This window comes from Myodes glareolus, chromosome 15, assembly GCF_982192425.1.
Source record: "Myodes glareolus chromosome 15, mMyoGla1.1, whole genome shotgun sequence".
NCBI lineage: Eukaryota > Metazoa > Chordata > Mammalia > Rodentia > Cricetidae > Myodes > Myodes glareolus.
Window position 1 is genome coordinate 20,529,698 of NC_142040.1, and position 142,080 is coordinate 20,671,777.

Sequence of the window (142,080 nt, forward strand, 5' to 3'; positions counted from 1 at the left end):
AACTAGAAAATAACCATTTTCTTATGACTGGCAAATGGAATATAATGTGGTCTGACTGTCTTCTATCTTTCCCTCCAGATTCACCCTGTACTCTTTCTTACCCAGGATGACAATCACAGGCGTTGCCTGTAGCTTCCTGCCTGCCAGCTTTACGAGGGAACAAAGAGAGGATTGGGTAATGAGATGGACTGACCACTTACCAGCTCGCTGTGTGATGGCTGTGACCCCTACGAGCACACACACACACACATGCTCAGGAAGCCTTCTTTGTCTCTGGTCTCAGGTATTGTTTTCTTTCCCTGACCTTCTGGGCACAGAGAGGATGGTCTGTCTTGCTGGGCTAGGTCCTACCATCTTTTTTTTTTTACCATCCTTGAAAGGGGCAATCCTTGAAAAGGGCAATGTTCTTGGTAAGCTCTCCTCAAAGTACCCAATTTTCGTTCTCTGATTCCTGGAACTTCGGTCTTCTAACTTTCCCTCAGCTATGTACGACCACTCTTCTAACTCCTGGGCTCTAGCTACTCCAGATTCTGTTGCTTCTCTAAATGGTTGAGAGACCTGTTACAATTATTTTCTTCTTAAGGATAGCAGAAAATCATTCATTCAGCATATAACAATGTACTGAACACCCATTATGTGCTAGACATTGTCTTGTTATAGGCTCTGAAGAGGAGATGGCAAAGTTCCTCAGAGTTAGCTGTGTGGTTAGGGTGTGTGTGTATGTTGAATGTGTTTCTGGTGCCCATATATGTTGGGAGCAGTGAGCCCCCAGATCCTGAATTTCTTGTAAACAACTTGTTTTCCCCTGATCTGAGTACCCACAGCTGCTCTGCGCATGAGACCCTCAGGAGTTCCTGATGGCAGAAGAGTGGTTTCTGGTATGTTTGGGCAGGGCGTGGCTATCCCTATATAAGCTGCCCCTAAACACAATAAAGGGGGCATTCTTGGGGCATTCTGGCACCAAGAATGACCCGTGTCTCTCTCTGTCTCTATGTTTGTGTGTTTCAATCTCTAGCCCCTTGCCTGGTTCACGAACTGTATGGTGGCGCATAGAGTGCAGATGGGGCATGGTGCATCGCACATATATGTGCATGAGGAGGGCGGAGGTTGACATGAGATACCTTCTATCACTTCACATTTAAAAAATCATTAATTTTACACATATGGGTATTTTGTCTGCATGTATGTCTATGCACCATGTGTGTGCCTAGTGCCTGCAGAGGGAAGAAGAAAGATCCCCTAGAACTGGAGTTACAGACAGTTGTTAGCTGCCACATGGGTGATGGAATTAGAACCAGAGAGTCCTGTGAGAAAGCAGTCAGTGCTCTGAACTCCTGAGTCATCTCTCCAGCCAACCTCATTTATTTGTTTGTTTATTTTTAAGGCAGGGTCTCTCACTTAATCTGAAACTCAACCAATTGGATGGACTAGCTGGCCGGTGAGTCCCTGACATATGCCTGTCCGCTTCCCCGTGCTAGGATTACAGGGGCACATTGCCAAGCCTGATTTACATCCATGCTGGGTATCCAAACTCAAGCCCTCAAGCTTGTGCAGTAAGCATTTTACTGGCTGAGCCATCTCCCCAGCCTTGTTTTTCATCTCGAGATGTGTCTGTTCATTTCTTTTGCCCATTTATTGATTGAATCATTAGTTTCTTGGTCTAATTTTCAATGTGTCTTTCCAGATTCTAACTATTAAGCTATCAGATGTATAGTTGGCTCTCTAGATGCCTCTTCAAGCGCATGCTTCTTTCCAAGTTTGTGCAATCCCATTGATTGCTATTATTTCCTGAGCTGCCAGAGCTATCTTTGGGAAGCCCTGGCTGTGCCTGTATCCTGAAGATCCTTCCTAGCTGCAGTTTCAGGCCTTGAACTAGATCTTTAACACATCTTGAACTTATTTTATACAGGTGAGAGATAGGAATATAGCTTCATTCTTTTACATGTGAATATCGTTTTTTTAGAACCACTTGTTAAAGAGGCTGTCTTTTCTCCACTCAACATGTGTTTTTGGCAATTCTGTCCAAAATTGGTTGGCTGTGGTTGTGTAGATTTGCTTTGTGGCACCCTAATCTATTCTATTGGCCTATGTGTTTTTGTTCCAATACCATGCTATTTTTGTGGCCATGGTTCTGCATTATAATTTAAATTTCATTATTTTGATACCTCCAAATTAATATTTCTTTTTCAGGAATCCTTTGACTATTTGGGGTCTTTAGTGAGTGCTCTTTCATGAAACTTAGGATTGCTTTTTCTTTTCTTTTTTGTTTTGCTTTTCGAAACAGGGTTTCTCTATAGTTTTGGAGCCTATCCTGGAACTAGCTCTTGTAGACCAGGCTGGCATCGAACTCACAGAGATCTGCCTGCCTCTGCTTCCCAAGTGCTGGGATTAAAAGTGTGTGCCACCACTGCCCAGTGAAATTGCTTTTTCTAGTTCTGTGAAAAATGTCTTTGGAATTTTGATGGGGATTGCATTGGATGTGCATTTTGGCAACAGAACTACTTTCACAATATTAATTCTGCAACTCCACAACTGGTCTTTCCAATTTTAATATCATTTATCCATTTGTTTCTTCAGTGTTTTGACGTTTTCATTGTGAGGCTGGAGAGATGACTCAGTGTGAAGGGCCGCATCCACATGCCCCATTACAAGATGGCGCTGGCAGCCGGTTTCACCGCCAGGTGAACGCACATGTGCTTGGTAACTTTCCACTGCTGTCCCCGCCTACTCCCGAGGCTTCACCTGGGCTAATTGGGCAGCGGACCAATCCAAGGGTGACACGTCCGAAGCAAGGACTGCTTCCTATATAAAGGAGGGGTTCCCTCATTTAGGGGTCCCCGGCCATGTTAGCTGATGCTCTCTCTCTCAGGACGCATTAAAGCTATTTCTGCAGAAGAATCCTAGAGTCCCGCGTGGTTCTTGCTGGCAAGACGATAGCATGGACAACTCAGTGGGTAAGGGCACTTACTGTGAAAGCAAGGAGGCCCAAGTCAAATTTCTAGGCCCCAAGTAAAAGCCGGGGATGCCACTCATGCCTAAAGCCCAGTGTTGGTCAGTAAAGACAATCAGATGATGATCCAAATGATGAGCTGCAGGTTCAGTGAGACAGTCTCCTCGCATGCACACATGTGCACTCCCAACATATACATGTGCATACATCATGCATCTAACAAACTCATTAGAGATGGTAACATTTTCATTCTGTAAGTTTTTCATATTATTAGTTTGTTTTATTCCTAGGTATTTCTTATAAACATGTGGTTGGCTCGTCCAACAGGCACTGACCCTTTTGTTTTGCTGCAAGATGTCTAATTTTATTCATAAGATACACAGGTCCAGGGATGAAAGAAATATATCTAACCTAGTCATGAAAATCCTGTTCCAAATCGTCAAAACAGGCACAGGTATACAGTCCAGTGCTGACTAAGAAGATATAAAAGAGAATTTGGCAGCAATACCGTGAAAGTTAATTTTCGCTGATCAGTAGGAGTAAAGAGGGGAAAGGTATGCTTCCTCCTCCTTTCTCTTTTTGTATGCTTCTTGTTTGGAAAGGAAGTCTGGAAATGCACTAAACTGACAAACATGAGATAATATGCTAGATTTAGAAGGCAGCAATCTGAAGGGACGGAAAAGATACCAATGACACGGTGGACTTTTCAAATCCACTGTAGGATGACCGACCCCCAGATCTCCCACTATGCAAATAAATAAAAACAAACAAAATGTGTTTCTAGTGTATGACCATTATTTGGGTTTTGTGTTTCTTGCAGTTGATAAATCAGTCCACATACTGGGAAATGGTCTTCAACTTAACAGAGGGAAACAGGGACCACAATCATGTACTTTCTCTTCAGATAAGACATGAAATCCAGATTTCCTTCTAAGTATTAAGTGACAGCAGATATTTGATCAACAGAAGAAATATGCTTTTATCAAATAAAAACATGATAAAAACATAATTTATCATTAAAATAACAGATGTTGTGATGGCCAATGCTAGGTGTAAACTAGATGGGTTAAGGGACACCCAGAGAACTGGTAAATCATTATCTATGGCAGATATATTAAGGCATATATAAAGAAACTCATATTTAAATTAATGGTCTTACTAAAACCACCAGGCACCATATTTTAAAAAAATTTCTTTTTTGAATTTTTGGGGGTTTCACATCATGCATCCCAATTATGTTCACCTCCCAACCCCTCATATCTCCCCTCATCCCTGGTGCGCCGCCCCCCATGAAAGAAAACAAAACGAGGTAACCAAGCAAAGAAACAAAAGCTGTAGGGAGCCGCCTGGATGTGGCCTTGGCCAGATAGTGCCAGCACTCCTACAGCCTGGAGGTATACATATCCTTTGATGTTGCCGCCTTAGGCCGGTGTGCTGGAGCCTTGTTTTGCATTTCAAGAGACTCGGTCTCCTGACCTGTCCCGTGGCCTTGGATCCTAGTAGAATGGCATCAACCAATCAGCATTCGAGCCTCTCACCCTAGAAAAGCGGCTGTCTTTGGATTTTTCGCTCTCTCTCGTCATCCCTGTTCCCCATTCCCCCTTTCAAGCAAGGAGCTCTAATAAATTGTGATTGAGAAGGATTCTTGATTTTGTGACCGTCCATTCCTGCTGGTCAGGGAGCGCGTCACATTTTGGTGCTGAAAACCGGGACGCCGGATTTGAACAAGCCAAGGAGGGAGCAGAATTCAGAACTCAACACAAAGAGCGGTGACTGACGTCAGGAAATCCTCCAGATGTAAGCTGATTGCTAAGGCTGGTCCAGAGTGGTAATGTGTGCATTTGTTCTTCTCTGTTGCTTTGGGTTGCGCTGTGATTAACCAGGTGGTGAGTGCCTTTGCTGCTGCGACTACAGCTCTAGTCAAAAGTAAAACTAAGTCCGCAGTAGATCAAGCAGCATTTTTCTAAAAGGACTTCCTTGTAAGTAAAAAGGAGGTTTTTTTCTTTAGCCCAGGGGGTAAGTGCGCACCATGGGCAATTCTTATGGAGCCAGTTCGAACCCCAGGGAGATTTATCGCTCAATCCAGGCACTTTTGCGACAGCGTGATTTAAAGATCTCTTCTAGCACTGTCGCTAACATTGTAAAAGACATTGTTGATGTCTCACCTTGGTTTGCAGCTTCAGGTGACCTAACTTTACCATCTTGGAATAAGCTAGGCAGGGATTTGGAACAAGCAGAAGGAAATATTGGGAGAGGCACACTTCCTTTTTGGAGGATGGTGCGGGACTGCTTGAAGGAAGAACGTAATATAGAGATATTAAAACAGGGTCGCAAGGCATTACAGAAACATCAGGACAGCTTTTCAGAATCAGATCAGAAGGAGGAACAAGAGTGTAGGCCTAGAAAGAAAAAGGAAAAATTAAAAGATAAGGATCCGGAAATAGAAAAGGGGAAGAGAAGCCCCATAGCTTTAGTAGTGAAAGAATTTGTAGATTTAGATTTATCAGAGGAGGAAGAACAACTAGAGGGAACGGCTGCTAAATCCGAGAAAGAGCAGCAAGGTAGCCGGAGGCGGGGCGATGTTGACAGCTTCATAGGAAGGCAAACTTGGTCGCAACTGGCTGCTGCCTTTCCTGTTTTTGAGGAGCCACAGAATTACAACCAATCCCATACAGACAGCTGAAGGATTTGGTTGAAGCTGCGAGAAATTATGGAGCAAATGCCAGTTATACAGACTGGCAGGAGATTGCAAGAGCAGCTCTTCCAGCAGGGCAGTTCCTGGATTTTAAATCTATAGTCCAGGACAAGGCTCAGACCCAAGAGCGCATTAACATACAAAGTGGCCACCCAGAGTGGACGGCTGATATGCTTCTTGGACAGGGGGCATTTGCTGGAAATCAGAATCATTATCCTTGGGAGGTTTATAGGCAGGTTAGTGAGATTCATTATAGAGCATGGAAATCACTCCCTAATAAAGGTGAAACAGCTGGTAACCTAACCAAGATTATTCAAGGTGCTGCAGAGCCATTCTCTGATTATGTGGCTAGGATGACAGAGGCAGCTGAAAGAATGTTTGGGAATTTAGATATTTCATTGCCTTTTGTCCAGCAAATAATATTTGAGCAGAGCACCAAGGAATGTCAAAGAGCAATAGGTCCAGTAAAGGGAAAGGGATTAGAAGCCTGGATCAAAGCCTGCCGTGAAGTTGGGGGGCCTCTAACCAATGCAGGGCTGGCGGCTGCTGTGCTTGCTGCTGCCAGAGGTGTCAGAGGAGATAAGGGAAAGGCATGCTTTAAATGTGGACAGTTGGGGCATTTCAAAAAACAATGTCCCAATAGTCATAATGCCTCAGATTCTTCAGGGCTCTCAGCTGCAACATCGCAGAGGCAGCCAGACATTTGTCCCAGATGCAAGAAAGGGAAACATTGGGCTAATGAGTGCAGATCAGTTAGAGATATAAATGGACAACTTATTCCTATGCCTATTCAGTCATTGTCAAAAAACGGATTGAGGGGCCCATGCACCCAGGGCCCAAAAATATTTGGGGCAATTCAGAACACGATGGCAGTCCCCGAGATGACTCCATCGTCCCAACAAGAAGGACAGCCAAAGGCTCCGGAGGGCTGGACCTCTGTGCCACCTCCAAACTGCTATTAACTCAGGATATGGGAGTTCAGGTCATAGAAACTGACGTGTTTGGGCCATTAGAAAAAGATACTGTTGGCATAGTCTTAGGACATTCATCCTCAATTATGAAAGGCCTGATAGTCCATCCTGGAGTCATAGACCCTGCTTATGAAGGTTGCATTAAAATTCTTTGCCATTCTCCATACGGGGTAGTTTCCATCGCCCCAGGAGACAGAATAGCTCAACTCTTAGTTCTGCCTTCAGGGCGTAATAAGCTTCCAGCGGAGGGGCTTGTCTTAAAGGACAAAAGCCTTGCTCCCATGGGAGTAGATTTGGCTTGTTTATCCTTGGAGCTTGATCAGCGACCAATCTTAAATTTAGAAATAGAAGGAAAGATTTTTTCAGGCCTAGTGGATACTGGAGCAGATAAAAGTATCATCAGATCCCAAGCATGGCCAAAACGCTGGCCCTTACAACAGGCCTCCCAGTCCCTTCAAGGGCTGGGGTATGCACAAACACCGCATATAAGTGCTAAGGAGTTAGTCTGGAGAACAGAAGATCAGAGAGGGACTTTTCAGCCTTTTGTGGTTGATTTGCCCATCAACCTATGGGGCAGGGATGTGCAGTCTCAAATGAGATTGAGACTTACAAATGATTATTCTGATACCAGTAAGCAAATGATGGCACGTCAGGGCTATGTTCCCAATAAGGGACTTGGTAAATGTCTCCAAGGTAGACAGAATCCTATTGAGACTGTCTCCAAGTTAGATAGAAAAGGCTTGGGTTTTTCATAGGGGCCACTGAAGCTGTAGCTTCCACACAAAAGACATTGCCCATCCCTTGGCTAGTAGATAAGCCGGTATGGGTCCCTCAGTGGCCCCTTTCCTTGGAAAAGCTGGAAGCTGCAAGACAATTAGTACAAGAACAGTTAGAACTAGGACATTTAGAACATTCTGTATCGCGTTGGAATACGCCTATTTTTGTGATTAAAAAGGCTTCTGGAGGTTGGAGGTTACTGCATGACCTTAGGGCAGTCAATGCTCAGATGCAGGTCATGGGCCCAGCCCAGCAGGGTCTTCCATTGCTTTCAGCAATACCAAAGAATTGGCCTGTAATTTCCTTGGACATCAAGGACTGTTTCTTTTCAATTCCCGTGTGTCCCCAGGACCGGGAAAGGTTTGCATTTACTCTTCCATCTGTTAACAATGAGCAACCCAATGCTCGGTTTCAATGGAAAACTTTGCCTCAGGGAATGGCCAATAGCGCCCTCATATGTCAGTTATATGTAGATGCAGCATTGAGTCCTGTTAGGAGACAATTTCCTACGGTAAAAATTGTTCACTACATGGATGATTTATTATTATCTGCCCCACATCAGGAGACCCTGAAGGAAGTTTTCCAAAAGGTTACATCCCTTTTGGAGGAGCAAGGACTCCACATAGCCTCAAATAAAGTACAAACATCTTCGATGGTGAAATTTTTGGGGACTATAATCACCCCTGAAAGCATCAGGCCTCAGAAAGTGCTTATTCGCACCCATCACCTTAAAACTCTTAATGATTTCCAGCAGTTGCTGGGAGATATAAATTGGATTAGAGGATATCTAAATATACCTCGATCTGAGCTCTTGCCTTTATTTTCCATCTTAGAAGGCAATCCTGATATCCGTTCACCTAGAGCCATGACCCCGGCTGCAATGCAGACCCTTAAGAGGGTAGAATCTGCTATTACTACAGCTCAATTACAGCGAGTGAATCCATCCTTACCAATTTTGCTATGCATTCTCAAAACAAAAAATTATCCCACTGGAGTGTTATGGCAAGATGGACCCCTCTGGTGGATGCATGGAAATTCCATAGGAGCAAGATCTGTTCAATATTATCCAGAATTGGTGGCTGGCCAAGCATTAATGGGAATAAAGCTTTGCTTAGCCCACTTTGCGAGAATGCCTGACAAGTTGATAATTCCCTATACGAGGGAACAGGTAGAAGTTTTGACAGCCACAGTAGATGGCTGGGCTATCCTGCTTTGTGCATTCCCTAATGTTATTGACAATCATGTGCCAAGGCACCCCTTAATAAATTTTGTGGAGAAAAATTTGGTGTATTTTCCCAGGATTACCTCACCCCACCCATTAGAAGGAGCCTTAACTATCTATACAGATGGCTCAAAGACCGGAAAAGGGGCTCTGGTGGCAGGAAATGCTAAACCTGTGGTCTTTCAATTTCGGCCTGATTCCCCCCAAGTCACTGAGTGCTTGGTGGTTTTGGAGGTGTTTCAGAGATTTCTTGAGCCATTTAATTTAATTTCAGATTCACAATATGTGGTCAATGCTGTGGCCTCTCTTGAGGTTGCAGCCTCAATTCGCAGCTCAAGTACAGTGTCTAATATTCTTTTACAAATACAAAAACATATTTTAAAAAGAGAAAATCCCTTTTATGTTGCTCATATTCGAGCCCATTCTCTCTTGCCAGGACCTATGGCAGAGGCTAATGCTCAAGCTGATGGTGCTACTCGAGCACTCGCCCTTGTGGCTACAGATTCACTCCAGCTAGCTAGAGATTTCCATCAACTTTATCATGTTCCAGCGAATACACTTCGCTTAAAGTTTAAGATCTCTAGGGAAAATGCCAGGAGGATAGTAAAAGCCTGTCCCTCCTGCGTGACCATGTTACATCCCCCACATATTGGGGTAAATCCCAGGGGGTTAAAGCCAAACTCACTCTGGCAAATGGATGTGACTCACATCTCGGAGTTTGGCAGACAAAAGTATGTTCATGTGTCGGTGGACACATGCTCTGGAATAATTCATGCTACCCCACTGGCAGGGGAAAAGGTAACTCATGTAAAAATGCATTGCTTAGAGGCCTGGGCAGCTTGGGGAAAGCCAAGTCGTTTAAAAACCGACAATGACCCAGCATATGCCTCACAGGGCTTTAAAGCCTTTTGCAAGCAATTACAAGTTGAACATACCACTGGCCTACCATACAATCCTCAAAGCCAGGGTATCGTAGAAAGAGCAAATAGAAATTTAAAGGAAATTTTGCGAAAGCAAAAAGGGGGAATAGCTGTAGCAGCTTCCCCCAGAGAAAGGATTTCTCTTGCACTCTTTACACTTAATTTTTTAATTCAAAATATTGCTGGAAAAACAGCAGCAGACAGGCATGCCCTGTTTGAAAGCTCTACAGAGCGAGATTTGGTCATGTGGAAGGATGTATTGATTAATAAATGGTGTGGACCGGATCAGGTAATTACCAGATCCAGGGGAGCAATTTGCATTTTCCCTCAGAATCGTGAAGATCCAATCTGGGTGCCAACGAGACTGACAAGAGAAATAAAGAAGAAAGATGATCCAGTGGATGCTGAGTGTCCTGCTGTGGAAGATTCGTGCGGAGGCAGCAGTGATGACCCTCTGGGCGGTGTCAAGAGCAACTGTTTCACGTTATCACCTTGAGCAGCACCCTGTGCAACCTCTTATCTCTTAACAATTTTCTGACTGACTCTATTCTGCCTTTCTCCCTCCTTGGGGATGGGTGGGAGCAGAGATATCCTTGGCATGCTGTGTCTAGGTGGAAGTGCTGTATGTCTTTGATTGGTGTGCTACCTGCTAGCCCAAGTGAGGAGGGACAAGGTCTTTGTGGCACAAGCCTTGGCAGTCTTGGAATGTGTATCCTCACCCCAGGTTTGGCTCTCAGCCTCAAAAGAGCTCACAGGCAATTAGCCATGCATAGCCTTTGCACCCTCTAGGGACCAGATAGTCCCACGGCACAGAGGAAGGTATGCATAGGCGGAGGGTGTGCAGACACAGCCCTAGCACTCCCAGGGAAGTAGTTGTCCCATTGCACGGGAAGGGTGTGTCTTGCTTTTCTTTTCTTTAATCAGTCCACACATCATGAGGTGGGGACCAGATTGGAAAATAGTTTTGCCTTATTGCTCTAAAAGACAATAAAAGGAGGAGCTGTAGGGAGCCGCCTGGATGTGGCCTTGGCCAGATAGTGCCAGCACTCCTACAGCCTGGAGGTATACATATCCTTTGATGTTGCCGCCTTAGGCCGGTGTGCTGGAGCCTTGTTTTGCATTTCAAGAGACTCGGTCTCCTGACCTGTCCCGTGGCCTTGGATCCTAGTAGAATGGCATCAACCAATCAGCATTCGAGCCTCTCACCCTAGAAAAGCGGCTGTCTTTGGATTTTTCGCTCTCTCTCGTCATCCCTGTTCCCCATTCCCCCTTTCAAGCAAGGAGCTCTAATAAATTGTGATTGAGAAGGATTCTTGATTTTGTGACCGTCCATTCCTGCTGGTCAGGGAGCGCGTCACAAAAAGCAAAAACAAAGGAACCCCAATAAACCAAAACAGAACAAAAACCACACCAGGAACGGAAAAATCTCTGCTTTCCTCTCCTGCCTCCCCATCACATCTTCATTTGTCCTGGTGACACTGGAGGCTTCAGTGTGTCGTACAGGACACTTCTTTGTCCTATCAGCTTGACTGAAGGATGTTCATTGCAATGAGCCACTGGTGTGGTTCAAGGCCTCCTGTTTTTGGCACATCATCCTCCCTGGGTTCTCACCAGAGCTCCTCTGGGATATCCCGTGACCACCCGAATCTTGGAGATCTTGCAGGTATCGTTCCGCAGGACCAGTCCCTTCATGACCTCCAGCAGGACCCAGATGGGGTAGATGCTAGGGTGGGTCAACCCAAGGACCAGTTGGGTGTTAGCTAGGCATGTCAGATAGTCACTGGGGTCACCTGACTTGAGTGTGGTGGTGCAGTCAGCTCTCCTACATGCATGCCCTCAGGGTAGGGTCATCCTCTCTTGTGCGGAGGGGTGGGGGCCCTCTCTCCCGAGTGCGGGGGTGGGGGGCTGGGCGGGTGGAGTGGGGATGGGGTGGTGGGGGCAGCAGGGAGGGCAGCTCTCTTGCTGTAGTGGCCAGTGAGAGACAAGGCCAGCTTTCCCAGGACAGCGAAGGACAGGGCTGGCTCAGCATAGTCCTCTGATTTCACCTGCCATGATTCCCAAAGCCTCCTGAGGTGACATGGGTGGGCCACAGATATTAACATAGACCCCAGCTGTGACTTGACCATGGACCCAGACATGGTCCTTAGCAGCAGTCTGGGCTGGGAGGACCTCCTGGCTCTGGGTGGAAGGAATGGGCACTCAGGTGGGAATGGTTCTGGCAGTCGTGTGGCTGCCGGATCACCAAGGAGTCAGGTTGCAGCCCCAACCACCAGGCATCATCTAATATGTGTATGGTCTGAGTAGAAGAAAAAGACAGGGGAAGAACGCTTTCTACACTGGAGTCTGGACAATCATCCCCTGCCTGGAGACATCAGGATGACAGTTTCTCAGGAGTTTAAATCTGGCCTGAGTGGTGCTATTGGCGTCTCTGGTTCTCTGGTCTTTTCGGCTGAAAATGAATCATTGTGTCAGCTCCTTGGTTCTCCAATGTGCAGATTGGGACTTTATGGTTTCCATGAACTCTGAGCCAAATCCTATAACAAGTGTCTCAGGTCATCCATCATCTGTCTGTATGTGTGTATATACCCTATTGATTCTGCTTCTCTGGAGAACACTGGTTGCACTGTAATATTTAGAGCAATTACTATCTGAACCAGATTAAAATAAATTATTAACTCTTGAAATCTTCAAATGGGGAGAGTTTTTTGGACCATTTGTGAGGAACAGAGCCTTTTTTTGTTGTTTTGTTTTTGTTTTTTCGAGGCAGGGTTACCTATGTATCTTCGGAGTCTGTCCTGGAACTAGCTCTTGTAGACCCAGGCTGGTCTTGAACTCATAGAGATCCGCCTGCCTCTGCCTCCCGAGTGCTAGGATTAAAGGCCTGCGCCACCACCACCCAGCTTGAGGGAGAGAGTCTTTAACATAGCTCTAGGTATTGTTTCTGTCAGCTCCAGGCACGTCAGTGTCTTCCCCAATTCCAAGCAGCTTCAGCCTAATTTCTCTGAAAAGAAGGCAATTTCCTTTTACAAGTGTGGCTGTCCCGAATACCTTGGGTGCTGTTTTTATCCTAGCTGGCACCCACCAAGAGTCACAAAATGAGGTAGCTCATTTAAAATATTTTCCTCATGGTTGTTCTGTTTCCCCATTCAGGAAAAAGATTATTGGTTACCATGGCAATCAGCTTCCACAGCATTCCATGCTAAGTAACTACACAGGTGCAGCTTTACCCTACATTCTTCACTGTAGGTCCCTGAAGAGCGGCATGGTTTCCCAGCCTGCTCGCTGTAGCTGCTGCTTAAAGTGTCCGGCAGAACAAAGTCAAGCCAGATCATTTTTGAAAGGCACTATATCCCATGAATGTTTTTTTTTTTTAAAAAAAACACACTGCACATCAATTTCCTGTAATTGTGGGGTAATTATGATCAATTCCCCTATTGTAGTCAGGCACCTAGCTGAAAACCTTCTGGAATCTTCCTTTTCAAGCCTAGGATTGTATTTTACTTCTCTGACCATACTTGTAAAATCAGCAATGAGATTACAATAAAATCAAAGCACGGGGAATGCCATGAGATTATTTGCCAAGCTCTATAACATAGCTTTCCTGTGGGTAATTCTTAACTCTCTCTCCCTCGACAACTCACAAACCACTCTAAAGAGCAAAGACCAAGTATGGACGCTCTCAAATGAGTAACTCTGAAGACTTTGCCTTCGAGGAAAAATGAAACACCTATATTCCCACTCTTGAGCTGCTTTATACTATTTTAATTGAGAGTCCTCTAAAAAGACTTTTCACTATTTTCTTCTATTGAGAGCAAGACTGGTAACAATAATAAAAGATGGCTTTACTCAAGCCAATTCAATTTAATGATGGCCTGGGTGTGCTAAATCATGGAGCATGTGGACTGAGACTTTTAGCATTCACTAGAAAAAAATTTCCAATTTTTTATTTTTTTCTTAACATTACTTGTAGTCTTTGCTGGTTACTTAGTTTCTTAATAATCATTTGTCTCAAGCTAGTGGGATTTCTATTGCTGGGGAGCTAATCTATGTATTATGTCTGCTTATGACTTTATTTGAAGTGGCAGTGGTGTTTTGTGATTAAAAATAGGATACTCCAAAGGGATTTGCTATTACCTAATGTTAGTCAATTAAAAATAAATTCTGGCTTTATCTCCTTTTTCTGTAATTTTTTTTCTAGCTCATGAATGACTTTTCATTAAAAAAGACCCATTTCATGACACATCTATGAACATCCCATTGGAGGCTACCATCTCCTGCTAAGGGCATGGAAGTAAACTCAGAAACTGAAACAGATGCCTTCGCCCACAGATTCTAAAATCAGAGGGTATTCATAAACCGCCCCACAGATTTGAGAGCAGAGTGGGAAACAGGAACTGTTGAAAACTGAAATGTTACTGAAGTACTTTCTTCCTCTTCCGGTGAGAGAGTCACTCCTTTCTAGGAAGTTCAGTACTTACTTAACAAATCCATAAATTAGAATTGGAATTCATGATATAACAGCTCATTTAGGGGAAAAGATATTTACTAATAGATGAAAAGCCCTATCATGGTTCTCCGATGCCTCTCAGAAGTGTATAGGAATTGTATCAAAGTAGGGGAAGAAAGCCTTTATTTTTCTGAGGACATGTCTCATAACGTTTCAAGGTTTTACTTACAGCTTTGGGTATATACATACATATTATATACATACAACTACTTCTTGGTATGTGAATCACACACAAATGGGAAAGAAAAGAATTGGCCAACTGTAGTTAGAATTGACTAGAAGAAGCTGAAATGATCACATACATTTGGAGTAATTATATCACAGTGAACCCTCAGATTTATTTACAAAAAAGTTGCTTTCTCTCAGCTGACAAGAGGCAGCTGCGAGGACACCCCGCCCCTGTGAGAAAGAGACACTGAGGAAGGGCCCTATGCTAAAGCACAGAAGCAGCAGACTGACGTCTCAGCAGGGGGTCACATTCAGTTTGGTAAAGAACACAAACAGGAGGAAGTTGTGATCATAAGCTTAAATGAGGTGTTTGAAAATGGCAAAGTAAGAGTTAATTAACACCGAGAGAAAGACCCAGAAAGGGAAAATTAGTTCAGAAGGAAATGGTTTTTAAAGGTTTTTTTTGTTGTTGTTGCTTTAGAATTTTAGAGAGTAAAAACAATTGCATTTTAACTTGCCGGGATCAATGATGACACTATTTGAAGAATGGCAGCATTATTGCTTTAGTATTTTATCTTTAAGTAAAAAACTCAATTTGTTTGATGTACCAGTCTCTATCAGTATGGTGATAATACATATAAGACAAACTGGCAAGCAGATATTTGTTTTTCATTAACCTTTCATCATAATGTTTAAGAAACCAATAACCCTTTGTTACCACACAAGTGTAGGTACAGAGCTGAGATCCCCAGCATCCACACAGCTGCTGAGAAGGATGGCATCCTACCTGTAATTCCAGTACCAGAAAGGCAGAGACCGGATGCTCAGAGTATGCTGGCTGCTTAGATTAGCCCTACTGACGAGCTCTGAGTTCACTTAAGAGAGACCCTCCCTCAATCATTAAGGTGGACAGCAATCGAGGAAGACTCCTGACATTAAACCTATGGCCTCCACTCTTGTCATGCATACATGTGCTAGCACACACAAATACATACACATAACAAATATATACTTGTGTGAAAAAACAGGGCTTTTAATATTTCAAAATTAAAGCAAGATCATAATTTTATAATGTGAAGAGAACTGACCACGCAGTCTGATAAGTTACAAATTGGTTCTAACAGTTTTTGCTGGTTATTTTAAATCTTGGGTTCCAAACTCAAGCAAGAAAATGTCAATTGTCAATGCAAAACAAACAAAGCAACAACAACAACAAACAAACAAACGAACCAAAATTGTTGTTCCTTAATTCAGAATCATGTGTACACATTAAAAACATGCATTAAAAACCACATGTAGTAGGAAAGCAGTGACACTCCTGTGAGTGCTTTGCTCAGAGGGGATTAGGAGTTCAAGGTCAGCCTGGGCTAAATACTGAGACCCTGTCTCAATCAAAATAAAAACCACTACTCTTGGCAGAGTCTATATAACTTTAGCTGATTTTATTTTGAACTGCATTGGTATTGATTTATAATTTTTCTAAGGACAGCTTCATGGTTTGGTAATACTATTATGTCCTGAATTTTCCAGGTCACTTCAGGTTTCGAATATTCTGTTTAATGTCAAAGGACTTTAGTTTGTAAAATATGGTCACTGAATTTATAGAGTTACTGTCATAAAAATAAAGTAGTAAAGGCCTTTAGCAGTGTGTAGCAATTCTATTTCTGGGCCATGATTGTCGAGTTAAATCAAATAAAAGTTAAGTTCAGCTTGTGAATCCACCTAATAAAAGAGTATCTTAGGATAATGAGACCATTTAAAAACTTTATGATTTTAAGAACACGGGTTTTACATATGTAGCTATAGTTATGGATGGCTAATCATCCTTGCCATATAGAAAATGAAAACGTACTTGAGAGTTATTGTGCTAATGTATATTTCTGTTAATTAAAAAGGATTGGGTGACAGGCCTTTGTTTCCAGACTGTAATTGATATCCTTGGTAGGTCAGAACTGAAGGGATTCATTGACATTTGCGAAACTGCAGAACGATAATTATCTGAGGGATCTAAGTTTTACTTTAATGAATTTGATTCATTATGCCATGCAGAACCATGGCTATGTTGCGAACGGCAACATTTAGAACATTTGGGAACTCCCCTCAGCTTTAATTACTATCCTTTGTAATAGGAGGTTTGTTCCTAACTCCACTTTTTTTTTTTTTAAAGAAGTTCATGCCATCAGGAGGCGGGAAGTTCAGAATGGTTATTTATGACTCCTAAAATTAACGGTGATTTTCCCCAAGTCTACCAGTAGTGATCACTCTCCCTCCCACGTTTCCCTGCAGGTTGGGATGTGAGCAGCCCGGGGATGCTGCGGCGAACCCAGTGGGAGAGGGAGACAGGACATTACCGGCGACACTTCGGCACGGTTGCTATGAGTGATTCACTCGCGTTTGGCACATTTGTGCCAAGGAAACCTCCTTCTGCCGCCTTCTCCTCTGAGCTCTCCTCCGACTTTTTTCCTCTCCAGCGTGTTAGCCTTTAAGGAAAAGCGAGAGCAGGTGGGTACACAGCCGCTCGCCCAGCCCTCCACCCGCCCTGCTCCTTTCCCTAATTTAGCAGTACTTCCGGCCGCGTGACATCATCCCCCGCACAGGGTGACGTGAGCGGAGGGTGACGTATGTGCGGCGAGGAGCGCGCTGACGTTGCTATTTAAAGGTCCTCCTGCGGGGAGGATGGAGACACAGCGCGAGCACCCAGCGCGCGGAGCGGAAGAGGCCGTGGCACTCCCGAGCCAGCGCAAGAGCCGAGCGCGCTGCCCGCCCGCCCGCCGCCGGTCGCTAGGGGAGGGGAAGGAATAAGGGACGGACCGACGGACCGGCCGGCTAATCCCCTCCGGGCTTGTCCCTCCCCGCCCTGCTCCGAGCCCGGGCTCCGCCTCCGCCGCGCCCCACCTCCTCCTCCGGCCTGCGGCGGCGGCGCTCCGCCCCTCGAGCCGGGAGGGCCGCGCTCCCGGCCCCGCCCCGCCCCGCCCCCTCTCCCGCTCGCCCGCCGTGCTCGCCTCACGCCGGCGGCGCGGACCGGGAAGCGGCGCCCTCGGCTGCGCTCTGTTCGGAGGCGCTCTGTGGAGGCTGTGGCAGCAACGGGCGCCAGGCCGCCCCGGGGCCGGCGGAGGCGGCCGCTGAGGGGAGCGTGAAGAGGCAGCGGCGGCCCGGGGAATGTGAGGCGGCACGGAGCGGGAGAGACGAGCCGGGGTGGGAGCGCGAGCCGCGGCTGCCGTACCTCGGACGAGCCGCGTGCCTCTCTCGCCTCAGCGCGCGGCCGCCAGGAGCTGGGGGCTGGGTGCCGGGGACCGCGCGGGGCTGGGTTCTCTGATTCATTCATTCTCCGCCGTCTGGAGCCCGAGGCCGCCGGTGCTGCGAGGAGAGGCGGGAAGAGGGGGCGGCCGCGAACGAGGCTCCATTGTGCTCGGCGGGGGCCGGGAAGCCGAGGGAGGTGGGCTTGGGCCCCCTGCGCTGCTCCCCGGTGGCCGCTGCGCCCCCAGCTAAGCGCCAGCCTGGAAATGGCTCCGCTGATGCTCTTCGAGAGAACGAATCGATCCTTCCCAGCCTTCTCTGCCTGCTCTCCACCTCCCCTCAGCTCCGAGTCTTAGGAGGACGAACATTGAAAGGACAGATTCCGATGTGGTGTGCCGTGCACATCGCGAGCGGCCGGGCTTTGCACTTCGAGATTTTTTCTATATAATTTTTTTTTTTAATGTAAGCGAAGGGAGACAGGGGCATTGCTGCCTGTAGGATTTTTTATTAAAGTGCACGTCGCGTTGGGTTGCACGCTCCACCTCTAGGGACCTGGTGTGGTGAAATTTGAACCCACCGCCTTAGCCCTGAGAAGGCCGAGTTACCTGGCTCCCTTGAGTGGCGAGGGAGACGTGAGCGAAATGACCAGCGAACTCGTTTTTTATAAGACTCGGTGAAGCTGGGTTTTGCGTTTTCCTTCATGCACACACGGATTTTGTGGAATAGTTGAGTGCTGTATTCTCCGCGCAACCTCTTCAAATTCCAAATAAGCAAATGTTTGAACGTTTTGGTATCGGCGCAAGTGAAATCCTTTTGCCGACAAGAACTAACTGAATTGTCAGCATCGTTGAGTTACCTCCGGAAAAGATCTCGGGGGTGGAAAAGCAACTGCAAAATAACAGACGGAGAAAATTCCTTGGAAGTTATTTCTGTAGCATAAGAGCAGAAACTTCAGAGCAAGTTTTCATTGGGCAAAATGGGGTAAGGATTTTGTGCTTATCACAGCTTTAAGTCTGTTTGTGCGTGTGTGCTGCTGAGTGGTGGGGGTGGCTGCTTTTAAATTCTCCCCCTTGCTCAACGGGTACTACTTTAAAATAGAGATTGTATTTGTGTTGTTGTAGAGCGACGCCAGAGGTCCTAATTAGAACGTGTAATGTTGTTTGTTACAGTCTTATTAATGATTTGTATGAAGAGAATGCGCTGGTCTACCCTGTACCTCTTCATTGGTCAAACCGCTGTGTAGGTTACCAAAATCTTGCCATCTTAGGTTTGGTTGACCTGGTATTGTTCGAAGAGAAGAGTTGCATTCTTCCAGGACTTTGTAGAAATAATCAGTTGCACAAAGGGACGATTGTAATGAGTAGTTAGACTACAGTCCTTGAAACCGATCCCTCGTAAGTTGTTGCCCTCGCTGTGCCTGGTGTTTTATCCTTGAACACCCGAAGCTGAATGTACAGCGTTAGCTTGCTGGGCATTAAAACGGAAATCTCCGAGTCTCACTACTGCGGTCTCCACGGTGTGGTCGCTGGAGAGAGCAAGCTTTTGATTAAAGGGACTTGTTCACTTTTTCTGCTTTTCTCTTTTAAGCTCAGACCTTTAGCTTGTGTCGGCAGTGTCAGATTTACATCCTCAACATAAGCCAGCCAAGAGTGCATTTTCCAAACTTTTGATTCTAAATACCGCAGCTTAATAAAATGCGAGGAGCTCCTCTTTTTTTAAGCTGGAAACCCGTGTTACGGGAGTGGTGATTTATTTATTTCTTTAGGGAATTGTTAGTGCTGTCTCTGAATTCTTCCTGTGGTCGAATTAATATCGATAAACACGTAGTTGAGAGACAAGGTTTGGGATGATGGATTTTTGAAATTCATTGTGATGGCTTATTAGGAGCACACACTTTAAAATTCATGTAGTTTCTTTTTGTTCTGGCAGTTAAAATTTGAAGTTTGAAGTTTATTAGCTTATACAACTTTGAAAATGTAGAACACGTGTCACAGGAGACCTTCCTCAGATATTAATTATGAGATGATAATTATGTTTAATACTTAAATGACAAGGATAAGAATGTAATTAAAATACCTTACTCTATTTCTGGTGCTGCTAGTAGCTTAGTGACCTGCAAATTACTTAACCTTTATGGACTGTATTCTTATCTGTATAATAAGGAGTATAAATGGACCTGTAAAAATGAATTTTTTTCTCCGTCCCTCGTTTAATAGTCAGTTGTTGACTTTTTTCTTCTAAACTGTTGAAGCACTTAAGCTAGAAAATAATGGTGTTTGAAAATGCACCAATTTTTAATGAGAAAATACTAAAAATATATTAATATTGGCTTCCCTTGATTATATGCAGCTCCACGTTAAAATGTATTGTTAAGTCATGTTGGAGTGTCACGTGCACTCGCAGCTACACACAAAATCAAATGGCAGTTTTTCATTGCGAAGACTGAGTTCTCTAGCCTGGAGTGGCAGCATCATGAAGAGAACCAGTTTTCTGTGTCTCTCACGTTACATGAATGCCCACTGTTTTACCACGTGAAGACTGAGACTAATTTAATACTAAAGGAGATTAGTGTTTGAAATATGAATCTAAGCTACCTACATGAAACACATTGAGTTTATAAACAACTCACTAGCCTTTTTGTTAGAAGTATTTTAAGGGGCTGGAGGGGGCTTGGGGTTAAGAGCACTTGTGCTCTTTCAGAGGACCTGGTTCAATTCCCAGCACCCACATGGTGGCTCGCAACCCTCTGTAGCTCCAGTTCCCAGCTCTGATACCGTTTTTTGACCACTGCAGGTGCCAGGCTTGCAAGTGGTGCACATACATACCTACAGGCAAAACACCGAAACACATAAACTAAAATTTTAAGGAGTAAAATAAAATTTTAAAAATGACTGTAATGGAGTCCTGATTGATGAGTAATATAATTTGAGTTTGGACCTCCAAGATTTAGGTGCCAAAACTTCATGGCCAATGTGATAATAACTAGTATTAAGAGATCTAGAAAGAAGGGATGGAGAAGTGGCTCAGCAGTTAAGAGCACTTACTTTTATTTTCCCCACAGTCTGTATTTGGGAATGTGGCCCTTTCTTATTGTGGGTGATTTGACTTATCTGCACTGTTGAAAGTGGAAGGGTTGGTGGAAATAGACAAGAATGTCCTACAGCAAAGGCATCTGCCAAAGCATCTATCCTTTGTAAGTGAATAAGCATAACCATCTGGGCCTCTTTGAAACAGAAGTTAGTATTATATGACCTTTAAAGTTTTCCCAGGCAGTCCTAAATTACCTTACTTGGACGAATATCCAGAATTTCACGTGGTTAAGGAAGTTTATATATTACAGATGGATTTTTGATGAATGTTATGATATGATTTACATTAGCTTTAATTGCAGGTTACCATTAAGGGGTAAAGGAATTACTTTCTTAAACTAAAATAAATGATTAGGCAGGAAAAAAATGGCTCCTGTAATACTAGTTTATGAACTGTGGAAAAGGAAAAGAACAGCTGAAACCAACAGTTGGCAGAGTCTGTCAGAGTTGCACACACTGTTTTTAATTGGAGTGAGGTCAACTCAAGGATGGCTGTGTAAAAATAGGTATGGCAGACACCTTACAAATAAAGACAATTGTATGTGTGAAATGAAGCCCATGAGAAGCTTCAGAGTCTCAATGAGGAATACCTCTTAGGTTGTGCACCTCGGAGGCATACCATAATGTTCTTAGTGAGTCTAGAACTCTTTCAGAACACTGGAGAAGGCAACCAATAGCAAGCCACTCCAGCCAATTGTTTTAAGCTACTTTTTGTTTTTACTTAGTGCAGTAATGCCTCACTTTATTAAGAGATAGTTAAGTACAGAATGGGAGTTTCCCTACTAATGGGTGATGCGATTTTTGTTTTTCTGATACCTACCCTACTTTGCAAACTTTGAGCCTTTTCTTTTTGCCTTGAACTCTTAGAGAATGGAAGTGGGTGCTGCTACATTGTTACCTGGAGTCTTTCTTTGCTGGAAGATGAGAAACTGAGTCTTGTTTTACTTAAGGCTCTAGGGGTGGTAGCAAACATGTGGAAATGTTGATCTGCCTGTCACAATAGCAGTGTGCTTTGTAAAGGCAACCATCTGACCTTTCCTAACAATTTAAGTCCTTAGTTCTTTGTTAATTTTACCAAAGGTTCAGCACCAATTATTGAAGAGTTGAAGAGTCAGTGAAATGTGCTTCTTCCCTAAAGGAGTTGATAGTTTAGAAGTGGGGAAGCCTGGTTAAAGTAGATGTGAGATGATGAAAGAGCACACAGTATGTGTGTGAGGAGACATTTGCTGCTGTAGGAAACTCCACCGACTTTGGAGCCGGTGATATTAATTACTAAAAGGTGAGTTCAGGTAGGCCTTGTAGATAAATGAGAGAGCATTTAGATAGAACAGTGATGGACAGAACCACTGCATAAAAGCCTTGCTTGCATGGACTCCTTTGGATATAGAGTGAGTCTCCAGAACTTTATCCAGAATCATGTGAGCCAGTGAAAGCTAGGCTGTGCAATAGACTGGGCTTGAAAACTCAAGACATATGACCCAGCCTGATGTGGCATGCTGTACACATCTAGTCCTTGGGAAACTGAGGCAGGAGGATCTGGAGTTTGAGGCCAGCCTGCAAAATAAATAAATAAATAAACTGAGGCAGGAGGATCTGGAGTTTGAGGCCAGCCTGCAAAATAAATAAATAAACAAACAAACAAACCCCAAAAAACCCAACCAGACAAATTTAAAAATATACCCTGCAGCATACATTTTTATGCTGTGATGTAGTACTCCCATGTTTAAAATAATAAAAAATACAAAATAATATTCTTTCTTTATTTGATGTAGTCTGATAGTTTCTATTCGATTATATTCCATTTAATTTTCAGTAAGTGATAATGAAGATCAACTACTTAGATTTAACAAGCCCGTGGTTGCAACTGGCAGTTTGAAAAAACATTGTTCTTGGTGGTCTGATAGGAACCATTTCGGGACGGTAGAAACACCAAGGTAAAACAATGAACTCTGCTGGGTAAAGGAAGTGAATAATGGAACAGCCTGGGAAGTTCCAGCGTGGAGAGGGAGTGGTTGAGAAATGTGTGTTGGCCAAAAGAGTCAGGCTGTAGAACTGGGAGCTTTCAAGTACAGAGGTAGTATGTGGGAAACCGCATGGTGCGCTCAGAGAGAGCTCTGAAAACAAGAGAACTGTCCTTGTTCTTACCTTGCTGGCTTCTGTTACTGACAGTCAAGATTAAAAGGCATTAGCATCTCAAAAGATCAGATCTCTGTTCTGCCATTTGAGTTTTCTCTTTGTGTTGGATATTGATAATAGAATAGAAGAACAGGAAAACGAATCCCAAATATTTAGTATTATCTGGAATCATCAGTTCCTACTATAAGGTTTAAGTGACTGTTTTAGGTAGCCCTCGTATGCTAGGTTTGAACCTGTCTAGTCAAATGTAATGTGCAGGCTTTTGTTTGTGTCTCTTGTTTTTAATATCTTACGATTTGCTCACACATTCTGTGGTGACAGTGCAATTTACAAGATACATTATGTTGTAGAAGAAACAAAATTTTCCTGGAGGTCAGAAAGACTTACTTTTTTTTTAAATAAGTGATTTTAAGGTATTGTAAGAGTTCAAGTTAATTACAGAAGAATTTGTATGTAATAAGGTAATTTTAGGTAGGCTTAATCTGTGTACAAGAATTAAGAATGAAACAAAAATGAGATTTTTTTTTTCCTTGAGACATAGGACCTTGCTAAGTAGCTCTGATTGGCTATCTCAGAGTACTGGCATTACAGGTGTGTAGCACCAAATCTCATAAAGCCTTTTACCCTTCCTGAACGGTATTATAGGAGTATAAATGAAACTCAACAGCAAAAACCCAGTCAACAGTATATGAATAAAATTGTGTATCTAGAATCTTTATTTTAGGTCAAAAAAATCTTAAAATTTACAGTACATTTTCTCCTTACTCCAACACCCTCCTCCTTTCCTTCCTCTTCCCTCCCTCTCTCTTTCTTCTCAAGCCACCTTCTGGCTTGAGGTTTATCATGTGGCCCAGGTAGCCTGGAACTTGTGATCTCTACCATGAGTGTTAGGGGTGTGCTACTGCGCTCACTTGACTTTATGTTCTTAATTTAGCGGTTCATACTTATTGATAGCCTTCCCTGTCCTTTGTAGATCACGCATGGTAGTCGACTTTGTGTTCCTAAGTGTCCAAGGAAGGGGGGGGGAAGCACGGGACTACCTCTAGTTCCTTGTTTTTGTTTCTTAAATAGTTCTGAGAAAAGAGGATGGAGTAATTGGCATACATATCTTTTTAATATTTTGACTTTTTCTTTTACTTTCATTTTATTTTTTATCTTGTTTTTAAACTTTCCAGACATCTATAAGAATGGATCTTTAATCCATTATGGCTTTTGTATAGCAAAAATAATTTTTAACTCATAAAACTGAATTTTATTTATACTTTTCTCTTTTTAATGTAGGCTGATCAATTTTTCTCATTTTTTAATAGAAATTAAGATTGCTTGTGAAATCCAGAAAATGTCTAATCATTGTTTTATCCTTATAATATTGTTAACCCTTGCAATTTTTCCAGCTTAATCTCTGTGAAAACTAATATTACTGTAAAATTAACTGTGCCCAAGGAGTTTTTTTTTTTTTTTTTGGTGAATGTGTGTGTAGTGTGTGTTTGTATGTATGTATATTTGCATGTGTTCTGGAAAGATGTGTGTCTGGGGGCACGAAGTGTGTGCTAGTGTGTTTGTGGAGGCCTGAGGTTGATCTGAGTGTCTTTCTCCATAGCTCTTCACCTTAGATTGCAGCAGGATTCCTTGCTGAACCTGGAGCGCATGGTTTTTGGCTAGTCTAGATAGCCAGCTTACTTTGGGGATTCCCTGTCTACTTGTCTCTTCCCAGGTTCTGGGATTATCCCACCCACCTGCTTTTTACGTGGGTTCTGGGGACTCAACATCACACTAGGCTTCATATTTGCTAGGCAAGCCTTTAACCCATGGAGCCATCTCCCTAGCTCTAGATATTTTCTTTCAGTATTCTGTAAAACATGAAGAATTCTTTCACATTCTTTGAAATGAAGGGTTAGTACCAAGTCCTAAAACAGAAAGGTTGTGAGAGTTGACAGCTTTTTGTAAAACTGCCAAACAAGAATTAGAATGGAAGTGAAATCAAAAGCTGTGTTTTGGGATCATGGATAACATGGTTTTCGTTATTGTATAGAGTTAGTTAAAGTCATTGTTATCATGTCTTCAGTCTAATGGCATATCTGGATCTCCGCGGTCACACATTGCAGATTCCAAAAGTCTGTGAAAGAGATCGTTCTTGACTTTGTCGTGGAAGGACTTGTTCCTAGTTCCACATTGTTTTCAGTTGTTGAGTCTTAATAAAATAGTGCTCAAACGTCCTGGGAATATGGCTCAGTGGTGGAGCCCCTTGCCGAGCAAGCTGAGTCCTGGACTCAGGAGTTAGGGCAACGGGAGCCTTAGCTCTGACAAGTATTTTCATTGTGCTTCACAATCAGTTTGTGACACTGCACCATACTGTAAAATCAACTGAAAGAGTTGCGTGAATTAAGTCCCATTTTTAGTATACAGAAAAATCCTGATTTCTAGTAATTTGGATATGCCAGTTATTATTTTTTTAATGTAGGCAGATTGTTAGATTCTTTTTTGTGCTTAAGTATGCCTCAGGTTTACTTGAGAACTTATTATTGCTTTCCTGTTTTTCTTAAATGTTTGTGAGAAGTCTCAGGGTTATTCTGTAAGATATCTCTGTGATTTGGAGTTTTAATCTCTGGTACTTTCAGTTTCTCCTATTAGGCTCTTAATAATGATCACTAGTAAATTATCTTAATTGGAATTAACTATCAAAGATCTCAACATTTCAACTTAGAAAATGTTACCATGTCTTCCAATATTCCTAAACTTAGGACAGTTACTTTGACTCTACCATCTCTTTAGCTTTTTGTGTACTGCTTTCTTATATGTTCTCTTGTAAAATGCTGTTGTTTCCTATCTGACTCTGCTGTTTCAAATGTCTGTCTTTTGAATTATAACATTGAAATGTGTGTGGTTTGCTTAATTGTCCTGCCAGCTTCCATCATACTTAATAAGGACTCTACCTACTCTCAGTATTACCAGGGATCACTGTATAGGTTCAACTGAGAAGAGCTAGGCATGGTGTTACACACCTTTAGTCCCAACACTAGAGAGGCATATCTCTGAGTTCAAGGCCAGCCTGGTGTATAGAGCAAGTTCCAGGAGTACAAAGAGAAACCTTTACTCAAAACAAAAACAAAAAACTGAGTGAAAAGACACTCGTCACCCTTTAACCCAACTTTCTTAAGATGCTTTGTTAATTAAAAAAGCAAAAATAGTTCTAGATCTTGCAGGATGCCCATTTGTCTTCTCTGCTGATAATAATAGATATTATTTTGTTAAATCTTTGACAAGTTCGTACATGTATGCTATGTATTGTGAACATATTCACCCCATTGCCCTCTCCTGTATCCTTCCTTCCCAACTAATTTCCTCCTGCTTTCATGCGTTATTTGTGTGTGTGTTCCTGCACATAAAAGCGTGCAGGTAGTCATTGCTGCAGTGTGTTCATTCTTGATGAGATTGCCCTGTCATATCTCATTTTGTAGGACTCCTGTCCTCTAGCACGGTGATTCTCAACCTTTCTAATGCTGTTTATGTTGTGGTGACCCTGCAACTATAAAATTATTTTTGTTGCTATTTCATGATTTTAGTTTTGCTACTGTTATGAATCATAATACAAATATTTTTGGAAATAAGGGTTTATCAAGGGTGTTGCGACCCATAGGTTGAGAACCACCTTTCTAGCACTGACCACTGTTTTTGCTTCTCTTTCCTCCATGTTTCCTGAGTCTTGGAGGGAATGATATAGATGTCCAGTTAAGCGTTGAGCATCCAACAGTCATTTATTTTCAGCATTTGACCATTTAAGGGTCTCTGTGTTGAAAGCCAGCCACTGTAAAAGGAAGCTGGCCAAGGTGAATTGCAGTGTTAATCTAAGGCTATAACTACAAACATTTAGAATGCAGTTTGGATGTGTATCTATTTAGCTTAATGTGAGTAGTCTACAGAATTGTAATTGTGGTTTTTCATTTCTTATTTTGTTAATGTTAAATATATGTATATGCATTACTGTTTCAATGTTAATGTAGGGTAAAGATATTAATGACAGTGTTACTGTCTAATTTTATTTTGTGACTAATTAGAGTATTCTGAATAATCAGTATTTAATCCATAGGTGAAGTTACAGTCTTTTAATGTGGCAGGAAGCTAGTTCAAAGATTATTTTCAAAGATGGTAGAGTTTGCCATGATGCAAAAGTATATAATGGAAGCTGGAGAGGTGACTCAGTGGTCAAGAGTATTAAATGCTCTCCCAAGAGGGTCTGGGTTCTATTCCCAGCACCTATATGGCAGCTCACAGCCATCTGTAACTCCAGTTTAGGGAATCTGATGTTTTCTTCTGGCCTCTGGGCACCAGACATGCACGTAGTACACAAACAGACATGCAGGAAAACACATAACAAAATACAAAATATACAAGTTTATTTTTGGGATCACATACATAAAGTGTGTGTGTGTGTGTGTGTGTCTATACACACACAAAAAAAGAAAAAGATGAGAAAGAGGCTTTAAAGCCCTGCCATGTTTCAGGGAAGACCAATTGTGAAAGTTGTTGTCTTTCTGAATTGCTTAGTTTCTCTAAAATGAGTACATTTAAGTTTTAATGTTTTCTCTTGAGATTTAAGAATGAAGGTATTTAATCAATGTTAATAGCTATAGTATAATACTGCCACACTCAGTAACTGTTCATACATATAGTTTTATAGGCATTTGTATCAGTTTTAGCTTCTACATGTAAAATCTTAGTTCGTTATTTTCAAGATTGACTAAAGTAGTTACTGTACTTGTCCAGCAAAAACTGTTTTAAATGTAAGGATTATTGGCAGTTATCAGAATCTTAATGCTATCTGCATCTTTATGGGGAAAGATCTCTAAAGGAACATTTGACTAATGGAACGTTCTACAACTATGAAATGATAGAGCATGTGTTGAACTTGCAGCCGCTGAGAGCTCTTAGTTCAGGGAACCTAAATGGATGCTCGGTGATTACTTTGGAGAATTGTTTTTAATCCTTCATAGTTTTTCTAAAACATTCAAATTTAGGGCAAGCTTGGTTATTGGTGGGTTCCTTGTGCATGCCTCTTGTCTTCCTTTAAGATGATGAAAACCCTGCATTTTACTTTTAATGTATTTAAATCTGATAAATTTTGACATCATTACATGTTTGCTATAGTATTTACACTGTTAACTTTTAATTGAACTTTTTAACTTTTAATTGAAATTTTTATAAGCTAACCCTCCTTTTAGTTATTGGGCACTTCAGTCTCTGGAATACTTAAGCAGAAAGAATCTGTATCTCTGAAGATTTCAGTCTGGTGGGGGGAGGAGGAACACTTGAGATGTCATTTTGGAACATTTCCCCTGTGCTTAAAAGTACAGCCCTACACGTGGAGGGCCAGGATATAGCATATTGCCGCTCCTGAAAGATGTGGTCTTCATGTTACTTGATTTTCTAGCTTGTAAGGAAAAGTTGGCCTGTACTGTACCAGATTAAAATTTGTCATTGTTCTTTAAAAAAAAAACAACAACTTTTCTTTCATGTGTATGAATATCTGGCTTCATGTTTGCATGCACACCACACACTTACCTGGTGCCTGTGGAGGCCAGAAGAGGGATCCCTCGTTACAGACTGTTGTGAGATGCCATGTGGGTTTTGGTAAACAAATCCTCCGGTCTTCTAAGAGCAGCACATGTTCTAAGTGCTGAGCCATCTCTCTGGCCCCCAAGTTTGTTTTGGAATTACTTCCTCCTAAACTCTAATACAGTCATTAGTTCTTCAGAACAACATGTGATGGTGTAAGGTTAAAGGAGTAGAGATTAGCGAGGACTGAGAAAGTGAAGAGAACATATACTTCCGAAACACATGGTTTTTTAAAATCTTCTAGTCAAGGAAAGATATCTGTAGCCTGATCTTTTATTTATTCTGCAAGCCCTCCCCCCTTTTTATTAAAGCAATTGTGATATGTTAGCTAGGTCATACACAGTTTTGAAATGCACTGCCTCTTGGCTACAACAGGAAGAAGACTAGATCGTAGTATGATGCTGGCAGAAATTAATAAAGATTAGTTGTTCTCAATTGTAAGCCCATATCAGCACCACCTAGAGGGCTTGTTGAAAAGAAAACACAGATTGCTGGGTTTCCTTTACCCTCAGATTTTTATTCAGTGGGTCTGAGTGGGGTCACTAATTGTTCTAATGAGTTTGCAGTGAGAGTGCTGTTGGTGTAGGGACCCAACTGAGGGATGCTGCATTGCACCAGGGAAACTCACAAAAGTGAAAACTTTTCTCTATTCAGAAAGCTTACCTGGTTCCTAAAGTGCCTCTGTCTCCCAGTGCCTCTTAGGCTCTTTCCTTAGGCATGACCCACAGACTTTAAAGTTAGAAAAACCATGATACAAACTGGGGGCAGGAACACCTGGTTTAGCTGCTGACCTATTCTTTATAAGCTAGGAGATCCAGGACAACCAGAAACTGATCCCTATGAACCTGATTGCTTTTAGCCACCTAACCAAGTATGACAATTTCCTATTCAAAGTTTCTGCTTTTTGGCATTTTTAATGTATTGCTTTTCAAACTACTTGAGATGGCATTGACTTCTGAAGTTTTCTGCTTTTGGAGGAAATATGATTTCATTATAAATTACTGATTTTACTTAGTTTTAAGTCATGTGTCATAAATATTAAACTTATTGTGTAACTAACTAGCAAGATTTTATTGGCTTAAAACAACACCTATTTGTTATCTAGAAGTTCTGTGGGCCAAGAGTCTAGGCATTGACAATTAACTGAATCTTTCTACTAAGGCAATCCAGATGGAAGCTAGGTTTGGGATTATAGACATTTTATCTTGTATTCCTGTAGTTTTCAACAAAATTAATTTTTTTGCTTGCTGTGTGTCTTTCAAACCAGTCAAGGAGAATCTTTTGATGGCCATTTACCTGCATAGATCCAGACCACTTAGGATAATAATCTTTTTGATTAATTCCTGGTCAGCAGATTAGTGTTTATTATTTGTGTGCACCCCTACTCAGGTTCACCTACTCTCTAAAGCAGTGGTTCTCAACCTTCCCTTTAATACAGTTCCTCATGTTGTGCAGACTCCCCCCAACACACCATAAAATTACTTTTGTTGATATTTCATAACTGTAATTTTGCTTATGAATCATAATGTAAACATCTGTGTTTTACAGCGGTCTTAGGCAACCCCTGTGAAAGGGTCCTTTGACCCCCACCCCAGGTTTATGGAGAAAGTGTCCATCAGGGAATGTCCCATCTTAAAATTGGCACGTTATACCAAGTACCCATGGTTCTTTTTTCCAAGTCTTTAACATTTAAGAATAGCCTTCTGTATTTCTACTCCTATATAGACTGGTACTCTATGCATTCCAGATCTTCCCTTACAATTTTATCTCATTTACTGGATACTATGCCTTTTGTATTTTAACAACACATCCTTCTACAATATAATTTCTTGTCAAGGTCTAGATAGAATATACATTTTTTTTCAGATGCTATATTATATATGTGAAATTGTTCTCTCCTGTTGTTGAGGGTCTTATATAGAAAAACAACTTCCTCTTACTTTTGTCAAGTCCCGCACTTACTTCGTTCTATCCAGTTTTCAGTACTGTTGAAATTTGATTGTTTCTCTTCTTGTTTCTTGATGTGTGGTGCTGATGCTCAGGGCCTTCGTGATGATATTTCATGGGGCATTTTTCCTGAATGCTGTTGTTTATTCATCTGTTTATTTGCAGTGCTGTGGATTAACCCAGGGCCTCCCACAGACTAGGCAAGTGCTCTGCCCCTGAGCTGTATGCCTAGCGCCGCTGTTTGGTTCTACTTTTTAATCATTTGTTCTTTAGTATTTTAGTGGGCAACTCACCTCCCTAAATTTGCAGAGTTCCTTGTATTTTTAAGGAATATTTTCCCTCCCTTTCTCCCTACTTCCCAAATCAAGGTCTTACTCTGTAGCCAATGCTTTAAACTATCCTGCCTCAGCTTTCTGAGTGCTGGGATTATAGCTTTGTGCTGCCATGCCTGGCTAGAAATATTTCTTGCCCATTTTCTCTTTGCTCTTTATGAACTGCTTGTTTGTTGGATGATAGACTTCATTCTTGCATGCTATTTTAATTTCTTTAAAGAAGATTAATTGCACACACATACCTTGCAGCATTCTGAGATAATGTATTATTAATGCATTAATCATTAATTAATAATATTTAATTATTTTAATATTATTTAAATAATATTTTAATATTATTTAAGTGTATTTCCCATTACATTCATGGGGAGAGGGTTTTTGTTTTGTTTTAAGGGACCTGGTTCCATTTGTAGCCTTTTTTTTCTTAATGCACCCGTTTCAAGTACTGCTCCTGTTTGTGGGAAAGGTAGTTGATGTTAGGGCTGAGGTAGAGATCCCATTGCTCTCTACATTTTGACTTGAATGGAATTTTAAAAAAGGAAGATAAATGTGTGTCATTAATTTACCATGTTTGATCAGCCTTTGGGTTTTGAATTTATATAAGGCATCTTTCAGAATGTGTTGATAGTATTAATTAATTGTCTGGAGTTTGATAGATGATAAAAATACTTTCTAAAAATCTCTGACTAACATCTGAAAACTCAAGCCTAATTTAAGTATATTTTAAAATTAAAAACTTAAAATTGGGGGGTAGAGTGATGGCTTCGTGGTTAAAAACACTTGTTGATCTTTCAGAGGTTCTCTTTCAGTGGACTTGGGTTCTTTTCACAGCACTCACATGGTGGCTCACAACCAGCTACAACTCCTCAGCAGATTCAGGGGATCCAGTGCCCTCTTCTGGCCCCCTTGAGTACCAGACACACATGGTGCATAGACATATTTGAAGACAAAACACTCATACATATAAGTAAATAATTTAGAGAGAGAAAGAACATACACCACCATGCTTGACTATTTAAAACAAAACAAAAACTAAAAACAGCCCTCAGCATAAGAGTACTTGTTCTCCTTACTGTGCTAGACAAACCGAAGTTCAGGTTGCCTTCTACATTGTGCTCCCTGAGCGCTTGTGTTTTTGTTTTTGTTTTTTTGTTTTTTTTTTTAAGATTTATTTATTTATTATGTATACAGTGTTCTGCCTGCAGGCCAGAAGAGGGCACCAGATCTCATTACAGATCTCACAACCATTACAGATGGTTGTGAGCCACCATGCGGTTGCTGGGAATTGAACTCAGGACCTCAGGACCTCTGGAAAAGCAGTCAGTGCCCTTAACTTCTGAGCCATCTCTCCAGCCCCTGCCTGAGTGCTTTTTTAAAAAACAAAAAGCACTTAGTTTATGTCATGAGTCATGCTAGGCACTGGCAATACAAAGAGGAGTAGATAGGCATGTAAACAAGAAACTCTTATTGCTATGATTTAAAAACTGTAAGAGGTATACACTGAGTTTGGGCATGCAGAAAAGGAAGTTTCTTGGATGGTCAGGTGTTTCATATAGCCAGCTAAGTTTGAGTTGAGACTTAAAACACAAACATAAATTGTGAGGAAGATGTGAGTAAGATGGTTAGAACATTTCAGGTGGAAAGATAGTGTGGGTAGTTTTAGAGTATAAGGATGCTTGTTAGACAGGAAAGGTGGGTAAGAGAGATATGAGCAGCAGGCTATCTGGGGCCAGTTTCTGACTGTCATGTTAAGAGGATTGTACGTTTCCCTTAGGCTAGTGGTTTTCATGTATTTTTATGTGCCCATATCCATAAAAGATTTGAAGCATCTTTCTTCATACATATGTATTTATAAATTATATGTCCTATGTGTGTGTATATTTATATAAGCACATTTTGTGTAATAGGCACATAACTTTTGTAATAGGCATATTTATATACAATAAAATATAAAAGTAGACATGAAAGAAGAGGAAAACTAAAGCTATTGCTCTGAGTAATGGTGACCAGTAGAACAATTTCCAACTAGTTATTACCAGCCTTGCATTTTAGATTTGCCATTCAGACTACATTGTGGGGCAGTGTTATATTTGAGGGAGGGTGTGTATATAAGAAGTAACTGGGATAGAAAGATACTTAAATTTAATTCCAAAGTAGGTTTGTTGCCACAGTTTAGTCAGGAATAATTGTTTAAATTAAAACACTACCCTAGGGCATGAACTCAAGAGATTTAAGTAGTGATTGTCTTTTAGAGTTGACATAAACTAGATAGATTTGGAGGGCAGGGGAATAAAGGAGTTGACTTTTCTAACCATGAGTTGAGGAATGAGGCAAGTTTACATTGGAAAGATGTGGCGGTTGACGGAAAGTTGGTGTATTATGGTCATCTGCATTGGGGATATCTTATAATTGGGTATTCCGGTCTGATATTTAGTAAAAGCAGAACTTGGCTAGGGATTGAGTTTTGGGAATCATTAGAATATATAAGTATTGGTTGATGCCATGAATGTGGATGAGCTCATTCAGGGTATTTATAGAAAAGAACAGGCTAGGCTTCTCTGGGAATCATTTTAGGAGTAGGCAGAAGAGCTGAGAGAACGTGACACAGATAGGAAAATGAGCTTGAAGAAAGGAGCACCTGCGCCAGATGGGTAGAATGACCAAGTGAGGCCAGGGTGTCGGTGAACTTGGTCTGGTAGGTTTTTAAAGGCTTTATCTTTTCACTCTGTGCAGCCCACATTGGAAACCAAGCTGCTGCAGAGTGAGGGAGCAAGATGAAGCAGATTAGAAACCCAGACATCTCCTTGAAGGGAATGCATTTTGGGACTAGTAAGAAGGCTGTGATGAGGGCACTCACACAAGGGCCCAAGTTCAGAATCTCAACACCATGTGAAAACCCAGAGTGGTTAGAGACTTGTAACCTCACTAGGTGACAGGTGAAGTTAGGAGGGTCCCTGGGTGAACAGCTGGTTCAAGGAAATAAAGCAGAACATGAAAGAGCAGAACACATACCAAGCACACATTCTCTCTCCCTCACAAGCATATCTGTGAAATATGTAGCTTCAAAATTCTCTAAGGCTCAGGAAGTTGAGTTTTGTTCACAAAAATGTGAACAAACATTCTTTGAGGAGGAATAACTAACAGGAGATATTTTTAAAATAATAAACGGATAATTGTTGAAGAAAGGTGGGGCAGGTTGTGATGTGAAGTGGTTAGCAGTAAGAGAGATGGAAGGCATGGCTGTATTTGTACCCTGAAGGACAGGAGACACTTGGGAGCTTTTTAGTTGATCAACTCCATTTTTCAATTTTTTTAATGGTTCATCTAACATATAATGTGTCAGACACTGTTAAATATATGACATCCATCTATAAACAAAGCTTGGCCTTTATGACTGTTATATTCTAGTCACTAGAATCTAGTGAATGATCAGTGACAGCCATCTTCTGAGTGTAGAAAATGTGGTTACTTAAAGAGCCTTGGAAAGAGGGGGAAGCCTGGGAGCGATTGCTAACTGTGACCAGCTTAAAGGGCCCAAGTGAGCTATGAGGCTTTGGTGGTCTTTGAAAGCAGAGGTGGAAGAACTCCCATGGTTTCCATTCTATTAAAACATGAAAGGACTCTGCCTAATTTTTTAGTGTTCTGTTCAGGTTTTTTGTTTTGATTTGTGTTTTGAGACAGGGTCTCACCTTGTAACTGGGTGGCCTGAAATTTGCTATGTAGATGAGGCTGGTCTCAAACTCAATAGAAATCTGCCTGCCTGTCTCCCCCAGTTGCTGGGTTAAAGGTATGGGCTACCACACCTGGCCTCAATTCTATTTTAATATTTTCCCTTTAGTTGCCTGTTTTCTACTTAGAGGCATTCTTTAATCTTGGAAGATAAACTTCATAAAAAATAGAGTCTGCTGGAAAAAGCATCAATCCCTTCTTTACCTCCCTTCCTCTTTCCTATTCTCCCTGTTACTGGAGACAGGCTCTTTTTGGATAGTTGAAGCTGTCTCTATTCTGTGGTCCAGGCTGGCCTTGAATTCATAATCCTCCTGCCTCAACATTCTAGATGCTGGGATTATTGGTGTGCATCATCATGCCTGACTCAGCTGACTCTCTACATGCCCTTTCCATACTTTTCAGACCTCAAACCTGTAGTCATTTTCTACTTCTGTAGCGTTCTGTTCATGACAGGGCAGTTTGAGCTGCTTCTTTAAATGTTTATGTTAAGAAGCATAATAAAAAAGAAATACTTGATTGCTTTTTAAAACTCTAAATAATGATGACATTGTAATATAGGAACCAAAATAATGTAAAGTAAAAGTTGCCACACATTTTGAAATTTTTTTAGAATTTTTTTCTTTGGTTTTTTGAGACAGGGTTTCTCTGTGTAACAGTCCTGGCTGTCCTGGAACTAGTTCTGTAGACCAGGCTGGCCTCGAACTCACTGAGATCCACCTGCCTCTGCCTCCCAAGTGTTGGGATTAAAGGTGTGCGCCACCATGACGATTTTAAAAGAAAAATTTAACAAATTATTACACACAATCTGCATAGACACAGGAGAAACAAAAATGCATATGGCCCTACCCTTATGGAATTTATGGTCTGGGGGTGGAAGCAGGCATTATGATTAATGTTTGCAAGGTATATTTCTATTATTTTTTAACTTAACATGTGTCTTTATATTTTAAATGGTTTTCTCATAAGTGTCACAGTTTTATTTAGGTAATAAATAATCACAATATAACCATTTGATAAGCTCTGCCTTTTTATTGGAATATTTAGATCATTTACATTTAATTTGATTGGGGTTTACTTTAGTTTTTTTGTCTCATCTCCTCTTTGCTCTATTTTAGATTTCTTAAATGATTGTGTTTACCTTTTCTGTCATTATTTGATAGTTATTTAGTTTTTAAATCAGTTTTATTTTTATTTATATGTATATGGGGGGTGTACTGGTGTGTGGAGACCAGAATAGGACATTGGTTCCTCTGAAGCTAGAGCTATATGTGGATGAGGGCCACCTATCTGAGTGCTAGGATCCATACTCTGGTCTTCTGGAAGAGCTGGAAGTGTCCATGCATATGGAAGCAGAGGTTAACATCAAGCCGACATCAGTTGCTCTCCACATTTTTTGAGACAGGATCTCTTATTGAATCTGGAGCTTACCAGTCGGCTATAATGGCTGGGCCAGCAAGTCCAAGAGCTCTTTCTGGCTCTGTGTTCTCAGTGCTGCTGTTACAGGTGTGTACTGCTGTGCTCAGCTTTTTTAAAATGTGGGAACTTTGAAGTTAGGTCCTCATGGCTGTGGTGGTTTGAATGAGAATAGCCCTCATAGACTCAAATATTTAAATACTTTACTCTCAGTTGGTGTAAGTGTTGGGGAAGAATTAGGTGTGGCCTTTGTGTTACTGGAGATGGCGTTTGAAATTTCCGAAGTCCGGGAGTGTCTCAGTTTCTCTCTCTTTCTCTGCCTTATGCATGTAGATCAGGATCAAAGTCTATGTGTTTGCCTGCCTCCTGCCATGCTCCCCACCATGATGCTCATGGACTACCCTCTGAAACTGTGAGGCATCAAATTAAATGCTTGTTTTATAAGTTACACTTGCTATGGTTTCTCTCTACAGTCTTAGGAAAGTATCTAAGGCATGAGGCATGTTCTTAGTTACTTAGTTATCAAACCATTTTCTCAACCTTTACAGTTTTTTTTAAATCTGGAAAAAAATTAAATGTGTTATTTCACTGGTACATAAAAACCAAAGTTACACATTATTAAAATAAATTCTTAAAAATGTTTAATATTAAAATACTAAAAGGATATATTAGTGTATTTCTTGTATGGTTAGGTTAATGAGAAGGGGAAATGCATTTGCATGTAATGTTTTAATAGTATATCTGTCTATGATTGGTTGAAATCATGATGAGAAACCTGTATATGTGGAAGTCCTACTTCATAGCACCATTCTTCCTTTGTGTTATTGTTGTATGTTTTACCTCTATTAGTGTTATGAGCCCTACATTAACATTATTATTATTACTTCAGCAGTTATCTTTTAAAGAGATTTTTAAAATAAAAAAATTCACATATCTTAGTTACTTTTCTTTTGCTGTGAAGCAACATAACTTACAAAAGAGTTTATCAGGGTTTGTTTACAGTTTCAGAGTTAGTACATGACTGTCATAGTGGAAAGCATGGTGGCCAACTGGCATGGTGCTGGAGCAGTAGCAGTAGCAGAGAGCTTACATGTTGAGATAATGACCATGAGACAGAAGAAAAGCCAGTTGGAAAGAAACCTCAAAGCCTTCCACCAGTGACACACATCCTCCAAAAAAGCCATACCTTTTAATCCTTCCCAAATCATTCACCAACTAGGAAGTAAGCATTTGAACATATAAGCCGATGGGGCATTTTCATTCAAACCACCATATTCCATTCCCTGGCTCTCATAGGCTTGTAGCCATATCATAATACAGTGCATTTAGTCTAACTTCAAAAGTTCATGTAATCTTTCCCAGTCTCAATATTGTTTAAAAGTTCAACTTCTCAACTGGACATGGTGATGTACAACTTAATCCCAGTACTTGGAGGCAGAGGCAGGTGGATCTCTGAGTTTGAGGCCACCCTGGTCTACAGAGTGTTCAGGACAGCCAGGGCTACACAGAGAAACCTTGTCTTGAAAAACCAAAAAATAAAAATAGGTCTAAAGTTTCACTGAGAATCAAAGCAATCTCTCAACTGTAGCCTCTGTAAACCCAAAAGAAAAATATATACTTCTGACATACAGTGGCACATATATATCATTTCCCGTAAGAAAGAAATGAGGGTATAATGAGGAAATACCAGACTAAAGCAAGATGAAAACCCAGCAGGGCAAACCCCAAATCCTGTAATTTTACGTTTAATGGCAAATGCCCTTCTAGTTTTGCTGACCGCAACACACTTCTTTCTCTTGGGCAACAAATGATGCTCACATGGATAGCTTGGGAAGTAATTCTAGACTGAAAAGCTTGTCATTGGGACTAACAATACCAGCAATGGTAGATGTTAATAAATGTGTATGGAGGAATGAATAAGATGCTTCCATGTTTCATATTTAAAGATTATCACCCAGGGAAGTTCATTTTCGGGATGGTTGAAACTTCTGGGAAAAGATTTCATTAAGAAGTTTGACTTACTCAGTTCATAATTGTCTTTGCTGGAATGTTTTTGGCAGACATATGAAAGCCCAACAGTGTAACTTCAGTTACTATGTAGGCTTTTTAAAAGTTACTTAAGTTTCATAAGATCTGTGTTATGAACAGGAGTCTTATCTTATTGAGATTTCTATATGTTGATCTTTGAAATGCAAAGTTTGATATTTAGTCCAAAGTGTCCCATATCTGCTTCAACTGTTGGTTGGATTTCATAATATATCTGAAAGTTATAACATGACAGGAGGGATATGCATATTTGACTAAAAATAAGCTCTTTATTTTTTTAAGAATAAAATAATACTTTCTAATTTTCCCATCACTTTTTCCTATTTTGATTTTATTTCTTCCTGGCAAAAACACCAACAATTTACCTTTCCAGCATTTATTGACTACCACCGCCTCCCCCTGGGTTTGGTGATAGCAGTGAACTCAGGATTCTACTATAATTCTTCCACTCAGTCATTCAGTATATGACTCTAGAACCAGACTGTATGTGAATATTGGTGATTCACTATGCCCAACTAATTATATACCCTCTTCATCCATAGGTTCCTCATCTTCAAATGGGGGTGGGGGGTAATAGTAGCTGTTCACAAGGTTGAGAAGATTATTGCAAATAGTGTTCGAAATCATGTGTGTTCAAGTGGCAGACTCTGGAAATTATTCATTTTGACCACAGATTTTACCACATCTTGTAAATATAGGCTTTTGTCTTTAGGCTTCAGAGCAGCATATTTAAATGTTTCAGCTTGCATTATCTGATTTGTGACTTCCCTCTGGCATAAATGATTGAAGCTACTGAACAGTGTCTTATATGCATCTTGATTTATAAGATGAATAGTGTTGAGATGCCACTTAATTCCAATTGCAAAAGGTTAAAACTATCAAGATTTTCATGTAACTAATAACCTTTTTGGTTCACTGTCTGGTACTTAAGCCCTTTAGTTTTTATTATATTAGGTTTTTGACCTTTATTACACAGAATTAGTTTCTGCAGAAAATTTTTGATATTTTTTAAACAAGTACTAAAAAACTGGAGAGTTGAAGTAGGGTGTTGAGTCTGGGTGTTGTGCCAGTACTTGGGAAGTAGAGGCAAGATGATGGGGAGCTCTAGGCCATCTTCAGTATAACCCTGGGACATGGCAGCATACTAGTGGCCGCATCCATGATGGAAGTTTATGGGTCCTTTCTTATGCAAGTATCCATAGATAACTGCTGTGATTTCATGATGGCATGAAATGCATGGCAGCGTCATCCAAAGGACATTTTATAGCATCTCTTCCCTCTCCGGGCTCTTCACATTCTTTCCACATTGGTAAGTCAGCGCTCAATAGTCCCTCATTTGGCATAGTTACTATTTCTTCATTAACTCCTACCCCCTGGAAAACGAAGCTACAATACTGACTTTTCAGACAAGATGTATCCCCTGGTGTAATAGCGGCATGACTATTGTTGGGGGTAACCAACTATTTTCTTTTTGGATTTGAGGCCTGCTCAGCAAAAAGAATTAATGTCTGGCCCTGCAAACCTGGTCGAAAGTCCATGGTTAGCAGGTCATAGGCTTTAAGATAAAACTTCCCATTGCTGTGCTGCTAAACAGATGTGTTATCAAACTGTCTTCTAAATATTATTGTTTATACTCAAAAATTAGTGCTGTTCTCATCAGCCTTGCTCAGAGACGCTTCCATAGCACCTTCCTGGATGTTGAAATCTAGCCCGCAGGAGTGAAGCTTTATTTCTCTGTGTCCTGTGGCTGAAAGGTGTGATCTTCAGCTATAGGGTCATACCAGTCAGTTCTGGTTGGCAGTCAGGTACAATGTCATACAATACAATAGTGTGTATTGTTTTGGGGATTCTTGGGGTCCTTGGCCTACCACTCATGGGGAGGTATTCTATACTTGGCACTTGGATTTTTTTCTTTAATAATATATGTCTTCTGGGAACAACATTACCCATCTGTGCAGGATAATTAAATCCATAATCTTAAACTTTTTTCACTAGTTTACAGAATATTAGGTTTCCATGTGACTGGCTTTTTCATATATCTTTAGTTAGGTTAACTCCCACTACACACACACACACACACACACACACACTTATTTCACTCCCTTCTTTCCCCAAGCCCATTCCCACTTAAACCTTCCTAACTTAGTATTTCCTACTTTGCTTCCATATTGCTGTATTCTACTATTTATTTTCCTGTTTAACCCCCTTCCCGTGGCCCCTTTCTGGAACTTTCTTATATTAAGTATAGGATCTTGTTTGTAACCTCAGAATGGCCTTAAATATTCAGGAGGCTGCCCTAGCCAGCCCTTTGAGTGCTGGACTTATAGACCAGTACTCCCATGCCCTCCTTAGAACTAAAAGTCTTAATTTAGTGAATGGTTCTTATCCATTTCTATTCTGTAGTGGTAAAGAACTTAAGTTTTCAAAAACTTTGAGCAGTTTTCATGCTATTAAATAAACACTTCATAATTCTGCATCTGGTAATCAAGAATGAATTAAAAACATTTGTAAAAACAAAGTTTGTACTGAACATGTATAGTTCTTTTCAGAATGATAGCTATACAGCATTTTAATTATGCTTCATTTGTAGTCTGTATTATAAGCAATCTAAGATAAAGTATATGAAAGGGTTGTGTTGGGGCTGGATGCAAATATTATACTACTTTATATACAGGACTTTGAATTTTTCACCCATAAGGGTCCTGGAGTCAATCTTCTATGGATACAGAGAGACAACTTTAATAGCATAAGAGTGAATACATTTAATACTGGAAATAGCATGGTGTCATTTTGTAGACTTTGCATTCTTCACCATATCCTGTCCCCTTTATAATGAAACAGTCTCTAATGTGCTGCAGTGTGATTGTTGTAGCATGCTGTGATGTTGTGCTGTTGTTCATCGTGCCTTCATTGTTTAATTACGCCTTCCTCATTTAATAATTTACTTTTCTCAAGTGTTCCAAAAGAACACTGAATGAGACTTAAGAGTTCTTTTTGAATAATTTTGTCACAAGATAAAATTTAAGTGTAGATATTGCCACTTTATTTAGTCTCTGGAGTATGGCTTTTATGTATCTAAAAATAACTTTTAAAAATGGTTAGATGAGATAACATCAGTTGGGGTTTGGATAATATTTATTTAAGTGTTCTAGGATACCTGCCAGGCACAAAGGCTTTAGTAGAATTGATGCTTTTCCTTATAAATTGGTTAAACAAGTGTCTACACTTAGTTAAATCATCATCTTCTACACTGTGTTCACTTGAGAGCTAGTCTGGAAACCCTCTCTGGTTATAAATGATTGCCATGCTTGCTTTCTTCTTAGGTGGTTGCTTTTCTTACTGCTTATGGCATCCCTTAGGGTGAGCTTGCAGGTTTACAGTTAGCTACATAAGTAGCTGTAGACTTATGGTGGGGTAGTTTAGTGCTAGTTTTGTTATACACTATGAATATAATTCTGAGCTGATAAAATTGATTAGGAAGGCTTACATCAATGGAGATTTGGGGGCTGGTTTCTTTTGAAAAGAAAGAAACATTTTATAGGTAAGAGTGTCTTCAAGTCTATTATCTTGATGAATCAAATATCCTAGAGCTATATAGTATTTTTAACTGGTACTAATTTTAAAAATTAAGGCGTTTCATATCTGTCAAGCCTAAAGTCTCATAGCTCAGATTTACTTTTATGTTTGTGTGAATGTATATATGTGTATATATGTACATATGTATGTATATGTATGCATATGTATATATACATGATCATAAAAACAGCATTCATAGTTTTTAAACACAAATAAATTGAATAGAAATTGTTTGCTGAACCATGTTTTGATTTGATGAGTCAAATTACTTGTAATCTCACCACTGAGAAGTCTTAAGCATTTTGGACTTATTTTATTCACTTACTAAGTATTTTCCATATGCCTGATATATCAGTATTTAAGTTGCTGGGAACACAGTAATTAAAACAAACAAAATCCTCTTCCTTGAGAAAGACGGAGTTATGATTTTTTAATATAGATACTGAAAGGGCATATCTTAGCAAAGACCTGGAGGAGACATAAGAAGATGCTGGGAGGATCTGAGGGAAAAGAGCACTTTAAGCAAAGTCCTTTAGATAGGTGGGTGGTGGGGTGTGTGTATGTGTGTGCATTGAAGGATGGGGTTGGTGTGTCTAAAACATCAAGAGGGCAAATGCTACTGAAGCCAAAGAGGACAAGAAGCAAATGAAGTTGAAGGGTATGGTAGTTTGGGAAGGCCTGGGAGGTGTGACCTTGGAGGAGATGTGTCATTTGAGGTGGGCTTTGAGCTTTTAAAAGAAAGCAAGCTCTCTCTGCCTGTTTCTTGTGAATCAGATGCAAGCTCCTAGCTACTGCTCCAGCGCCATGCCTGCCTGCCGGGCTATTGCTGTGCTTTTCACTGTGATGGAAGCTCACCCTGTGAAACTGTAAGCATCCCAATTAAATGCTTTCTTATATATGTTGTCTTCGTTATGATGTCTCTTTGCAACAATAGAACAGTAACCAAGACAGTGTAGGAGCTGAGTGGAACCACATCCAGTGAGGGTTCTTTCTCCTGGCAGCATATGCTGGTTTCTATTGTGCAGCCAGAGTTGAGAAATAGTAGCAAAACATCACGAGGCTACATTAAGGAAGGAGATGTTGAAGCTGATGAAGAGTTTGGAGGAATTTTTCTCCTGTCTCTGGTTTTCTTGTTTTAAAACCATATGTATTAGGAAATTTCCCAGACATAGAAAAGTAGCTACTAACTCTCTTTCAATAGTCATCTGCATGTTATCATATTAGCTGACTTTATTTTGTCCCTTCTCTCAGCCTTTTTTTCCTATAATATTTTAATGCTTGTTTGGTTTTTACAAGGATCATTCTGGTTTCTGGACTAAGAGAAATAAGAGACAGACAAGGCTTAAAAAGCCCTTCCTCCCTCCCTCCCTCCCTCCCTCCCTCCCTCCCTCCCTCCCTCCCTTCTTCCTTCCTTCCAGTCATGCAGACACAACATGCTATATCCACGCATTATGAACTACTTTTATTTATTATATTGAACATTTATATCATTAACTACTCTGAAACCTCATTTTTTATAGTTAAATACTACTCTATTAGAATGTGCCTAAGTTATTAAACTATGAAACATTTTTAACTCATACCCCTTTGTATTAAGCCATGGTAATAGACCATGTCTTGGGGTTTCTATTGCTGTATTTTATTAATACTTGACCAAAAGCAGCTTGGGGAAGAAGGAGTTTATTTCATGTTAGAGTTTGTAGTTCGTTATCCAGGGAAGTTAGGGTAGGAATCTGTAGGCAAGAAATGAAGCAGGTCTTCCTCTCAATTACTTAATCAGATTGATTGTTTAAAGCACACAGGACTACCAGCCCAGGGGGTGAGGAGCACCACCTACAGTGAGCTGAGCCTTCCCACATCCATCATCAAAGTCTACCACAGGCTTGCCCGTAGGCCTTTCTGGTGGACATTTTCTCAGTTGAGATTTCCTTTTCTCAAATGACTAACTTGTGTCAAGTTGACATAAAATTAACTTCCTCGGATTTCTTAAATAAGTCTGTGCATATCTCTGCGATTAGTTACATAATATAAAGTACCTGAATAAAATTACTTTGTCAAAGGGTGCATACAGAAATCTTTGTAGACCAGACTGGCCTCGAACTCACAGAGATCTGCTTGTCTCTGCCTCCTGAGTACTGGGTTAAAGGCATGTGTCACCACCGCCTGAGAATCTAAAGGCTTTGAAATATATAGACTCTACATCCACTGACTGCTTCTGAAAGGTCAGTTTCCCTTAACTCTCATTGACATTGAATTTGGTCAGGTGTTTATTTGTTTTAAAATCCTGTTTTGATAGGTGTAAAGGTAACTTGAGACTTCACTTGCAATTTTTTGGTTGCTAATGAGATAGACTTAAATTTTCTCTTATATACATTAAAAATAATCTTATCAGTTGCTGGCTGTGTGACTTTAAGTCACTTAGGACTTTTGTTTTTATCTTGTACACCTGATTCATAAGCTACTCATGAATATTAAAGCATTTTTAAAATTGAGAATCTTACGCTTTTTTGCCCACAGTTCATAGTTTTTTGTAACCAGAGTTTCATCTAACAACACATATCCCCTTATGAAGTCTGAATTATTTTGAGAGTTTATGTTCATATTCATTTTAATAAATGCTTTACTGACTGTTATTGATCACAACCTTCTGGTTGTGGCCTAAAGTTTGCAAAACAGTGCTCTAAGTTATGTCCTCCTGGGTCTTTGTCCGTTGGGATCACTACAGTACATCAGAATTCAGCTTCCCTTTAGGGCAGTAAAGCTGAATAGGGAGAAGGCCACGGACCTGCCTTGCTATATACATTTGAGTCTCTATGATGCCTTTCTCACTGAGCCATTCACATGACTGTTGGGAGATAAAATATATATGAGCAGAAATAACACAGTACAGGAATTATATTTGCAGACTCAGTAACTGAGTAATAGCATTAATAAAGGAATTTCATCTATGATTTTGTTACTTTAAAATATAACAAAATGATAAACAATATTTGGTTTTAATATAGCCTCCTTTAAGCAGAGAAAAATAATGAGAACTGTGAAATAAAGGAAGCTGTAGTTGGGGTTTCTGTCCTGCCCGGTTTCCGCAGTCCCAAAGTAATCACACAGAGGTCTACATTAACTATAAACTGATTGGCCCATTAGCTCAGACTTCTTATTAACTCTTATAACTTACATTAGCCCATTATTGTAGTATATGTTAGCCACATGGCTCAGTACCTTTTTCAGCGAGGCAGTCACATCTTGCTTCTTCTGTGGCTGGGCCCACAACTGTGCCCTTTTCCCAGAATTCTCCTGTTCTCATTGACCCACCTCTACTTCCTGTCTGGTTGTCCCGCCTATACTTCTTGCCTGGCTACTGGCTAAGCAACATTTATTTGAAATATAATTAACAGAATACAGACTATTCTCCCATACCAGGAAGTAGGATGTTAAGGATGTGTGTCTGCCTTATATAAAGTACCAGGTGTTCACTATGGACTTGCAGCGAATGAGGATGGAGTGAGTAGTGGTAGGCATTATTTGAAAACTATTTGGTAGTATCCCTAATCAGTAGTACAAGTGTGTTTTTACTCTTGATGTGTAGGTTAAGTATGTTTTGCCTAAAAGAATTTTCTTAGACTGAATAGGTTGAACATTTTAAATGGCTAAGGTAAAAACTTCAGGCAGGCATTTGCCACTCTCCCACTGTTCCACACTGAAAAAATTTAGAGGAATGTTACAAAGTTTACTATATAAAAATAGAAACTATGTTTTATATTGAAGAAACAATTTATCTTTTTTGGGAAAAGAGCAGAGTATATCTGTTGTCTCTACTTTATATTGCAGAGGTTCTCAGCCTGTGAGTCGGGACCCCTTTGGGAGTGACAAATTAGATATCATGCATATCAGACATTTACATTGCAGTTCATAACAGTAGCAAAATTACAGTTAGGAAGTGGCAATGAAATAATTTTATGGGGGGTCACTACAGCATGAGGAACCGTAATTAAGGATCACAGCATTAAGAAGGTTGAGAACCACTGCTACATTGCTTTTTAAATAGTTGCCACCAAATTAGGAAAAGAAGTAATTCAGCCCTACTCTGGTGAGTATTGATCTTAATTACTGTCTTTATAATAAATGTAGTTAATACTGGAGATATGAGATATTTCCATAAATATGGTCTGACATCATTTTAGATTCTCAAGTTTAAAATAGGAGTCCAAACAAGTTTAGAAATGAGTAGAGAAATCCATTGGCCCATGGCCCATAAGTACATGAAGAGCTGTTTAGCTTCACTGTCATCAGGAACATGGAAACTTAAAGCAACTTTGAAATGCCATTTCATGCTCATCAAATTGGCAAAAGTTAAAGATGTTTCTTGGACATTATCAAATGTTGGTAGAGTGCAATAAGGACCAATCAATATAAAAACATTGGTACACACTGTGAAGAGTAATTTGGATATCTGCTATAGTGCATATCACATGCCAGGAACGCTGCTTCTGATATGATACATACACAAGAAAACATGATTCATAATAGTGAAAAGATTGAAGCAACCTGTATGTCTTATTAGTAAGGAAATGACTACATACAGCATTGTCTAGTGTAACATGAGGGCCAGCTTGTTGGGGTTTCTGTTCCGCCCGGTACCCCACAGCTGGCAAGTCCCAGAGAATCAATCACACAGAGATCTCTATAAGTTATAAAGCTGATTGGCCTATTAGCTCAGGCATCTTGTTAACTCTTATAACTTTTGTTACCCCATTATCCTTATCTACATTAGCCACACGGCTCAGTACCTTTCTCAGTTGGACAGGTTACATGCTGCCTCTTCGGTGGTCTGCACAGGAAATGCAGGGAGCTTCCTGCTTCCCTGAATACTCCCAGTCTCTTTGCTCCACCCCTACTTCCTGTCTGGGTTTCCCGCCTATACTGCCTGCCTGGCCAATCAGCGTTTTATTAAAATATGATTGACAGAATACAGACAATTCTCCCACAGTCTAGTACAGCATTCTAGTACAGGTAGCTTTATGATGTGGATTATGTCATTTTAATATACTTTTGAAGTTCATAGCTAAACCAATTTTAGTGTATTTTGAGATAGTACATTAAACATGTAATTAGTATAGAAACAAAAGTATTTTGAAATCTATTATGTGCATTTAGTATACATTTCTACTCAGCTGTTGTCATTGGAAGTACTTCATCTGAATTTAAATTTCATGAAATATATTCTTGGGGAAAGATTCCCATACCATAGTTGTTCCTTACATTTTTTTTTCTGGTAACTGAAATGAATATCAGAGTTTAAATTTATTCCCCTCAGTAGTTCTGTTCTTCAGGTGCTCAGTAGTAATGTGACTAGTGTCTACCATGTTAGATAGTGCAGTTTTGATCATAGTAGGTATACTGTTATATGACAGTTAAATTGCATATATATGTATAAAATATAATCAGATTTGCAGTATAAATAAAACTAGAGAAATGGTGAGAAATTTTATTATTTGAAAAATTTTAAAATACCTTTTATTTGAATGTATGTGCACAACACCTGTGTCTCCACTGATCAATTTAACATTATTGAGAATTATCTTGTTGTTCTTTGAAGGTGCTTTTAAACCTTAAGTGGCCTTTCAATGTTTCAGTCATTTTTAAAGTTTAAAGGACTGGATGTTTACTGAGAACTCTTCCTCAGATTTCTCTCCTGCATACTGTTAGTTCTCTGAATTTAACTTTATTTAGAGGAAATCATTAGGCCAGAAAATAACACATAAATTATAATAAAATTGATAATACAAATTTTATATGTAGCTCTAAATGTTATAACTCCTGATGCATCCTAAACCCATGGTATTTTAATTGTGTTTCTAAGTAGAGAAGATTTTGAAGAAAGTGGAGTAGCAGAGACATCAGTTGGCAGTGCCACATTTTAAGTTTGTATATCTCCCTCTTGAATAGCAAGGTCATGTTATAATTTTGTATTTGCCACAAAGTGACTTGTAGGTTTTATAATGCACCACCTGCTGTGTGTTTGGTTCATCACTAGATGAAGATGAAATTCTTAGAGTATAACTATGTGTTGGGTAAGCATTGGTAAAATTGTTTTCCTCTAAGTAGAATTTTTTTTTAAGAGAATGTTCCTTAAATAAACCAAGGTTAAATGCATAACAGTAATTGAAGTTCTTATGTGGTACGTTTTTTCTTGATTTATACAAGAAACACCAAATATTTTAGTCAATATTTTGGTTAGGTGTATTGGGGTAGGGGAGGGGAAGGAATTGAGATTTAGTGCTATAGGTAAGCAGTTTATATTATGAAATTTGGAAAGATAAATCTTTTTAGAAATGTCAGTGCTTGTGCTCCTGCTTGACCGAGGCATGCAGTGCTACTTCAGTGGTACACAGTTCGTTCTTCAGACCTGGGAGCAAGTAATGCACATTAGCATCTGTCCACTCCTTGATGTACCCTGCACACGTTCTAAGTTTTAATCCCACCAAGTACCATTCTTCTCTTGCCACATCAGATGAAGTCCAAACTAGAAATTTTGTTTTGTTATTTTACTCTAATCAAGTGGGGTATTTTTGTCAGGAGTCGTGTGTTCCTCCTGTGCTCCAGTCATGCTGCCAGGCTGCTCTGAGTGTCTGCTCCTTTACTCTTCCTTTTGTCTTCTCTGTGAATAATAGAAACACCTTTGTGTCAGATCCTCTAAGTCCATCGAACTCTAAGGTCCTAAAAATTGTCAGTCACTGGCTCTTTGGTAGTCTTTGAAAATGTTCCCTAAAGCAGCATTTTCTCAAGTTACATAAATGCAACTTTTCCACAATGACATTTTTTAAAGTAGTTCTGCAAGGTAAAAAAAAAAAAATTAGTAGTAGTTAAAGGACTATAAATAAAAATCGTCAGTTCTCTGTGCCACACCCTCCTTCACCCAGCCCCATCGCAAGGGACAGCGGCTTTTAAGAATCCCAGTACTTCTTTTGGTGGTTGTCCTTGCACAGCTCTCACTCGACTGTGTTTTGGTTAATAGTTTTGAATGTTAAATCTCTGGTAGAAAATGAACTGGAAGTAGACTGTGGCAACACTCCACATCCTCCTTTCTACTCCTTCCTCCCTCCTCTCCACTAATCTCAGTACAGTTATAACTTTAGCTATCGAATTCTACTACAGTTTTAAACAGGGCAGTCGTGTGTACTGTGGAGTGCTTAAGAAGTGCTTAAGACTGTTAGTCTGTAGCTAGCTAGGCTGGAGCTGTGCAGGACCAGTAATCATAGTGGGGCAGACAGGTGAAAACAAGTTACTGTAGCTCATTTGTACATTAACCTCTTCCATTCCTATTTGTGTGGTATTTTAAGTAGTAGCTATTTCACTTAGGAAGCCTGTTTGATCACAGCAGAAGCCTGCAGCTAGGCTGACTCATTTCTTTAGTTCACAATCGAGGAACTGGATTCTTTGATTTCCCATGTAATATTAACTAAGAATGTTGCCCCTATATTCAGTTGTATCTTCATTAGAGTGTTAGGATGGCTTCTACAGGTATAGTTGTTATGTGCCGTGTTTAAGACAAGATTCTTTCTTATATATTATCTCTTGGTGCATAGTCATAGAAACCTCCAGCAAATTTCTGAGCAATTTCGTTGACCAGGATCATTGCTTCAGAGATCCATTTATAGACCAACTTATGGCAAGAATGGAATTGTAGAGGCAGATAGTATCTGAGGTTTTTTGGGAGGAGCTAGAAGGATTGTTAGTGGATAGTCAGCCAATAGTGTCTTAATGGTCAAATTCTCAGTGGAAAGTATTAGCAACGGTATTTCCAGTAACCAGGCCACTTTCTTTTGAAAAAAATTTAGTAGAAAGGGAGTTATTTGAAGTTAAAAATCTTTATATCTTTGAATGTCCATTAGTACTTAAATATCTGAAAAGGATGTTTGTAATGTAGGCACTAAAGGTCGAGTAAGAAATACCATTTCTCTTCAGTTTGATTGTAATTATTGAACCTACACTTTTGTACTTCCTTGGAGCAAAGCTTTATCAAGTAAGTACAATATTTGCAAAAGTATAGATTTCAGTAGTCATCTTAAAGAGCATTATCATTGATTCATTTTAAAATAAGTCTAGTCAAATGACAAATGTGGACATTTTCTAAATCTAAATTTCAGTAGCCCTGGAAAGTGCTGCTTCGTTCATTCTTTTATGTGCTCATTTCTTATTGCACAGATGTTTGAGATCTAGATATAATAATTGTCAACTCTAGTGAATTTGAATAGGACTCGTTTTTCTAACAGAATTCCGATTTTTTAAAAACTTTCTCCCCCTCAGTTTTCTTCTACTTCTAGGTTCCCATGTTTGTATTTAAAGTTTTAGAATCTATCACTGAATCTAGAAGTGTAACTAGTGGTTGAGAGCACTGGCTGCTCTTCCAGAGGACCCAGGTTCAGTTCCCAGCACCCACATGGCAGCTCACAACTGTCTGTAACTGCTATTCCAGGGGATCTGATTTGCCCTCATACAGACATACATACAGACAAACACCAATGCATAAGATATAAAAGTAAATCATAAAATTACAAATTAAAAAGAATTGTAACAGAATTTTAGCTCTGTAACAATATATAGAATTTTAAAATTATTTTATACTAGTTTCCTAAAGTAATTTAGTGAACCAACAGAAAAACACCCCAGTAAGTTGTTCTTATTAATATAAGTATAACATATATAGTATTTTCAACCCCTAATTGTCTGATTACAGAGTATAGAAAATTATCAAGAATCCTAGGCTTATCTCTAGGATTGACATTTTGTGTGTGTGTATGTGTGTGAATCTGTGTGTATATATAGTTTTGCTTTTCTAAGCTAGTTTAAAACATTCATAGTGAGTCTGTTTGCTTTTTAATTTGAGGTTGATGCTGTTTCATAGAATGGTTGCTTTGAGTTTTCTTAACAATTATCTACTTAAGAAATAATACTGTAGTCATTATTAAGTAAATCCTCAATCTTGTATTTTCTGTATATATACATGTATTTTCTAGTGATCATTGCTATAACATCAATAGCAATGTCAAATACCAAGGCCAATTTTCAATGAGGTAATATATACCTCAAAATCTGTGGTTTGTTTTTATGATGTGTATATAAATACAATTCCTAGCATGAAGATGAGATCAGAGATAAAATAATTGTCTATTACTGGATTATTAAAAGTTATATGCATTTCTTTATTATAGAACTTGTTAGGATCTTTATTCTTCAAATGTTCATAGTAGATGCTTTAGAATTGGATATGACACAGTATTTGCAAAACGTATTTTAAGATGGAGCTTCTGTTTCTCAGTTTCATAAAATAGTTAGAAAAACACTATTTAATTCAGTTAATATTTTTGTGAATTATTGTGGAGCAAGTAAAATGATGAACTTTTACTAAGAAAAAGTATTGTGTTTATCAATTGAATACTTGTCAGTTTGAGATGCATTTTTAAGTCTTTCTAAAGAAGAGACATAATATTTTGTTTGTACCCTCTCTGCTGCATCTTCCATAGCTTTTCCAACTTATTAAAATGGATAATGTTCAAACATATTTTAAATTGCATAGTTATAAAACTGATGATTTCCCTAAACTTTGAGTTCCACGTGGTTTTCTCTAATGAGGTCTAAACAGATGTTGATTTTTTAACCTGACTAATCTGCATGCCAATTCTTAGTCATCTGATTTTGGTCAAGATTGAGCTCTACTTCTAATCCTTCAATCTCTAATCCCATGTTCTATTTACTATCCTGGCTAACAACACTTGTATCTTTTCAGTTGCCCAAAATTTAAAAATCCAGGAAACTCGGGTTTCTCCTTCATCAGAATTCAAATCACATCATAAGTCTTTGCTGTCTTATACATTGTCAGTGTTTAATAGCATCCTGCCTGTTGTCCATTACATAACAACAGCATTCTTCCCCTCCCCCCTCACCCCCAGCTCTAAGAACTAAACCTAAAGTTTTATGCATTTCCTGCCTGATAGGCAAGCATGATGCTATCAACTTTATCTTCCTAAACTGCACAATTATTTCCTGCCTGATTTCAGTTGCTTCCAATGGAGATCCCCAAGAACAGGCCTTGTGCCTTTTTTTCCAACTTGTAATATTGTTTTGAGTATTGATTAGTTTTGTTCTTTCTATTTGTAAAACCTTCTTGTACATTTTTCAGATTCTGCTTGATTTAAGAAAATATTGTTTATAGTTTTGAGTACCTCCTCCATATACTTTTTGATATAGTTCATGGAAGGATAGTATATTGAATAGAATCTTTCAGTTATTACAGATTGATGTAGTTGTAAGTTCATAAAATGTCTGAGTCAGGGTCAAATAGAAGGATTCTTTATTTTTATAGTCTGTTCTATAGTATATTCTACTTGTCACCTAGGACCTAAGTTTTAGGAATAGTTAATTAACAAGCAGTGAAGCTTGGCTCCTAGGAAATAGAATATCATGTTCCTAAAAGCTTCTGATCACATGTTTATATAACAGTACATACCATTGTTTCATGTACATTTCTTTCGTGTGTTTATTTATTTATAGACATGGTCTCATAATGTTTGCAGCTCAGTTTGTCCTTGATTTTACAAGACAATGCTTCCCAAATGCTAGGATTGTAGGTATACTACACTATACCCAGTTAATGTATCATTCCATTATCAGTGTCTTAACATTGAACATGTGACCAATTATAGTATGACTTGTGCCTGAGTTAAGCTTATCTAACACATTTTTCTTCATAAGACACATTAACTTGCATCTATGCGTATATAAAACTTAGGAACACTTCAGCATTATGCTGAGAGGCCATTTTAAGCAGTGAAAGCATCTATAATAGCACAGCAGTGCAAAAACCGTGGTACTAAACAGACCACTGAAAAGACACCTGCTTATATCATCTGAGTGTTGAAACAAGATGACAGTATTGTCGTGTTCATCTTCAGGTGGAAAAGTACATGTTAGGTGACTCAAATTTTTCCACAGCTCTGTAAGACGGGGGTCACAAGTACTTACTTGAAAGACTATTAATTTGGTTCTCTATTGCTGTGTTAAAACAATAATCAAAAGCTTGAGGGAGAAAATTGTTTATTTGGCTTACAGCTTCCAGTCCATTATTGAGGAAAGCCAGGGCAAGAACTGAAGCAGAATTCACAGAGGAATACTGCTTACTGGCTTGCCCAGCTTGCTTTCTTATATAACCCAGAATCACTCGGGAGCCAAGCGCTCCCCTCCACCCCATCAATCATTAATCAGTTCCTCAGAGACATGTCCAAAGGCCATTCTGATGGATGCAATTCCTCAATTGAGGTTCTCTCATTCCAGTTGACTCTAGTGTGTGTCAAGGTGGCAAAAACTCACAGAGTTACTGATGTCTTTTAGTGAGTAGCTGAATTCATGTGCACAGGGTCTCTGAGTAGCAAGAATTGGCTTTTTTAAATTTTTGTTATTTTATTTTTTGGAGTCAAGATTTCTCTGTAGCTTTGAAGACTGTCCTGGAACCACCTCTGTAGATCAGGCTGGTCTCGAACTCACAGAGATCCACCTGCCTCTGCCTCCCAAGTGCTGCCTGGCAGCTGTAATTTTTTAAAAGAAGTTTATAATGGAGTACTTGCACTTTTCATATTGGAAAGAAAGATTCTTTTATTTGTGGGTATGTGTAAATTCCTCGTAATGCAGAGCCAGTCAGTCACCTTTATGGTTTTATATCTTGTCTAATGAAATAAAACTGTTCTCAGCTATTCTTTGTCTTCTTCCTCAGGGAACAACCTATCTTCAGCACTCGAGCTCATGTCTTCCAGATTGACCCAAACACAAAGAAGAACTGGGTACCCACCAGCAAGCATGCGGTTACTGTGTCTTACTTCTATGACAGCACAAGAAATGTGTATAGGATAATCAGTTTAGATGGCTCAAAGGTAGGTGACAGTTACTTCAAATAATCTTACTCTCTTGCTCTCCTCAACATAGAACTTCAATTTCATTCATATTTTTATTTTTATTAAAATACTCCTTTTTGAATTATTAAAGCCTGACTTTAAGAAACAAAAAGTGGTCATTCTTAGAGTAGCAACATTTTTTGTCCATCAAGTTTTTTTGAATAAACTTACTCTCTCATTTTATTTTTATGAGAAAGCATATTTTTCAGATATATGGTAGATTAGTTTGTTTAATGAGCATTTCTTGTGTCTCTGTTTTGTATCGATGCTAAATGGTAAGAAAATACTGGTGAACTGTGAATTTCCATATTAGTCACTTTTCATTCTTACAACACCAGTTTTTGACTACTTGTGGAGAAAAGGCTTTATTTAGTTTACAGTTTTGAAGCTAGCCCAAGGGGGACCAGCCCTCTCTCCTTGGTTACACTGTGTTGCTGGGTCCTAATGTGCCCTCGGGGGAGGGAGTGAAAAGGTTGCAATGTCAATGAACTCAGATGCCAGGAGTCAGGTAGAAGGCTTATAGCAGACTTGTTTATTTAACAATGGGGAAAAACTTATATAACATCCTCCCAGCACCTGGGCATTCTGATCCATTGACAGTTGACATCTCATGCTCACCTCTCATTGACTAAGCATGATCATGACCTCTGTTGCTAGGCACTTGGAAAGCACAGCTTGGTATCTCTTGATTGACTAGGCACAGACAGGACCTTTGGTAGCTCCAGGCAGACTCCAGGTTGGCTCCTTTTGGTTAGGTAGGCCTTAACTTCCTACAACAGTGCTGTATAGTTTGGTAATGATGATTCTCTTATGGATGATCAAGTGATTACATTTTGAGCTCTGGTGGAGCTTAATGGGGCCAGGCATGATCCCTTTATGATAGCCCATTCAGGAGAATTGAAGTTCTTAAAATTATTTTTCTAGAGCACATTCTCAGTGACCTGATGATGACCTACCTCTAGATAGAACACTTGAACGTTTAACAATACCTTCTTCAGATCACTTCTGGGAGTGGCATATAGGGCTGAGAATCTGAGTGTGAGTCCCAACACCCATAGAGAGGCTCATAGCTATCTGTAACAAGTTCTGGAGGATCTGTTACCCATTCTGGCACCAGGCACACAAATGGTGTACATACATATAACCAGGCAAAATGCTCACAAACATTAAATTAAATAAATCTAAAACAACAGCAACCAAGATCCTTTAGGAGAACATGGTTAATGCTTAACTAATCCTAACAACTTCTGTACACTTGAACCATGAAGCCTGCTGACTTCAAAGCTAAAGTAACAGAAGTGTTAAAACAGAAATCTTAAAATCTTTGCTTTTAGGAGAGGTAGATAGTGTAACATGATCAAGGACCATTGTGTTCTACCCTCAACTCTGTCATTTACTGTTTTGACGTTGAAGAAAATGCTTTCCTTTTTTCATACCAGTGTAAATAGTCGTAAGGATTAAGTAAGTTTATATCAGCAAAACACATTTCATCCTTGGTTGATAGTATGCTGTTCAGAAGGGAGAATTTTGTTTCAAACATCAAATTCGGAGGTTACATTCAAGTGAGGCCTTTCCAACTTTCCATCAGTTCAGTGTAGAAGTTAGGGACACAGAATAGAAGCCACCTCATTGGAATTTGCTAGCCCTGTGACCTTGCTCAAGGTGTTTAAGTTCTGTGCATCTGTTTTCTCACATGTAGAAAAGATCTTAATAATAGTACATGCACTGTTCCACTAGAGCGTTGCTGTGAAGAGCAAATACATTTTAAAAAGCATAATGTGCAGCAATGTCTTTACTCTGGGTAAAGATGCTTGTCACCTAGCCTGACAACAGTGGGACCCGATAGTGGAAGAAGAGAACAGACTCCCACACATTGTCCCCAGACTTACAGGGCACGTATGTGCAAATGCACATAATATAAACATTTTTAGAGTAGCAACACCACCACAGTGTACAATGTTTATGACATTTGTCCTACATATACTTAATATTACTGGGATGATAATTTTACTTATGACCTAATATGGTTTGAGGACTAAAAAAATCATTTAATTTAATGCTAAACTTGTAGTCTGACTTTTCACTATGCTCACTCCTTGTCTTTTTAACTGTCTTACAGGGAGGGCTGGAGGTGTACCATAAAGCCTTTGGTTCAGTGTCGGTCACTACCATTCCCACAAAGAAATAAGAAGGCAGGCAGGGATAGTAGATTTATTTCAGGAGCAGACCTTGTGTTGACGTCTTACTAGATTATAGGACCTCAGGGCTATATAGACTTTGTGTCCTGCATAGGTGATTAAACTGTGTTTTTCCAGATAGTTCGTCTTCTTTACGCTTTCATGTGAATGACTTAAAAAACTTGAGATGATGATAGTAAATTTCTGTGAAATATTAATGACGAGTAACTGCTCATAACTGTTTGGTTTAGTGAAGTACAACAGATATTAAATATTATCTCAGGCTTTAGACTGTTAATTTATTTTCCCTATTTGAACTCTCAGTTTCTGTAATCTCTTGTGTCACTTGACCTAAATTGCAAGTATGTTGTGCTTTTATTAGATGGGGTTTAAAAGGGGTTAAATGGAAATAAAGGTCAACTGAAGTAGTCCGTGTCTAGGAAGGAAAGTGCACTGAAATGATTAAATGCACTTCAGTTTTTTCAATATTTTTTCTACTGTCTCATCTCCATCTCTCTGTTTCACGATTGCCTTAAAAGCCCAGAGTACCCTAAGTAGAAAATGTTCATTTGTTCTTTGTGCTTGAACTGTACATGCGAAACAGTTGATTTTCTTTTTTTTTTTTTCTCCTTTCTTTTTTCTTTTTGCGACAGGCTTTTATTCTTTAGCTCTGGTGTTGGGGACCAAAAATACTAATTGCCAGGGAAAGGGTGTGAGGATTAGAGATATAAGTAAAGAGTTTAAAGGATGCTTAGTCGTACCACAAGGACATGTGCTCAACTATGTTCATAGCAGCGTTGTTTGTCATAGCCAGAACCTGGAAACAACCTAAATGCTCCTCAATGAAGAATGGATAAAGAAAATATGGTACATTTCTACAATGGTGTATTACACAGTAGAAAAAAATAACGGCATCTTGAATTTTGCAGGAAAATGGATGGAGCTAGAAAACATCATTTTGAGTGAGGTAACCCAGACTCAGAAAGACAATTATCACATGTACTCACTCATAAGTGGTTTTAAAACATAAAACAAAGAAAATCAGCCTACAAATCACAATCCCAGAGAACCTAGACAACAGTGAGAAGCCTAAGAGAGACATACATAGATCTGATATACTTGGGAAGTAGAAAAAGACAAAATCTCCTGAGTAAATTGGGAGCATGGGGACCTTGGGAGAGGGATGAAGGGGAAGGGAGAGGCAGAGAGGGGAGCAGAGAAAAATGTAGAGCTCGATAAAAATCGATCAAACTTTAAAAAAAAAAAAAGAGTACAAAAACACGAAAATAATAGAGTAGAAACTATAGAATAGTACCGGGAGGGAGTTTCAGTGAATACTGAAATCTCCCGCATTTAATTTCCCATTTCTTTAGCAGAACAACTATGCCTGTATATCATCACTAAAATTTCATCAGTTCCTAATAGCGCATAAACATTTACATTTGTAGTGTTTTACTTGGTAAACAAATTTCAGGGTTTTTTTTTTAAGAAAATGCTGGATTTTCATTTCACGTATACTAGTTTGTCAGATGACAACTTCAAATTTGACAACATAAATGTTTCTGTTGTTGGTGCAATTATATTTCTGAATTTTAGGGAGCACTAGACTACTTACCTATTAATGTCCCTTCCCTTTCCAGCACTGGCAGAGAACATGAACTAATGTTATAATACCCGAAATGTGTTAAGATCTCCAGAGTTAATCTTTATTAACATGCTAAAAATGCTGTGTTTTCTAAGAAATTATGCCACCAACCTGTGTTTTTTTTAAATAAGAAAAGAAATATAACTATTTTTTTTAAAGTTTTTTTCCCCTTAAATAGAGAAAAGTCTTCTAAATGATTGAAAGTCTTTTTTTGCATGAAAATATATTTTGTGTAAATTAGATTGTATAAAGCTTGATTGTGCATTAAAATATCAAAATATCATACACTATTTTATTTTGTTTTAATTTTATGTATGTGGGTGTTGTGCCTGCATGCATGCCAGTGTACCATATTCATGCTGGTTGCTTGATGGTCAGGTCCCCTGGAACTGGAGTTACAGTTGTAAACTGCTATATAAGTGCTAGAAATTGAACTCAGGTCTCTGGAAGAGTAGCCAGTCTCTTTACCCTCTTAACCACTGAGATATTTCTCCAACCCCTTAATACATTTATTTTTGAATGATTCTGTTAAAGCTAAAGCATATTTGTTTCTAGAGAATAGCATCTAAAATTAATGAATATTGATCCTCAACATTCCCAGGAAAGAAGTTTCAAAACTGTTTGAAGGCTCAGTGGTTGAACACTTGCCTTGTATATGCAAGATCCTGAGTTTGATGGCCACTCTACCAAAAAGGGGCAATTGCTCTAAAACCAAGATTAAATAAACTGCTTACATTTGTCCATTATCAACTTGTAAAAGTTGATTTACAAGGTACACCGTTGGGGCTTGGGAGCTACCTCAGTCAGTCAAGTGTTTACTTGTGCAAGCATGAGGATCTGAGTTCTATCCCCAGCACCCACGTAAAAAAGCTGAACTACATGGGATATGTTTGCAGTCTTGGCTCTGGAGAGATTGAGACCAGTGAATTCCTTGGCCTTCTCGTCAACCAATTTAGCCTAATCAGCAAGCCCCAAGTCCTAGTGGGAAACCCTATCTCAAAAACCAAGTTGGACAGCTTTTGAGGAACAACATTTGAAGTTGTCTGGCCTGCACAGGCATATGTATGCGTGCATCTGCGCGCATGCCCTTTCCCTGACACATACACACAAAACCTTTAAAGTGTTTTGGATCATTAAAAATATATCTGTAGTTCTACTAGTTACATATTTCTACATCGCCACTACCACAATTATATATTTATATATATATATAAATTTATATATTTACCTTTGTGAGCTACAAGTGATCCTATTTTTAGCTGAAATGGTCTTACATTTAAATGCCTATTTGCTTATTTTTGGCTGGCTACTCTTATTTTATTTTTCAGGCAATAATAAATAGCACCATCACTCCAAACATGACTTTTACTAAAACATCTCAGAAGTTTGGCCAGTGGGCTGATAGCCGAGCAAACACTGTTTATGGATTGGGATTCTCCTCTGAACATCATCTTTCTAAAGTAAGTATTTAAGTAGATGTCTGAGAAAATCTTCATCTCTAATTTACATGTCCTAATATATAATAGTAAGTGGAAAATACAAAATATAGGAGAAATTTGTTTAATTTCTATATTGAGACAACTATATGACTTTAAAATAAGAATATTAATATATTAAATATTATATAAATAAATATAAACTACCTCTCCAAAAGGGTTTTTGATAAAAAAAATTAACATCCTTCATTTGGAGATGGTTTTCAAGATAAGCAAACAAACTCTTCCAAATTGTGAAAATTAAAGTTGACAGGAATATAGATTTCATGTGAATTCTCTTATTTGTTCCTTAATATGACAGTAGTCATATTTAAGTTATTGTTTGTTGAGAAAACTCTTGATTTGCTTGAATATAGAGTCTTTGAACTGTCTGCAGTACAAACTGAGATCCAATCAGCCCCAAGAGGAATTTCTTGGATAATGTAGATTAAATGAATTACAGTGTTATGAAAGACTTATAAAATGCAAAGTGTCACCAGACTGAGTGCTGGGAACAAGCAGTTGTCCTGTCTGTAAAGAAAGCCACCCCATGCTTACATTAGGCATCTCGAGTCCTTGTGGAAATTACACAGAAAGAATGAAAATAGAGAATGGAAAAGTGCACAGGGAAGAATAGCCACAAGATACTAGGAGGTTAGGATGAATAGTACTCACCTTGCTCTCTAGATTCTGTGCCTACAAGACATAAAGATTAATGCTAAAACTATTCTGTTTAAAGGCTTTGCCCGCTTAACAGATTTTCAGGTGCTTACATGAGACTTGGTATAAACAGGATCTGAAAATTAAATTGTTTGAATGCAAAGTAACAGGTTCTTATAAGTAGGTGCAGTTTATATATACATTAAACCTTGAGCTATTTATTGTAGAAATTGTTCAGATCCTTTAAATTGAGTTATTTTAATTATGTTACACTTTTGAATATTTATTGACTTGATTTATAATTAGGTAGTTTAGTAGTTGAAATAATCTACCTGATTTTCTTGTGTTTTAGTCCTTTCATGTATGATTTCATTATAAATTAAAGTTTAAAGCTCAAATTTCGAAGCTATTTTAACCATTGTCTTTGTGATTATAAACCTCTCTTTATAAGACACTTGTAATGTGAGTGTGGCCTTATAGAACTGCACTTCGCAAGTCTTACTCTTTAATATGTTTTTGAACTTTGATATCGGTGTGAGTTTTAGATCAAAGTGTCTCAGTATAGCAATCAGGTAAATATTACTATTCCAGAAATGCTCTCCTTGAACAGACACATGTTTATTCTGACATGTTCACATTATTCAGACACTTTATAGAACTTTCTTTGAGTTGTCTGCTAAAGGAGAGGAATCATAAATAATTTTTACTCGGTGAGTTTCACGATGTTTTACAAGAAAGTGCTAAATTGTAAGTTGATTTCTGAAACAAACTTTCATGAAATGTCTTTTAAGTTTAAATCATTTTAACAATAAATTAAATCCTTCATTACATTTTTCCAAGTTACTGAGTAGCTAGCAAATATAGTAAGGGAGTAGTCAGTTAAAACCTGTCAATCATGCAGTCTCACCTTACCTCCTCTTGTTTATTTGTGTGTGTGTGTGTGTGTGTGTGTGTGTGTGTGTGTGTGTGTGTACAGACATATCTGGAAATGGTTTTTGTTTCTCAAAAATTTTTTTTCTCTTAAAGTTAGGTTATACTTACTAGTTGTGACCCCTAGCATTTTTGAGTTTTGATTGGATATTGAATAATGTGATATGGTTCATATTATTTTTATTTCCAACCGTAACAGGTGTTTCAGGTTAAATGGAGAGTTGGGTTTTCAGGTTTATTTTGTACCTTGTTACATCTGAATATAGTAATAGAATAGCTTCCATATCCCAAACAAATAGGCACTGTTGTGACAGTGGTATTTCTAAGGGTTTCTAAGAATTAGCATTTCGTGAATAATTTTTTATCTTAATAACCTTTTATCTTATTCTTTTTCTTTTTCTTACTTTGTTATTGCTTTCTGTTATTGAATTTGAATTGGCTATTTTATTAATAGTTAAAAGCTTTTGCTTAGTATTTTTATGTTCTAGGAGATAAATAATTGCATTTTCTTAGTAATTAAAAAGAGCGTAGTATATGCCTGTCTACGGACTCTACCACTTATGTAAGTCTTAATGAATTATTTTTTAATGAACAGAAAAGAATGTAGATAAGCTAACTTTCCAAATTCTGACTTTTTGTTGTGGTGATGTTTTGAATAAGATTTATCAGTGCCTATGTACAATGTGCGGAGTTTAGGCTTCTTTTCCTATCATTCTCATACTACAAGCTGTACTTGTTGGGAGGCTATGCAGCTTACATAGGAGTCAGTTCAGAAACCCAAAGAAACCTCAGGAAAAATGGGCTCTGTGGCATACTACTACTTGGTTAATGCATATAGTCTCTGCGTTCAGTTTGCAGAAAAGTTTCAGGAATTTAAAGAAGCTGCTCGTCTCGCAAAGGAGAAGTCACAGGAGAAGATGGAACTGACCAGTACACCTTCACAGGTATGTGTCATGGATCTGTTTTCATGTGTGAGCCTCACTTTCTTAAGACCCTCACACCCTTTGTGCCAGAGTGAAGTTTGGAAGAATAATGGCAAAATTAATTACCAAAATATGTATAGAAGTGTGCTGTTCAGTAAATCTCGACTGACAGAGAATACAGCATTGTCTGCAAGAATATTTTTAAAAATTATATTAACCCAGATAACTTTTATGTACCTGTCATAGTTTGAGTTTTTATTGTTGTGAAAAGACCATGACTGTAGCAACTCTTAAAAAGTAAAGCATTTAATTGAGTGGACTCCCTTATAGTTTTAAAGGTTCAGGCCATTCTCATTATGGTGGGGAATATGGGGCTGGAGCTGAGAGTCCTACATCTTGCAGGCAACAGGAAGTTGACTGAATGCCACACTGTGGGAAACTTGAGCAAAGGAGACCTTAAAGCCTGCCCCTACAGTGACTCACTTTTTCCAACAAGGCCATACCTTCTAATAGTGGCATTCCTTTTGGGGGCCATTTTCTTTCCAACAACCACATTTCATTCCCTGGCCCCCAAAGGTTTATAGCCATATCATACAGCAAAAAAAAAAAAAAAAAAAAAAAAATGCATTTAGTTCAACTTCAAAAGTCCCCATAATCTATAACAGTCTCAAATTTATTTACTAGTCTAAAATTCAAAGTCTCTTCTGAGATTCATGTAATCTCTTAACTGTAATCCCCTGTAAAATCAAAATCAGCTGGCCAGTGTTGGTACATGCCTTTAATCCCAGCACTTGGGAGGCAGAGGCAGGTGGATCTCTGCCTGGTCTACATACAGAATAAGTTCCAGGACAGGCACCAAAGCTACACATAGAAACCCTGTCTTGAAAAACAAAAACAAACAAACAAAACAAAATCAAAAAGCAGATCAAATACTTCCAACATAAAATGGCACAGAATATACATTACTGTTCCAAAACATAGGGAAAGAAACATAGTGAGAAAATACTGGACCAAAGCAAGACCGAAAACCAGCTGGGCATACTCCAAACTCTGCATCTCCACGTCTGATGTCAGAACACTTCACATCTCTACCTCCTTTCTGCTTTGTTGACTGCAACACTCTTCTTTCTTTTATATTGGTTCCATTCCCTGTTAGTAGCTCTCCTCAGGTATCCCATGGCTCTGGCATCCCTAACATCTTGGGGTCTCCAAGGCAATCCAGGCTTCAACTTCACAGCTTCATGCAATGGCCTCTCTACTAAGCCTCCATTCAGGGACACCCATGACATGTACCTGGCCTCAGCGGCTTTATTTCATAACTTTTCTTCTATTTTTAACTCTAAAGCCAGAACCACAGGACCAAAGCTTTCCAGCTTCTGTTGTTGCTGATACTGGAACATGGTCCCCTTGTTTAATTACGTCTTTATCAGCTTTCTGCCCTTCACTGCCTAATCTTTGCTGACGTGTTCACCAGGCTGATCTCAGACTCAGAGACCCACCAGTATCTAACTTCCCAGTTCTGGGATTAAAGGCTTGCCTCGCCACTTCGGCTTTAAGCTTTTTTTTAGTTCCTTTTCACAAATTGGAAATTTAGCTGGGTGGGATCTTGCCTTGAGGTCACCACTCCCTTTATTCTATTCCTTAATCTGTTTATCTCCTTGAACACAGAATTTAGCTCTGTTACACTTTCTGGTGTTCTTTTTCTCCTCAGAGTTTTCATTTTCTAATTTACCCTGCTCAACTTGCTCCTTTTCATTATACGTCTTCATTAGAGTTACCACTAAAAACCACATGGCAGAGTCTGTACTAGACTGTTTAGAGATTTCCTCTGCCAATGAAGTTAATAGAAAATTCTTCACTTTATCTTTAGGCAGACTCTTAAGACAAGGGCAAAAAGCAACCACTTTTTTTTTTCACCAAAATATTACAAGAACAGTGTCTGGACAACATACTAAAATTCTTCTCTGAAACCTTTTGAGTGAGCTCCCAACTGTTTAAATACTCTTAATACCACCGTCGTCCTTGCTCCTATTTGTGTGACCCATTAAGCAGTGCTTAAAGCATTCTGCTGCTTTCCTAACCCAAAGTACCAAAGTCCAAATTTCTCCTAATAAACACATGGTCAGGCCTAGCAAGCCACTCTTGATACCAACTTTTGCATTAGTTTAAGTTTTTCTTGCTATGAAAAGACACCGTGACCATGGCAACACTTAAAAGTAAAACATTGAATTGAGGAAGCTCACTTACAGTTTCATTATCAGTTTAGTTCATTATCAGCATGGTGGTGTGCAGGCAGACCTGCTGCTGGAACTGAGAGTTCTATATCTTGCAAGCATCTGGAAGTTGACTTAAAGTCATACTGAGGGTAGCTTGAGCAATATAGACCTTAAAGCCCGCCCCCACAGTGACACACTTCCTCCAAGAAGGCTACATCTCCTAATAGTGAGACTCCCTTGGGGGCCATTTTCTTTCAAACCACTATAATACCTAACAACAGAAGAGCAAAAGTCCAAGATGATCAACCTTTGTTTTTGACCGTGGTCTTTTGTACAGGCATTGGTAAGACAAATTTGCCCACCTAGTGAAACTAAAGGAGAGCACTCATGTCCTAGAAACTAGGTGTGACACGCCATGCAGAGCCACTTGGGAAAGCCCAAAGGAAGTAGTTAAGAGGCAGAAACAGCAATGGAAATCTATGCCAGACTTTGTCTTGGGATTTCTTGGAAGAGTGAAGAAACGATAAAATAATTTAGGGTTGGTTGGTTTGAGCTATTTTATTGGCTTTCAGTTTCTGTTGGCTCTAATCTGGCTCTGGAGTGATTAAGTCAAAGGAATATGTTTCTGCAGTACTAGGCCAGATAAAGAAGCTGGTTTGTTTGACACTAGCATGGTTAGTTTGGCATCAGAGTTCTGTTCCTCACTAGGCTCCTGCTTTCTCAAAGTATTGGCTAGTTCTAGGGGAGAGGAGTAATTTATCTAGTCAGAATATTGGATAACTGTGGTGAGGAGAACTGCTTATGTGCAAGCTTGACAAGCTGAGTTCTCCCCCCCCAACTCACAAGATGGCAGGAGAGAACCAACGTCCATGTCCTCTGTACCCCTCTGCACCCCACGTGCCTGCCATAGCTTGTGCATCTCCCTACCATAATTATCATTTTAAAAATAAAAAATTGCAAAATATAAAACATTATAAAATATAAGGCATATGGTTTTTCCTGATGTTAAAATCTGCTTACATCTAACTATTTGGCAAGCCTCACTAAGTATAAAGAGTTCATTTTTATTTTAATTAAGAGAGTTCTGCTAAGTGTGTTTTCCTCACAGACTAAACGTTTACTGTGAATTGAAAACAAAGTCCATTCTTCCATATTTGCAACAACCTGGTATAATTTGGGTTATCTTTGTGAAACTCTGTTGAATTTCTTTTTCAAATGCTTTGCTACTCCAGTGATTCCTTTAAGCGTAAAAGTCATCTAAAATTATGTGCCACTATATATTGGGAGTTCTGATTCTTTAAGGTGAATGATTTTGTTGTTACCAAAAGATGCAACAAAAAGCACATTCAGTTAGTAAACACAGAAAAATATTAATAAAGCTGTAGTAGTTAATATATTGTCATTGTATTTAGTTATTGTTTCTCCAGTTATAACTTACTGTGTTATAATTGATTGTGACCTATTACAGGTTAGTAAGCTAATTTCTTGTCTTTGGTGGAAGAAATGTCTTGAAGCTTTTGTTTTGGTCAGACAGATGTAGAAAAGATGATCATATTTGAAAAAAAGTCATGATATATTAAAGAATGAGCCGGGCAGTGGTAGTGCACACCTTTATTCCCAGCACTCAGGAGGCAGAGGCAGGTGAATCTCTGTGAGTTCTAGGCCAGCCTGGTCTACAGAACGAGTTCCAGGACAGGCTCCAAAGCTACATAGAGAAACACTGTCTCAAAAAAAAAAAAAAAAAGTAAAGAAAAAAAGAATAATATATTAATTTGTTCAGTATTTGAGATATAGGCCTTAATTTATCTTTTCAAATATTAGAAGTCTATTAACTTACTGTGTATAATTTTTTTCTTCCTCCTCTTCCTTACATTTATGACAATCTAATGCTTCTGTTTTGTTTGAATGGAATAATTTTAATGCAATAACTGGTGATAGTAGATGGTCAAATCCCTTATTTTTATTTGAGGAGGCACACCATATTAGTTAAGAATATCTGAGTGTGTGGGATGGGATATAGCTCAGTGATGTGTGTGTGTGTATATATATATATACACAGAGAGAGAGAGAGAGAGAGAGAGACCCCTTGCTTACCTGACTCTAGAATGGATGCCCAGCGCTACAAAGCAAAACAAAATGAGATGGGGAGCTCAGGATGGTTCAGCATGTAAAATCTCCTACTGCACAAGCCTGATAACCTAGTTTGTGTGATCCCTAGAACCACAAGGTGGAAGGAGAGACCCAACTCCTGACTCTAATGCTGTAACACTGAAGTGCCCCTTCTCTTCCTTTTTCCCTCCCACTGCTTCTCTGTCACTCTCTCTCCCTCCGAACTCTCCTTCCCCTTTTACCCCAACAAATATACAACAAACACAAACAATAAAACACAGAAGAAAGCATACACATTTTCAAGTCAGACGAACTTAGGTGGTTTTTTTTTGTGTGTGTGTGTGTGTGACTGGAGAAGTTGCTCAACCCAAGAGTGTTTATACATTTTAGCATGAGTTTTATATCACCTTATTGAGAGAGTTGAGTATGATAAGGATAATGGCAACTCATGGTTAATGAATGATGTGTACTCTAGAGCCAGGCTTGAATTTTGGCACTATTCTGTATTAGCTTTATGAACTAGACCAGTAAGTGGGTGTGGGAGGGCTGTGCATGAAAATTAGGAATAAGACCAACAAAGTCTTTAAACTGTACCTGGCACATAATAGTTGTTAGGAAAACATAGATGCCGTGTGTTTTGGGGTTTCTATTACTTTGGTAAAACCATGACTAAAAACAACTTGGAGAGGAAAAGGTTTATTTAGTTTTTATATCCTATGTCACAGACCCTTGAGGGAAGCCAAAGTTGGAACCTGGAGTTGGGAACTAAAGCAGAAGTCAAGGAAGAACTCTGCTTATTGGCTTGCTCAACTTGCATTTTTACATAACCCAGGACCACCTGCTTCGAGGTGGCACTGCCTACAGAGGGTTGGGCCCTCCCACATCATTTCTTAGTCAAGAACATGCCTCACAGGCTTGCCTACAGGCCAGTCTAACAGAGGTAATTTGTTAATTGAGATCTCCTCTTCTCAGATGACTAGTTTGTGTTCAGTTGACAAAAAACAGCCAGCACAACATGCGTCAGAACTCTCTTGAAGACTTATTAAAGCACAGTATAGTTTCATACTTAATAGGTCTAAGATGGAGCTCAGAAATTTATATTTCTGATTGCTTTTCAAGAGCTACTGATGAAATTGGTTGTAGGTTAGGGATGCTATAAATAAACAAGTCATTCCATCCACCTTCAATCCCTGAAATGAAAGGAGTCTGGCATTTAGACAGAAGTTAGCCATTTCATATTCGTATCCTCTTGAACTAAGGTTGTATATACTCCTGGCTTAGTATGGAGAGAGTTAAAGCTAGCATGAGCACTGTAGTTGTAAGTCAAGGCTGTATGCGCTGCAGTAAGTTAGGTCAAGTCTAGAACAGTAGAAAGGGAGTGGAACAGACTGGGAGAGCAGGAGACTGTGGGGTACAGACTCTTTCTGTCTGTTGGAATCAAAACCAATAATTGATCAATTAATCAAGAAAGAACTAAGACTTGAAAAAGAGATCTGTAATTCCAAATATTCTGGAGGTTGAGGCAGGAGGATTGTAAAGTATGCCTGGGCTACACACTGAATTTAGAGCCAGTTCTTAAATAAATAAGACATCTTAAATAACTAAGATCCTGTCTTAACATAACAGTAAGTAAAAAACAGGGTTTAGCTCTTTGATACAGTGTTTGCTTAATGTGCTGAAGGCCCTAGATTCAATCTTCTTACTGGTGGGAAATGTGAGGAAAATGTTTTAAAGGATTCTTAAAATTGTTATATATTAACATTCAATAATTTTATTTTTCAATATTTTAATCTCAAACCTTAAAATAGGTTATTGACTTTACTCCTACCTTTATCTTCTGTGTTTTAATTTTAACAGATTTACTATACCAAGAGTTAGTTGTTATGAGAGGTCTCTGCAGGAAAACCAACAGGGAAATGGTCCTGGTGAGGGAAGAATGAAACTCGACTCACCCGATTTAGGTGACTGGTGCTGGGCCAAGACTCTGAGAGTCTGACATCAGCTTATATTTTTTTGCCATATTTAAGCACAGAACAATTTTGGAAAAAGTTTTCAGATAACAATTAACTCATCCCCTTGAGTACAAGAAAGCTTGAGAAATGTTTGCATTGAAGCTCTTTACAAAGTGTGTATGACTTCATCCCTAAAATGGATTCTGTTGAGTTAGAAACAGTATTCAAAATAAGGTCCATGGAGGACGACTAACGTAAACATAATCCCTGTGGGAATCAGGATTTGGCCTGGCCCTGAGACAACATAGAAGTCAGTTAGGCTGTTGTAAAATACAAGTGACATCTCTCCCAAGCATGAGTTTTTTGGCCTAGAAGCAGTGCTCCAGATTTTAGTGGGGAAAGGTCTGGGACTAACAAATATAGTATTCTGAATGATATGGACAGAGCCTGGTTCAACAGGTGGCCAAGGATTACCAGGTTGTCAGCTACATTTTCCCCCAACATTCTGGGAGAACAGCCAAATATCTTCTCCCTTTGGAGAGATTAGCAGTGTGTTCAATTTTCCTGCCTTCTCCAGTGCTTCTCTGTGTGCACAAGGACCTTTTTGCCCTCTACACATTTTCTTGAATTTTGATTTTTCTTTGCTTTGTTTTGTTGTTTTTGAGAATGGGTTTATTTTGATTTGCAATTCAAAGGGATATATATTCATTATGGCAGTGAAGATGAGGCTGCTGGTCACATTGCATATGAAGTCAGGAAGCAGAGAGAGATGAATTTGAGGTTGTTAAATAGAGCTAAACCTTGGCACTTGCAAACATACCTGAATATTCTATTTTTATATCATTTCTCTGATATATGGCATGATAATATATAAAAATATAGTGTATTATATATGATTACTTCATCTGTGAGTTTTATTTTACTTTATAGCCATTTACTTTTCAGACATTTTAAAGCATTTCATTTGGTTTTAATTAAAATAACTATTCTAGCTTTGCATTCAGATTTCACTAATTTGCATAATATTTAATCCGGTTATTAATTATGTAAGTGTAGTTGGCATAAACAATCTTGAAGGCAAATACAGCTGGCTCCCATTAGACATTTAATGCAGTTACTGGGTACAAAATATGTAAGCAGAGTGAAGAGTAACCTGTTAGTCATGAACCTCAATCAGTTAGTGCATCTTATAATATTACTTAGGGGTTGGAGAAAGGACTCAGCAGTTAAGAACACTTAATTGTTCTTACGCAGGACCAGAGTTCAGTTCCCAGCACCTATGTCAGGAAGCTTACAACCCTAAGTAACTTCAGCTCTGGAGGATCTAACACTCTCTTCTGTCTTCTGTGGGTGCATGCATACACTCACACAAACACACACCAGCACATAAAAATATAGTATGTGTTGGTTCAGACTCAGATTTTCTTTTCCTTTCCTTTCTATTCCTCTTTTTTTCCTTTTGTGTGTGTGTGTGTGTGTGTGTGTGTGTGTTTGTGGGTAGGGGATTCTAAATGTTTACTATTTTTATAATCCTTAGTATTGACATTAAATTGTAAAATGCCTTTAACATAATTAAAAGTTTGTTAATATGCTTGACTTTATATAATTCTGAAAAACTTCCATGAAAAGTCTATGACTTTCAGCAGTCACAGAAGCAGCATCTCTAAAGTAAAGGTGACCCCTGTCAGAAAGGAGCAGAGGAAATCCATGGCCTTGCTACATGCTGGGCTCGCACTGTGCCCTGTCTAAGAATGTTACAATTGTCCAGAAACTGGGATTTCAGAGATGGTGGCTCTGAATGGTGACAGACTATAGGGACTGATTCACACCAGAAGACGACAGGATACTTGTCTCAACTCCATCTTTTTTATGTATCAGAATCATGAAGCTTCTCCCCAGATTTTCCTTTCAAGCTTCTGCACAGAAAAGTAGGTATTCACAGTTTTGTAGAAGTATGAAAGAATGAGGTGGGTATAGTCTTTGGTGGATGTTTATTAAATAATAAAGGGCCTGTTTTAGTTCAGCTGAAAAGAATGAAACTAAGGAACTCTTCGGACCTTACTAGTATTAGTACAGTCTGGTGAGGAAGGGTGGAGCTGTAGGTGGTAATAGTCTTTTGTCTTTCTGAGACAGCGTGTCATTGTACTGCTAAGGCTAGCCTTAAGCACACTATTCTGCTGCTTTGTTCTCTTGAGTGCTGCGATTGTAGGCAAACAGTACCCTGCCCAGCTGCCATTTTTCATTCTGAAGTAATTTTGTGAATATCATTTATTCTGTTTGGATTCTTTTATTAACACAAATATTTTTAGGTTTTTAAAATTACATTTCTAAATTATTATCTTGATAATTTTAAATTATATTATATTATTAATTTTCTTATGAGTTGCTTTCTTGAAAAATAATTATTTTTTAATCTAATTCAAATTTTAATTGCTATTTAATTTATCACAAGAAATTCAATTAGATGACATTGTGTGATTGACGAAAAGTAAAATACTTTTTTAAAAAAAAATCTCTTTCTCTCTCTCTTTTTTTTTTTTTTTTAAAGGAGTCAGCAGGAGGAGATCTTCAGTCTCCTTTGACACCAGAAAGCATCAATGGGACAGATGATGAAAGAACACCTGATGTGACACAGAACTCAGAGCCAAGGGCTGAGCCAGCTCAGAATGCATTGCCATTTTCACATAGGTACACATTCAATTCAGCAATCATGATTAAATAAGATGTATAATTGTGGAAGCTTATTTGGTTTCAGAAACAACCTTTGAGTGAAAATCTCAGGTTAGACTTCTTTAATTAATTTTATTGGTTTTGGTTGCTTAAATTGACTGAATGAATATTTCCATTATCTATGAGGAAAAGGAGGTATTGAGATAATTATAGGAGAAACATTTTCAATGGAACAAAACATAAATCCCCTCTATTTTTTAAAGACCCCTTTTGTTAACCAGTTTGCTGTTTTCATGTATGTAACCTAAGACTTACACATTGTAATTAGAAGCAATAGGATTCCTACTCTGAAGTCAAGCTTTTCCATTGTCCTAGAGGTGTCATAGCTTGATTTCACAGAAGACAGTAGATACCAGGCATAAGCCTGTGACTAGTAATAGCTGGTTTCTTTGTCTACCAACAAGAGAAAAAGCTTGAATTGCTTCTGAATTTTTAAAAGAATTATGTATTCTAAAAGATACAGTGTGTTCTAAATGTATTATAAACTAGTTACATTAATTATTGACCTTGTGGTATTATTAGACTGTAATGAAGAATGTGAAAAGGCACTATTGAAATTGTTTTTAACAAAGCCTATCTGTAATCTGCCTTAACATTAGTTTTTACCCTTATTTGAGTGCTCTTTACTAAATAGTTTATGTAAAATTAAGAAAATAGTTCTGTTTTGTTTTTTTACTGCACATTGTTTTGGAGGGACCAAGCTTTAAAAAATTAAATTCTTTGATAGATTAAAAGCTGCAAAGCAAGATATTTCAAGCCATCTTAAGTGAATTCTAATTTTGATTGAGCTGAATTAAGTAATGAGGCATAGAACTAAACATACTAGACAAGTAGTAAAGAATCTCATTAGGCTGAGGAGGAAGGAAGTCAGAATGATTTTTAAGAAAAAATGGAATATTTTGAATGTAAGGTTTCTGTAATACGAATTCTATATAAGATGAAGTAAGGTGTTCCTGATTTCAGTTACTGTAGTAGACAGAGAGCTGAGCTCAGACTTCTAGACATTCATGTTGATTTAGTGTGTGGTCTTTTAAAAAGACTGCAGTTCTTTGATAGCATTACAGAAATTACATTATTTAATTATAAAAATGGTATTGTAGGATAGAATTTTAAAATATTTTAATTATATTAAGGAAAGGAAAAATTTACTTTCTATTAAGTTATATTTAACATTTGCATTTAAAAGACTGAACTGTAGCAATTGTAATTACATACTTAACACCTAAATTGAGTCATCTGTACTGAATACTGTGGCATTTAGAAATAACAACTTTTAAATTTAACATCTATAGAAGCTACTTCTAGTTTATACACTTAAAATTTTCAAAATGTTCAGTTTTGCTAATCCTTAATATTGCTATTGCTTCCCTAGAATTTGTCCTTGCTAATGATTTTTTTTCCTGTTTTCATGAGTGTCTGTTAGGAATCACTTTCACCTTAAAGATACTGCTTCTGTGACTTCCATGATTTGTCATGGAGGATTTGACAGTATTCTAAATAGGAAACCTGGGAGATTAATTTACTCTTAGTCTATGTTGAAGGCATTTTATAATCAGACAGTTTTTCTTAATATGTTAAGAATTCTCAGTATAGGATTTTATAAAAAAGTATTCCTTTGAATTCAATGGTATATGATTCAGCATTCATCTACTTCTTTGACTGAAATAAAAATTTTCATGGGAGGTGGATTATTTACAGCTACTGCAAGAATTCCTGTTTTTCAAAAAGGTAGAAGATGGTATCATTCAAGATTTCCTAAACTATGATAGTTTCAGATCAACTTAATAGGTTTTCTGTGGCTTCTGAAAAAGAAGGCAAGCAGGAAACATCAGTTAAACTCATTGTAGTGTTTCAGTGTTATGCATATATGTGTGCATGCTGAATATATGTGCAAACTGTAAAGCATCACAGTTTGAAAACACATGCCTTTGACTTATGAGAAAACTAAGTCCTAAATTTAGTTTATGTATCCTAGGTCCAATTGCTCATTAATAATTACTTTGATTCAGTAGCTCAGTTCTTCTGACTCTACCCTGGTATGTATATATGTATACATATCATAGTACATACATAATAATTTTGAAAAATTTTTATGTGTATGAGTGTTTTGAATGCAGGCATGTCCATGCCTGGTGCCCAGAGAAGCCAGAAGAGGTTGTAAGATGCCCTAGAATTGGAGTTTTAGATGGTTGTGAGCCACCATATAGGTGCTGGTATCTCAGCCTTGGTCTTTCTTCTACAAGAGCAGCAAGTGCTCTTAAGCACTGAGCCACCTTTCTAGCCTTCCTTCATTGTGTTATTTTAAAAGCAAATTCTAGATACATAATTTCATCTACAATAGTTTCTTAAACTTTTAAGGGAATATGACTAAGCTAAGACAGTTTTTATTTTACCTGATTCAGTGGCATAATGCCATACCCTGAATCCTTTACTACTTTCTTTGGTTTTTAGAAAGTATACTGCTAATGGGCTCTTAAGTACTCTTTAGTTAAGTGCTATAGTACTGTTTTATGTCCCTGACATAAACTTTGCAATAATAGTCTAATCAAACATGTTTTGAGAAATGAACACTCTTTGCTCTACTTCCTTAAGTGCTTTCAAAAACTTCAGATATATAAATCAGGAAGACCACAAGGGTAAATATTGGCTAATTTCTGTGAGGCTATATTATTAAATCTTTCCTAAATTGCTTTTTTCTTCAAAATTATTTTTACTTTATTGTTTATCCTTTTGGGGTTGAACAAAAATGCATTGACAAACTGAAGTGACTTTTTAGGGTGTAATTTGAGACCATGGTCTTAAACTAGCTAACTAAAATGTAGTTATACCCTAATAGACTAGCCTATATGTATGTGTGTAAAAACGTTTTCCTATCTCATACAAGGTAATTGTTCGCTTCCTGGTGTCATTTGTGTGGAATTTTGGAATGTGTTATCTCTTACAATAAGTGGTTGAATTTTTTAAATTAATATTTAAGACAACCTAATTCTCTCAGAAGTAGTTTTATATTACTGTAGTGCTGCTGGAATGTGATATTGAAATATACTACTGAAAATTAAGAAATTTTATTTTGTTAATTATAACTTTGATTCTCAGATGCAGTATTTATTGATAAATAACTGCTATCATCTTTTTAAGAGTTCAGAACATAGATCAGCAGTTTGTGAAGCTATTTTTGTACTGACATTTTAATAGGTTTGGCTACCATAATGGAAAATAGGTTCTTTTAAGGACTGATTATATTTGGATTCTTTTAATGTTTGGATAGTACATTCTTATGGTGCTGCTGAACTTTATGCATTTTGGAGGTACTGCATGTATCTTCTATTCTGTTAGAGATCTTTTTGCCACTTCTTGTGTGTTTGCAATAACCCATTAAAAGATATATGCAGAAATATTTTCTAGTATATTGCTTTTTACTATAATACAGTATAATAGTAAACACCTGGGTTGTTCCGCTCCATTTTTATCAATTATTTAAGCTTCAGAAAGGGACTAGATTGAAGTTACATCTAGAGGTTTGTGCAGTTTTGAAAACTAAATTTAAATGAGCTAAAGTATACCAAAATGTACTTTTTATAAATTAAATACAGCTTGTAGTTATTTGCAGATGTTACAAATCAGAAAAACGAGTGAGCACTGTAACAGGCCTCAGTTCTGCCTGCTGTGCTGGCACCTGCCAGGATTATACAGTGTGACCCTCTCTCAAAAAGGGGTCTAATTTACCACTTACTGTGTATATCCAGGCATGTATCTCTCTCCTTTTCAGTAGTAAAGAGAACCTAGAAGATTACATGTATGGACTAAAGTAAAAATAATTGCTGTAGGTAATTTTTATTTGGATAAATAAATAAAACTGGAGTTTAATTTTATAAGAAGTGATTTTTATCACTGATAAAATTATAGGCAAAAATTTTACATTGTACAATTCCCTTATCTGCTACAGTTTGACTTTGCATTGTCAAACTTCAAAAATTATAATAGATTTTTTAAGGTTAATATGAAAGCTAAGATAACTTGAGATCATAACTCAGCAATTTAGAGATGCAGAATTTACTTTACCATAATTGTGAAAGGGTAGCATTTTATAACAAGTGCTGTCTTGTTAATTTGCTACTTAATACTGAGCTGCGTTCTCTGCAAACTGAGATTCAATTTATGTCTTTTAAAATAAAATGCAGCAAAGAATATAGTTTATCACCAAGATTGTTAAGTAGTTTTCTGAGTGGATACACCTAATTTTCTGTCTTAAATTTTTGGAAAACTACTTTTTATTTTATTCTGAAGTCATCCAAGATTTTGCAGAAATGTTAAAATTTGCTGAAGCCTTTTGTAAGGCATCATCACTCTGTATAGGTTATTTATAAGAAGAAATGTTTCTATGAGATCCAGACATTTCTAAGCTACTTCCGGTATGATTGATCCCTTCCCTTCCCTGCTGTTACTGTTAGTGAGGAAAGATATTGCTAGTTCATCTCTAATGCTGTCAGCTTCTTTTTGCAGTTATCTGATTGGAGTTAGCTATGTGGTAACTAGCCATGGATGACATTGGTGTAGATTATGATTCCTTCCCTTGGAGGACTTTTTAAAATTCCCCCTTTCTCTTTCTGTTCTTAGCAAACCATTGCATGGATTCCGTTGGAGAGAGGTCTGCTCTGGCACATAAAGAAAAATACTTTTATTTCTATTTGACTTTACTTTTTAGAGAATTAAAGATTAAGACCAAGATATAACAAAACTAGGGAGAAGCAGGCATGCTACATACATAGGTGAAATTTTGAGATAGATGATGGTAAAGAATGATGAGCTCTGGTTAAGTGGAGTGTGTAAGATATTGAAGATTTTAGGAGTAAGGCAGAGGGATGTTATCTAGTGATCAGCTGATCTCTCATCTAGACCTTTGAAACCAACCTGTAACAAACACTTGTTTCTTCCATTAGACTCACACTTCCCATGAAAATACGGGTTTGCTAAAGTATGTTGAAAGTATGCTTCAGTGACTGCCTTTCTTATGTATAGGAAGTATAGATACAAAAGCTATTGAAATGACCATACATTGTATTTGTTTATATCACTTTGCCATTTTTCTGTTTATAATTTAGCTTGTTGACAATTATGTTAATTTTTTTTGACTTTTACTATATTAAAGTTTAAAATATTAGGACTTTGAAGGTAGAAGGAACTTTGGCCATTATGTAGTTCAGAAGCCACTTCATTTTACAAATGTGGAAACAGAATCAGAGTAACCTTATCTGCTAAGTTCATCAGAGAGATCTCCAGAAATTTGGTCCATTAGAGTCTAACATAAGAAAGAGTCTCTTTTCAAACACTTACCCTCATTTTTATTATCGCTCAACATGCTTGCCTCTTCATGTGTAACTCCCTGTTCAGAAATTCTCAGCTTTTCAAGTAGGCCTCATTGACTTGAATTTCTAACTATCTGTCTATATTTCTACTTGTTTCAGACAAACATTAAATAGTGAATAGTTTTTTTAAGAAATAAATGGCTCTTTGCTGTTCCTGTTGGTAACTGAGATAATAGAACAAGGTACATCAAGTTGATTCAACTTGTTCGTTAACATAAACACACACATATTTAGTAGAACTAGCAAAGATACATATTTGAGGATATCAGCTTAATGTCATAATTCCAGCAAAAGACTGTTAATAGTCCCGTTACTAGTCTGAGGTCAAGATTTGAAGCACACTTTCTTCTAAGTTTCAGCTCTTCAATTTTAATCTCTGATCCATTTTTGGCATATGATACGAAGTAGAGACTTGCCTTCATTCTTTTATATGATTATCTAGTTTTCCTAGCACTAACTTTTTTTTTTTTTTAAATATGGTTTATTTAACTTTATTTTATGTACATTAGTGTGAAGGTGTCAGATGTCCTGGAACTGGATTTTCAGACAGTTGTGAGCTGCCATGTGGGTGCTGGGAATTGAACCCGGGTCCTCTGGAAGAGCAGTCAGTGCTCTTAACTGCTGAGCCATCTCTCCAGCCCCCTAGCACTAACTTTTTAATGCTATTTCTTCTTCATTGAGAATACCTTAACATTCTGAACAAAGACCATAAAAATGGAAATATTTTCTTGTCTATTGATAAGTTTTGTCCTTATACCAGTACTATATTGCCTTCATAGTTTTAGCTTTGGATTAAGCTTTAAAATTGGGATGTATGTTTGTATAGCCTTTTTCCTTCTTTTTGTTTAGTTCTTCTTTCCCTTCCTTCCTTCCTTCCTTCCTTCCTTCCTTCCTTCCTTCCTTCCTTCCTTCCTTCCTTCCTTCCTTCTTTCCTTCTTTCCTTCCTTCGTTTCGTTTATTCATTTATTTTTTGGTTTTTTTTAAGTAGCTTTGGAGCCTTTTCTGGAACTAGCTCTTGTAGACCAGGCTGGCCCTAAACTCACAGAGATCTGCCTACTTCTGCCTCCCAAGTGCTGGGATTAAAGGCATGTGCCACCACTGCCAGCCCTTTGGTTTGATTTTTGAGTCTCTAAAATTTCTAAGCAAAGTTTATCCTACAGAAAATCCCTTTAGACTCCTACAGTGAAACTTTGGAATTCTGATAAGGATCTATTAAAATTAATGTATTAATTTTAGTAGTTTTAGAGTGAATTCCTTAGGATTTTCTGTGGATAAAATTTAATTTTCTGCAAATTGATACAACTTTACCATATTACGTTCCATCTAGGTGCCTTGTATTTCACTTTCCTGCCTAATAACCCTAGCTTACAGTAGTACTAAGAACATGGAAGCCCTTACCTTGCTTCTGATCTTTAGGCAAAACATTCAGGGTCTTTCCACCAAATGTCAACTGTGCAGGTTTTGTAGATAAATACTCCTTATTAGGGTAAACAAGTTCCCTTGTATCCCTAGATTTTTTTTAGTATTTTTTCGTCATACTAATTCCTGTTAGTGATTTCTTCTCTTATGCCCCCACAGTGTGATAGATTTATTATTTTATGTATTTTCAAATTCAACAATATTTATGGATTATATCCAAGGCAAAAAAGAAACTTGATAAGAAAAGAATTTTATAAAAATTACTAATGTTGTTAAAGAATATAACATTGGTCATCACTTTTACTATATTCAAGTGTGAAGATTTTTGTCTTCTTTTTCTCTCCATCATATAGGAACTAGTTCTTATACAGGGATAATGTGATTAAAGTTCACTTGCTACCTGATCTTTAAGGTTTATTGTTATTTTGAATAGTAAAGTTATTGATTTGTCATATAATTACTGCTCTACAAATGGCTTGTTGTTGCAGTATGTCAGCTGGTTGTTTCAAATGATCACTTATATGATCAGTACTTTTTTCCTTATTGTATAATGTCAGCTGGTTATTTTAAACGATCACTTACATGATCAGTTCTTATTTTCACAGTGTTCTACCAGGTTTGCTTTGGAGGGTTTTGTGTTTTGAAGCATAGACATTTTAAGAGTTTAATAAACTTCTGTATTTATCTTCAAGCAATGCACAAATGCTGTGGTTATCTCAGGACATTTTTAAAACTTTGCATGCATAGTATAAGTCCTAAAGAAATTAATACTAAAAACTTTTGCTCCCATATGCCTAAGACACCAAAGGCGTTTGTTTAAACTTTCAACATAAAAGTAGTTCATGACACTCTTAAAAAAAGAAAAAAGATTTATTTATTTATTTATTGTATATATTGTGTTCTGTCTGCATGTATGCCTGCAGGCCAGAAGAAGGTGCCAGATCTCACTTCAGATGCTTGTGAGCCACCATGTGGTTGCTGGGAATGGAACCCAGAACTTCTAGAAGAGCAGTCAGTGCTCTTACCCTCTGAGCCATCTCTCCAGCCCCCAATGACATTCTTGAACTGTAACCTTGGACAGTTCTGCAAGATGCTTTCTTTCTTAATTCAAGGTCATAGCTTTTGTGTCTATAAATGTGAAGTTAATGACATGGCCTGTTAGAAAATATGTTTTTTAAAAACTTACTCGATCCTGAGGCTTAATACATTTTTATAACTAAGTTTTTCTAGGATATGCTTATTTGTAAGCTAAATTACTATTAAAGAGACCATCTAAGGACTTTCTTAGGTTCTACAAAATACAGCATTCCTCAATCCATTACAGAGAATGAGTAGTATTAGTTTTTTTTAATTATGTAGTGAAATAGATGATGTGTGATGTCTAATTCCAAGTGCACTGCTGGTGTATATGCCCTTTGCTTTGCTTTGCTTTGCTTTGCTTTGCTTTGCTTTGCTTTGCTTTGCTTTGCTTTGCCTTGTTTTGTTTTGTTTTGTTTTGTTTTGTTTTGTTTTGTGAGGTGGGATCTGGTTCTGTAGCTCAGACTGGCCTTGAACTTTCTTCTTGTCTTAGCAGAATTACAGGTGTTTACCACTACACCCAGCTGGTAGTCATACCTTTTACAAGAGGTATTAACTGTTTTGTCACCATTACAAGTGGCCACAAAGTTTTCGGTTCCATGACAAAGAAAGAGAAAGATCTTTAATGGGATTTTAGGAACCTTATCACATATAGGGCCTGCTAGTAAGTAGTCAAACCCTGAACTCAGACTAGACAGAGGAGAATATTTGAGTTTTGCTGGAGAAAGATATATTGGGTAGTGAGAAATAAATACAAAACATCACACACCTAAAGAGATTCCTATCCTTTTCCCCACTACTACTTTTTCTTTTTAATTCTACTTGAAGATTTTTTTTCTTTTTTTGGAAAAGTTGAACTCTTTATTCCCTTTTATCCTATACTTATTGGATAGTGATTTTTCTCAACTTAAAAAAAAATCAGTTCTCCAAGATGGATTTTTTCCCCCCTACTGTGAAGACAGCCAGTTTTCCTTGCTAGAGAACTTCTCTGGCCTTGGTTATTTTTTAACTGAGTGAAGTCACTGTTTCGCTTGGAAGAAGAGGATCTGCAGTTTATCCTAGTGGAAAAGATACAGATGATCCCTGACTGAGAGAAGGTCCTTGAGAAACTCGAAGGTTTCACAAGACCCAGTCACGTGATGTTAACATTGAAGAATGGAAAGAAAGTAGTTCTTTTAAAGAAGACTCCTGCCTGGATTCTATGTGGGGAGAACAACTGAACTCTTGCCATCTAGAGAAAGAAGAGAGACACTTGAGAAAACATTTCCTGTTTTAGAACTTTGGGAAATGACATAATATTTGCTTCACTAATTTTCAGAAGACCGAAAAGCCCTTGATGGAGGAGGAAAAAGGAACTGTTTGTTGAAAATTAAATTAACTTCCTGATGAAGATAGTAAATAAAAAGACCAAGCAACCTGGTTTTCTTGGACTTCTAAATAAAACTGGTTTACAGATGTTATTTCTTTGAAATTTAGCTATTATAGCATCTTTTTAAATGTAATCTTGGCACATGTAACATTGCTCAAGCACATATGTTATCATGTATCCAGCTCCCTACCTACCTCACAGGGATGTTGTGAGGCAAATTTTAAATCTTCCCCAAAATGTCTATAAATAGTAATTCATGACTATTTCTTTGTTGATAGTTTCTGTTTATTTAAAAATTTATTAAGTGCCTTATATCTATAAATGAATATTAGGTAACCTTTTGAAAGATAATTGCATTGTGTTTGATTCATCAGTGAGCATCCTGTACAAAGAATAATTTGGTTACATAAGGTGTTAAAGTGATTCTTTTACTAATGAGCTTTTTGAAAATAATAATAAAAGCTATGGTAAAAATGTCTGGGTTCCCCTTTTATTTAATTGATATTACTATACAAATAAAGATTTGATGAATATGTCAATATATTGAAAGAAAATTTGTATCTGTTAATCAGAAAATAAGGAAGTGAATTGAGGATTCAAGCTTAGATCCTGATACTTATAAACAAATAAAAATTCTTTCCTGTACAGTTATATCGTTGAAATATTATTTGATGACTAAATCTATGTACTATAAAAAAGGGAAACAGGGCAGTGGTTCTCAACCTGTGGGTCATGACTTCTTGGGGTCCAATGACCCTTTCGTAGGAGTAGCCTAATACCATTGGATTTACATTACAATTGTATTTACATTACAATTATAACAATAACAAAATTACAGTTGTGAAATAGCAGCAAAAATAATTTTATGGGGATCACCACTGCATGAGGAGCTATATTAAAGGGTAACAACACTAGGAGGATTGAGAACCACAGCTTACAGTTGAAGGTGTTGGTCTGGTTGTTGGTTGGTTTTTACAGTGCTGGGGATGTAGTTTCCAGTAGGTCACATGTGCTAGGCAGGCACTCCTAACACTGAGACATACCCGTGTACATAATACCTTTTAATAAGCTTTACAGACTTTGCTATAGTCCCACTATCTAGCTATCCTTTATACCCTAGATTACTCAGAGGGTAAACGTGAAGGAATGGGAGCTAAAGAAGGAATCTTTAATAAACTACTATAATGAATTTCCTTACCTCCTGTTCCATTCTCTCCCACAACCTGTGTGTGCATGTGTGTTTCTTTGTTTGCTTTGTTTTTGCAGTGCTGAGAATCAAACTAGGATCTTTACATACTAAGCAAGCTTGGTGCTAGTGAGCATTATTCACAACCTGATTGCTCATTTAATAGTTTTGTGATCCACAGTTGTTTAAGCGTTTTGTGTATATCTGTTGTTCTAAGTAGGCGGAAGGGGTCCGTACTGTAGTTTTCCAATTCCACTGTAATATCCACACTTGAATACTGCAACAAGCATTTTTTGGGGAATTTTCTTCTCTTACTAAAAATTATATCAACAATGACCAATGCAGTGAATTTGATAGCAATCATTAAATAATAAATAAAACTATAAGAATTATAAAGTCCCTCAAAATTAATCTGAACCTTTATTTTTGTATGCCAAAAATGTAATTTTAATTTTAAGACATCAGCTATTGCTTTAAAATACTTATTAAAAAAGTATCCCGATGCTGGAGAGATGGCTCACAACCATCTATGATGAGTTCTGATGCCTTCTTCTTTTGTGCAGGCAGACATGCAGGCAGAACACTGAATATATAATAAATAAATCTTTTTTTTAAGAAAACTACATTTGAAAAAAAAGTATCCCCCATATTGCATCTAATATATGCTTGCTTTTCTAGCTGAGGTAATATGGAAACAAGTGTTAAAAGCTTATGAACATATGCTTCAGAAACAGTGGAGACATACAGTGGTACCTTAGCAGTGTTGATTTCTCTAATATTTAAAACAATGCTTTCTTCAACCAGTTTTATTATGGAAATAATTTATAGGATTCATCTTGAACCTAATTTAATTCAAGAAATTAATTTTATGGAAGATATGAATTTGATTAAGGATTTTGGAATATAAAATACTTCAAAATCTGAAATTTCAATATGATGCCACAAATGGAAAATTATTCATCTGACCACAGGTGGTAACTCATAGTCAACATTCGTTCAGGCAAACTGAAAATCCTGTATAAAATAATCTTCAGACTATATATGTGAGATGTGTATAAAACATACATGAATTTCACACCCAAGATACCTCATTATGATATGAAAAATTTTTAAATCTGGAACACTTCTAGTTCCATGTATTTTAAATAAGGATAATGTAATCTGTAGTGAAATGATTTTGTCATCATTTTGGTCTCTAAAAGTACAGAATGTTCTTAACAAGAATATAGGGGTCACACTTAGGTTCTTCTGCCTCCAGTACTATTCACTTCAGCAAATGACTTGTCTTTAGCTGTTAGGAAAAAGGGAAAGGTTAGGATGTGATTTCTTAGTAAGCGAGACTTGATTCCTTAATGTGACCCTGTCTTTAGTCAAGAAGTGAGTATATAGGGCTGGAGAGATGGCTCAGAGGTTAAGAGCACTGATTGCCCTTCCAGAGGTCCTGAGTTCAATTCCCAGCAATCACATGGTGGCTCACAATCATCTGTTAGGAAATCTGATACCCTCTTCTGGCCTGCAAGCATACATGCAGGCAGAATACTGTATACATAATAAATAATAAATCTTTAAAAAAATAAAAAAAGAAAATGAGTAAATATATCCTCTGTCTTCTGTGGCTGCATCTGAGAGTCAGTACTGGCTTTATAATTGCTAAGACATGTAATGTTACTGTGCTATATAAAGGAACCCTTTTCATACAGCAAATTAACTAGCTTTGCCTTTAAATATAACATTAGGAAAAGGAGTATCCTATGCTTTGGCATAATGTGCACACATAATTGAAATTATTTAAATTCCTTCCAGATGGCACTACAGATTCAAAGTATATATCAGTTACTACTTTTCAACACTAGATTCATGTAAAATTAGAGCACTATCCTAAGATATCAGATGAATTCATAAACTCTTGGAATGGATTATTATAATGAGATAAGTTTCAGAAGCATATTGTTATCTGGTAACTAGACTTAAAGATTGAAAAAAGGTTGATAAATAGGTTATAGGTTGAATTAAATCTCTTATACTTGAAAATTTGGAGTTTAGCAGTATTTTTAAAAATGATTTATTTTTACTCTGTGTGTACATTAGTATTTTGCCTACATGTCTGTGGGGTGTCGGATCTCCAGGTGTTATAGATAGCTTAGAGTTACACTTTTGAGCTCATGTGGGTGCTGGGAATTGAATCCAGGTCCGCTGGAAGAGCGGCCAGTGCTCTTATCCATTGAGCCATCTCTCCAGCCTGAGTTTATAATTAGCCTGGGAACATAGTTCAGTGAAGTCCTGGCTAGGTGGGCTTCAATCCTAAACATGGTCACACACACATACACTTGTGCACTTACACACACACACAAGTATTAACTGGCCAGCTGAAACTAAATTTGTTCTCTAAAGTGGCTTTCTTAGCATCATTTTACCAATTTATGGAAAATGATAGCATCAGATTCTTTGGGCAAGCAAGTTGTGAACCTTTAATGAATGATAGAAGACTGTATCTGGAAAAGCATTATGGACATCTAGCACCCTAAATAGTGCTTATTGATGCTTTACATGTGAGCCACACCTACCTATCCAGAACAAGTTCTAGACTAATTTAGAAAAGTAAAGTATTTTATACAGGGGCCAACAAAGGTCACCCTTTGTGTTTAATTTACTGAAATTCGATAATATCAAATGAAATGCCATTTTGTTGTTTTTTAATTGTTTTTCTGGGGAGATATTTTGTACTGATTTATTTATGAATGTTAGTTTCAGAGTCTGAATGCCAGATCACATGCAGTATCCTTAGTTCTTTTAAAGAACTAAAGTAATAGTGCTCTATGTGGAAGTCTGCTCATTAAAGGGTAGCCAGGTTTATATTTATCCTGTTTTTATAAAGTTTTGTTTTCTGTTGTCTCATGAGAAATAGAACAGGCACCATTACCTATTTTCCCCCCAGAGGGGAAAAATCTGAAGCATAGAAGTGTTAGGGATTAAAAAAAAATACCTATTCTTTTTTTATTCTTAGAAAAATTCATACAAGTGTACAGTATATCTTAGTCATATCAATCCACAATTTCCCCTTCATACCTTCTATCCGTCTCCCTCCATCTCTCTCCTCCTTCCTAACCCACTAAGCTCAGTTCATGCAGTCTCCCATAGCATGGCTGCAGGGCCACTCATAACGGCTTGGGCAACCTACCAGTAGCCATACCCAGGCTTAGGAACTTTTACAATTCTGTAGGAATAAGAATTAGAACTTGGTTGATTCTCTGCAGTCTTTTCCTTGGTCTGTTGTGAAGAAATTTTAAGTCTTTAAAGGACACCAAACTTGAAAAACAAATAATTAACAGAATTTAGTCATTATTTGGAACAAAAATAGGATTGCCTAAAAAGTACAATTGAAATGTAGTGAGTGTTGAGTCTGTAGACATTTATTCATTTGAGGACATGATATAAATTTAGATTAAACCCATATGATCATGTTCATTTATTTAGTCTTTTTTTTTATTCTTGACAATTAATGTATTTGATCATGTTTACCTTCATCCCTTTCTCTTAGCCCTATCCCCAATCTTTGGATACTTCTTCCCAGTACTGTCTCCCTGCTTTCAGGGGTTTATCTTTCCCCCAGTAATCTACAAAATTTAATAAAGAGTATTTGCACATGCATGGGTATAGTGTTATTTACTGGATCGTGGGCAGCTTACCAGTGGCTGCACCCCTGAGGAAAAATGTCTCGTCCTTCCCTGGTGGCCATTAACTCATTACCTGGGGGCTGCCTCATACGCTTCTTCCCCATCCATCCTGGAATTTGACAGGCTCTATTTGTGCAGATAACCCATAACTACCATTGAACTTACAAGGCAGTGGCCTTGCCGTGTCCAGAAGACATTTCACAATATTCCTCTCCATCTTCTGTCTCTTGAATTGTTTCTATTGCCTTCTTTAATGTTAACTGACCCTTAGTGGAAGGGTGGTGCAAGGAGGTCTCATTTTGAGCTGAACACTCAGCAATCACTCTCGGCACCATGACCAGATATAAGTTTCTGCCTTAACCACTGCCCACTGCAAAAAGAAATTTGTCTAGTATCCGGTTGAGAACACCATTAATCTCTGGGTAAAAACAAATAGTTTAGAAGATGGCTTGCCTTTATGTTCATGTTATAATTGACATATGTCATAGAGTCTAGTGCATATGCTTGTGTGTTTGTAGCCATAATAGTCTTGAATATCTGATAGATTATATTTTCAAAGGCTTATAGGGGATCTTTGTTTGCATAATGCATGAGTGTAGGCCACAGTATAATGTCCTTATACATGATTTCTTTGCTCTGTGATTAGGTAGTGTAATACTAAGATTATATTCTGTATATTTACCAAGTAAGCTAGCTGTTGATCTTAGATCTTAGCTTAGAACTAAGGTATGATTCATACCTGAAATCATATTATCAGCAAACATTGGTACTCATGTCCTGAGAGTTCTCAGATTTTTGTGTAAGCATATTGCAACCCATGTGCATCTAGAGAAACAACATAAGAAGTTGAATCTTTCAATATAGCTGCAAAGGTATTATGCAAGATGAGTGTTTCTAGAAGTTAGGGGTATTTGGAAGGCACAGTTATGTTTGTGTGGTATTTAGTGTGTGCGTGTGCATGTGCACATGTTCACTTGCATATATAACCTCATGCATTAGATGTCATTTGACACATTGTAAGTGCAAAGTCGTCATCCATATGGCTGACATATTCTCCTGCCCTCATGGTGCTCCTAAGAACAATCTCATCCACCTTTATAGATGCTTGATACATGATTTCTATCAAATGAGTATGAGATGGGCTAATGAATGCATACTGCCAGACTGGACTTGACCAGTGTATAATATTTGTGTAGGTTCAAGGTAGTTCCGCCCTCATCTTGAGATCATAGAAATGACATCTGGAAAGCTAAAGACTTGGAAGAAGTGAGAATTCTTTCCGGATTAGCTTTAAGAGTAAAAGAATAGGAGGAAAGATGTGTTTGTAAGTTTTCTATCCTCTTAAGTGTCTTGAGGATTTGCCATGCTTATTCATCCTTGAATCTCACTATTTGTTACGGTGCATGAAACACTGTCGAGGCTTAATAAATATATGCTGAACAAGGTATTTCTTCATTATTAGACCTCTTTTCCCTCCCCTGTTGTTAAGGTAGAAGTCGTTAAGGATGATGGAAATATCTGCACCTGAAAGATATTAGAAAATCCTATTGATTTACCACACTTAATATATTGACGGCTTGAATTAAATTTCTAAAATATATATACTGGTAGACTGACTACATAGTAATCATCAAAATGTAACATCATAGATCAATAAAATAAAATATAAGTCTTTGTGTGACAGTGGCACTCAAATCCATTATTGAGTAGTTGCAGTTATCTAAACTTTAAATCATTAGTTTTAATCCTTACAACATAAGTAGGAATTGTAGTTTGTAATAAGTATTGCTACCACTTTACAAACAGGAGAACTTGCAGAACAGAGTATAAGTCATTTACCCCGAGTTGTCCTGGAAATTGCAATCAGAAACTTCCATTTCAATCCATCTTTTTAACTGAATTATACATGCTAAGGAAATGTACTTGCAGGGGTAAAAGCATTCATTTTGCCTTTTGTTTCCAGGTACAGAGTAATATAATCTGTTGTATTAATCATTTTTATTTTCCTCTCATACTTGTTTTTTTTTATATATTTACAAGTCTAAGTCTAAGTCAGTGTACAACTTCAACCTGCATTGCCATTATCAAAGTGTGGGGCAGCAAAGGGAGGAAAGAGACGAAAGGAAAGGAGCGGGGAAGGAGGAAAGGAAAGGCAGGTTGCTTGGCTGACATACTTTTCTTGTGGCTGCATGAAAATAACTGAAAGGAAAAGCATTTGTGTTTACTCACCATGTGAAAGTGCACAGCCTGTCATGGCAGAGACAGCACAACCGCAGAAGCAGCTCAGGACACTGGCAGTGGGAACCTCAGGGCTGCTGGCATTAGCAGGCGGGGGTGGGTAGAGGGAGCCTGGCTCTAACCCCAGATGTGTTCTTCCCAGCAGTCTGCTGTCTCCAGCTGTGCCCTACCTCTTAAAGGTCCACAAAGCAGAAAAACCAGCTGGAGTATTTGAGTACACGAGCCCATGGGGAGCAGTGCAAGTTCAAGCCATAGCATTCCACACCTGGCTCAGGACCATCACCTAATGCAAAATGCATTCAGTTCAACTTGTGAAGTTTCTGTACTCTTAAAATTCCAACATGTGCCAGAGTCCACAGTCTCTGCTGAGACTCAAAGCAGACTCTTAGCTGTGAGCTCCTGTAAAATAAAAAACAAGTTACCTGCTAGGTTCCTCCAGTGGCGTAGAGTAAACGTTCCTATTCTACAAAGGGAGAATTGGGGCATACCCAGGCAGACCAAACCAGCAGGGCAAACACCAAACTCTGCAGCTCCCCATCAAACCTTTGCAGCTTCTGATAATAGCATCTTGACTCCCAGCAGACTTTGGCAGCATGCTCTTTTCCTTCTAAGATGCAAATCTTAAATGTAGATACTAACTGAGCTAAACCTCTTTAGATAGTGTACATCTTCATATAAAACTCAGAAGCCAAAATACATAAATGCCCAAATTTCATCAAATTTGTCAGACAATTCTAAGTTTCTGAAAACTTTGTGAAGGAGTCACTTGATTACATTAAGCATGAATACCATTTAGCACTACTGAGGTCTGAGGGTATTCTATAATTAGTATCAGTAAGTACAGTCTAAAATAAGTTTATCTTCTTGCATTTCTTTATTTTCTTTTATAAAAAAATGTATCTAAAAGTGTCATTTTACTTCCAAAAGATAAATGCTTTTATGGTGTGGGAGTCGAGTTCAGTGGCAGAGCATCTGCCCAGTACACATAAGCCCCTGGGTTCAGTCCCCAGAAAACTTAAAATTAATGACTTTCAGTTGCATGATTCTTGAAAAACCAGCATGGCAGTTAGACATGGCAGGTCTCTATTCACATAGTTCCCCCTGAAGTCTTCTACAAATCACTGACAATTATAGAGGTACAGTTAACCTGGTTGAGAAGTAAGTAGTCAGTTATCACAAGGTGTTTGTTCCAGTAGGCTGTTTATATGAGTGAATACAGTGTATGAAGAAGGCTCTCATGGGTTTGGGGCCTTGTTTTTGAATGATAACTGGTAAACCTCTGGATCTGTGTTTTAGGAGTAAGTTCTAGTTTTACCACAGCCCTCACTGTCCATAGAAACCAGCTTACCACGTATTACTAGAAGTAAAATAGCACTTTGGGCAGTCTGCATTCAGATGTGTTGTAAAATTGTTTACGTCCATGTATATATCTGCATATTTTGCAGTCTGTTTCCACAGTGTGGTCTTCCAACTATTTAAGAATTTCATCCCAGGGCCAGAGATATCCCAGGGATTAAAGCACTGACTATTCTTCCAGATGACACAGGTTCAATTTCCTACACCCACATGGCAGTTCATAACAGTCTGTAACTCCAGTTTCTAGGGTATCTAGAATCCTTTTCTGGCCTTCTAGACAACAAGTATAGAGACATACATGCAGCAAGACATTCATACACATAAAATAAATTTTAAAAGAAAAATGAATTTCACCCCAGATTTAATATTTTAATTTTAGACCAGCATATTCTGTTCTCACTAATTATTACCAATCCATGTCCTAAACTCATTGGAAAGTAGTTTTTGGCTTTTCAGTGATTTCTGCATAGCATTCATTCTTAGTACCGTCATGTGACTGCGTACAGCCAATTATGGATTATCTTTTAGGCAATGAAGCAAAGGGAACATGTGGAAAGAGAAAGTTGTAGCTCAGTGGTAGAAACTACAAAACAGGATCCTAGTTCAAGTCCTAATCCTTCAACATATCTGGAGTTGGACCCAATCAGCCTTTGAATATGATAATCTGTATTGATAGTATTGAAATTATTAGTTGTCATATGATAGTGTCTTTCAGAAGGTAAACGTGGTGGCACACACCTTTAATCCCAGCACTTAGAAGGCAGAGCCTGTGGATCTCTGATTGTGAGGCCAGTCTGTTCTATATAAGAGTGTCAGATCAGCCAGGGCTCACAGGAGAGCCTGTCTCAAAAACAAACAAAACCAGACGAACAAAAGTTCTTTTTAAAAAAATCACAGGTTACTGGAAAGATTCTTTAGATCAAGTAAGCCGGTTTCTGTGATGAGTATGCCCAAGTTTGTTTGTCACTGTTACTGAAAGAACAACAAAGAAAATTTTCACCCATGTTATCAATTGTATCATCACCCTATGGCTGAAATATTGGCTCTTGCTAAACTAACCGGGGTGGAACTAGTTTAACTCCATCACCTTAGTGAGTATAGAGGCCTTTGCCACTGGCCAGGCTCGTCAGGGAGGCTCAAGAAGATAAACCAAGGGGCTGGAGAGGTTGCTTGGCAGTTATGAATACTGACTGCTCTTCCAGAGGACCTGGGTTGAATTCCCAGCACCCACATGACAGCTGATAAGTGTCTGTAAATCCAGTTCCTGGGCAATTTGACAACTTCACACCATTGCACAGAAAATAAATAAATCATAAATTTTTTTAAAGAAAAGGTAAACAAAAATCTCTCCTTGACAATAGTATTCAATAATAAATTAAGCTGTTTTTCTCTATCATTTATTCTTAAGACCATTTGCATAGGGCCTTTGACCAATACCCTTACTTTTACGTATTGTTTACATAGCTTTAATGTGCACTAACATTTGGTGATAATGAATCTGCCTTGAATGACAACAGAAGCAGAATTTTGTTCATGCCATCACTCAAGCATTAAATAGTTTTGTCTTTTGATTATAGCCTCTTCAAAAACAAAATTAAGCTGTAAATAAATGTTTCTGATTCCAAGTACCAAATAATGGCCATTAAAATATTGATTAGTATTGTCTCCAAAAGATGAAAGGTTTTCATAGCAAAATATTGGGAAACAGATTTTACTATAAAATATCCATTGTCTTCCACCCAATTATGGCTTTGACAAAATCTCTATTAATGCTCTCCTTTCAATTCTACCAGTGTCGAGTGTGATTTCTGTTATTCATGTTCTTTTCCAGTGATACTTAATGGCATGCCAAGCAGTTTTTGATATATTTATTGATTTATTTTTAATTTATGTGCACTTGTGTTTTGCCTGCATGTTTGTCTGTGTGAGAGTGTTAGATTCCATGGAATTAAGTTGCAGACTGTTGTGAGTTGCCTTGTGGATCCTGGAACTTGAACTCGGATCCTCTGGAGGAGCAGCCAGTGCTGTTAACTCTCCAGTCAATCTCTGTTAATCTCTCCAGTCCCACCAAGCAGTTTTTACAGTGGGTTTTTCTAAAGGACTTGCTTTGCAAGGATATTTGTTTTCATGTCCTTAGGAAGCAAAGTCAGCATATAGTTAAACTATTTCATCTTGAATAAGTTGTGATTATATGTTATAGTCCAGCAAATGGAGGACAAGCTTGAATTTAGTAGATAGACCTCACTTTTGCGAAAAGATATCCATAATAGTTGAAAGAAGAATCATTTTTCATTTAATAAATAAATCTCATGTCCTGGAGCCCTCAGTAGAGAATTCTGGGGGAAAGTTCCTAAAGAAAGCTCTTAGTTATTTTTGTTGTTTGTTTTTGAAAAATAAATCAACATAAACACTGACTTGTATTAATATAATAGACTTGTAATTTCTAGTACCAGCTTGGGCCAAATCTCTCATAGGTTTTGTTGCAAGTTACCAATAAATCAAGTGAGTAGTTAGTTTCCCTCTTTTGGATGGGTCTTCAATCCTCTAAATTCACTGATACAGGAAAGCTATTTTTATGTGAAGGTATTTAAAATACTTAATTAAAAAGTGGGTCTTTTACAAGTAAATATGGTTGAGAAAGAGTTTAGTGTTCTCATCTAGTTCCTGGAAGAAAATAGGCTGTTGTAAGTTTTCAGTAGGAATCTCTGTGGACTTTAATACCTCATATTAGGAGCCAGCAGTGAGACTAAAGTGACCATAAAATTGGGACTTCCTATGGTCCTTTAGCTTACTTAATGTCTTCCCGCAACCACAAGAGGCCAGGCCGGGAGTGTACAGATGCGGCATACATCTGAAGTACATGTCTCGAGATCTATGTGGAAACATTGTTTACACTACACAGAGCACAGTTAGGGTATCCAGGACATTTCTGAGAGCCACCACGACTCTTTCCATCTTAGTAAAAATGGAGTAAGAACTAGATATTTTTGTGTTCTCCAAAAGCAGCACAGTAGTACTGAATGTTTTATGAGCTAAACACATGTGATTCAGATTCAAGTTTCACCTTTTCTCCCTTTTTGCCATCAAAACTCAATCACAGGCAGCACTTCCGGCAATGCACTGTTTACTTATTTTCTTCTTCATTAACTTGCTGAAGTTACTGAGTTCTGCACCAAAGGCTTAGACTTGTCATAAATAATATATCTACAGTACCAAGGAAGAAAGCTTAAATCATTCAGTGAGTGCCTGGTGTTGATTTGACTTAAATTATGTCTATTTTGTTCATTTACATCACTGATCAAAAAGAGTCCCTTTAAAGTGTTTAACATGATAGCTTTTTTTTTTTTTTGGTATGGCTTTACTTTACATGATAGCTTTTTTAGACAAATAAAGACGTTAATACAAGCTACTTTTAAAAATTAAAATTGTGTGTAACTATCATACCTGTGGTGGTAGAGGTACATGCACATGTGTGAGTACAGACATCTATATTGCTTGTCTTTCTGTTTTGCTTTCCAGCTCAATTTTTGACAGGGTCTTTTACTGAACCAGGAATTCCCCTTTTGGCTAGACTAGTCCCCAAGATCTACTTCCCCAACTTAGGGATTGTAAGCATGCACAGCTGTGCCCAGCTTTTCACATTGCTACTAAGGATCCAAATTTAGGTCCTCATGTCAAGCACTCAGCAATATCCCCAGCACATGCTAGCTACTTCTGTACACATGTGAGATATATTAAATGGTTTTAGAAATTTTTAGGACTTTATCGTGTGCAGAGTTCCGCTCTTCTGTCTTCTGATTCACTTTTTGATGCCATAATTCATTCATTCATTCTTTTTTTTCTTTCTATCCATTTATCAATCCATCCATCATCTGTCTACCTACCTACCTACCTACCTATCTGTTTATTTGGAGGCAGCTCATTACATAACTTAAGCTGGCTGGGAACTCACTCTGTAGCCCAGGCCAGCTTCAGGCTTGTGGGAATCTTTCTGATTCAGCCTTTGTGTACTGGGATTGGGGCAGAGAATCACAGGCTTAATATCAGCTGGGGCTACATAGCAAGAATGTAACACCCCTGCCCCGAAGTTGGAGGAAGAGCCTCCAAAAAAGTACCCTGCTTAATAATAGTAAACAGTAAGAGACAGGTTTCAGGGTTGAAAGTAGTAGGAAATTCCCTTCACATCTCAGGCTGTTTACCTGTCAACACCAAACCTTTACTCGTGCACTTCCTTTTGGCAGATGTATTCCTAACTTATAAAGAAGATCACTGTTCTTTCATTAATTAAGAATTTCTGCCCTTTTTTTTTCTTAAAAAAAAACAAGTTTTATTAAGAAATAAAAACTTGCTGGGCAGTGGTAGTGCACACCTTTAGTCCCAGCACTTGGAAGGCAGAGGCAGGTGGATCTCTGAGTTCAAGGCCAGCCTGGTCTATAGAGCAAGTTCCAGGACAGACACCAAAGCTACACAGAGAAACCCTGTCTCAAAACAAAACAACAGCAGCAACAACAACAACAAAAATTGCTGGGTGATGGTGGTGCATGCCTTTAATTCCAGCACTCAGAAGGCTTAGGAAGGCGAATTTCTGTGAGTTCAGGCCAGCCTGATCTACAGAGTGAGTTCCAGGACAGCCAGGACTACACAGAGAAACCCTGTCTTGAAAAGAAAAAAAGAAGAGAGGGAGGAAAGATGGAAGAGAGGGAGGGAGGGAAGAACGGAGGTGTGGGGGGGTGAGAAACAATAATTTGCCATGCATGCATACACCTTTAATCCCAACACTCTGGAAACAGAGGCAGGCAGAGCTCTTTAAGTTCAAGGCCAGCCAGGTTTACTAGGGCTGTGTAGAGAGACTTTGTCTCAAAATAAAGGAAGGAAGAAAGGAACGAAGGAATGAATAAAATGAAAATCCTGACCCTAAACTGTTGAATGCATTTTTATTGTTTTTAAGTGAAACTAGCTTGGACCAATAGTTAATACAAACAAACCTAACCCAGAAAGAACACAAGCATGTTTGGATCAGTATTGGTCACTTCTGTTCCCCCTGTTTGGGATGGGGTGTGAAGCAGGCAGACTTCAAATCAGGTAGTGCTATGGATTGTTTCCACTTGAGGATTGTCTTCATTCTTGATACAAAGAAACATTTTTTAAAAAAGACTGTTTGTACCCTATTTTTAAGTATTTGAGAAAAGGTTATCTAAATGTTTTTCTTAGTGCTACATATTTAACATGTATAGAGTACAAACAAAGGGTGACCATTTTAGAGACTCTGATAACATATCCAGAGCCTGGCAATCTATCTTAGAGCGTGCAAGTAACCATTCACATTGGCTTTTTCTCATGCATCAGGTTCTCCTTTTGAATACTTTAAGAGAGTGTAATACTTTCCTCACAAAACTTTGAGTTTACATAAAGGGAAACTGAATTTGAAACCCAGCATAAGGAAACTCTCTGATGATGGTTTTGAAGTGTTCTGAATGCCTTGCAGATTTGAAGCCAAGAGAAAACTAACTGGTCCTTTCTGAAGGGAGACTTTACTGAACAATCAAACACAAGCACAAGAATGAAGGATTATTTTGCCTTCTCCCAGCACTCATAGTGTTTCAGTTGTCTCTGAGTCACTGAACACATTGGCTTTCTTCCTGAGTAGTTAAGGTGTAACCTTCAAAACTGTGTTGATGATAAAAGACTGATTCACCCTCAAGAACACCCACAGTGTTTTTGTATTGGTGGAAATCAGACTCACGGCCCTGCACATGCAAGTACGGAACAACCTCCCCAACACTTTTTTTTTTTGAACAGGTATTCTAAAATGTAAAATGCCAACTTAAAATTACACTATCAAAGTTAATTCAAAGATACCAATTACTACTAAATATTAATCTAATAGGTAGGTAACCAGTATTTTAGGATTGAAGATAAAGGAACATACTTTTTTTCAAAATTAGAAAGAATATTAAAACATATAAATGTATATAAGAGTCTGAGATAGCTTACTTGTAGAACTCCCTTTGGTATGACAATCTTTGGCATTTATAGAAGTTGAAATTATGTAAGTCATTTTAATAGAGGCATTTACATACTTAGTAGCCAAAGGAATATGTGCATGGCTACAGGAGGAAAACAAAGATTGATAAGCACACACTAATTTGTTTTTCACTGTTCTTTAGAAATGCAGTGATCCAAGAAGCAGCTCGGAGGAAATAGGAACGTTCTCTGAACAACACAGATTTACCGTGTGATAAATTTTGGTTAGTAGGCAAATAACTTAGAGATCATGCATTCATTTACCTTTATATCAGCATAAGAAAATGTAGTCACTGGGGGCTGGAGAGGTGGCCCGACAATTAAGAGCAGTGACTGCTCTTCAGAGGACCCTAGTTTGATTCTTAGCATCCTAGCTCGCTGTACTTCCAGTTCCATGGGATCCCGTACCTCCTCTGGCTTCCTTGGGCACTTCCTGTAAGTGGTGCACAGATGTACATGTATTATACACATAAGACAGTAAGGAAGAAAACGTAAAAACATAAAATCTAAATATTGAACTCTTCCCCTGTTGTGCTCATTCCAGGCTACCCGAGTCTTTGGTCTGGTGGTCTGTGGCCTTGTGCACTGTGCAGTGTTGGGGGGGCTCTGAAGAGTAAGAAAAGATTAATGAAAATCCCCGAGACAGCGTGACTGTGTCGAGGCTTACCACTCAGTACATTGGAACATACTCTTGGAAATAAAAGCACATTAAGAGACTGGGTGCCTTTAATTTTTTCTCTCCCATTTCTGTGACTTTACTTCAGTATCTCACCACCCCAGCCACTTGCTCTGTGCCTTGGTGTCGCTTTCCTTCTGCGTATCCCTGCTGCTTTACTCCTTCTCCCCTTCTGTTTCTTATCACCGTCTCCAGTTCCTCTCCGCTAGCACAGCTGCTCTGCTTCCTACCCACCCAGTCTCTTCCCATGCCAGGAAAGCAGAGCTGGTAGGACAGTTCTGAGACAGGTCTGCCAAGCTGAAGAAAGTCCTTCCAGTTCCTCCAATTATGTCATCGTAGGGTCACAGAAAGGACATACAAAAGCACATAGAAAGCTTTTCATTGTATTTTTGGTAGTTGCATAACTTTGTTAAAGGAGCTACATACAGTGGCATTTCCCCTTTCTAATGTGTAAATTTGTATACATTTTAGTAGTTTATACATTTGTAAACAAACACTAGGTTCTCTGTTCTATAGTTGTCTGTGCTCTTTTGCAGTCAACCCCACTGGCTTTTCGTAATTTATTTTTTTATTTTGCAAATCTGATATACAATACTCACTAAAAAGTAATTCCATACCCCCTGGCAGCATTTTTGTGTTCCCTGGTCTTGACTATGTGCTTCAGATATGAGTGGAGACATACGGTATTTGTCTTTGGGGGGTTGGCCTTTTGTATGTAACATGATGTCCTCGTGGTTCATCTGTTGAAGTACATTCAGAATTTCCTTCCGTTACATGTACCTATAACCACTGAAGGACATAGGGCTGCTTCTGCCGTTTGGCTACCGTGACTAACCCTGTTGTGAGAGTGGGTATTTTATTTTTCAGCCTTTATATATTTTTTCCCCTGCCTTTATAATTAAAGTAATTTTTTAACCCTGTTTTACTAGTACGGTAGCACATTTTGTTAGGTAGTTCGATATTAACCTTCATGTTTTGTGGTTTCCTTTTTCTACTTGTGTTTCAGTGAGACTGGTTTCTAATAATTTCTACAGTTATGTCAAATTCCCTGACTCTGTCAGAACCATTCTTTATATCTATTTTATTCTGACACTGTCGCTTGATTCTTACTTGTAGTTTCCATTTCTCTGCTGAAATTCACAATCTGATCTACCTTGATGTCTCCTTTTCAAGTAAAGCCTCAGAGGGCTGTTCGCCATCCCTGCTTAGTACGCCCTGCATGTCTGAGTAAGAACCCTTGAGTTGCTTTCTCTTTTGACATTGGCTTCATTTATTGCTCTTCGGTACACATAATTCATTGAATGTCAAATATTACATAAAAAACAGCAATTTATAGTAGTTGTCCCCAGACCCAGATCTGTGGGTCAAGTCCTTTATGTCAAGTGGCGTGGTGTTTACATATGTATCCTACTATACACTTAACTTGTAGGTGAAGTAGACTGTTGCAGTATATATGCTCTATAAATAGTTAGCACTTTGTTATTTAGGAAGTAATGATGAGGAAAAGTATGTTTATATTCAGTATAGACAAAATAAGTTTTTCCTACCTAATATTTCCAGCCAGTAGTTGATTGAGTCCATAGATATGGAAAGCCAGACTCTATTTCCTCCTATACTTGGGCATGACTCTTTTCTTATGTTAGCATAGGAGTTAGGTCATTCTGCTTAGGGATTAAATTAGAGTTTGATTTGTTTATCCTTTTACCCACTTCTGGTATCTTGTGCTTAGGGTGCCTGGCCCCTGAAGTCCTCTTCTCGTTCTATCTCATGCCTCCCTCTTTTCTCCTATTTCTACTCTCTGCCTGCCAGCCCCACCTGTCCTTTGTCCTGCCTCGTTATTGACCATTTGTTCAGCCCTTTATTAGACCATCGGGTATTTTAGGCAGGATAAGAATCACAGCCGCACTGAGTTAAACACAGCATAAACAAAAGCAACACATCTTTACATTGCTAAACAAATGTTCCACAGCATAAACAGAAGTAACACACCTCAAAGTAATATTCCACAACGTTCACCTACGCAACTGAAGATTGTGGTAAAGAGCTTGCAGGAGAGTGTGTGTGTGTGTGCCTTCCAAGAATCTTAGAAATACTTTTTCACAAACAAGTATCATTCCATGCATGACATTTTATAATTATTTTGTTGACATAGAGAATAAATATATTTACCTGGATTTAATCATAGTAAACTGAAAATTTATGGTTATTTTCTAAACTCAAGCCTCCTTAATCTAAACAGTCAGCAAATTTGAAGATACTGGAAGTGCTGAATAGTTGTATGTCTTCTTGATGCATACTGGAGTCATCTGAAGGGAGGAACCTCCACTGAGAAAATGCGTCTATGAGATTAGACTATAGGCAAGCTTGTAGAGCATTTTTCTTAATTAATAATTAAAGGTGGGGCAGCCCATTGTGGGTGGTGCCATCCCTGGGCTAGTGGTCCTGGGTTCTATAAGAAAGAAGACTGAGCAGGCCATGGGGAACAGGCCTCTCCATGGCCTCTGCATCAGCTCCCACCTCCAGGTTACAACCCTGCTTGAGTTCCTGCCCTGACTTCCTTCACTGATGGACTATGACATAAAAGTGTAAGCCAAATAAACCCTTTCCTTCCCAACTTGCTCTTGATCATGGTTCTTCATTGTAGCAGTAGAAATCATAACTAAGACACTGGAAAATCCTAGGGTAAATTGGAAAATGTTGCTAACCTACTTTAAATATATACTTAGATGGTCCTATCTTTTCTAATAAGTACATTGGTCATATGAATTAGGTTCACCCTAAAGAACTCATTTAACCCTACTTCTCTAAAAGCCTATCTCTAGATACAGTCATACTGTGATACTCTTACGAGTTAGGACTTCAATATATAAATTTAGGTTGTTGGGCTACCATTGAACCTGTAATAGAAGACACTGAAAACCTAGTTCAAATCCTGCAGGATGACAATGTCGAGCAGAGCCTTCTGGTACAATTAAATGTTCTGTGTCTTTGATAAACAATAGTCATGTGAGGCTACTGACTGTATGTATGTTGTGCCTAATGAGACTAAAAAGCGAATTTTTAATTTTATGAATATTGAACAATGTAAATAACCATATGCAACAGTGACTAACATTTGCATAATGCTTGACCAATCTTTTTAACATGCAAAGACTGGAGGAGCAATATAGTTAAAGAATGGGTTCAGTACCACAGTCATAATAATTGAAATAAATAGACATAGATTGAGTTACTAAATTTTTTGTTGTTGTTGTTGTTGTTTTGATTTGATTTTTGAGATAGGGTTTCTCTGTAGCTTTGGAGCCTGTCCTGGAACTAGTTCTTGTAGACCAGGCTGGCCTCAAACTCACAGAGATCCGCCTGCCTCTGCCTCCTGAGTGCTGGGATTAAAGACTTGCGTCATCATTGCCCAGCAAGTTACCAAATTCTTAATGGAGTTTCTACCAATAGAATATAAAATAAAATTGAGATAATAATTCACTAAAATGTTCTCATTCTTTCTCTGTAAAGATGTTGTAGTTCATCTTTAGAATGGTAATGTTTTTTGACAATATTTGAGAAATAAGTCTTTAAAGTCATTTTCATTTTTAATTTTAAAGAGTTTTGATAATTGCATATAACAGATGTTTAAATTAGTTCAATAAATTTTCAGTTACTAGAATGGAGTCCATTTAAATGAAACCCTTCTGGGTGAATCCTACCAGTTTTAATCCCAGCACTTGGGAGGCAGAGGCAGGTGGATCTCTGTGAGTTTGAGACCGGCCTGGTCTACAAGAACTAGTTCCAGGACAGGTTCCAAAGCTACAGAAAAACCTTATCTCAAAAATCAAAGCAAAACAGCAACAAAAAATTTGGTAACTCAATCTACAAAGCTACAGAAAAACCCTGTCTTGACAAACCAAAAAAAAAAAAAAATAATTTGTTTAGAGCAGGTGAATAGTTTAATGTTTTTCTTAGAAAGTCTCAATCTAAAAAGTCATTCCACAAAAGAAGAATTTGAAAAAAAGTTTCTTTTTTGAGAATAAAAATAGTTTGTTAAATTGATAGCTTTATTGCTTCATTCTGTCCTTTAGTGTTTTGATGAGATACTGTTATATGGGAAACTTCAAGAACTCTTAGAACTAATTTTAAATTTACAGCAAAGTTATAAAAACTGCAGTCCCCTATACCCTTTTCCTGATATCTCTTAATTAATGTCTTATATGATTGCAGTATGATTGTCAAACTTTGGGAATCAGCACTATTGTAGTAATACCAACTAAGTCTCCGTCTTTCACTAATAATCCTTCTTTTTGTTGTTTCTTTGGCAGTGCTGGGGATCGAGCCCAGGGCCTCTCCCATGCTAGGCAAGTGCTTTACCTCTAAACTATACCTGTGACCTCAGTGTTTTTTGTTTTGTTTTTTTATCTGTTTTGGGCACCTATCCAAGGATTCTTCGGTGTATTTCATTGTTATCTCCAGCCTCTGTTCTGGTCCTTGGTCTTTTCTTCATATTTTAAAAGTATTTTGATTAATTATTTTTAAGAATGTCCTTAAATTTGGGTTTATATGATTTTGATTTTTTTCTTATTTGTTTGATTAGAATTTTGAATTTGTTTGCTTCTCTTAAAACTGTCATTGGAAATGATCTGCTACCCTTCTCTGTCTTCCTGTCAGGGTTATAATGTGGATGTATCTTTTTTTCAAAAAAAAAAATCTGTTTATTTTATGTGTATGGGTGCTCTGTCTGCATGAACAACTTTATGCCAGCAGAGGGCATCATCCCACTAGAGATGGCTGGGAGCCACCATGTGGGTGCTGGAATTGAACTGAGGACCTCCAGAAGAGCAGCCAGTGCTCTTAACTGCTGAGCCATCTCTCCAACCCCAGTGTGGATGTATTTTTAAACTGGTATTAAGCTTTAGAAATTTTGATGATGGAAACTGCCTTCTTTAATATATTACAATTACTATAAAATATCAGTCTATAAAAAATGCCTTGTGATACAAACTGATACTACATATACAACCACTGATTAAAGAAAGCTGTAGGCCTCACTGGTTAATGGGACAGAATTAGTAGAATTTCATTAATTGAAATAAAGTTCAGTAATGAAAAAGAGAAACCATAGTTTTCTTTGAAACAAGACAATTCTCCATTGGAAAATTAACAAAGTAATTATCAAGAGAAGGGTCTTCTCAAAGAATAGAATTTCTTTTGTAATAGAAGTTATTATTAGAATCAATTTCTTAATCTAGCATATCATATAAAATCATTTTATTATAGTTACTATAATAAATATTTATTTTGGAGCATCTGAAAATTCTGAATATAAAGATAAAAATGATAATTAAAAATACTACATCATCCACTACACAACCTTACTGTCATGTAAGCATCCTCATATTTCCCACTGAGGAATGAAACTGTAGTAGACTTTGGTGTCCTTAAACAATATACTGTATTATTATTACTTTTGACTGGGTATATTATATATATATAATATATATTAATATATATGTTTATCACACTTGCCTGAAACAAGTATTCCATTCTAAACATACTTTTTTGTTTTTATTGTTTGGGTTGTCTTTGAAAACATTTTTAGACTATATGTCTGATAATAGAATTAAATGTTGTTGTCCATTCAGAAACAATACTCAGTGAAATGATAAAATTTTCTCCTTATTTTGTTTTAGTTCAGCAATCAGCAAACACTGGGAGGCTGAACTAGCTACTCTCAAAGGAAATAATGCCAAACTCACTGCAGCCCTGCTGGAGTCCACTGCCAACGTGAAACAATGGAAGCAGCAACTTGCCGCCTATCAGGAAGAAGCAGAGCGGCTGCACAAGCGGGTAAGGACGGGGCTGTGCCAGCACTGGGAATAAAGGTTTCTGTGGGGAAGGGAAATTCATATGGAGATAGAGCACATGGGAATCTTCTAGGGATATTCTTTAGTTGTCGGGAATATATATGAGCTAAGTTTCTTATTTTACTGGCTCAAAAAAAAGAAAAAGTTTCTCACAGTTGCATGGCAATGAAGACTGTATAGCTTTTGAAAACAAATGAGCTGATTGTAGTTTCAACTGTGCCAATTAGCTGTGTGCCAAAATGGCAAAGCTGTAAATAGGAAAGGAAGAGAAAGGGGGACAAGGTTAGGACAGAACAATTACTATCCTCTCCTGTATATAAAAGTTAACTTTCAATTTGCAAGGTGAAAAATTGTGGAGCTTCATTTATAGTATATGAATATACTTAATTATTAGTAAGATAATTTTTATTTTTTTCATCACAATAGAAACTTAACTTATGACAAATCACTGGTGTTAAATATCCATTGACAATCTAGCATGTTCTCTTACTGTGTAATCTGGTTCCTTTAGGATTGTTTATGCTGTGGGTATGCTAGCAACAAGTTAGCTCTGCTTTATCTGACTACTGGTTCCATTTCCTGTCTTCTACATTCATGGTCACGTTTAGATACATATTGGACATTATAAGTGAGATTTTGTAAAGTCTTCTAGTTCCTTTGAAGAGTGATCATTATTTTCTGTGGGATAATGCTTTTGTACACTGTAAAGATTTGTCACTTGTATTGGTTTAGTAAAATGCTGATTGGCCAGTAGCCAGGCAGGAAGTATAGGTGGGACAACCAGACTAAGAGAATTCTGGGAAGAGGAAAGGCAGAGACCCAGTCACCAGCCAGATGCAGAGGAAGCAAGATGAGAATACCTCACAGAGAACAGGCACCAAGCCATGTGGCTAAACATAGATAAGAATTATGGGTTAATTTAAGTTGTAAGACCTTGTTAATAATTAGTAATAGGCCCAACAGTTTATAATTAATGTAAACCCCTGTGTGTTTCTTTGGAACTGAACCAGGTGAGACAGAAACTTCTGTCTACAATTTATTATTATTATTATTATTATATGTCTATTATTAGCAGCAGCAACAGGCAATAAATCTCTTGAATTTATATACTGGTAGATTAGCTTATTTCAATTTTCACTTATCCTTGAGAAAAATCACTTAGTTTAGTCCCAGGCAGCCCTTTTCCCTAAGAAGTAACCCTCTTGAGGTGTCACTGGAAAGCTTGAAGTGTTTTCACAGTCTTGTTCATCTGAAAAGATTTCACAATGTCTACTCTATGGCCAATACCACCACAGCTCACCTACTCCCAGTCCCCCACCCTATATTCCCTGACAGTTTAAATGTGTACACTTAGCTGTGGAGTCCACTAAAGACCTGTGGGAGGTCTGTTTGCCTTTCATTTAATTATCCAAGTTTCTAGCTCTTCCATCTATTCTGAGGAATCTAAAAGTTCTTGAACTCCTCAGGAAAATAATGCTAAACGTTTCAGCTTGAATCCATCAAGCTGTCCAACTATATCAGCAGGTACCTTTAGACAACGATGTGTGACTCATTGACACCTAATGTGACTGATTTTCCTCGTCTTCCTTCCTTCCTTCCTTCCTTCCTTCCTTCCTTCCTTCCTTCCTTCCTTCCTTCCTTCCTTCCTTCGTTTCTTTTTTGGTTTTTCAAGACAGGGTTTCTTTGTGTTGATATGAAGCCAGTCCTGGAACTAGCTCTTATAGACCAGGGTGGCCTCGAATTCACAGAGATCCACCTCCCCAGTGCTGGGATTAAAGGCATGCGCCACCACCGCCCGACTAGTGACTGTTTTTCTATAGTTGGTTGTTTTGGGGTTTTGTTTTTGTTTGTTATTTTTTGTTCATTTTGCCACAGGCTATTTTTTGTTTTTTGATCTGCGAGAAAGTGGTCCAATTAAGCTGTTGTATTGTTACCAACACTCAAATTCCCTTTAGAACAATTTTAGTTAATCAAACAAAGACAACTGGTGCACATTAAACAATGACTCTGAAGAGTTTGAATGTGTATATGTGCATGTGCAAGAGCATGTGCATGTGATTGTGGGGGAATGTGTGCCAGGACTCCTATGTTGAGGTTTTGGGAACTGAACTCAGATTGTCATATTTGTGTGGTACTTGCTTTTCCTGCTGAGCTATCTCTCCAGCCCATTCCCAGTAGTTTTTATTAGATGCTCCACATCATGAACAATGGAGAAGAGAGCTTTGAGGGTCCCAGCAGAGGGGATCAGCTTTCAGAAGATAGGTGCTGAGTTTGCTACCTGTTAAGGTCAGAATGATCTTCAGAGGGGCATTCTAGTTCAGTCAAGAAAACCAAAAAAAAAAAGCTGGACATGAACACCATTTATTCTTAGGTTACAGTTAGACGTGTACATCTTAGCCACATATATGATTTATATAGATTGCAGCCAGTGACTGAAAGACACCAGGATTGAATTTACCAGTGTGGTCTGGGGTTGCAGCCCAGTGGTACAGTGCTTGCTTCACATGTGAGAGGCCCTGGATTCATCCTCATTAGTGAAAAGAAGAAAAGAATTAAATATTATAAAAAACAATTGGAAAACTTTGAGCATTATACAATGAAAGACTCATTTGTTAGCGGTTCCAAAATACGTAAGAGAGACCACAGTTGTGATTAAATTCTCTGTAGGAGTATTGGATTGTGCAGACCTAAATAATAAAGGTCTGTGTAAAGAAGCATTTTAGTACCTAAGTAGAAACGAAGCTAGGGTATGAAAGAAACACTTGCAGAATAGAGGGTGATTTGCTATTGAAAGTTCAAGCAAGTTTGCTTTATCCTTACTTAGTCAGCAGGACTTTGAGAGTGTGGCGTATGAAAAGTTGTGGTAGGGTGTCTGTAAATGTTTGCATGATTTCTTCTTGTATTAACTGGGGTGGATAACTTTTAAGGACACTGAACTTTCCCATTATCTTTAAAAGGTGTCAAGCACTCATTAAAAAATAATATTACTTGTTGGCTCTTGGTAAATTCTTAGTGACTGAGAAACTATTGTCTTTCCCATAAGAAGCACAGTTGACATGAAGTCATTGTAATATCTCAGTTTTTAAGGTGTTCTTAAGCATATCTTTCATTTCAGATTTTCTCGTATTTGTTGGGGGGAATCCTTACTTATGGAAGGTCAGTTTTCAGAACCCATATTTACCTGAAGGCTACAAATGGGGGAAGCAGACAGTCATTAGGTATACCTGTATGAATTTGAAGGAACTTTCCTTATAGGAATTCTTTATAGTGATTAATCAATCACTTGTTTTCCATAACCTGACTCTGACCAACATTTGAAAATTCATTGTCCCCCTTCTTACTATCTAGTAATCCTTTGGTTTTTTGCCATTGACTAAAATAGTTATATTTAAAGAATTTATTTTATGCTAAGAATCTTAATAACCTTTCTTATAGTAATACAAAATTCATTAACTTCTCAGGGGCTTACTATGACTTCAAGAAACTCCTTGAAATTGCCACTTAATTTAACCTGTGTTCTAATTTAATTGCAGGTCACTGAGCTTGAGTGTGTTAGTAGTCAAGCAAATGCTGTGCACACCCACAAGGCTGAGCTAAATCAGACAGTACAAGAACTGGAGGAGACACTGAAAGAGAAGGAGGAGGTAGGCCCCACTCCACAACTCTCTACGATCCAGATAGCATTGTGTACAGCATAGGAGACTGTGAGGTATGAAGTACTGTCTGTGGTAAAGTGAGACTGTGGGCTTCTGCTTTAAAGATGAAACTTTTATTGAATATTATAAAGCTTGTTCATGTTTTCCCTCTCATGTTTCTGTTATTATTAACTTTGTTGGACTATGGCTGCCTTTTTTTGAGAGTTGTATTTATATAAGCAATAGAAACCATTAGAGATTAAATGAATTTTTGCAAGTTGTTGCTTTCTTTGATTTTTAGTCAAAAAGAGCTATTTCATATACCAAGGGAAGAACTGTATCTCAAACTTGAAGCTATTTAGTGCTATGCTAAAACCATCAGATTATACTTGTTGATAGAAATCATTCTGAATTGGCATATGCCATTGTGCCTGTAGTTCCAGGACTAAGGGCTGAGGCAGGAAGATCCTATGTCGAAGCCAACTTTGCTATATAGTGAGTTAAAGGAATGGAGTAAAAGACCCTGCCTCACCTCCAGGAAAGAAAGAAGGAAACCTGACTCTTCCAGGGAGCAGGCCTCTACAGGACACATATCCCTCTGAAAGTCAATAAAGGATGTTTTTAATTACTGTTTCCTCAGAACTAGGAAATAGTTTCAGAGGAAAATTAGTTCTTCTCTCTCCTTATTATAAGTTAAATGTTGTTAAAGACATTACTTTACCTTTTCCAGGAAATAGAAAGATTGAAACAAGAAATCGATAATGCCAGAGAACTCCAAGAACAGAGGGACTCTCTGACTCAAAAACTACAGGTGAGCTGAGTAAAACATTTACTGGTTCTTTCCCATCATAGTGACTTTTTAAGCTTTCGTTTTCCTTTTTTTTCTTTTTCCTAGTACCTCTGATTCATGCCTAATGTCCAGTATTGTAGACATTCCTTGATGACTTCCTTTAGGTGCTTTGTAATCCTTGATGGCCATTTAGAAAGTGTTGTTAGCACAGTAATTTGGAAATTTATGCTTTAGTTATCCTAAACTTAAGGGAAAATATCTCAAATGGATTTCATTTAGTGTAGGGACCTGCTGGTGTTTTGTGTGCCAAGCTACTGTTTGAAATCTGGCATTCCTTGTGCCCTAGCAGAACAGAAGTTAATGCCTTTTCCCTTTCGTCAGCCTTAAGCAAATTTGTCAGCTTTTTCCTGCATAGCTAACATACTTCCTGATTCTAGTTGACATACATACATCCTGTGTTGCTGGGAGTCAAATGTGAAAAGATTTTTCAAAATGTATTGCTAAGTTGCCTTTGCCTGTTTAAGCTAGCTGTCTCAAGAAGGGAAACGGAAAGTTCATAAAGTGAGGAGTTTGCAGAGGCTTCTGAAGAGGAGCCTGGGAGCCAGGGAGTAGAAGGAGAACCAGTTGATAAGAAGACTCAGCACTGCTTATCCAATGCTTGCTGTGCACAGACGCTGTGCTAAACACACCTCCTATTCTATCAGAATGTCAGAATACAATGCAGAGGAACCCAGAGCTCGAACAAAAGTACCTCAAACCTATATTTAGATCAAGATAAACTCTAATGCCTCTGTCCTTGACCACAAAACTCTACAACAGTGGTGACTCTTCAGAAAGAAAACAGTCTTTTGGCCAGGCATAGTTTTGTACACCTGTAATCCCAGCACTGAGGAGGCAGGGCAGAAGGATTTCTGTGAGCTTGAGTCCAGCTTCAAACTCTACATTTGAGTTCCAAGATAGCTGGAACACAGAGAGACCTTGTCTCAAGGAGAAGGAGAAAAAGAAAACAGGTTCCTTACATGGAATAGCCCCGTCACTGCCCCCTGCTTTGCTTGTCACATCCTCATTAGTCTGAGAGGCGAATTACTTGTTTTGTCTATCCTGGTAGATGCTATTTCTAGATTTTAACTCTCTGTGTAGAGTACTGGTTCTCAGCTGGCAGTTCTGTATCGTAAAGATCACTTACTAATGTGTGAAGACATTTTATATCTTCATCACTAGGAGAGTGTCTTTATCTCTTAGTAGTCAAGGCAGTGACGCTTCTTAATGGGCTTAGTTTTCTGACCCTAAATGTCAGGCTGGTTGGGGCTGTGTATGATACATGTAATTGGGACTAGAGGGGAAAGAATGGGTGATTCAAGCTAGTTTCTCTCCTGTTTATTTTGGCTTTTGAGTACTTTGTGGTACTAACATTAGCACCATACTGGCTAAGCTACCCACTGACACACATTTCATGTTGACAGGTTGGGTTTCCATTTTAAGTTCAGAGGTGTTAACATGTTTAATCACGACACATAGCTACCAAGTACTGGAGCTTCACTTTGTTTATTCTAGTTTGCTCTTTATGTGTGTTGTAGTTGCTGTGAAGAGACACTATGACCAAAGCAATTTACAAAAGGAAGCATTTAATTGGGGACTTGTTTACAGTTTCAGGGGTTGAGTCCATGATCATCAGAGTAAGGAATGTGGCAGCAGGCATGCAAAATGCTGGAACTTATATCTTATTCACAGGCAGTGGAACTCCACCCTCAGTGATGAACTGGCCCCAGCAAGGCCACACCTCCGAACCCCTCCCAAAACAGTTCCACCAGCTGGGACCAGCAGTCACAGAGATGAGCCTGTGACCATTCTCATTCATACTGTCACAGTGCTTACAGTACCTCCCTAATGATTCTTTTCAAAATGTTTGTCAGTGTAAAATTTTCTCATATTGACATTGATCCACTTCCAAATAAAAATTGAGATGTTTATTTAATCTTCTTAGCATATTGAACTCACATTAAACATCTATGTTGATATTTCTAATTGTATTTTATTACTATTGAGTAATAGTTTAATTTTACAGCAGGCCCCTAAAATTGTATCAGCTATTAATCCTTCAATTTAATTTCAAATATTATGGTGAAAGCACTCTACATAGGCATCTATTATCAAAAGTATGAGTACGCTTGAGTCTCCATTGTAAGTCGGTCCAGAGAACTAAGACGTCCAGCTCTGTGGTGGTGGAAGAACTCCAGATACTGCGGTGTTTGGAGTTGAATCGAAGGTACAGGTATGAAGAGAAAACTCATAGCAGTTGCCTTGACCTGCTGAGCTGTCCCACTTCCCAGTTATCCGTATACATCTTTAGGGTGCCCATTATGCTTTCACCGTAAGAGCACATGGGTTGTCCTTGCTTGAAAACTTAAGCTGCCAGGTCATCATGTGCCTGGCTTCTCCCTGCAGTCCAGGTCCTAGCTCAGATGTTAATTTCTCTGAATTGACCAAGCATTGCTCTTCTGATACCTACCAAATACCCCATTCCTAAGTCTACTTTATTCTGTTTCCATGTAGTTATCACCATTCAAATGATCTTATTTACTTCCAACATATTTTTTTAATTGATTTTTATTGAGTTCCACATTTTTCTTTGCTCCCTGCCTTTCCTCTCCCCTTCAACCCTCCCCCAAGGTCCCCATGTCCCAATTTGCTCAGGAGATCTTGTCTTTTTCTACTTCCCATGTAGATTATATCTATGTATGTCTCTCTTAGGGTCCTCATTGTTGTCTTGGCTCTCTGGGATTGTGATTTGTAAGCTGGTTTTCTTTGCTTTATGTTTAAAAACCACTTATGAGTGAGTACATGTGATAATTGTCTTTCTGTGTCTGGGTTACCTCACTCAAAATAATGTTTTCTAGCTCCATCCATTTTCCTGAAAAATTCAAGCTGTCGTTATTTTTTTCTGCTGTGTAGTACTTCATTGTGTAAATGTACCACATTTTCCTTATCCATTCTTCCGTCAAGGGGCATTTAGGTGGTTTCCAGATTCTCACTGTGACAAACAAAGCTGCTATGAACATAGTTGAGCACATCTCTTTGTGGCACGATTGAACATCTTTTGGATATATACCCAAAAGTGGTATTACTGGGTCCTGAGGAAGGGTTGTTTCCTAATTTTCTGAGAAATCACCACACTGACATCCAAAGGGGTTGTACCAGCTTGCACTCCCATCAGCAATGCAGAAGTGTTCCTTTTTCCCCACAACCTCTCCAGCACAAGCTGTCATCAGTGTTTTTGATCTTGGCCATTCTTACAGGTGTAAGATGGAATCTCAGAGTTGTTTTGATTTGCATTTCTCTGATGACTCAGGATGTTGAACATTTCCTTAAGTGTCTTTCAGACATTTTAGATTCCTCTGTTGAGAGTTCTCTGTTTAGGTCTGTACTCCATTTTTTTTATTAGATTATTTGTTCTTTTGATGACCAATTTCTTGAGTTCTTTGTATATTTTGGAGGTGAGACATCTGCCTGATGTGGAGTTAGTGAAGATCTTTTCCCATTCTGTAGGCTGCCATGTTGTCTTGTTGACTATGTCCTTTGCTTTACAGAAGCTTTTCAGTTTCATGAGGTTCCATTTATTAATTGTTTCTCTCAGTGTCTGTGCTGCTGGGGTTATATTTAGGAAATGGTCTCCTGTGCCAATGCGTTCAGGTGTACTTCCCACTTTCTCTCTGTAAGGTTCAGTGTGGCTGGCTTTATGTTGAGGCCTTTGATCCAATTGGACTTGAGTTTTGTGCATGGTGATAGATATGGGTCTATTTTTATTCTTCTACATGTTGATATCCAGTTATGCCAGCACCATTTCTTAAATATGCTTTCTTTTTTTTATTTGATATTTTTGCTTCTTTGTCAAAAATCAGGTGTTCCAAGATGTGTGGATTGATATCCGGGTCTTCTATTCAGTTCCATTGGTCCTCCTGTCTGTTCTTATGCCAATACCAGGCTGTTTTCAGTAATGTAGCTCTATGGTAGAGATTGAAGTCAGGGATTGTGATGCCTCCAGACATTCTTTTATTGTACAGGATTGTTTTGGTTATCCTTGATTTTTTTTTTTTTTTTTTTTTTGCTTTTCCATATGAAGTTGAGTACCATTTATTTGAGGTCTGTGAAGAATTTTTCTGGAATTTTGATGGGCATTGCATTGAATCTATAGATTGCTTTTGGTAAGATTGTCATTTTCACTATGTTAATTCTACCTACCAAAGAGCATGGGAGATCTTTCCACTTTCTGGTGTCTTCTTTAATTTCTTTCTTCAAAGATTTAAAGTTCTTGTCATACAAATCTTCCACTTGTTTGGTTAGAGTTACTCCAAGATATTTTATGCTATGTGTGGCTATTGTGAAGGTGATGTTTCTCTGATTTCTTCCCCAGCCTTTTCATTGTCTGTGGACAGGAGGGCTTCTGATTTTTTTTTTTTTGAGTTAATCTTGTATCCTGCTACTTTACTGAAAGTGAAGTGTTTATGGGCTGTAGAAGTTCCTTGGTAGAGTTTTTGGGGCTGCTTATGTAAACTATCATACCATCAGCAAACAGTGAGAGTTTGACTTCTTCTTTTCTGATTTGTATCCCCTTTATGTCCTGTTGGTGTCTTATTGCTCTAGCTAGGACCTCAAGAACTATATTGAATAGATATGGAGAGGGTGGACAACCTTGTCTTGTTCCTGATTTCAGTGGAATCGCTGGGAGTTTCTCTCCATTTAGTTTGATGTTGGCTGTTGGCTTCCTGTATATTGCCTTTATTATGTTTAGGTATGTTCCTTGTATCCCTGCTCTTTCCAAGATCTTTATCATAAATGGATGTTGTATTTTGTCAAAAGCTTTTTCAGCATCTAATGAGATGATCATATGGTTTTTATTTTCATTTTTTTTTTGTCAATTTGTTGACAGATTTTTGTATGTTGAACCATCCCTGCATCTCTGGGATGAAGCTGACTTGATCATGGTGGATGATGGTTCTGATGTGTTCTTGGATTTGATTTGCTAGTATTTTATTTAGTATTTTTGCATCAATGTTCATGAGTGAGATTGGTCTGTAATTCGGTTCCATTGGTCCTCCAACATATTTTTAAACTTTTTTAAAAATAATTTTAGACTTAGAGGAATGCTGCAAGAATAATTTAGTTATAAGTTTTTCCCTTACTTTTCTCAAACCTTAATATAGTTCCCTTTTTATTTTATTTTATCACTTTGTAGCCTGCCCCGACTCCATCCTACCTTCTGTGTCACACATATGTATCTATATGTTACACTTCATTTCTGAATTGCTTGAGAATAAGAAGGACATATGCCTTTCCCTCTGAATACTTCAGTTTCTTTCTAAAACTAAAGATCTCCGCTTATATAACCGTCAAAGTCAAGAAATTATTTATTCATATATCTTAGTCAAATGCCTATAATTAATTACCTTAATCCCTTTTATAACAAAATTTACAAATTGTTTTTCTGCCCTGGGTCCATCCATTCTGCGACCAAGTGTCTATCTGTTTGTCATTTCTGTTTATTTTGGTGTTCCAGCTTTGGCCAGGGAGAGCCTCTTTGGTCTAGAATCCTGTCCTTTGTCATACCCGTCTTTCTTTGAAGAGCTTCACGTTGCAGTTCAAGTGGCTGGTCCAGGCTCATCTCATAGTTTCTCATCCATTTTTCTTTCCCTGAATTCTCTTTTGTATGTGCTTGTGGTGTGTGTATTTGCATGGTTTTGCTGTGTAGAAGTATGCACATGCATGTCGAGGCTCATGGTTGATAACAGGACTCTATGGTGCAGTGCTCTTTCGCTTTATTCATCGAGGCCGGTTCTCCCAGTAAAACCCGAGTGCGCCTCTCTTACTAGCCTTGCTAACCAGTTTGCTCTGGTAATCCTCCCTCGGACATTTTAAGAATGGAGTTATTGCCTCACCTACTGCCTTAGTTTGGATTTCTATTGCTGCGACAAAACACCTTGACCTAAAAGCAAGTTGGGGAGGAAAGGATGAGCATTGTTGTTCATCCCTGAAGGAAGTCAAACATAGCAGAATCCTGGAAGCAGAAGCTGATGCAAAGGCCATGAAAGGGAGCTGCTTACTAACTTGCTTCCCATGTCTTGCTCAGCCCACCTTTTTATAGAACCCAGGACCAGCAGTCCAGGGGTGGCACCACCCACCATGGGGCTCAGCCCCACTGAACACTAAATGTGAAAATGCCTCACAGCTGAATCTCCAAGAGGCATTTCCCCTGATGACTCTAGCTTGTGTCGAATTGACACCCAAAACTACTCAGTATATCTACGTTGCATTTATATGGGTTCTGGGAATTCAGACTCTAACCTCACACTTCTGAATGTTTTAACCATTGAACCATTGTCCCAATTCAGAATTAGTCGTTTATTCTGAAGACTTTCTCTAATTTCTTTTGGGAAAGAATAATATTTAGAAACCAGCATTTGAACCAGGTGGTGGTGGCACACACCTGTAATCCTAGCACTTGGGAGGCAGAGACAGGCAGATCTCTGAGTTTGAGGCCACCTGGTCCATATAGGGAGTTTCAGGACAGCCAGGGCTTCACAGAGTGCCCCTGTCTCAAAAAAGAAAGAGAAGATGGAAGCAAGCCAGCCAGCCTGTAAAGGCAGGGATTTATATATCTCAGGATATATCTCAGTGGTAGAGCGCTTGCCTAGCATATGTGAAGCCCATGATTTGATTCTCTAGTACTGCCGAAGAACAAACAAACAAAAAGAAACAAAGTCTGGGTTACATATGCTCTGCTGCCATTGAGGCATCATGACTTCTAGTCCTTCTTAGTAACCTTAAGTACAACTCCATTGCACACCGCTCTTTTTTAGTAGGAGGGTGTATGTGCTTAAAAACCGAGATGATCCTTACAGCTTTCTTTTGCAGTAGAATACTGTGCAGGGGTAGATGACAAATGATAGCTTTTTCCAGCCCCAAAGCAACTAACTTAAATATATACTAAAGATAAGGATAATTATTTTGATCTATAGCGGGTAGGTTTGGAATTTTTGTTTTGTTTGACCATGGTGTCAGTCAGAAACTGCTTTCTGTGCTGTTTAGGACTGTGCAGGTGACACTGTGGAAAATGGGACCTAGGTTTCTAAGTGTGGCAGTAGGGGAGACTAGACCATCTCAAATTCAGCTGAAATGATGGTACTGTTAGGAGTACTTCCTACTCTTCCTGAGGACCAGATCAGTTCCCAGCGCCCAAGTCACACAGCTCACAGCTGCCTGTAACTAGTTCTGGGACCTTTGACACCTTTTGGCCTCCACAAGCATCAGGTATCAGCAGAGACATGGCCCCCTACACATACACATGTGCGTAAATAAAAATTGAGAAAAATAAAGAGTTAGGTTAGTATTCCCAACTAAAGGGATCTCAGTTAAACAATTTATTCATTAAAATAGTTAAATTTATTTGTCTTTACATTCCATTGTTATTGCGTACCCAATTCTTCTTGATTCTAAATGTGTTAGATTTACTGAGTATATGAGAAACAGACATGGTCTCAAAGACAGTACCAGTCAAAAACACATCTTCAGAGGGCTGTCAGCCCACTCAATCTAGTGCCCTGCTATCTCCCCACCTTCTCACTGCCCTTTTCTCTGTCTCCTGTAGAATATTAATCTCACTGGGTGACCTGGTTTGTGCTTTCTTTGTCTCCTCTTATGCAAATGAATCAATATATGTACACAGGGTTTTCCTCTCTTTTTCTGATACAAATAACATAGTTAAGATTATTCTACTATACTTTGCATTTTTCATATAAAATATATACTGAAAATCTTTGTGTATAGTGTTTTTTTGTTTTTTTGTTTGTTTGGGATTTTTTTTTATCATTATGTAGTGCTGACTGGCCTGGGACTCCTTATCTAAACCAAGCTGGCCTTGAGCTCACAGCCTGCCTCTGCCTCCTGAGTGCTGAGATTAAAGGTGTGCGCCACCACTTCCAGCATTTCTGTTCTGACTGAAGATGCCTCTCGTGTTTTTTCACTTATTTTTAGTTCTTATTTTCTTGAGGGTGTTTTTGTTTGCTTGTTTATTTTGTTTTTATGAAGAGTAAATGTTGAATTTTGTTAATAGCCTTTTAGTGAATGTGGAGCTAATAATCTCCCTAGATTCCTTTTTCCCCCAGATTGCCCTTTTTTTCTGTTTATTTTAAAGATGTGTGTATGTGTGTGTATGTGTGTTTGTGTGTACGCACCACATATGTACAGATTCCCATGGAATCCAAAAGAGGAATTCAGGTCCTCTGGAGCTTGAGTTCCAGGAGGTTTTGAGCCACCTGATGTGGGTACTGGGAATGGAACTTTGCTCTTAACTGCTGAGCCATCTCCAGTCCTGCTTTCTAGATCTCTCAGTACTCAGCTATCATCACATTGGCCATGAAGCTTTGGTACCTGAATTTTAGAGAAGCAAATTCAAACCATAGTACTCACCAGTCCTGACTCTATTAGGGCTTTTTTATGTCACTTTAAAATTTTTTATTTTATTTTTTTACATCTTAATGTACATATGTTGGTGTTTGCCTGTGTGTATATCTGTGCACCACATGTACACACCTGGTGCCCATGGGGTTCATAAAGGGGGCTGGAGTTAGAAATGGTTGTGAGCCACTGAGTGTGCGCTGGAGTCAAACCTATGTCCTTGGGAGAGCAGCCTGTGCTTTTAACTGCTCTTAACTGTTCCAGTCCCTATATGTCACTTTTGAGAAGTCTTGTTCTAATTCTGATTCTCTTGCCTTGATAAGTTTTGGGCTTGGTTTACTCCAGTGCTATGAGTGCTATGTTTTATTTTCAAAAAAAACAATGTTTACCAAGATATTTCACAAAGTGATGGTTTTCTCAAGTATTAGTGGGCCATTTTAATTTCCTTATCCAGCTGGGCATGACATACACCCTTAATCCTGAGTCCAGCATATTTCTGTGAGTTCAAGTCCAGCCTGATCTATGTCACAAATTACAGGCCATCTAGTGCTACAGATTGAGACCCTGTGTCAAATAATATCAACAGCAATAATAGTGTGTATCCAAGTACTTTATCTCTCGGTCCTTGTAGTGTTTGAGCTCAGCAGAGAGAGCCTCACTAGATTTCCCCAGACATCCCCAGTGCCAAAATAGTTAATGAAGTGCTCCACATATAAAATTTAAATATTTGTCCTTATATGTTATGTTTCTTCTGCAGCATATCTAATATGTAATTGAATTTTATTGTCTTCTATTTCAATCTTTTTCTGGTTTTCTTACATAATTTGCTTTTGTTTTTTTTTTTATTTTTATAAGGACCTTATACTTCAGTTCTTATGGGGTTTACTCTTTTTTTTCCTTTTCCTGTTTCTTTCACCAATGTAATCGACTCTCCTGTTTTTCAGTGTAGCATGCTTAGTTTTCTGGGACTTTTTGTTGTGTCTTTTTTCACTTGTTTTTATTTTACATTTATGGGTGTTTTGTCTGTATGTTCCGCCTGTGTATTGCATGTTTGCAGTACTCTCTCTGAAGAGGGCATTGAATACTCTGGAACTGGAGTTGCAGACTGTTGTCCGCTGCTGTGTGGGTGCTGGGAGCCAAACCCAGGTCCTCTGGAAGAGCAGCCAGTGCTCTTAATCACTGAGCCGTCTCCAACCCAGTATCCTTAATATGGGGGCCTAATTCAAGCTCTTTTTTGCATACTTTTATGTAAACCTTAACTCAGCATGAGATAGCATTTAAAAAAATTTTAAAATTCTGCTTTGTAATTGGTTGGGGGAATTTTTTGTTTTTTTTACTGAATTCTTTTTAGTATTTCCTATTGATTGTTTTATAAATGAGCATATGCATTTAAAAATACCTTTGCATTTTTGTGGACAGAAGGGCAGTTTAAGGTGATTAAATTCATAGTTCAAACCCCCTCTTTTGAGGGACAATAGTAGACGGATTGTGTATGCTTCAGCGTTTTAATTTTTCTTTATATAACAAGAGCTTAAAGTTTTTTGTCTTCTTTTGCCCTTTGCTGTCCCTAAAGGCTCCTTGCCTCTTGCTCTTTTCTGAAACAGTGTTGCCTTGACAAGACTGCCTCTTCAGGTTTCACATGCAGTCAAGTCCCTCAAATGTACAATCTCTTCTGTTCTACCAAGTCACTATTTCCGGTGTGGGCTTTCATGGAGGTCTTCCTCTTTCATAGTGGTGGTGCCCACTGCACAGCCCCGCAGTCCCTCTGGGCAGGGTTAAAGTGACAGCTGCAGAAACAGGCCTGTAGAAGTTGTTACTTAGGTTCTCTGACTGTCCGTGATTTGATACTTGTGTTGTTCTCTATAATATCTAAGTCCCGAAATCTTCACAACTTTTAGCCATTGTCTGTTCATATGATTTGTGGAGGGTGACTGGCGGACATCAGCGTACACGCTCTCATTACCCTGTCCACCCAGAAATAGTGTCCTCTAGGAACCATTTTACCTTTGCTCAGTATTTTATTTCCAGTGCCTAATAGGAGATCTCTAACAACTGTTGTTAAATAATTTCTCCAAAATGCATACATTTCTTTTACTCATTTTTTTCTGTGTAGAAATGAGTTATTGATCCTTTTCTTATTGATTTAAATGTCCTGTTATGTGTAAAGGTCTAAAAACATTACTATATCTTAATTATATACTTAATATCTTAAGTATAAACTGAAGCAGGTGTCCATAATATAATTTTTGTATGACTTTTATTTAAGATTGAATGGTACAGAATTTAATTGTAGAGAAAAATTAAACATATGGTCACATTGGCATTGGTTATAATTACATAATCTTAAAATTTTTCTCTGATGTTTGAGTCTCTAACATATAACACATATAGAATATGACCTTTGCCCAGTAGAATTTTGTACTTCCAGGTTTGGGCCATTAGAGTACTCTGAAAGGAATTTGAAATTCTGACCTATAAAGTGCTTTTTTTTTTTTTAAATTTACACCATGAGATGGGTGCCCCTCACATGCCTTAAAATACTCGGAAATTAATAGACAACAGTGATAGTTGAAGACATGCTTTCAGAGAGAAGCAAAGGCCAGAAAGGGAGTCGGAAGCATGTGCCCAGGCTGGGAGCGGTGCTGGCTGAGGCTCTGGTCACACCTAGCCAGCCCTGCTCTCTAGGTCATCTGTCTCCCCACCTGACATAGACCCGCTCCTCTGCGCTGTGTTGGTGCTGTTTGGTTATTTAACTAGTACAAGTCTCATGTGCTGGAGCTGGACATTCATTCTAGAGAATATGATGCTGTCTCACAACTGAGGTTTGTGTGGCTCCACTTACAATGTTTGGGTGCTTCATTAGTTGGCAAGAAGAACAAGGGAGCCTTTCATTTCTGAGGAAGACTGTAGAGGGCAAACCGGGCTACGGCTGTGAAGTGGGCATGATGCTGACTGACACTTGGTCTGTTTCTGTAGCTGGAACATTCTGCCCTTAAGCTTGTTGCTCAAGTACAGGAGTGCTCTGTGCAGTCATGAGTGGGATTTTTACATTTGATCACAGGAGCTGCTCCTCCCTAATAGTTTACAGCCTTCATGGATTTAGCTTCTGAATTTATAAATACTAATTTCTGATTAATTATTTTATTAGTTATCTTCACTTCGCAGATTATTCAGAGAATGATTAAAAACATATGCAGCTAACATAGAAGTGGCCAATACCAATTAGAAAATGCTTTGAGATTAGATGGGATCTTTACACTCTTCTTTTATGAAATATACTGTTTCTCTTAATCCTCCCACACATTGCAGCTTATCTGGGGAGTATTATAATGTGGCTTCAGTCTTGTTCAGAATTATCACTGTCAAATCATGTGATTATGTTCAGAATTATAAACGGTTACTTTCTTTCATTTTCTCAAGTCAATTTACCCACGTCTTTTTCTCAGAACTTCTGTGTTTTTATTACATTTGTGTATTTATTATGTGTATGTACCACAGATGTGTGGATGTCAGAGGATAACCTTTGGGAATCTGTCCTCTCCTATCATGTGTGTGCCAGGGATTGAACTCGGGTTGTGAATCGTTATTGTTGTTGTTGTGACAGGGTCTCACTATGTAGCTCTGGCTGTCCTGAAACGCACTATGTAGACCAGGCAGACCATGAACTCAGAGTGACCTACCTGCCTTGACCTCTGTAGTACTGGGATTAAAGGAGTGAGTGCACCATTATACCGGCTTCAGTTGTGAGTTTTGGAAGCAAGTGTCTTTACCTGTTGAGCTATCTTTTTGGCCGTAAAAACTTCTATTCTTGAGAAAATTTTGAGAAAAATTAATATGGAGAAAAATATTCATAATTCAAAAACCAGAATTCTTTTTTTTTTAAAAAAATAGATCTTTATTTTTATGTGTATGGGTGTTTTGTCTGCATGTATTTCTGTGCAATACATGCACGCAGTGCCTTTGGAAGCCAGAAGAGGGCATCAGATCCCTTAGAACTGGAGTTGAGATCAACATGAGCTGCCTGTTGGTGCTGAGGATTGAATCCAGGTCCTCTAGAAGACCAGCCAGCATTCTTAACCACAGAACTATCTTTCCAGCTTTAAATTTGACCTTTAAAACTAAATTTATATCATTAGTCATGTAATTTTGGATTTTTGCACTTGCCTCATTATATAATGTTTAGAAACATTTGTCATCCTTAGAAACATCATTAAATGCCATTAATAACTCCTAAATAATCCTTAGTGTGCTGGCATTTAGACCACTTAAAAATTTTTAAATATTTTTCTATTGTCATAAAGTTTTGTTTTCTTCTCTCTCTCTCTCTTTCTCTCTCTCTCTCTCTCTCTCTCTCTCTCTCTCTCTCTCTCTCTCTCTCTCTGTTGTTGTTGTTCCTTCCTGGAGTTTCAGCCTGAATTTGTCATCTTTATTCTTCTGATACATGCAGTTACTGTATCTTCATTATAAGCTTCTAGAGCTGAGCAATTGTATGTTTTTATACACATGTTCCTTCAGTCCTAAGTACAGGGTCAGTATCAGACAATCTTACAGTCTCATTTTAGGGAGTTGTTGCTTTTTTTTTGAACTCTTTCTTTAGAGTTCCCGGGTCAGGAGACCGGCCTACTGTCAGTTACAAAGGAGCAGCAATAAAGTGAGGTGTAAATAATGCTTAGGTCAGTGTTCTGCCTGCCCTGACAAGTCCTCAAGCCTTAGTGACTAGCAGCCCTTTCTTGTCGGAAGGACAGATCTGTTCTTAGTCAAGCCTGGCTCTCTGGCGTGGCTGACTCCAAATCTCCGTCAGTTGTGTGAACTTGAACGTCAGACTTCCTAGAAGATACGAGGGACAGCAGGAAGTTGTATTGTTATCTAGAAATGAACTGACACGGATGTGTGTGTTAACTTTTGTTTCTGAAGGAAGTTGAAATTCGGAATAAAGACCTGGAGGGGCAGCTGTCTGACCTGGAGCAGCGCCTGGAGAAGAGCCAGAGTGAGCAGGAAGCTTTCCGCAGTAACCTGAAGACACTCTTGGAAATCTTGGATGGGAAGATATTTGAACTAACAGAATTACGAGATAATCTGGCCAAACTACTGGAATGCAGCTAAGGAGAGTAAATTTCAGTGCCAATTGATGAAAAGATACTGTCTGTCTTCGTAGGACTGTTTGGGCTTTGCACCAAGATTGCACAAATTTTTTTGAATATCATCCCTCCAGGAGGAGGTGTTTTGAAAATTGGAATTGTATATTCAGTATAAATTTTAGAATTTAGCTTGTAGCTAGTTGAGGAAAAAAAGACATGAAAAACTTGAACTACAAATTACCTCCATGTATATTGGCCATAGTTAACTGGAAAGTTCTAAGTAGACACTTAATGCAATCTTTCCCCCCTGATATTAGCTAATGGGAGAATTAACAATGTCTGGGTTCTTTCTTTTTTTTGTTCAACACAGTGAAGATTATCTGCTTTTTAAATTAATTTATTTATGATATCTACAGCTGTGTTTTGTGCAAAAATTTAGTAATGAAAGCCCTGTTTTTTGTTTTTATCTGAATAATTTCTCAGGATATTTTTGCACTGCTGAGAAGCAGGGCCATTACCAATTAATTCTTGCCAGGTGTGGGAGAGAGGTACATCTTCAATTGAAAATCACCAGAAATGGGTGTCTGGAGTTCTTCCTTTTTTACTGTGAGTGTTTTCACTCTCGTGACTACTCTGGTACACTCTACTGTTCTCCAATCTTGTCTGCTGGATAGTTTACTTTTCCATATTGATTCATGTATTTATGAGAAGATACTGTCTCCCATTTTATTACACATTTTAAAGCCAATTTAACAAAGGCAGCTGAGTCCCTCGGATTTTTTTTTTTTAAATTTATAGTAAATTTGACACACAGAACTGAAATACAGCAGTCCGTCCTTGGCGGTTTAGGCTAGCAATGTTAAGTATCTTTACAGAAAATATGCAGTTACACTTATTTATATATTTGGCAAGAAATCTTTTCTGAGTGATCAATGAATTTCAATTTATGAGAAATAATGGCTATGGGGGCACTGTTTATTATAGATAACTTTAAGGTGAATAGCTGATTTCAAGGAGGTCCACTTCCACCTAGCAGCCAATCAGAGGACTGTATCTAAATTGTGACCGTGGCAGATGGGTCTTCACCGAAACCATGTCTTTATTCAAACTTCACAAGGCAATATTTTGAACTGTTAACTAGGCATTTCAAAACATGAAATACCTTCAACAGTCTCTTCTTGGAGAGTTAGTTTTAGTGTTGTTTTGATGTAATTTTAAGACATTTAGCAAACATGCATTTCTTTATATGATACATTTCTTTTACAGAGCTATTTTAATAGCAAACCAAGTGCTGTCTGCTCTGCCCGAGTAGGGATTGCATCAGAATACATATATTCTTGCTGTACAATGCCTGTGATTTTGAAGAGAGTTCTTTTCAGTGGATGCTTGAGTACCTGACTCCGGAGTCAATGAATGCACTGGGTTTTTGTTTGTACCCCCAAATGATTGAATTGTTAAATACAAATCAAGCAGATAAACCCATTTTTTTCACTCATGAACAGATTCTTAGTACTACTTTTGTTTTATATTTATGTGTATGTATGTAAATACATACATATATACCAATTTATATTAGAGTGAAAAATAAATGGTTTGTTTCTAAAGTTAGTTTCTACAGTGAGGTATCTCTGAAAAATCTGTATCAGACACACATATAATCATCACGTATTATATGTCCTATAGCTTCACGTCAGTCACCCCATCTATTTTAGGGTATTTTCCTTATCTGTTTATTATAGAGAGAATAATTTAGGTACACATGCTCAGAGCTGAGATATTTCTCTGATAAATCAGGTAATAAAATTTATTTGATGGACAGAATTTTGAAAACAGATACGATTTTATCTATGAGTTTCTGAATATCAAAGAATACCAGGTTTTAATTTAAGTAGAGGATTAACACTAGGGATCAGGGAATTTAGTTATGAAGAGTTTAAAAAAAATCTTAAAAAAAAGAAAAAAAACAGTGTAAGCTGTTGATATGGTAAGGGAATTATTTTAATGATGTAATAAAATATTTTTAAATTTTGGCATAGTGATCATTTAATGGGAAAATAACTCACCAAAATGTCTCCACTTGAATTGTACTGATAATGTGAGGCATATGTGTAATTCAATATATACATATACCTATATGTATATACAGAAATTATTTTTAATATTTTCCTACTGCTGTGAAATTTAAAATTGGAAATTTTGTGAGTGTTTTCCATGTCCAATAGAGCCTAATTGTTTCTTTTTTTAGTAACTTAACACTTTCTTGAGGGCTGCACCTATAACTTCCCAGCTTGTCAGTAGACATGTACAGTACTTGGGATGAGGTGGACACAAGTGCACATATAAATAAGCCTTCTTATTGACTATTTTAAACATTCACTACACTAGAGGAGCATCTAGAACTCATCGCCTCTAAGTCATAGATTGTGTGCCTACTGTAGCTTTTTCCATTGCTGTATTATATAGACATTTGCATATTAAAATTTGATTTTTCCCAGAGATGAATATTATATAATGTATCTATATTTAGATCAGACTGTGGTAATATATTGATCAGAACTAATGTTGGGGACTATAGCCTGAACATGTGGACGTGCAGCGACACAGGAGGAGAGCAGAGGTCTATCCCATTTGTGTGTAAGTTATTATAACTATGAAATCTTGTACAAAAGCAAAAACTGGAAAAAAACAAAAATACAATTTTTATTTTGAAATACAGTTGTTCTCTGGAGAATGTACTTCCTCTTTTTTTCTCAGTCTTTTAAGGATATTTAAAGCATTTACGCAATGGCAGCATTTCCTTCAATCCTACAGGTGCTACTGGATTTTGCATTAGAATGTGATGTTTTAAAATCCTAACTTTGACATAAAAGGTTTTATAAGTATTTCCCTGCCTGGAAAATTAGTTTTTATTCTTCTCTCCTCATTCCCTCCTCTCGCTCTGCCTCTCTAGACTAAAAATGAACATTCATGATATTGCATTACTTCTTGTCCCTAAATGAAGTTTGCAGCACCATCCAAACTCTGATGCTCTGCTGTCTTAGAGAAGACCTTGTCCCTTATCTCTTCAGGTGGCCCTGAGATGGTGAGCTACCACATGACCTTTAAAAAGCCATGTCTTTGCTCTGCTCAAATTAAATGTATCCTTTAGCAGGTGTGTCTCTGCCGTCAATGTCTTTGTTGACCTCTGGAGTGTGGGCTTGGGTTGCTGCCTCTTGACCCCTACTGTCTCTGGGACGGAAGGCAGGACCTGGAGAAAGCCTGTGGGTTTGAGCCTTTCATTTATTTGATACCAAATAATTTTAGCATTTGAAATTTTGTGCTTAAAGATATAAAATAGACTTCTTTGAACCTTTTAGCATAATCTTTTAGCATTCATGAGGTAAATTACCATAATTTCTTTTTCTTTCATGGTGCTGGGGGTCAACCCCAGGACCTAGCACACGCTAGGCAAGTTCTGTGCCACTGAGCTACTTCCAGCCCTATATAAAATCACAAAGAAGGAAATCTCAGGTAAGAAGTAGTTGACTTTGACACGTGTTTTTTAAAAAATCTTTACTGTAGAATACCACACCATATGATTAGTAATAATAAGTATTGTTAAGAATTATATATATATTTTATTTTAGACTCACTCATTCCATTGTCATAAAGACAACAAAAACTGTTTTAAACTGGGAATCATCGTTCTTTTAATCCCAGCATTGAGAAGGCTGAGGCAGGAGGATTGAGAGCCGGAGATTATCCTGGGCTATATATATATAGTAAGACTTTGTCTCAAAAATAAAGAAAAATAAGTTTAAACCTAATAAGCAGAGGGAGTTCAAATCACTGACAGTTTCACTCAAGAAATTCCGAGTCAGCACCACACTGCCTGACAATCTGTTAGGCCAGTAGGTAAAGTGGGTGGCTTTAAAACAAACAAACAAAAAAAGTTATACATATGAGTGTTTTCGTGTATATATGTATCTACCAAGTGTATGTCGGGTGCTCTCAGAGATCCAAAGAGGGCATTAGATTTTCTGAAACTGGAGTTACAGAGCTGCCATGTGGGTGCTGGGAACTGAACACAGGGACTGTGCAAAAGCAACAAATGTTCTTAACCACTGAGTATCTCTGCAGCCCTAATTCTCTGAGAATTTCCTTCAGTGTGTTTTTTATCATATTCTTTTATGTTCCCCAACACCTCCCAGATCTTCCCTCTCCCTAGCTACCCTACTTCAAGTTCTTTGTTTTGAATGAGGGGAAAGGAGAGGGGAGACAGAAGAAGAGAAGGAGAAACCACTGAAAACATGGAATCTGATTCGTGTTGGCCAGTCAAGTTACTCCTGGGCATGGGGCCTGCTTTGCACTGGAGCTGATGCACTCTGTCACTCCAGTGGAGAATCGTCCCTCTCCCAGCAGCTGTCAGTTGCAAATAGCTTCTCTGTTAGTGGTGGGACTTTGTGTCCACTTCTCCTTCTCAGTATTTGGACTCTGTCTTGCTTGAGCTTGTGCAGGTCTTACTGTACTGTCACAGTCTTTGTGAGTTCATATGGTCATCACCCCTGTTGTGTCTAGGATATGTCTTCCTTCTCCTTAAAATCATCCACCACCCTTGACTCTTAAAATCTTTCACATAGATCCTGAGTCTAGAGGGGGGAGGTGTGATAAAGACCCCTGATCAGGACTGAGATAGTATTAATGAAAGCAAGAACCTGGGACTGGCTAGGTCATGGGTCCTAGGGGAAAACCTACTCCTGTTATTCTGTTTAATGAATGTAGCAGTAAAGTGACTTCTGATGACATAGTACTGTACCCATAGATGAGTGCATTGCTGCTCACCTTCATTGGAGAAGCTTGTCCTTGCAGTAGGTAGTGATTAACGCATGCAGCATAAGAGATTCTGGAGAAGGTGCCTTTCAAGGTAGCCCCAGATGCTGTTTACAGATAGAATGCATGCTTAAGCACATGCTAAGACATGCATGAAATCCTTAGCAAAACAAGAAATGGAAAAATAAGAGAAATTTTTTTTCTTTAGGTCATTGTTACTAAACACATGTGAGTCATGAAGAAAATTGTACCTGGACTAGAATAAAAGACCAAAAACACCCAAAGACTTCCTGTGGATTTTCACTTCTGTTGGCCACTTGTACTTCAAGCCTTAGCATAGCTCTTCATGCTCCTATTCCCAGCTGTCCGGATGACTGAGGCTGGAGAATATTTTGATACAGGAGTTGAAAACCACTTAGGCCAATACAGATCTTGTCTCTATAAAAATAAAGGGGAATGGAGAATTGTCCTTATCGTGAATGCAGATCAAGCAAACAGGAGCATCAGAACCAGTGTTTATTTGATGCATATCAGGATGGCCAGACATAAAGTCCTCCCCCAACCTTAATCCCTGTTTTGAGGTTGCTTTTATTTATTTTTTGTCGGGTTTTTTTTGTTGTTATTGTTGTGTTTGGGTTTTGTTTTGTTTTGAGACAGGGTTTCTCTGTGTAGCCCTTACTAGTTTGGCACTCACTGTATGAACTCAACCCCAGAACTCAACAGAGCTCTGCCTGCCTCTGCCTCCCGAGTGCTGGGATTAAAGGTGTGTGCCATCACACTTAGCTGGCTGCTGCTGCTTTTAACCAAATCATGATTGCTCTGAAGAGTCCCTGAGAACATCCTGCCAGTCGCTAAGATTTATAACCTGCTCCAAGACATATGCTTCTGCACTCACTATTCTTTGGGATTCTGACCTACTTATGTCAGTACGCAGAAATAGAAATATTACTCTGCTTCTTCATAATAGCATTAAATGAAGATGCTTGGTGTCTTCATAAATGCACCTCCTAGACTGTTTCTGTAGTATGGCAAAGTCTTTAGGAGTTTTCTGTCAGCATGTTTTCTGTTGCTCATGTCTGTTATGCCTGTCTTGCTGAGTACACACTCAGTAAGTACCCTTTGTCTATGTGACTTGTAAATGAGACGTTTTGTTCTCCCTGGCTGTTTGTTGAGTGACATCTCAGAAATCATGGCTAGAAATGAGATATGCTTGACGTCAACACTTCTCAACAGCTTGCATTTGGAGAGGCGGGCAAGGAGCAAATTCAGATGATAGGCCCTGCTGTGTTCACAGCCACAGGTCGGTGTTTACACATCTCTCAGGAGGTAGAGTTCTTGATCATGTTTCTGCTGCAGGTTTTTCTTCTAATTCATCTGCCCTGCTTCTCTCAAATATTTTTTAGAACTCATTTTTTGTTTGCTTGTTTCTTTTTTGTTATTATTGTTGTTTTGAAAAAAGTCTTACGTAGCCTAGGATAGTCTGAAAGTTGATAGCTAAGGACAGTGTGCCAAGTTCTGTGGCTCCGGGTCTGCGCTGTCCTGTCAGTGTCTGTGTGGTCCTAGGGCTTCACCCATGCTAAAGGAGCATTCTGTCGGCTGAGCTGCACTTCTACCCTCTTAGGATGCTTCATGGCCTTTTCTGATGCTTGCAGCTCTTGTTGCCATTGTGAGTGACATCATGCTTTTGCAGGTGTCTTATTCATGGATCGTGTTTTAGTCTCAATTTAAAAAAAAAACTACAGATTTCCAATGATTTAATGAGTAATTGTTCATGTGTGGAATTTAAGTTCCTTTAATTTAAATAACATCTTAATTTGAAAGCACATACTAGTAGTCCCAGCACTTGAGAGGCTGAAGCAGGATTGCAAATTTTTGGCCAACCTAGGATACATAGCAAAATCTGTCATAAAACAAAATAGTAGAAGCTGGGCTTGATAGGCCGTGTCTTTAATCCCAGCACTCAGGATGCAAAAACAGGTGGATCTCTGTGAGTTGGAGGCTAACCTGTTCTACTAATAGAGAGACCCTGTCTCAAAAAATGAAACAAACAAGCAAACTGTAGGCACTTTGTTAAGAGCACTAGTTCTTGCAGAGGATCCAGGTTCAATTCCCAGCACCTGCATGGCTGCTCACTACCATGCATCACTTAGTTTCAGGAAATCCAGCATTCTCTTCTGATTGCCACAGATACCAGACATGGACATAGTGCACAGACACTGCAGACCCCAGACATGCAGACAGTGCACAGACACCAGACATGCACACAGTGCACAGACTATACATGCAAAACACTCATACACGTGAAATAAGTAAATCTTTAAGAAACAAAAGCAAGGCCAGCCTGGTCTTCAGAACTAGATTCAGGACAGCCAGGATTATATAGGGAATTCCTGTCTCAAAAACAAACAAACCCTACAGCAAACTGATAATCAAGGCCTTAGGAAGACAATTCCACTCCTGGAAACTCATTCCTAGCACTGAGGGAGATCACTGGGATATACTATGCTGTTCATTCTGGATGACTAGTCAGTGCTAACTCTGTAGAAGCTAAGGCTTCTCCCAGTTGATCTAACCTTTAAACCATGAATACAAGTTAAACCTTGAAGAAGGCTGAAAACACTTAACAAAGTCCCAGTCAGACCACAGTCATGATTATTAAGTAGAGTACCTGCATTGTGCTGGGTTTGGGGGCTATAAGGGCCTCCTGGGTCATGTGACTTTCTCTTATATCAAATTAGATTTAAATAGAAATAACATAAGCATAATATTCAACATTTGAGTCTCCCCTCTCCCTTAACTCCAAGACAAGTTTTCTCTGTCTCTGTGTAGCCCTAGCTGTCCTAGAACTCACTCTGTAGACCAGGCTGATCTCAAACTCAGAGATCTATCTACCTGCCACTGCCTCCCATGTGGTAGCATTAAAAATGTCAGTCACCACCGCCAGGCAGAGTGGATGAGACAAGACAGAACTCTGAGTTGATGTGTCATATCCTCTGCTATAGGCCTTCCAGCTCATTTATTTGTTTATTTACTTATTTATTTTTGAGGCAGAATTTCTTTATATAGCCCTGACCATCCTGGAACTCACTCTGTAGACCAAGTTGGCCTTGAACTCAACAGAGGTCCTCCTGCTTCTGCCTCCCCAATGCTGGGATTTAAGGCATGCACCACTAAACCCAGCTCATTTAAACCATTTCTGAGAGTGATTTTAGATACTTTGATGGTGTTATTATCGCCACTGTCCGTTTACCTTTCTGTCATCCCTGATGATGTACTTTATACCTCTATACGTTCTTGGATGCATGGAGTCATACAATGTTTGTCTTTTTGGGTCTGACTCATTTCACTTAGCACTTCATGTTGTGGCTTGTCTCGTCATTCTATTGCTTCTTGAGGCTGATGATTCTGTTGTGTGGACACTAGCTTTACTTCACCTATCCAGTCATTTGTGGGTGAATGTTTGGGTTGTTTCTGTCATTGTGAATATGCTGCTGTGAACGTTTGTGTATGTGAATTTGAGTCTATGTGTCACATTTTGGGGGACTATAATCCTAGGATATAAGTAGGAATTTCATGTGATAATTCTAGGTGTAACTTTTTGAGGAACAAGCAAAAGATTAGGTTTGAATTGGGTAAACGCAAAAAAGACTAGGATAAGGTGTGAGCGTGCGGGGAAATTCCAGTCTCCAGGCTGGTGTTTTGTAATAGGTTCATATGTGACCCACGTGCCTTGTTTTAAAGTATATGTGCATGTCATGTGGAAGTCAGGGAACAACTTTTATGAGTTGGTTCTCTCCTTTCATGTTGAGTTGTCGGGATTAAATGCAAGCTGTCAGACTTGCATTGCACGCACTTTTACCTCCGGAGCTGTCTCAGCAGCCAGTCCATATGCCTTTTACACATTCTTTCCTAAGACAGTTACTGAGCACCAGCTATGGCCCAGGCTCTGTACTGGGATAGAAACTACAGAAAGGGGGCCATCGTTGCATGCTAGGTCAAGTTATTTATACTATACATGCTGTGGCAAAAGACAACTCTGGCAGGGGACATCATCCCAGGGAAGGGAAGTGGGAAGGTCTTTTCCAAAGGAAGGGAACCCTCCCAAATTCTTGCTGGAATAACTAGAACTAGTCAGTTATAGGCATAAAAGAATTACTGAGAGTGTTTCATATGCAAAGACTCAGACAGAAAAGCTTTGGGGTCATTAAGATTAGAGTGGGTCAGTGCAGATGAAGCATAGAACATGGGAAAGGGCATGACAACGAGGGGGCAAAGGTACATTGGAACTTTGTGGTTCATTCACAAGGTTGATTGGGGCATTATTCATTCTGAGGGTAATGGAGAGTTGAGGGGATTTTGTTGCAAAGAAGTAATGCAATAAAGTATGTTTTATAAGACTAGGCAGTTAAATGAATGGCAATAATCACTGCTGAGAGACTGTTGACAGCTATGGTGCTGGGAATGGTAACTATGCAATGATGTGTTTGAATAGGATTTAGGAGGTAGGATTTCCTAACTCGGGTAGGTGACTTGGGAGAATGTGTCTTGAACTGCAGGCTGCGTTCAACATGAGGAAGAGCTGGAAAGCAGAGATCAGATGCGTGGATTAGACTCTGTTCCTCTTGTGTGAATAGATGGAGTAGGGGTGGGATTACTGGAGCAAATGAGTTTCCTTTTGAATGAATTTAGTGTGCATGGAAAAATACCCAAGTGAAACTTTTAAGTCTAGGTATGAAACTTGGAGGAGAAACAAGAGCTGAAAATAGCTACTTAGGAATCATCGCTGTGTGTGGTAGCAGTTGAGGGCCTGAAAACAGGGAGAATGTGAACTGAAAGAATCTAGGCTAGATGCATCTTGAAGAAGAATTACAAGGGGTGGGGTCAGCCAGAATAGTGGGCCTTCTGAGAGCCTAGCGTGGAGTTCTAGAAAGCCATAATTCACATGAAAATACAGCCACAAATCAACTCATGTCTCAGGGTGATGGCTTAAAATACATTCTGTTAAGATTCTTTATTTGATATTTTAGGCTTAAAGGAATAAAAAAAAAACTCAACAAACTGAAATATGTACTTTAGCAAACTCAGATTCTCTATGTATAACCTTTAAAAACATGAAAGAAATCCGGGTTAACAGTTTTTTCCTGGAATAGCAAGGCAAGTTGGTAAAGGATTGCCGCTGGTCTCTGTAGGAATTGGGACTTCCTGAATGTGCCGGCTGAACTGAAGCCCAGAAATGGCATCTGCAGGTGATGTCTTCTAGAGACCCATTTTAACACTTAACAAAAGCGACTTTGTTTTCTATAGTGGTATGCTGATTAAATGCTCTGACCCACTGTCTGTGTATTATTGGACTTCGTGTTGTTCTAGGGAGTGGGGCACTGAGACTCCAGCCACAAGAAGCTTAACTACTCTTTTCTGTAGCTCCCCAGCCTCATCAGGGTTAAGTTCCTGGGACCTGAGTCTGTAGTTCTATGTCTTTCGGTTTGTGAATTTGATACTGAATCAATGGCCAGGTATTTGTATATTTGCATTGCTTTAGAAAGTTTGTTTCTGTTATTCTAAGTACTCCTCTTTCTTATTAATTCATAAGCATAACTACTTAACAAATTATTCTCTTATAAAAGTAATCTCAAATGGTATCAAGAAAAACTATTCTTTGTACTTGGTTTTAGTCTCCTGTGGTATTTAAGTTTTATTTCTAGTTTGAGTTACATTTAAAATTAGTTGGAATTCCCTGAGTAGACATTATTTGTCACTTGGGCAATAGACTGAGCATGTTTGACATTGCAGGACGGAAAGAGGAGCCACCAGTGTTCACAGTTTGCTCACAATATCCTATAAAATTTTCAAGTCAACTTGGGAATTGTCAAATAAACAATAACTTTGAAGTCACTCGTGTTCATCTTTTTCTGTCTCATTAATTTTGGTCTCCCATAGAACCTTTCCTTTACAGTCTGCCCCTGCAGTGACCTCCCAGTGCTGTGTGTATGGTGGAAACAGACAGCTGCTGCTTCACAGTGTGTGGCCAGCTCTACACAGCAGCTATCACAGCAATTTCGTGCTAAAGCGTTGTCAGCTCCACTTCTAGATGGGGAACTGGGGACTGGCCTGGTGAGAGGTAACCAGGAACACAGGCCTTCTCCTGCACTGTGCTCACCCCTGGCAGCATGCTTGAACCGTGCCATGCAAATCCGTTTTTAAAAGGCAGTAAGTATAAAAATTTATCAATATGTAACACTTATCAGCCTGTTAAGAAGAGTCAGATGGCTTGTTTTCCATCCCTTGTACTGTTGTGTCTCTGACCTCCATAACCTTTTTCCTTTAAAAAAAAAAAAAAGGGAAATTTGTCCTAATTACACAGTGGTTCATGTGTGCTTTCAAAGAAACTCAACTTTTATTATTGTGTGGGGGCATGTGGGTCTCGGTGCTTGTGTGAAGTCAGTTCTGCCTATGGATTCTGGAGAGCAGAGCAGGCGAAACACTTAACCTGCTGGACCGTCTTTCTGAACCGTGTGCCCTCTCTCCATTTGTAAAATAACACAGATAAAGCAGAAGTCACTAGAATGTTCCTTTCGTCTTTTGACATCATTGCTGTGATACATTGAATGTCATTCTTTCAGTCATATGCATGTATATTATATATATATAATATGTATAATATATATATAATATGTATAATATATATAATACATATATATATGTATCTGTTGAGACCTCTAGTTTATGCAGCAAAATGTATCATAAGGTATGGATTTTCTCCTGCATCAGTTTCCTTGTTTGAGGCTATTAGATGTGTCTTAAGTTGGTACATATAAATCTGTCTTATTATTTTTCTCATAGAGTTCTCTATTTCTGGAATCAGGTTATATGTTTTCATATTTTTTTCCTTATCCAGAGATTGCTTGTTAAATTTTAGGAGTATTCAGGGTTAGTTAGTACCTAGTTACCAAATATCCCCCAGTGCCTCTAAAACCCCATAATCATTAGAAAGCGTGAACTCTGGAAAGAACATTGCTGAAAGCTGAAAAATAAATGTTTGAGTTCCATTGATGAAACTCCAGAATTATAGCAGTGTCCAACAACATGTGTTGGACAGAGTACCCAGTGACTGGACGCACTGGACGTATTGCCTGCCTTAGAAGAAAGGCCTGCACTCTTCTTTACCTGGTGATTAGGTCTGGGGATCGTGATCCAGTGCCACCATTGCCCTCCACCTTTACGTGGTCTCGAACTCAAACTCAGAGCTGCAGGCTTACAGAGAAAGCATTGTTCCCAGCTAACTACATTTTGCAAGATCCTAAGTTTTATACTGCCTTTTAAAAACTTTTGTAGGCCGTTGTTCAAACATGCTGCCGTGGGTGAACACAGCGCAGTAGAAGGCCAGTATTTTCCTTTGCTCTTCACCAGGCCAGTCACTGAATCATGGAGATACTATGGTACTAGTGGGGAAAACGTAAGGCAGGTTAAAGCCCCTGCTGCTTCATAGCCTTGGTTTATATTTATTTATAATCTTTAAACAGGAAGATGGGACAAGACGGAATAGTGCTGTGGTAGATCAGGACAATGTTTGCCTCTCAGGTCAGGAGCCTCTGGTAGGATCTAATGCCAGTTGCCTGGTAACCCATCATTTCATGGACACCTACGAGATGTGCCTCAGAAGACCAGTCCTCCATCAGAGCACACACACTGGTGAGAGAGCTGCACAGCCATCTGACATCAGCCCTGCGAAGCAAGGGATATACGTGGGGAAGAAGCTGGTGTCTTGGAGGAGGCAGCATTTGAACTGATGTCAAAGAGGAGTAATTGCTCCCTGAAAACCCAAGCGATGAGGGGGAAGTGAGAACACCTTCAGTTCTGAGACCCTGGCTGCACACATCAGTAGTCCAGCACGAAAGAAGATCTAGACTGCAGGCTTGTCTCACATCCCAAGTGGAGAATCAGTGAAACCCTGAATATCATGACCATAATTGCACTAAGGAGAAACTGTGCAGTTGTTGGACTACATAGTCAAGAAAGTCTCAGAACTTCTGCAAGGTCAGATTCACGAAGGTTTTAACTGTAGCAGTCTAGAAAGAACTGGACATAGCAAACAGCTGAACAAAACATGGGGATCGGTCACAAGGTAAGTGACAGGGAGACACTTCCGTGGTGTTGGTTATTTCTTACTCTCCTTAACACCCACCCCAGCCCAGAACCCACAAGAGCTGTTCAATTTGGAGGTTAGTTTTCTACATTGGAGTTTTCATGTCAGCTGAGATTTTTTTTTTTTTTTTAAACTGACACCAGTGTGATGAAGGAGAGCAGAAGGGAAGGCTGCTGGGGTTGGGAGGTCGCTAGGAAGGAGCCTCGGCCATAGGCTTCCTCCCACCCCACAGGCTTCCTCAAGGATAAAGAGTAAAGCAGAGTGCGTTGGGGTACACAGTAACTCTCCATGAAGGGGAGATGGCAGTGCGGTATTCCAGCAGCAGCAGCAGGGGCGAAGAGGTCAGGACACGGCACACACTGTCACTAGAGAGTTCTGCACATGGCAGCATGGATGGGGCCCACCAGGAACCTTCACCCTAACACGGAACTTAAATAAATGTCAGAGAAGGTAAAGAAAGCCTAAATATTGAACTGACAGAAGCCATGTTTTTCTCGGCTAGGCAGAATAAATGTTTAAAATAGATTTGTTGCTGCTGTTGTTGTTGTGAAGAAAGCCTGTTTTTTATGAAGGTCAGAGGAAAATTTATGTTCTGTCCTTCCATCTTCATGTAGATTCCAGGGATAAGGTCAGGGGGTTCACTTGTGCAGCCAACTGGAGTCCATGAGTACATGTTTATATGTTCTTCATATTTCCTGGCTGGAGCTTGAGAAAGTGTACCTGCTACCATGAGCCTGTAGGGAGGGACTGCTGGGCAGACGTCTCCAGGCCTTGGCCCACTCTAAAGGTGAGTTCTGGGCCACGTGTATTTGTGCTGCTTGCATCTCCAGAGCTCTTGCTGATCTAATGCCTGCACCGCGGAGTAGCGGGAGAAACTGACGCAGGGTTACCAGAAAGGGGTGCCTGACACAGCCATCACAGGGCCAGAGAGTGGAGAGAGGACACGAGCCCTTGAAAGCCCTGATAGTGAACCCTGTGCAAGGAGAAAGGAGTTAGAAGGGACGATCTGAAGGAACAACATGCCATCAGTTACCAATAGCACTCAGGCCCTGGTAGGATGCCATGACTCCTCCGACTCCATGCTGGTTCTGTGTGTGGCTTGACTTGTGTGGGTCTTGTGCATGAAAACAGTTACAGCCTCTTTGAGTTCATGAATACAGCGGTCTCCTTTTGTTCCTAGAACACTATTTCAAGACGGTCGTCTACTTCCTCTGGCTCTTACAATTTTTCTGCTCCCTTATCTGATAATCCCTGAACCTTAGATTAAAGGGACGCTTCTATTTCTGGTTTTGTTTGTTTTTGTTTGTTTGTTTGTTTGTTTTTAGTTTGTCTGAGACAGGGCCTCTCTTATGTAGCCTTGGCTGTCCTAGAATTTGCTATGTAGACCAGGCTTGGTGTGGGAAGTCCTTCTGTCTATGTGTTGCTTTGTTGGTTAATGAATAAAGAAACTGCTTTGAGTTTATAGCAGGACAGAACAGAGCTAGGCGGGGAAAATTAAACTGAATGCTGGGAGAAAGAAGGCAGAATCAAAGAGACACCATGTAGCCTCGCCAGAGACAGACACAGGACGGATACTTGCCGGTAAGCCACAGCCACATGGTGATACACTGATTAATAGAAATATGGGTTAAGATGTAAGAGCTAGCCAATAAGAAGCTAGAGCTAATAAGCCAAGCAGTGATTTAATTAATACAGTTTCTGTGTGGTTATTTCAAGTCTGGGCAGCCAGGAACAAACAAGTAGCCTTCTACAACATACGCTGGCCTCAAACTCAAAAAGACCAGCCTGCCTCTGCCTCCTGAGTGCTGAGACTAAAGGCGTGCGCCACCACCACCCAGCCTTGTTTCTATTTCTTTAATGAATAGTTACTTTTACTGTATTGGTCTGGTGGTATCTGGTATATACACACACACACACACACACACACACACACACAGAGAGAGAGAGAGATGGGGATAAACATACTAGACTGGGCATAGCATCTGTCATCCTAATAATCAGAAGCTAAAGCAGGATAAATATGAGTTCCAGGCCTGGCTGGGCTCTATAGAGAAACCCTGTCCCTAAATAAATAATTAACTATATAAATAAAGCAGCAGTGAGCAGCATGAAAGCCACAGACGTGCTTTTGAGATTCAACTTGATCTTCAGGCTCACAACAAGTGGAGTGATGAAAGGCCTTTGTTTCTCCATGAGCCTGGCTTGTGTTAGGTGAACAGACGCAGGTGGCAGCAAGAGCAGATCACAGCTCTCAACAAGCTGTTACTCTTTTTATTGTTTGGTTCAAAGAATTTGTGAATTTCATTCCAGTTCTTTTTACTTCATTAGGAAAAATGAACCAAAAAAATTAACCAATATATTATTTTCACATCTCAAATTCCCAAGTCTCTTTTCTTAGATGGGTGTCTTAGGATTGCTATTGTGATGACACACAATAGCCAAAGGCAGCCTGGGGAGGAAGTGGTTTATTTTAGCTTACACAGCCAGAATCAGAGTCCACTGAGGGAAGCCAAGGCAGAACCTCAAACCAGATGAGAACCTAGACATAGGCACTGAAGCAGAGACCATGGAGGGGCGCTGCTAACTGGCTTGTTCCTGGCTTGCTCAGCCTTTCTCATAGAATCCAGGACCACTGGCTCCAGGAGTGTCTCCATCCACAATCCCTCCCGTCACTCCATCGATCTCTAAGAAAATGCCATACAGGCTTACCTATAGCCTGATCTTATGGAGATTGTTTTCAGTTGTGGTTTCTTCCTCTCAGATGACTTTAGCTTGTGTCAAATTGACACAAAACTAGCCAGAATAAGAAGTGTAATTTTATTTTATTTTTGTTGAGGTTATGGTTAAGTTTTCAAGCAACTTGATTTTTTTTTGTCCTCAAAATATTTATTTTTTTGATTACTTCATTGCTGTAGTGGTTTGAATAAAAATGGCCCCCAAAGGCCTGCAGGGAGTGGCACTATTAGGAGGTGTGGTCTTGTTGGAAGATGTGTGTTACTGTGGAAATGGGCTTTGAGGTCTCAGATGTTCCAGCCATGTCCAGTGCGGTAATCTCTTCCTTTGCCTGCAGAACCAGATATAGAACTCTCAGTTCTTTCTCCAGTACCATGTCTTCCTGCACACCATGCTTACTGCTATGACAGTAATGGAATAAACCTCTGAAAACATAAACCAGCCCCGAATAAATGTTTTCCTTTATAAGAGTTGCCATGGCCATGGTGTCTCTTCACAGCTTCAGAAACCCTAATACAGTTGGAATACTTAAAATGCCATGTTTCAAGAACTGTTCAGTTAAAATAAAATACTTGTGCAGTCACTGAAAATGCTCTTAAAAATCCTTCCCTCACCAGGCAGTTTGGGGCCACCCTTTTCTACAGAGTAGAAAAAGGACAGAAGAGAGTAGAAGCCAGGACAGACTTCAAAGCTACATAGAGAAACCCTGTCTCAAAAAACAAAACAAACAAAACAATCCTTCCCTGAACAATGCACAGTAACCACAATGGAGAAAAATGTTGGATTTCAACTAGAATCTTAATTATACTGAAATTTGATTTTAATATTAAGAGGTTTTTAGCTAAAGTTTTGGATTAAGAAAACTATTTTGTGATTTGATTCTGTTTTATTGCAATGGGAAATGCCATCTTATACTCCATCCAGCATGAGGTGTCCCCATAAAGCTATGGGACTGCTCCCAACTCCCAAACTGGCCCAGAGAAAGGACTCTAAAACTTAAGAGACTGTGCCAGAGTCCCTGTTGTAGTGTAAGCTAAAAGAACACAATACTGTGGATTGCTTACTGAGCAATTGAAAGGGGAAATCCCATGCTGAGAAAAGGAAGGCAAGCCAGCCTCTCTAGTGACAAAGAGCAAATCAGTGGTTGTTGCGGTCAGGGTAGGCATAGACTAAAAAAGAGTGTGGGATTCAGTGGAGGTGTAGCTCCCTGCTAAAGCGCTGGGTTCACCCCCAGCGAAGAAAAACGAGGAGGAGCAGTAGAGTGGTGCAGGAGAATTGTCTGTAATCTGTCAATCATATTTTAAATAAATGCTGATTGGCCAGGCAGGAAGTATAGGCGGGAAAACCAAACAGAAAGTAGAGGTGATGCAATGAGAACAGGAGAATTCTGGGAAGCAGGAAGCTCCCTCCACCATTCCTGCCCAGACCACTGAAGAAGCAACATGTGAGCTGACAGCTGGAAAAGGTACCAAGCCATATGGCTAACATAGATCAGAATAATGGGTTAATATAAACTACAAGAGTTAACAAAAAGCCTGAGCTAATGGGCCAGTCAGCTTTATAACTTATGGAGATCTCTGTGTGATTGATTTTCTCTGGGACTTGCTGGTTGTGGGGTACTGGGCAGGGACAGATACCCCAACAAGCCGGCCCCTCATGTTACAGTAGAGGAAGGGGAGGACTCTAGTGGGAAACCATGCTGTGGACGTTCTGTTATGATGGTATGTTGTCATCCAAACTCATCAGTTTGTTTCTTTAGGTGAAAACAGCTTAGTTGTAAATTATTTCTCAGGGTGGTGTTGAGGTGTTGTGTAAGCTATTGGAGCTGAGGCTGGAGCAAAGATACAATATACAGGGACTTTTGTCAAGATGTCAGAGTATTGGTGAAGCAACCGTTTAGTATAACTTTGACCAGCCTGAGACCCCTTGGGCCTCCGGCTATGGCCAGACCCACATGACTTTGTAGGAAATGAATGGATTTTATGGTTGGGGTAAAATTCCCCCTAAACAAAGATCTGCCTTGGGAAAAATCTGTTTCAGGCTGGTGCAGTGTTTCCCCTTCTCCCAAGCCCTGTGGATGCTGAGAGCGAGCTGCCCAGGCAGCGAGGAGTAGGCGGAGAGTGGCAGGCAGCTATGGTCTTCTTTCACTGGTCCCCAGGTGGCATCTCTTCACTTCTGTGTGAGGTCCATTCCCCTGTAGCTGTGAGGCAGGGCCACAGGCTGTAGAGCACTCTTACTCTATTGACTGCCTGCAGTGAACTGTTTGAGTTGGCATGACTCAAAGAAATCCAAGGTGGAAGATCTGAAAACTTAAGATTCTATCTAGCCTTGTGTCTCAGAGGGCAAACTGAGGCACAGTGAAGGAAAGCGGCAGGTCTTACAGTCCTAAAGGTCTAAAGTCAATGCGCTCTGTACATGCCTGAGTAACCTGTAAGATGACTGGGCTCTGAGGCGGGTAGGGTCTTCTCAGCCCTGCCTGCAGTGAGGCAGCCTCAGCCTGTGATTGAATGGGAGGCATTTAGACTACTGTAGAACTTGGCAGCAGTTACAAAAGCATGGTGGAAATGGCCATGTTAAATTTCCATTCATATGTAATGTGCAAAAAATAGAACAAAATTACTTCCTGGGTAGAAACAATCTCTAACTGGGAAATGTTGCTTCATTGTCAACGCTTTCTCTTCCTCCATGTCTTTCTTCTTGGTGGCTATTGAAATAAGTATTTTACACAGAGAATTTTCATGCCAGCACATTCTTGATTGAAGGAGTATTAAATTCTTGCAGTGAATCAGTCATGGCTAGGGAGTAGATTGGGCCTTTGTAATTGCCTGGTGACAGCTTGACAAGACTAGTGGGAGCCATAGCTCTGTCCTCCTCCCCAGCTCTGCCTGGGCTACTCCCCTTGCAGGTCAGGGAACATGGGCCTAAGACACAGGCTGGAAGCTGTGCTCTGGTAACCTGGTGAGTGCTCCTCACCAATTTTCCAGAAAATCTGAAGATTAGCTTAGTAATCAGGAGGAAGGCTTCAAGGAGTGGAAATCAGCCTTACAGAAGGAAGCAAGATCAGTCTCCTGAGACCAGCAGGCATTGTGGGTAACACAGATGGTATCTACTATGGATGGCCAGCATTCCACTCTGTTGGACTTCTCTGTGGGTGTCCCTGTGGATACACATATACTGAGGTGCATAGTGCATTCTGTGGAACCATCAGAAAATGGCAGTAAACCAACTGCTCTTATGTGAGCCAGTAGGACCCCTGTACTGTTAGAAACAAGGCTGAGCTATTGGCCAAGTTTTATAATTAATAATAGTCTCCATGTCATGATTTGGGAGCTGGTAGGAGGGACAGAAAAGTCTGCCTATACTGTGCCACTATGCGTGGCTCTTCGATTTCTTAATTATAAACTAAGAAACAGGAACACACAGCTATTTCCTGTTACTTTGGCTCTATCTTTTTTAACCATCACAAAAGCATACTCAAGTGCCTTTTCCCTTAAGTGTATCCTATCCAATTCTTTATAGAACTTCTTAAAGCCCCATTCTCACAGAGTATCATCACTCCACAGATCTGGCTAGATTTCCCAGTATGGCTTTCCCTGGGAGCACTCTGAAGTCCTTACCTCCTGGAATGTTCCTCAGGTAACTTGTTATGTAGGAAAGCAATTCCAACTTAAATTCTTTCAAACAAGGACTGTAAGCGGCTGACAGTATGCTTCTGATCATTGTACCCCTTAGTCATCTCTCTCCTCTTCCAGGCAAGAATTAGATGTATCCTGGTGGGATTAATCCTCTCAGCTATTCAGTGTCAAGCCTAGGTTTCACTATGTAATTCTGGCTGACCTGGAACTTGCTACGTAGACCAAACTTTGCACAACCCAGAGATCCTTCTGCCTCTGCCTTCCTCTTGCTAGGAATAAAGGTGTGTCACTATGCCTGGCCCCATGCCCAACTTTGTAATCTTAGCTGCCACAGATTTGGTTTCCAAGCCTTCTCCTTTGTTCTTATTATCACAACACATTGTTTTATGGGTTATTTTATCATTTTTTTTAGATAAGTGATTTTTAACTCCCCAGTCTCTGAATTGAGTTTTGTTCTTTTTTTAGTTATTTTATTCATGTTTTGATCTCATCTGTGGTGTGGAGACTTCTTACAGTCCCTCTGAGTAGCCCATTCTTGCTCTACAGAGGGAACACTGGAGGCTGTACAGTGTGTGACAGTGACTTTAGGATAGAGCAATGGGGTGGGAAGCCAGCTTTGTCATTTGACCAACGTTCCTCCACCAATAGCAACCCATGGACTTTTCTTTGGAGCTGTTTCTACAGGATGACTCTTAAGGTCCACTAGATGGTATGTGAATGTTTGCACTCAATTCCTTCCACAGAGTCAAAGTTATGGATCTTTTATTCATTTAAAATGTGACTGATAGTGTTCATTTTGTGGAAATCAACACTAACTGCTGCTTTTTAACAATCACAAGGCATCTTTATAGTCCTTGATATTTATATTTCTAAACTGCCTTCTAGGTGATGTCAAGCAGTCCTGTATGCCAGGACTCTATTGTGGCTTTCGGGTTATCAAATCACCTAACAGCCATGAGACAGATAAGCCCTTGTTGCCTCGTTTACACCACCGAGCTGCAGAACCAGGCCCCAGGAGTCCTCACTTCTTAAAGCAGGTTTTGTTCTTAAAAATCTCACCTACTTCAAATATACAAATTAAAACAAAACAAAACCCATAGCAGGAGTTAAACCCTCTGTAGAGCTAGTAAAATGGGGAAACTGTTTCCAGAAGCCTGCACTGCCCTAAGGCCACCAGAGCTCTGAATTCGGCTCTGCGTCTGCCAGCTAATGAAAGTAAAGCAGCTGTGGTCTCATGTTTGCAGCAGCTATGGTTTTCGTGTTTGCATCAGCCATGGTTCTCCGGGTTTGCGGCAGCTATGGTTCTCGTGTTTGCAATAACTATGTTTCTTGTGTTTGCGGCAGCCATGGTTCTCCAGGTTTTGAGCTTGCAAATTATTTTGCAGTTCAAAAGAGGGAGGCAATTGAATTCTAAATTCTAAGAGAACATTTTAGAAAGGCACAACATGTAATATTTATTTTTAAAATGCATAGACCTAATCAAACAGGTTATTGACCTCATATCAAACCACCATCTGAGGCAATCTGACAGTCTACAGATGGCTTGGGTCTGTTCGCCTCCTAGTGCTTTGCTTTAAAGGTGACAATTGTGATTTCTATGGCAACCACTTTCTTTTCTTTATAATTTTACTATCTGAATAACACCCCAAACACTAGTTTAGTTTTGCCTGTATTTAACTTCTATGACTAGAAGCAAACGTATACTTTTGGCTTTATTTTGCTTAGTGAGATTCCTCAAGTTGCCTTCTTAGGCTGTGTCTTTCCTGTTGCTGTCCCCACTGAGTGCATTCACATTTCAAGAATACAATTTGTTCACCGACCTGTTGATAAGAGCACTGGGTTATCTTTAGTTGTTGGCTATTACAGATTGCTACCATGAGCACTTGTCTGATTTGATTCTACACACATCCACTACATAAGAAAATTGTGTCTCAAGAAAATATCCTGGCCAGTCTTTGTGGATATCCCGTAATTTTCAATTGTCGTGCCCAATTATAGAACCATCGTGGGTGAATTATTTTCCAAGACTTGATTACACTTTGGAGTTACCAGTCTAAAGTGTAACAACAGCTCATGAGCATGTGTCTTGGTTTCCAGTGTGAACTCTAGTTACTAAGGTCAGCCACTTTCCCAGAGGTGTACTAGCATTTGGGTTTCTTCAGCTTGTCATGCCTATTTTTTTCTTTTGTGTTGTTTTTCCTCTCACTTCTCGATTGACATTTTTAAGATGTTTAACTCTTTATGTCATATCTGAAAGCACTGAAGTATTTATAGTTTAACAGAACTGTTAACTATGGTAGTTCTGGTAGTTTGAGTTCTCCACACAGTCTCGCCAAGTGTTTCCTGTCTTTTCCTCGCTTTCTTGCCTAGCACTTAACAGAAGCAACTCAGATGAAATCAGTGATGATGTCCCAGTGTTTACCATCTCAAAGGAGTCTCCACTACTTCCCATAGCAGATCTGCATTTCCAGGCAGGAGACCAGTGTTACTGCTTTTCATCCATTGGAGAGCAAGTGCAGGGGCACCTGATGGGACAACTGGTTGGTTTGGATTCAATCATACTGGTAGACACAGTAACAGGGCAGACTTGAGAAAAGGCCAAGGTCCTTGGGTAATCATGGTGGAAACCTGACAGATGCTACCATGGTTTGCTAGGGCTGCTGGATCTAGCTGAAACAGGCTGGTGACTTGACATCTCACAGTTCTAAAAGTGCAAAGTCAGATGCTGCAGGACTGGCTCCTTATGAAGGCAGCAAGGGAAGGATTTATAGCAATCCCTTCCCTTTCAATAAAAAGCTGAGAACATGTGCTCAGATACAAGGCTTTAGGACATGACTCTATACTGAAACATACAATGTTGGTCACACTGTCAGGAAGAGGGGTCGTGGACAGTGCTAGGAAGAGACACTTTGCATAGAGCTCCAGCAATAAAAGTCCACAGAAATCCTGTCATCTAGTCAAGAGAAACACAGGGGAGAAGCAACTGTGGAAAGGCATGCAGAGGCAAGGCCGGCAGTGCAAAGACCATATGAAAGCCAATGCCAAAGAACAGCTGAAAGATGGTCTAGCCAGGCTGTCTGCCAGACAGAAGTCAGTCAACTTCGGTAAGACGGAGGGTGGGACGTGGGCAGAGACTGAAAGGTCTGAGGGCAACTGCTTGTGAGTTGTGTAAGATGGGAAGACGTGGAGAGATCTAGCCAGGTTCATTTTGACAGGGATAGAGTCAAGGGAGCCATTTTTGGATCAGAGAAGCTGGACACAGTCCTGGTGAGCCAAGAAGAGTCACAGACCAGAAGAAATCCACCTGTCCAGCATAATTACTGAGTCATGGGGAAGGGTGCGACGAGAGGGGTGCTAAGACTTTTTGGTTCTGTCATCAGGAAAGTCAAAAGTTTAATATTCACAAGGCTGGTATGAGCTGGGGAGTGGGAGGACCCATATCCAGGTGTTTCCAAAGCTTAGATAATGAGGAAGAAAGTTAAGTCAGGCAGGCAAGAGAACCTTCCAGGTATTGAGCACAAAACAGCATGGCTACCTCTTCTGATTGTTTTAGGGAGTTGCAGAGTTATATCCAGGCTCAAAGATTATAGAGCTGAGCTCTGTGTGTGAAGAGAAGCTAACCTGTATCTGAAGAGGGTCAAGCCTGGCCTGTGGGAGAACAGACAGTGAGGAATTGAATGGCTGGAAAACCTGGTCTATCAGAGGTTTAGATAAATGAAAAGATCCATTTATGAGCAATTGCTGCCCACTGGACAAACCTGACCTCAGAAACCACAGCAAGGCTCTGTGTAGCTTTTCACCTGTTCATACTATTAAACCATGTGGACAGAAACTGGCCGGTGTCTGCTGGCCTCTAATTAGGGATTTCCAAGTACAAGGTCAATCTCTCTCAATTTAGATAATCATGAACAAACTCCTAAAAACAAAAGCATTTAAAGATCTCCCAGTTTTGGGAGCATGCTCAAGCTTTGCACGTATGTGTACAAACATATAATAAACAGCTCCAATAAAGCTACTATGGAAATCCTCAACAGCATCCAGGAAGAAGCAGTTCAGCCATGGATGGTCCATGTTTCAGGGTCTATGGAACTGAGATGCTTTATTGTGAATCATCAACTTTACTGGACTTGACTCACCATGAAAACACAGCACTGGAAATATCAATGAGGGTGTTTTTGGAAAGATGTGACCGAGAAAGAAAGGCCTACTGTGAATGTGGGGGCACCGCCCCTGGTTACCTGGACTGAATGAAAAGCAAGCAAGCTGAAGACAAGGGTTCTTGGTTTCACCGCCATGCTGTCATGCACGTAGTCCCCAGAACTCTAAGTCAGAATAAATCCTCTCCCTGTTGCCTCTTCTTAAAGTATTTGGTCACCGCAGGAGGTAACTAATATAATGAATACTATTTAAAATGTGCAATATTGGGGGCTGGAGAGATGGCTCAGAGCTTAAGAGCACTGGCTGCTCTTCCAGAGGCCG

The 142,080-nt window shown here is 38.9% G+C and overlaps 1 protein-coding gene across 1 annotated transcript; it reads left to right on the plus strand.

Moving 5' to 3' along the window:
* The first annotated feature begins 17,411 nt into the window (after window positions 1–17,411).
* On the plus strand, window positions 17,412–121,163 carry Homer1 (homer scaffold protein 1). The gene is made up of 10 exons (XM_048455932.3): window positions 17,412–18,428; window positions 53,096–53,252; window positions 58,424–58,555; window positions 61,012–61,104; window positions 69,909–70,048; window positions 98,786–98,821; window positions 100,154–100,310; window positions 103,861–103,971; window positions 104,693–104,773; window positions 118,118–121,163. The coding sequence occupies exons 1-10, from the start codon at window positions 18,424–18,426 to the stop codon at window positions 118,304–118,306; spliced, it is 1,101 nt and encodes a 366-aa protein (XP_048311889.1). The 5' UTR covers window positions 17,412–18,423; the 3' UTR covers window positions 118,307–121,163.
* Window positions 121,164–142,080: the final 20,917 nt, after the last annotated feature.

What these genes read in the sequence shown, in the direction of transcription:
- Homer1 (XM_048455932.3), top strand. An exon ending in TCAGTTTAGATGGCTCAAAG is followed by an intron (nt 53,253 to 58,423) that starts GTAGGTGACAGT and finishes TTTATTTTTCAG; the next exon opens with GCAATAATAAATAGCACCAT. An exon ending in TGACCAGTACACCTTCACAG is followed by an intron (nt 61,105 to 69,908) that starts GTATGTGTCATG and finishes TTTTTTTTAAAG; the next exon opens with GAGTCAGCAGGAGGAGATCT.